This window comes from Salmo salar, chromosome 07 (genome assembly GCF_965601325.2).
Source record: "Salmo salar chromosome 07, fSalSal1, whole genome shotgun sequence".
NCBI lineage: Eukaryota > Metazoa > Chordata > Actinopteri > Salmoniformes > Salmonidae > Salmo > Salmo salar.
The window spans coordinates 12,873,840-13,016,030 of record NC_138297.1 but is presented as its reverse complement, the minus strand read 5'-3'; the positions used below and the strand labels follow the sequence as shown (position 1 = coordinate 13,016,030).

Genomic DNA, 142,191 nt, shown 5'->3' with positions numbered 1-142,191 from the left:
TTGTGTCTCCTGTTGTCTCCCCTGTTGTCTCTCCTGTTGTCTAACCTGTTGTCTCTCCTTTTGTCTCTCCTGTTGTCTCTCCCCTGTTGTCTCTCTCCTGTTGTCTCCCCTGTTGTCTCTCCTGTTGTCTATCCTGTTGTCTCTCCCCTGTTGTCTCTCCTGTTGTCTCTCCCCTGTTGTCTCTCCTGTTATCTCTCCCCTGTTGTCTCCCCTGTTGTCTCTCCTGTTGTCTCTCCCCTGTTGTCTCCCCTGTTGTCTCCCCTGTTGTCTCTCCCCTGTTGTCTCCCCTGTTGTCTCTCCTGTTGTCTCTCCCCTGTTGTCTCTCCTGTTGTCTCTCCCCTGTTGTCTCTCCTGTTGTCTCTCCCCTGTTGTCTCTCCCCTGTTGTCTCCCCTGTTGTCTCTCCGTTTGTCTCCCCTGTTGTCTCTCCCCTGTTGTCTCTCCGCTGTTGTCTCTCCTGTTGTCTCTCCTGTTGTCTCCCCTGTTGTCTCTCCTGTTTTCTCTCCTGTTGTCTCCCCTGTTGTCTCTCCCCTGTTGTCTCTCCCCTGTTGTCTCTCCTGTTGTCTCCCCTGTTGTCTCCCCTGTTGTCTCTCCCCTGTTGTCTCCCCTGTTGTCTCTCCTGTTGTCTCTCCCCTGTTGTCTCCCCTGTTGTCTCTCCTGTTGTCTCCCCTGTTGTCTCCCCTGTTGTCTCCACTGTTGTCTCCCCTGTTGTCTCTCCCCTGTTGTCTCCCCTGTTGTCTCTCCTGTTGTCTCTCCTGTTGTCTCCCCTGTTGTCTCTCCTGTTGTCTCTCCCCTGTTGTCTCTCCTGTTGTCTCTCCCCTGTTGTCTCTCCCATGGTGTCTCTCCCCTGTTGTCTCTCCTGTTGTCTCCCCTGTTGTCTCTCCCCTGTTGTCTCTCCTGTTGTCTCCCCTGTTGTCTCCCCTGTTGTCTCTCCCCTGTTGTCTCCCCTGTTGTCTCTCCTGTTGTCTCTCCTGTTGTCTCTCCCCTGTTGTCTCCCCTGTTGTCTCTCCCCTGTTGTCTCCCCTGTTGTCTCTCCTGTTGTCTCCCCTGTTGTCTCCCCTGTTGTCTCTCCCCTGTTGTCTCCCCTGTTGTCTCTACTGTTATCTCCCTTGTTGTCTCTCCCCTGTTGTCTCCCCTGTTGTCTCTCCCCTGTTGTCTCTCCTGTTGTCTCCCCTGTTGTCTCCCCTGTTGTCTCTCCCCTGTTGTCTCCCCTGTTGTCTCCCCTGTTGTCTCTCCTGTTGTCTCTCCTGTTGTCTCCCCTGTTGTCTCTCCTGTTGTCTCTCCTGATGTCTCTCCCCTGTTGTCTCTCCTGTTGTCTCCCCTGTTGTCTCCCCTGTTGTATCTCCCCTGTTGGCTCCCCTGTTGGCTCCCCTGTTGTCTCTCCCCTGTTGTCTCCCCTGTTGTCTCCCCTGTTGTCTCCCCTGTTGTCTCTCCCCTGTTGTCTCCCCTGTTGTGTCTCCCCTGTTGTCTCCCCTGTTGTCTCTCCTGTTGTCTCCCCTGTTGTCTCTCCTGTTGTCTCTCTCCTGTTGTCTCCTCTGTTGTCTCCCCTGTTGTCTCTCCTGTTGTCTCCCCTGTTGTCTCTCCTGTTGTCTCCCCTGTTATCTCTCCTGTTGTCTCCCCTGTTGTCTCTCCCCTGTTGGCTCCACTGTTGGCGCCACTGTTGTCTCTCCCCTGTTGTCTCTCCCCTGTTGTGTCTCCCCTGTTGTCTCCCCTGGTGTCTCTCCTGTTGTCTCTCCTGTTGTCTCTCCCCTGTTGTCTCTCCTGTTGTCTCCCCTGTTGTCTCCCCTGTTGTCTCTCCCCTGTTGTCTCCCCTGTTGTCTCTCCTGTTGTCTCTCCCCTGTTGTCTCTCCTGTTGTCTCTCCCCTGTTGTCTCTCCTGTTGTCTCCCCTGTTGTCCCTCCTGTTGTCTCCCCTGTTGTCTCTCCTGTTGTCTCTCCTGTTGTCTCTCCCCTGTTGTCTCCCCTGTTGTCTCCCCTGTTGGCTCCCCTGTTGGCGCCCCTGTTGTCTCTCCCCTGTTGTCTCCCCTGTTGTCTCTCCCCTGTTGTGTCTCCCCTGTTGTCTCCCCTGTTGTCTCTCCTGTTGTCTCCCCTGTTGTCTCCCCTGTTGTCTCTCCTGTTGTCTCTCCTGTTGTCTCTCCCCTGTTGTGTCTCCCCTGTTGTCTCCCCTGTTGTCTCCCCTGTTGTCTCTCCCCTGTTGTCTCTCCTGTTGTCTCCCCTGTTGTCTCTCCTGTTGTCTCCCCTGTTGTCTATCCTGTTGTCTCTCCCCTGTTGTCTCTCCTGTTGTCTCTCCCCTGTTGTCTCCCCTGTTGTCTCTCCTGTTGTCTCTCTCCTGTTGTCTCTCCTGTTGTATCTCCTGTTGTCTCCCCTGTTGTCTCCCCTGTTGTCCCTCCTGTTGTCTCCCCTGTTGTGTCTCCCCTGTTGTCTCCCCTGGTGTCTCTCCTGTTGTCTCTCCTGTTGTCTCTCCCCTGTTGTCTCTCCTGTTGTCTCCCCTGTTGTCTCCCCTGTTGTCTCTCCCCTGTTGTCTCCGCTGTTGTCTCTCCTGTTGTCTCTCCCCTGTTGTCTCTCCTGTTGTCTCTCCCCTGTTGTCTCTCCTGTTGTCTCCCCTGTTGTCCCTCCTGTTGTCTCCCCTGTTGTCTCTCCTGTTGTCTCTCCTGTTGTCTCTCCCCTGTTGTCTCCCCTGTTGTCTCCCCTGTTGTCTCCCCTGTTGGCTCCCCTGTTGGCGCCCCTGTTGTCTCTCCCCTGTTGTCTCCCCTGTTGTCTCTCCCCTGTTGTGTCTCCCCTGTTGTCTCTCCTGTTGTCTCCCCTGTTGTGTCCCCTGTTGTCTCTCCCCTGTTGTCTCCCCTGTTGTCTCTCCTGTTGTCTCTCTCCTGTTGTCTCTCCTGTTGTCTCTCCTGTTGTCTCCCCTGTTGTCTCCCCTGTTGTCCCTCCTGTTGTCTCCCCTGTTGTCTCTCCTGTTGTCTCTCCTCTTGTCTCTCCCCTGTTGTCTCTCCTGTTGTCTCCGCTGTTGTCTCCCCTGTTGTCCTTCCTGTTGTCTCCCCTGTTGTCTCTCCTGTTGTCTCTCCTGTTGTCTCTCCCCTGTTGTCTCTCCTGTTGTCTCTCCTGTTGTCTCCCCTGTTGTCTCTCCTGTTGTCTCTCCTGTTGTCTCCCCTGTTGTCTCCCCTGTTGTCTCTCCTGTTGTCTCCCCTGTTTTCTCTCCCCTGTTGTCTCCCCTGTTGTCTCCCCTGTTGTATCTCCACTGTTGTCTCTCCTGTTGTCTCTCTCCTGTTGTCTCCCCTGTTGTCTCTCCTGTTGTCTCTCCTGTTGTCTCTCCCCTGTTGTCTCTCCTGTTGTCTCTCCTGTTGTCTCTCCTGTTGTCTCTCCTGTTGTCTCTCCTCTGTTGTCTCTCCTGTTGTCTCTCCCCTGTTGTCTCTCCCCTGTTGTCTCTCCCCTGTTGTCTCTCCTGTTGTCTCCCCTGCTGTCTCTCCCCTGTTGTCTCTCCTGTTGTCTCCCCTGTTGTCTCCCCTGTTGTCTCTCCCCTGTTGTCTCCCCTGTTGTCTCTCCTGTTGTCTCTCCTGTTGTCTCTCCCCTGTTGTCTCCCCTGTTGTCTCTCCCCTGTTGTCTCCCCTGTTGTCTATCCTGTTGTCTCCCCTGTTGTCTCCCCTGTTGTCTCTCCCCTGTTGTCTCCCCTGTTGTCTCTACTGTTATCTCCCCTGTTGTCTCTCCCCTGTTGTCTCCCCTGTTGTCTCTCCCCTGTTGTCTCCCCTGTTGGCTCCCCTGTTGGCTCCCCTGTTGTCTCTCCCCTGTTGTCTCCCCTGTTGTCTCCCCTGTTGTCTCCCCTGTTGTCTCTCCCCTGTTGTCTCTCCCCTCTTGTGTCTCCCCTGTTGTCTCTCCTGTTGTCTCTCCTGTTGTCTCCCCTGTTGTCTCTCCTGTTATCTCTCTCCTGTTGTCTCCTCTGTTGTCTCCCCTGTTGTCTCTCCTGTTCTCTCCCCTGTTGTCTCTCCTGTTGTCTCCCCTGTTGTCTCTCCCCTGTTGGCTCCCCTGTTGTCTCTCCTGTTGTCTCCCCTGTTGTCTCCCCTGTTGTCTCTCCCCTGTTGTGTCTCCCCTGTTGTCTCCCCTGTTGTCTCTCCTGTTGTCTCCCCTGTTGTCTCCCCTGTTGTCTCTCCTGTTGTCTCTCCTGTTGTCTCTCCCCTGTTGTGTCTCCCCTGTTGTCTCCCCTGTTGTCTCCCCTGTTGTCTCTCCCCTGTTGTCTCTCCTGTTGTCTCCCCTGTTGTCTCTCCTGTTGTCTCCCCTGTTGTCTATCCTGTTGTCTCTCCCCTGTTGTCTCTCCTGTTATCTCTCCCCTGTTGTCTCCCCTGTTGTCTCTCCTGTTGTCTCCCCTGTTGTCTCCCCTGTTGTCTCTCCTGTTGTCTCTCCTGTTGTCTCTCCCCTGTTGTCTCCCCTGTTGTCTCCCCTGTTGTCTCCCCTGTTGGCTCCCCTGTTGGCGCCCCTGTTGTCTCTCCCCTGTTGTCTCCCCTGTTGTCTCTCCCCTGTTGTGTCTCCCCTGTTGTCTCCCCTGTTGTCTCTCCTGTTGTCTCTCCTGTTGTCTCCCCTGTTGTCTCCCCTGTTGTCTCCCCTGTTGTCTCTCCTGTTGTCTCTCCTGTTGTCTCTCCCCTGTTGTGTCTCCTGTTGTCTCCCCTGTTGTCTCTCCTGTTGTCTAACCTGTTGTCTCTCCTTTTGTCTCTCCTGTTGTCTCTCCCCTGTTGTCTCTCTCCTGTTGTCTCCCCTGTTGTCTCTCCTGTTGTCTATCCTGTTGTCTCTCCCCTGTTGTCTCTCCTGTTGTCTCTCCCCTGTTGTCTCTCCTGTTATCTCTCCCCTGTTGTCTCCCCTGTTGTCTCTCCTGTTGTCTCTCCCCTGTTGTCTCCCCTGTTCTCTCCATGTTGTCTCTCCCCTGTTGTCTCCCCTGTTGTCTCTCCTGTTGTCTCTCCCCTGTTGTCTCTCCTGTTGTCTCTCCCCTGTTGTCTCTCCTGTTGTCTCTCCCCTGTTGTCTCTCCCCTGTTGTCTCCCCTGTTGTCTCTCCGTTTGTCTCCCCTGTTGTCTCTCCCCTGTTGTCTCTCCGCTGTTGTCTCTCCTGTTGTCTCCCCTGTTGTCTCCCCTGTTGTCTCCCCTGTTGTCTCTCCCCTGTTGTCTCTCCCCTGTTGTGTCTCCCCTGTTGTCTCCCCTGTTGTCTCTCCTGTTGTCTCTCCTGTTGTCTCCCCTGTTGTCTCCCCTGTTGTCTCTCCTGTTGTCTCTCCTGTTAAAACTCCCCTGTTGTGTCTCCTGTTGTCTCCCCTGTTGTCTCTCCTGTTGTCTAACCTGTTGTCTCTCCTTTTGTCTCTCCTGTTGTCTATCCCCTGTTGTCTCTCTCCTGTTGTCTCCCCTGTTGTCTCTCCTGTTGTCTATCCTGTTGTCTCTCCCCTGTTGTCTCTCCTGTTGTCTCTCCCCTGTTGTCTCTCCTGTTATCTCTCCCCTGTTGTCTCCCCTGTTGTCTCTCCTGTTGTCTCTCCCCTGTTGTCTCCCCTGTTGTCTCCCCTGTTGTCTCTCCCCTGTTGTCTCCCCTGTTGTCTCTCCTGTTGTCTCTCCCCTGTTGTCTCTCCTGTTGTCTCTCCCCTGTTGTCTCTCCTGTTGTCTCTCCCCTGTTGTCTCTCCCCTGTTGTCTCCCCTGTTGTCTCTCCGTTTGTCTCCCCTGTTGTCTCTCCCCTGTTGTCTCTCCGCTGTTGTCTCTCCTGTTGTCTCTCCTGTTGTCTCCCCTGTTGTCTCTCCTGTTTTCTCTCCTGTTGTCTCCCCTGTTGTCTCTCCCCTGTTGTCTCTCCCCTGTTGTCTCTCCTGTTGTCTCCCCTGTTGTCTCCCCTGTTGTCTCTCCCCTGTTGTCTCCCCTGTTGTCTCTCCTGTTGTCTCTCCCCTGTTGTCTCCCCTGTTGTCTCTCCTGTTGTCTCCCCTGTTGTCTCCCCTGTTGTCTCCACTGTTGTCTCCCCTGTTGTCTCTCCCCTGTTGTCTCCCCTGTTGTCTCTCCTGTTGTCTCTCCTGTTGTCTCCCCTGTTGTCTCTCCTGTTGTCTCTCCCCTGTTGTCTCTCCTGTTGTCTCTCCCCTGTTGTCTCTCCCATGGTGTCTCTCCCCTGTTGTCTCTCCTGTTGTCTCCCCTGTTGTCTCTCCCCTGTTGTCTCTCCTGTTGTCTCCCCTGTTGTCTCCCCTGTTGTCTCTCCCCTGTTGTCTCCCCTGTTGTCTCTCCTGTTGTCTCTCCTGTTGTCTCTCCCCTGTTGTCTCCCCTGTTGTCTCTCCCCTGTTGTCTCCCCTGTTGTCTCTCCTGTTGTCTCCCCTGTTGTCTCCCCTGTTGTCTCTCCCCTGTTGTCTCCCCTGTTGTCTCTACTGTTATCTCCCTTGTTGTCTCTCCCCTGTTGTCTCCCCTGTTGTCTCTCCCCTGTTGTCTCTCCTGTTGTCTCCCCTGTTGTCTCCCCTGTTGTCTCTCCCCTGTTGTCTCCCCTGTTGTCTCCCCTGTTGTCTCTCCTGTTGTCTCTCCTGTTGTCTCCCCTGTTGTCTCTCCTGTTGTCTCTCCTGATGTCTCTCCCCTGTTGTCTCTCCTGTTGTCTCCCCTGTTGTCTCCCCTGTTGTATCTCCCCTGTTGGCTCCCCTGTTGGCTCCCCTGTTGTCTCTCCCCTGTTGTCTCCCCTGTTGTCTCCCCTGTTGTCTCCCCTGTTGTCTCTCCCCTGTTGTCTCCCCTGTTGTGTCTCCCCTGTTGTCTCCCCTGTTGTCTCTCCTGTTGTCTCCCCTGTTGTCTCTCCTGTTGTCTCTCTCCTGTTGTCTCCTCTGTTGTCTCCCCTGTTGTCTCTCCTGTTGTCTCCCCTGTTGTCTCTCCTGTTGTCTCCCCTGTTATCTCTCCTGTTGTCTCCCCTGTTGTCTCTCCCCTGTTGGCTCCACTGTTGGCGCCACTGTTGTCTCTCCCCTGTTGTCTCTCCCCTGTTGTGTCTCCCCTGTTGTCTCCCCTGGTGTCTCTCCTGTTGTCTCTCCTGTTGTCTCTCCCCTGTTGTCTCTCCTGTTGTCTCCCCTGTTGTCTCCCCTGTTGTCTCTCCCCTGTTGTCTCCCCTGTTGTCTCTCCTGTTGTCTCTCCCCTGTTGTCTCTCCTGTTGTCTCTCCCCTGTTGTCTCTCCTGTTGTCTCCCCTGTTGTCCCTCCTGTTGTCTCCCCTGTTGTCTCTCCTGTTGTCTCTCCTGTTGTCTCTCCCCTGTTGTCTCCCCTGTTGTCTCCCCTGTTGGCTCCCCTGTTGGCGCCCCTGTTGTCTCTCCCCTGTTGTCTCCCCTGTTGTCTCTCCCCTGTTGTGTCTCCCCTGTTGTCTCCCCTGTTGTCTCTCCTGTTGTCTCCCCTGTTGTCTCCCCTGTTGTCTCTCCTGTTGTCTCTCCTGTTGTCTCTCCCCTGTTGTGTCTCCCCTGTTGTCTCCCCTGTTGTCTCCCCTGTTGTCTCTCCCCTGTTGTCTCTCCTGTTGTCTCCCCTGTTGTCTCTCCTGTTGTCTCCCCTGTTGTCTATCCTGTTGTCTCTCCCCTGTTGTCTCTCCTGTTATCTCTCCCCTGTTGTCTCCCCTGTTGTCTCTCCTGTTGTCTCTCTCCTGTTGTCTCTCCTGTTGTATCTCCTGTTGTCTCCCCTGTTGTCTCCCCTGTTGTCCCTCCTGTTGTCTCCCCTGTTGTGTCTCCCCTGTTGTCTCCCCTGGTGTCTCTCCTGTTGTCTCTCCTGTTGTCTCTCCCCTGTTGTCTCTCCTGTTGTCTCCCCTGTTGTCTCCCCTGTTGTCTCTCCCCTGTTGTCTCCGCTGTTGTCTCTCCTGTTGTCTCTCCCCTGTTGTCTCTCCTGTTGTCTCTCCCCTGTTGTCTCTCCTGTTGTCTCCCCTGTTGTCCCTCCTGTTGTCTCCCCTGTTGTCTCTCCTGTTGTCTCTCCTGTTGTCTCTCCCCTGTTGTCTCCCCTGTTGTCTCCCCTGTTGTCTCCCCTGTTGGCTCCCCTGTTGGCGCCCCTGTTGTCTCTCCCCTGTTGTCTCCCCTGTTGTCTCTCCCCTGTTGTGTCTCCCCTGTTGTCTCCCCTGTTGTCTCTCCTGTTGTCTCCCCTGTTGTGTCCCCTGTTGTCTCTCCCCTGTTGTCTCCCCTGTTGTCTCTCCTGTTGTCTCTCTCCTGTTGTCTCTCCTGTAGTCTCTCCTGTTGTCTCCCCTGTTGTCTCCCCTGTTGTCCCTCCTGTTGTCTCCCCTGTTGTCTCTCCTGTTGTCTCTCCTCTTGTCTCTCCCCTGTTGTCTCTCCTGTTGTCTCCGCTGTTGTCTCCCCTGTTGTCCTTCCTGTTGTCTCCCCTGTTGTCTCTCCTGTTGTCTCTCCTGTTGTCTCTCCCCTGTTGTCTCTCCTGTTGTCTCTCCTGTTGTCTCCCCTGTTGTCTCTCCTGTTGTCTCTCCTGTTGTCTCCCCTGTTGTCTCCCCTGTTGTCTCTCCTGTTGTCTCCCCTGTTTTCTCTCCCCTGTTGTCTCCCCTGTTGTCTCCCCTGTTGTATCTCCACTGTTGTCTCTCCTGTTGTCTCTCTCCTGTTGTCTCCCCTGTTGTCTCTCCTGTTGTCTCTCCTGTTGTCTCTCCCCTGTTGTCTCTCCTGTTGTCTCTCCTGTTGTCTCTCCTGTTGTCTCTCCTGTTGTCTCTCCTCTGTTGTCTCTCCTGTTGTCTCTCCCCTGTTGTCTCTCCCCTGTTGTCTCTCCCCTGTTGTCTCTCCTGTTGTCTCCCCTGCTGTCTCTCCCCTGTTGTCTCTCCTGTTGTCTCCCCTGTTGTCTCCCCTGTTGTCTCTCCCCTGTTGTCTCCCCTGTTGTCTCTCCTGTTGTCTCTCCTGTTGTCTCTCCCCTGTTGTCTCCCCTGTTGTCTCTCCCCTGTTGTCTCCCCTGTTGTCTATCCTGTTGTCTCCCCTGTTGTCTCCCCTGTTGTCTCTCCCCTGTTGTCTCCCCTGTTGTCTCTACTGTTATCTCCCCTGTTGTCTCTCCCCTGTTGTCTCCCCTGTTGTCTCTCCCCTGTTGTCTCCCCTGTTGGCTCCCCTGTTGGCTCCCCTGTTGTATCTCCCCTGTTGTCTCCCCTGTTGTCTCCCCTGTTGTCTCCCCTGTTGTCTCTCCCCTGTTGTCTCTCCCCTCTTGTGTCTCCCCTGTTGTCTCTCCTGTTGTCTCTCCTGTTGTCTCCCCTGTTGTCTCTCCTGTTATCTCTCTCCTGTTGTCTCCTCTGTTGTCTCCCCTGTTGTCTCTCCTGTTCTCTCCCCTGTTGTCTCTCCTGTTGTCTCCCCTGTTGTCTCTCCCCTGTTGGCTCCCCTGTTGTCTCTCCTGTTGTCTCCCCTGTTGTCTCCCCTGTTGTCTCTCCCCTGTTGTGTCTCCCCTGTTGTCTCCCCTGTTGTCTCTCCTGTTGTCTCCCCTGTTGTCTCCCCTGTTGTCTCTCCTGTTGTCTCTCCTGTTGTCTCTCCCCTGTTGTGTCTCCCCTGTTGTCTCCCCTGTTGTCTCCCCTGTTGTCTCTCCCCTGTTGTCTCTCCTGTTGTCTCCCCTGTTGTCTCTCCTGTTGTCTCCCCTGTTGTCTATCCTGTTGTCTCTCCCCTGTTGTCTCTCCTGTTATCTCTCCCCTGTTGTCTCCCCTGTTGTCTCTCCTGTTGTCTCCCCTGTTGTCTCCCCTGTTGTCTCTCCCCTGTTGTCTCCCCTGTTGTCTCTCCTGTTGTCTCTCCTGTTGTCTCCCCTGTTGTCCCTCCTGTTGTCTCCCCTGTTGTCTCTCCTGTTGTCTCTCCTGTTGTCTCTCCCCTGTTGTCTGTCCTGTTGTCTCTCCTGTTATCTCTCCCCTGTTGTCTCCCCTGTTGTCTCTCCTGTTGTCTCCCCTGTTGTCTCCCCTGTTGTCTCTCCCCTGTTGTCTCCCCTGTTGTCTCTCCTGTTGTCTCTCCCCTGTTGTCTCTCCTGTTGTCTCTCCCCTGTTGTCTCTCCTGTTGTCTCCCCTGTTGTCCATCCTGTTGTCTCCCCTGTTGTCTCTCCTGTTGTCTCTCCTGTTGTCTCTCCCCTGTTGTCTCCCCTGTTGTCTCCCCTGTTGTCTCTCCTGTTGTCTCCCCTGTTGTCTCTCCTGTTGTCTCCCCTGTTGTCTCTCCCCTGTTGGCTCCCCTGTTGGCGCCCCTGTTGTCTCTCCCCTGTTGTCTCCCCTGTTGTCTCTCCCCTGTTGTGTCTCCCCTGTTGTCTCCCCTGTTGTCTCTCCTGTTGTCTCCCCTGTTGTGTCCCCTGTTGTCTCTCCCCTGTTGTCTCCCCTGTTGTCTCTCCTGTTGTCTCTCTCCTGTTGTCTCTCCTGTTGTCTCTCCTTTTGTCTCTCCTGTTGTCTCTCCCCTGTTGTCTCTCCTGTTGTCTCCACTGTTGTCTCCCCTGTTGTCCCTCCTGTTGTCTCCCCTGTTGTCTCTCCTGTTGTCTCTCCTGTTGTCTCTCCCCTGTTGTCTCTCCTGTTGTCTCTCCTGTTGTCTCTCCTGTTGTCTCCCCTGTTGTCTCTCCTGTTGTCTCTCCTGTTGTCTCTCCCCTGTTGTCTCTCCTGTTGTCTCTCCTGTTGTCTCCCCTGTTGTGTCCCCTGTTGTCTCTCCCCTGTTGTCTCCCCTGTTGTCTCCCCTGTTGTCCCCCCTGTTGTCTCCCCTGTTGTCTCTCCTGTTGTCTCTCCTGTTGTCTCTCCTGTTGTCTCCCCTGTTGTCTCTCCTGTTGTCTCTCCTGTTGTCTCTCCTGTTGTCTCTCCTGTTGTCTCTCCTGTTGTCTCTCCCCTGTTGTCTCTCCTGTTGTCTCCCCTGTTGTCCTCTCCTGTTGTCTCCCCTGTTGTCTCTCCTGTTGTCTCTCCTGTTGTCTCTCCCCTGTTGTCTCTCCTGTTGTCTCTCCTGTTGTCTCCCCTGTTGTCTCTCCTGTTGTCTCTCCTGTTGTCTCCCCTGTTGTCTCCCCTGTTGTCTCTCCTGTTGTCTCCCCTGTTGTCTCTCCCCTGTTGTCTCCCATGTTGTCTCCCCTGTTGTATCTCCACTGTTGTCTCTCCTGTTGTCTCTCTCCTGTTGTCTCCCCTGTTGTCTCTCCTCTTGTCTCTCCTGTTGTCTCTCCCCTGTTGTCTCTCCTGTTGTCTCTCCTGTTGTCTCTCCTGTTGTCTCTCCTGTTGTCTCTCCTCTGTTGTCTCTCCTGTTGTCTCTCCCCTGTTGTCTCTCCCCTGTTGTCTCTCCCCTGTTGTCTCTCCTGTTTTCTCCCCTGCTGTCTCTCCCCTGTTGTCTCTCCTGTTGTCTCCCCTGTTGTCTCCCCTGTTGTCTCTCCCCTGTTGTCTCCCCTGTTGTCTCTCCTGTTGTCTCTCCTGTTGTCTCTCCCCTGTTGTCTCCCCTGTTGTCTCTCCCCTGTTGTCTCCCCTGTTGTCTATCCTGTTGTCTCCCCTGTTGTCTCCCCTGTTGTCTCTCCCCTGTTGTCTCCCCTGTTGTCTCTACTGTTATCTCCCCTGTTGTCTCTCCCCTGTTGTCTCCCCTGTTGTCTCTCCCCTGTTGTCTCCCCTGTTGGCTCCCCTGTTGGCTCCCCTGTTGTCTCTCCCCTGTTGTCTCCCCTGTTGTCTCCCCTGTTGTCTCCCCTGTTGTCTCTCCCCTGTTGTCTCTCCCCTGTTGTGTCTCCCCTGTTGTCTCTCCTGTTGTCTCTCCTGTTGTCTCCCCTGTTGTCTCTCCTGTTGTCTCTCTCCTGTTGTCTCCTCTGTTGTCTCCCCTGTTGTCTCTCCTGTTGTCTCCCCTGTTGTCTCTCCTGTTGTCTCCCCTGTTGTCTCTCCCCTGTTGGCTCCCCTGTTGTCTCTCCTGTTGTCTCCCCTGTTGTCTCCCCTGTTGTCTCTCCCCTGTTGTGTCTCCCCTGTTGTCTCCCCTGTTGTCTCTCCTGTTGTCTCTCCTGTTGTCTCCCCTGTTGTCTCCCCTGTTGTCTCTCCTGTTGTCTCTCCTGTTGTCTCTCCCCTGTTGTGTCTCCCCTGTTGTCTCCCCTGTTGTCTCCCCTGTTGTCTCTCCCCTGTTGTCTCTCCTGTTGTCTCCCCTGTTGTCTCTCCTGTTGTCTCCCCTGTTGTCTATCCTGTTGTCTCTCCCCTGTTGTCTCTCCTGTTATCTCTCCCCTGTTGTCTCCCCTGTTGTCTCTCCTGTTGTCTCCCCTGTTGTCTCCCCTGTTGTCTCTCCCCTGTTGTCTCCCCTGTTGTCTCTCCTGTTGTCTCTCCTGTTGTCTCCCCTGTTGTCCCTCCTGTTGTCTCCCCTGTTGTCTCTCCTGTTGTCTCTCCTGTTGTCTCTCCCCTGTTGTCTCTCCTGTTGTCTCTCCTGTTATCTCTCCCCTGTTGTCTCCCCTGTTGTCTCTCCTGTTGTCTCCCCTGTTGTCTCCCCTGTTGTCTCTCCCCTGTTGTCTCCCCTGTTGTCTCTCCTGTTGTCTCTCCCCTGTTGTCTCTCCTGTTGTCTCTCCCCTGTTGTCTCTCCTGTTGTCTCCCCTGTTGTCCATCCTGTTGTCTCCCCTGTTGTCTCTCCTGTTGTCTCTCCTGTTGTCTCTCCCCTGTTGTCTCCCCTGTTGTCTCCCCTGTTGTCTCTCCTGTTGTCTCCCCTGTTGTCTCTCCTGTTGTCTCCCCTGTTGTCTCTCCCCTGTTGGCTCCCCTGTTGGCGCCCCTGTTGTCTCTCCCCTGTTGTCTCCCCTGTTGTCTCTCCCCTGTTGTGTCTCCCCTGTTGTCTCCCCTGTTGTCTCTCCTGTTGTCTCCCCTGTTGTGTCCCCTGTTGTCTCTCCCCTGTTGTCTCCCCTGTTGTCTCTCCTGTTGTCTCTCTCCTGTTGTCTCTCCTGTTGTCTCTCCTTTTGTCTCTCCTGTTGTCTCTCCCCTGTTGTCTCTCCTGTTGTCTCCGCTGTTGTCTCCCCTGTTGTCCCTCCTGTTGTCTCCCCTGTTGTCTCTCCTGTTGTCTCTCCTGTTGTCTCTCCCCTGTTGTCTCTCCTGTTGTCTCTCCTGTTGTCTCTCCTGTTGTCTCCCCTGTTGTCTCTCCTGTTGTCTCTCCTGTTGTCTCTCCCCTGTTGTCTCTCCTGTTGTCTCTCCTGTTGTCTCCCCTGTTGTGTCCCCTGTTGTCTCTCCCCTGTTGTCTCCCCTGTTGTCTCCCCTGTTGTCCCCCCTGTTGTCTCCCCTGTTGTCTCTTCTGTTGTCTCTCCTGTTGTCTCTCCTGTTGTCTCCCCTGTTGTCTCTCCTGTTGTCTCTCCTGTTGTCTCTCCTGTTGTCTCTCCTGTTGTCTCTCCTGTTGTCTCTCCCCTGTTGTCTCTCCTGTTGTCTCCGCTGTTGTCTCCCCTGTTGTCCCTCCTGTTGTCTCCCCTGTTGTCTCTCCTGTTGTCTCTCCTGTTGTCTCTCCCCTGTTGTCTCTCCTGTTGTCTCTCCTGTTGTCTCTCCTGTTGTCTCTCCTGTTGTCTCTCCCCTGTTGTCTCTCCCCTGTTGTCTCTCCTGTTGTCTCCCCTGTTGTCTCTCCCCTGTTGTCTCTCCTGTTGTCTCCCCTGTTGTCTCCCCTGTTGTCTCTCCCCTGTTGTCTCCCCTGTTGTCTCTCCTGTTGTCTCTCCTGTTGTCTCTCCCCTGTTGTCTCCCCTGTTGTCTCTCCCCTGTTGTCTCCCCTGTTGTCTCTCCTGTTGTCTCCCCTGTTGTCTCCCCTGTTGTCTCTCCCCTGTTGTCTCCCCTGTTGTCTCTACTGTTATCTCCCCTGTTGTCTCTCCCCTGTTGTCTCCCCTGTTGTCTCCCCTGTTGTCTCCCCTGTTGTCTCTCCCCTGTTGTCTCCCCTGTTGTGTCTCCCCTGTTGTCTCCCCTGTTGTCTCTCCTGTTGTCTCCCCTGTTGTCTCTCCTGTTGTCTCTCTCCTGTTGTCTCCTCTGTTGTCTCCCCTGTTGTCTCTCCTGTTGTCTCCCCTGTTGTCTCTCCTGTTGTCTCCCCTGTTATCTCTCCTGTTGTCTCCCCTGTTGTCTCTCCCCTGTTGGCTCCACTGTTGGCGCCACTGTTGTCTCTCCCCTGTTGTCTCTCCCCTGTTGTGTCTCCCCTGTTGTCTCCCCTGGTGTCTCTCCTGTTGTCTCTCCTGTTGTCTCTCCCCTGTTGTCTCTCCTGTTGTCTCCCCTGTTGTCTCCCCTGTTGTCTCTCCCCTGTTGTCTCTCCTGTTTCTCTCCTGATGTCTCCCTGTTGTCTCTCCTGTTGTCTCTCCTGTTGTCTCCCTGTTGTCTCCTGTTGTCCCCCTGTTGTCTCCCCTGTTGTCCCTCCTGTTGTCTCCCCTGTTGTCTCCCCTGTTGTCTCTCCCCTGTTGTCTCTCCTGTTGTCTCCCCTGTTGTCTCCCTGTTGTCCCCCTGTTGTCTCCCCTGTTGTCTCTCCTGTTGTCTCCCTGTTGTCTCTCCTGTTGTCTCTCCCTGTTGTCTCTCCTGTTGTCTCTCCTGTTGTCTCTCCTGTTGTCTCCCCTGTTGTCCCTCCTGTTGTCTCCCCTGTTGTCTCTCCTGTTGTCTCTCCTGTTGTCTCTCCCCTGTTGTCTCCCCTGTTGTCTCCCCTGTTGTCTCCCCTGTTGGCTCCCCTGTTGGCGCCCCTGTTGTCTCTCCCCTGTTGTCTCCCCTGTTGTCTCTCCCCTGTTGTGTCTCCCCTGTTGTCTCCCCTGTTGTCTCTCCTGTTGTCTCCCCTGTTGTGTCCCCTGTTGTCTCTCCCCTGTTGTCTCCCCTGTTGTCTCTCCTGTTGTCTCTCTCCTGTTGTCTCTCCTGTAGTCTCTCCTGTTGTCTCCCCTGTTGTCTCCCCTGTTGTCCCTCCTGTTGTCTCCCCTGTTGTCTCTCCTGTTGTCTCTCCTCTTGTCTCTCCCCTGTTGTCTCTCCTGTTGTCTCCGCTGTTGTCTCCCCTGTTGTCCTTCCTGTTGTCTCCCCTGTTGTCTCTCCTGTTGTCTCTCCTGTTGTCTCTCCCCTGTTGTCTCTCCTGTTGTCTCTCCTGTTGTCTCCCCTGTTGTCTCTCCTGTTGTCTCTCCTGTTGTCTCCCCTGTTGTCTCCCCTGTTGTCTCTCCTGTTGTCTCCCCTGTTGTCTCTCCCCTGTTGTCTCCCCTGTTGTCTCCCCTGTTGTATCTCCACTGTTGTCTCTCCTGTTGTCTCTCTCCTGTTGTCTCCCCTGTTGTCTCTCCTGTTGTCTCTCCTGTTGTCTCTCCCCTGTTGTCTCTCCTGTTGTCTCTCCTGTTGTCTCTCCTGTTGTCTCTCCTGTTGTCTCTCCTCTGTTGTCTCTCCTGTTGTCTCTCCCCTGTTGTCTCTCCCCTGTTGTCTCTCCCCTGTTGTCTCTCCTGTTGTCTCCCCTGCTGTCTCTCCCCTGTTGTCTCTCCTGTTGTCTCCCCTGTTGTCTCCCCTGTTGTCTCTCCCCTGTTGTCTCCCCTGTTGTCTCTCCTGTTGTCTCTCCTGTTGTCTCTCCCCTGTTGTCTCCCCTGTTGTCTCTCCCCTGTTGTCTCCCCTGTTGTCTATCCTGTTGTCTCCCCTGTTGTCTCCCCTGTTGTCTCTCCCCTGTTGTCTCCCCTGTTGTCTCTACTGTTATCTCCCCTGTTGTCTCTCCCCTGTTGTCTCCCCTGTTGTCTCTCCCCTGTTGTCTCCCCTGTTGGCTCCCCTGTTGGCTCCCCTGTTGTCTCTCCCCTGTTGTCTCCCCTGTTGTCTCCCCTGTTGTCTCTCCCCTGTTGTCTCTCCCCTCTTGTGTCTCCCCTGTTGTCTCTCCTGTTGTCTCTCCTGTTGTCTCCCCTGTTGTCTCTCCTGTTATCTCTCTCCTGTTGTCTCCTCTGTTGTCTCCCCTGTTGTCTCTCCTGTTCTCTCCCCTGTTGTCTCTCCTGTTGTCTCCCCTGTTGTCTCTCCCCTGTTGGCTCCCCTGTTGTCTCTCCTGTTGTCTCCCCTGTTGTCTCCCCTGTTGTCTCTCCCCTGTTGTGTCTCCCCTGTTGTCTCCCCTGTTGTCTCTCCTGTTGTCTCCCCTGTTGTCTCCCCTGTTGTCTCTCCTGTTGTCTCTCCTGTTGTCTCTCCCCTGTTGTGTCTCCCCTGTTGTCTCCCCTGTTGTCTCCCCTGTTGTCTCTCCCCTGTTGTCTCTCCTGTTGTCTCCCCTGTTGTCTCTCCTGTTGTCTCCCCTGTTGTCTATCCTGTTGTCTCTCCCCTGTTGTCTCTCCTGTTATCTCTCCCCTGTTGTCTCCCCTGTTGTCTCTCCTGTTGTCTCCCCTGTTGTCTCCCCTGTTGTCTCTCCTGTTGTCTCTCCTGTTGTCTCTCCCCTGTTGTCTCTCCTGTTGTCTCCCCTGTTGTCCATCCTGTTGTCTCCCCTGTTGTCTCTCCCCTGTTGTCTCTCCTGTTGTCTCTCCCCTGTTGTCTCTCCTGTTGTCTCCCCTGTTGTCCATCCTGTTGTCTCCCCTGTTGTCTCTCCTGTTGTCTCTCCTGTTGTCTCTCCCCTGTTGGCTCCCCTGTTGGCGCCCCTGTTGTCTCTCCCCTGTTGTCTCCCCTGTTGTCTCTCCCCTGTTGTGTCTCCCCTGTTGTCTCCCCTGTTGTCTCTCCTGTTGTCTCCCCTGTTGTGTCCCCTGTTGTCTCTCCCCTGTTGTCTCCCCTGTTGTCTCTCCTGTTGTCTCTCTCCTGTTGTCTCTCCTGTTGTCTCTCCTTTTGTCTCTCCTGTTGTCTCTCCCCTGTTGTCTCTCCTGTTGTCTCCGCTGTTGTCTCCCCTGTTGTCCCTCCTGTTGTCTCCCCTGTTGTCTCTCCTGTTGTCTCTCCTGTTGTCTCTCCCCTGTTGTCTCTCCTGTTGTCTCTCCTGTTGTCTCTCCTGTTGTCTCCCCTGTTGTCTCTCCTGTTGTCTCTCCTGTTGTCTCTCCCCTGTTGTCTCTCCTGTTGTCTCTCCTGTTGTCTCCCCTGTTGTGTCCCCTGTTGTCTCTCCCCTGTTGTCTCCCCTGTTGTCTCCCCTGTTGTCCCCCCTGTTGTCTCCCCTGTTGTCTCTCCTGTTGTCTCTCCTGTTGTCTCTCCTGTTGTCTCCCCTGTTGTCTCTCCTGTTGTCTCTCCTGTTGTCTCTCCTGTTGTCTCTCCTGTTGTCTCTCCTGTTGTCTCTCCCCTGTTGTCTCTCCTGTTGTCTCCGCTGTTGTCTCCCCTGTTGTCCCTCCTGTTGTCTCCCCTGTTGTCTCTCCTGTTGTCTCTCCTGTTGTCTCTCCCCTGTTGTCTCTCCTGTTGTCTCTCCTGTTGTCTCTCCTGTTGTCTCTCCTGTTGTCTCTCCCCTGTTGTCTCTCCCCTGTTGTCTCTCCTGTTGTCTCCCCTGTTGTCTCTCCCCTGTTGTCTCTCCTGTTGTCTCCCCTGTTGTCTCCCCTGTTGTCTCTCCCCTGTTGTCTCCCCTGTTGTCTCTCCTGTTGTCTCTCCTGTTGTCTCTCCCCTGTTGTCTCCCCTGTTGTCTCTCCCCTGTTGTCTCCCCTGTTGTCTCTCCTGTTGTCTCCCCTGTTGTCTCCCCTGTTGTCTCTCCCCTGTTGTCTCCCCTGTTGTCTCTACTGTTATCTCCCCTGTTGTCTCTCCCCTGTTGTCTCCCCTGTTGTCTCCCCTGTTGTCTCCCCTGTTGTCTCTCCCCTGTTGTCTCCCCTGTTGTGTCTCCCCTGTTGTCTCTCCTGTTGTCTCTCCTGTTGTCTCCCCTGTTGTCTCTCCTGTTGTCTCTCTCCTGTTGTCTCCTCTGTTGTCTCCCCTGTTGTCTCTCCTGTTGTCTCCCCTGTTGTCTCTCCTGTTGTCTCCCCTGTTGTCTCTCCCCTGTTGTCTCCCCTGTTGTCTCTCCTGTTGTCTCCCCTGTTGTCTCCCCTGTTGTCTCTCCCCTGTTGTGTCTCCCCTGTTGTCTCCCCTGTTGTCTCTCCTGTTGTCTCTCCTGTTGTCTCCCCTGTTGTCTCCCCTGTTGTCTCTCCTGTTGTCTCTCCTGTTGTCTCTCCCCTGTTGTGTCTCCCCTGTTGTCTCCCCTGTTGTCTCCCCTGTTGTCTCTCCCCTGTTGTCTCTCCTGTTGTCTCCCCTGTTGTCTCTCCTGTTGTCTCCCCTGTTGTCTATCCTGTTGTCTCTCCCCTGTTGTCTCTCCTGTTATCTCTCCCCTGTTGTCTCCCCTGTTGTCTCTCCTGTTGTCTCCCCTGTTGTCTCCCCTGTTGTCTCTCCCCTGTTGTCTCCCCTGTTGTCTCTCCTGTTGTCTCTCCTGTTGTCTCCCCTGTTGTCCCTCCTGTTGTCTCCCCTGTTGTCTCTCCTGTTGTCTCTCCTGTTGTCTCTCCCCTGTTGTCTCTCCTGTTGTCTCTCCTGTTATCTCTCCCCTGTTGTCTCCCCTGTTGTCTCTCCTGTTGTCTCCCCTGTTGTCTCCCCTGTTGTCTCTCCCCTGTTGTCTCCCCTGTTGTCTCTCCTGTTGTCTCTCCCCTGTTGTCTCTCCTGTTGTCTCTCCCCTGTTGTCTCTCCTGTTGTCTCCCCTGTTGTCCATCCTGTTGTCTCCCCTGTTGTCTCTCCTGTTGTCTCTCCTGTTGTCTCTCCCCTGTTGTCTCCCCTGTTGTCTCCCCTGTTGTCTCTCCTGTTGTCTCCCCTGTTGTCTCTCCTGTTGTCTCCCCTGTTGTCTCTCCCCTGTTGGCTCCCCTGTTGGCGCCCCTGTTGTCTCTCCCCTGTTGTCTCCCCTGTTGTCTCTCCCCTGTTGTGTCTCCCCTGTTGTCTCCCCTGTTGTCTCTCCTGTTGTCTCCCCTGTTGTGTCCCCTGTTGTCTCTCCCCTGTTGTCTCCCCTGTTGTCTCTCCTGTTGTCTCTCTCCTGTTGTCTCTCCTGTTGTCTCTCCTTTTGTCTCTCCTGTTGTCTCTCCCCTGTTGTCTCTCCTGTTGTCTCCGCTGTTGTCTCCCCTGTTGTCCCTCCTGTTGTCTCCCCTGTTGTCTCTCCTGTTGTCTCTCCTGTTGTCTCTCCCCTGTTGTCTCTCCTGTTGTCTCTCCTGTTGTCTCTCCTGTTGTCTCCCCTGTTGTCTCTCCTGTTGTCTCTCCTGTTGTCTCTCCCCTGTTGTCTCTCCTGTTGTCTCTCCTGTTGTCTCCCCTGTTGTGTCCCCTGTTGTCTCTCCCCTGTTGTCTCCCCTGTTGTCTCCCCTGTTGTCCCCCCTGTTGTCTCCCCTGTTGTCTCTTCTGTTGTCTCTCCTGTTGTCTCTCCTGTTGTCTCCCCTGTTGTCTCTCCTGTTGTCTCTCCTGTTGTCTCTCCTGTTGTCTCTCCTGTTGTCTCTCCTGTTGTCTCTCCCCTGTTGTCTCTCCTGTTGTCTCCGCTGTTGTCTCCCCTGTTGTCCCTCCTGTTGTCTCCCCTGTTGTCTCTCCTGTTGTCTCTCCTGTTGTCTCTCCCCTGTTGTCTCTCCTGTTGTCTCTCCTGTTGTCTCTCCTGTTGTCTCTCCTGTTGTCTCTCCCCTGTTGTCTCTCCCCTGTTGTCTCTCCTGTTGTCTCCCCTGTTGTCTCTCCCCTGTTGTCTCTCCTGTTGTCTCCCCTGTTGTCTCCCCTGTTGTCTCTCCCCTGTTGTCTCCCCTGTTGTCTCTCCTGTTGTCTCTCCTGTTGTCTCTCCCCTGTTGTCTCCCCTGTTGTCTCTCCCCTGTTGTCTCCCCTGTTGTCTCTCCTGTTGTCTCCCCTGTTGTCTCCCCTGTTGTCTCTCCCCTGTTGTCTCCCCTGTTGTCTCTACTGTTATCTCCCCTGTTGTCTCTCCCCTGTTGTCTCCCCTGTTGTATCTCCCCTGTTGGCTCCCCTGTTGGCTCCCCTGTTGTCTCTCGCCTGTTGTCTCCCCTGTTGTCTCCCCTGTTGTCTCCCCTGTTGTCTCTCCCCTGTTGTCTCTCCCCTGTTGTGTCTCCCCTGTTGTCTCTCCCCTGTTGTCTCCCCTGTTGTCTCTCCTGTTGTCTCCCCTGTTGTCTCCCCTGTTGTCTCTCCCCTGTTGTCTCCCCTGTTGTCTCTACTGTTATCTCCCCTGTTGTCTCTCCCCTGTTGTCTCCCCTGTTGTATCTCCCCTGTTGGCTCCCCTGTTTGCTCCCCTGTTGTCTCTCCCCTGTTGTCTCCCCTGTTGTCTCCCCTGTTGTCTCCCCTGTTGTCTCTCCCCTGTTGTCTCTCCCCTGTTGTGTCTCCCCTGTTGTCTCTCCCCTGTTGTCTCTCCCCTGTTGTGTCTCCCCTGTTGTCTCCCCTGTTGTCTCCCCTGTTGTCTCTCCCCTGTTGTCTCTCCCCTGTTGTCTCCCCTGTTGTCTCCCCTGTTGTCTCCCCTGTTGTCTCCCCTGTTGTCTCTCCCCTGTTGTCTCTCCCCTGTTGTGTCTCCCCTGTTGTCTCTCCTGTTGTCTCCCCTGTTGTCTCTCCTGTTGTCTCTCCTGTTGTCTCTCCTGTTGTCTCTCCTGTTGTCTCTCCTGTTGTCTCTCCTGTTGTCTCCCCTGTTGTCTCCCCTGTTGTCTCTCCCCTGTTGTCTCTCCCCTGTTGTGTCTCCCCTGTTGTCTCTCCTGTTGTCTCTCCTGTTGTCTCCCCTGTTGTCTCCCCTGTTGTCTCTCCTGTTATCTCTCCCCTGTTGTCTCCCCTGTTGTCTCTCCTGTTGTCTCCCCTGTTGTCTCCCCTGTTGTCTCTCCCCTGTTGTCTCCCCTGTTGTCTCTCCTGTTGTCTCTCCTGTTGTCTCCCCTGTTGTCCCTCCTGTTGTCTCCCCTGTTGTCTCTCCTGTTGTCTCTCCTGTTGTCTCTCCCCTGTTGTCTCTCCTGTTGTCTCTCCTGTTATCTCTCCCCTGTTGTCTCCCCTGTTGTCTCTCCTGTTGTCTCCCCTGTTGTCTCCCCTGTTGTCTCTCCCCTGTTGTCTCCCCTGTTGTCTCTCCTGTTGTCTCTCCCCTGTTGTCTCTCCTGTTGTCTCTCCCCTGTTGTCTCTCCTGTTGTCTCCCCTGTTGTCCATCCTGTTGTCTCCCCTGTTGTCTCTCCTGTTGTCTCTCCTGTTGTCTCTCCCCTGTTGTCTCCCCTGTTGTCTCCCCTGTTGTCTCTCCTGTTGTCTCCCCTGTTGTCTCTCCTGTTGTCTCCCCTGTTGTCTCTCCCCTGTTGGCTCCCCTGTTGGCGCCCCTGTTGTCTCTCCCCTGTTGTCTCCCCTGTTGTCTCTCCCCTGTTGTGTCTCCCCTGTTGTCTCCCCTGTTGTCTCTCCTGTTGTCTCCCCTGTTGTGTCCCCTGTTGTCTCTCCCCTGTTGTCTCCCCTGTTGTCTCTCCTGTTGTCTCTCTCCTGTTGTCTCTCCTGTTGTCTCTCCTTTTGTCTCTCCTGTTGTCTCTCCCCTGTTGTCTCTCCTGTTGTCTCCGCTGTTGTCTCCCCTGTTGTCCCTCCTGTTGTCTCCCCTGTTGTCTCTCCTGTTGTCTCTCCTGTTGTCTCTCCCCTGTTGTCTCTCCTGTTGTCTCTCCTGTTGTCTCTCCTGTTGTCTCCCCTGTTGTCTCTCCTGTTGTCTCTCCTGTTGTCTCTCCCCTGTTGTCTCTCCTGTTGTCTCTCCTGTTGTCTCCCCTGTTGTGTCCCCTGTTGTCTCTCCCCTGTTGTCTCCCCTGTTGTCTCCCCTGTTGTCCCCCCTTTTGTCTCCCCTGTTGTCTCTCCTGTTGTCTCTCCTGTTGTCTCTCCTGTTGTCTCCCCTGTTGTCTCCCCTGTTGTCTCTCCTGTTGTCTCTCCTGTTGTCTCTCCTGTTGTCTCTCCTGTTGTCTCTCCTGTTGTCTCTCCCCTGTTGTCTCTCCTGTTGTCTCCGCTGTTGTCTCCCCTGTTGTCCCTCCTGTTGTCTCCCCTGTTGTCTCTCCTGTTGTCTCTCCTGTTGTCTCTCCCCTGTTGTCTCTCCTGTTGTCTCTCCTGTTGTCTCTCCTGTTGTCTCTCCTGTTGTCTCTCCCCTGTTGTCTCTCCGCTGTTGTCTCTCCTGTTGTCTCCCCTGTTGTCTCTCCCCTGTTGTCTCTCCTGTTGTCTCCCCTGTTGTCTCCCCTGTTGTCTCTCCCCTGTTGTCTCCCTTGTTGTCTCTCCTGTTGTCTCTCCTGTTGTCTCTCCCCTGTTGTCTCCCCTGTTGTCTCTCCCCTGTTGTCTCCCCTGTTGTCTCTCCTGTTGTCTCCCCTGTTGTCTCCCCTGTTGTCTCTCCCCTGTTGTTCCCCTGTTGTCTCTATTGTTATCTCCCCTGTTGTCTCTCCCCTGTTGTCTCCCCTGTTGTATCTCCCCTGTTGGCTCCCCTGTTGGCTCCCCTGTTGTCTCTCGCCTGTTGTCTCCCCTGTTGTCTCCCCTGTTGTCTCCCCTGTTGTCTCTCCCCTGTTGTCTCTCCCCTGTTGTGTCTCCCCTGTTGTCTCTCCCCTGTTGTCTCCCCTCTTGTCTCTACTGTTATCTCCCCTGTTGTCTCTCCCCTGTTGTCTCCCCTGTTGTATCTCCCCTGTTGGCTCCCCTGTTGGCTCCCCTGTTGTCTCTCCCCTGTTGTCTCCCCTGTTGTCTCCCCTGTTGTCTCCCCTGTTGTCTCTCCCCTGTTGTCTCTCCCCTGTTGTGTCTCCCCTGTTGTCTCTCCCCTGTTGTCTCTCCCCTGTTGTGTCTCCCCTGTTGTCTCCCCTGTTGTCTCCCCTGTTGTCTCTCCCCTGTTGTCTCTCCCCTGTTGTCTCCCCTGTTGTCTCCCCTGTTGTCTCCCCTGTTGTCTCTCCCCCTGTTGTCTCTCCCCTGTTGTGTCTCCCCTGTTGTCTCTCCTGTTGTCTCTCCTGTTGTCTCTCCTGTTGTCTCTCCTGTTGTCTCCCCTGTTGTCTCCCCTGTTGTCTCTCCCCTGTTGTCTCTCCCCTGTTGTGTCTCCCCTGTTGTCTCTCCTGTTGTCTCTCTCCTGTTGTCTCCTCTGTTGTCTCCCCTGTTGTCTCTCCTGTTGTCTCCCCTGTTGTCTCTCCTGTTGTCTCCCCTGTTGTCTCTCCCCTGTTGGCTCCCCTGTTGTCTCTCCTGTTGTCTCCCCTGTTGTCTCCCCTGTTGTCTCTCCCCTGTTGTGTCTCCCCTGTTGTCTCCCCTGTTGTCTCTCCTGTTGTCTCTCCTGTTGTCTCCCCTGTTGTCTCCCCTGTTGTCTCTCCTGTTGTCTCTCCTGTTGTCTCTCCCCTGTTGTGTCTCCCCTGTTGTCTCCCCTGTTGTCTCCTCTGTTGTCTCTCCCCTGTTGTCTCTCCTGTTGTCTCCCCTGTTGTCTCTCCTGTTGTCTCCCCTGTTGTCTATCCTGTTGTCTCTCCCCTGTTGTCTCTCCTGTTATCTCTCCCCTGTTGTCTCCCCTGTTGTCTCTCCTGTTGTCTCCCCTGTTGTCTCCCCTGTTGTCTCTCCCCTGTTGTCTCCCCTGTTGTCTCTCCTGTTGTCTCTCCTGTTGTCTCCCCTGTTGTCCCTCCTGTTGTCTCCCCTGTTGTCTCTCCTGTTGTCTCTCCTGTTGTCTCTCCCCTGTTGTCTCTCCTGTTGTCTCTCCTGTTATCTCTCCCCTGTTGTCTCCCCTGTTGTCTCTCCTGTTGTCTCCCCTGTTGTCTCCCCTGTTGTCTCTCCCCTGTTGTCTCCCCTGTTGTCTCTCCTGTTGTCTCTCCCCTGTTGTCTCTCCTGTTGTCTCTCCCCTGTTGTCTCTCCTGTTGTCTCCCCTGTTGTCCATCCTGTTGTCTCCCTTTGTTGTCTCTCCTGTTGTCTCTCCTGTTGTCTCTCCCCTGTTGTCTCCCCTGTTGTCTCCCCTGTTGTCTCTCCTGTTGTCTCCCCTGTTGTCTCTCCTGTTGTCTCCCCTGTTGTCTCTCCCCTGTTGGCTCCCCTGTTGGCGCCCCTGTTGTCTCTCCCCTGTTGTCTCCCCTGTTGTCTCTCCCCTGTTGTGTCTCCCCTGTTGTCTCGCCTGTTGTCTCTCCTGTTGTCTCCCCTGTTGTGTCCCCTGTTGTCTCTCCCCTGTTGTCTCCCCTGTTGTCTCTCCTGTTGTCTCTCTCCTGTTGTCTCTCCTGTTGTCTCTCCTTTTGTCTCTCCTGTTGTCTCTCCCCTGTTGTCTCTCCTGTTGTCTCCGCTGTTGTCTCCCCTGTTGTCCCTCCTGTTGTCTCCCCTGTTGTCTCTCCTGTTGTCTATCCTGTTGTCTCTCCCCTGTTGTCTCTCCTGTTGTCTCTCCTGTTGTCTCTCCTGTTGTCTCCCCTGTTGTCTCTCCTGTTGTCTCTCCTGTTGTCTCTCCCCTGTTGTCTCTCCTGTTGTCTCTCCTGTTGTCTCCCCTGTTGTGTCCCCTGTTGTCTCTCCCCTGTTGTCTCCCCTGTTGTCTCCCCTGTTGTCCCCCCTGTTGTCTCCCCTGTTGTCTCTCCTGTTGTCTCTCCTGTTGTCTCTCCTGTTGTCTCCCCTGTTGTCTCCCCTGTTGTCTCTCCTGTTGTCTCTCCTGTTGTCTCTCCTGTTGTCTCTCCTGTTGTCTCTCCTGTTGTCTCCGCTGTTGTCTCCCCTGTTGTCCCTCCTGTTGTCTCCCCTGTTGTCTCTCCTGTTGTCTCTCCTGTTGTCTCTCCCCTGTTGTCTCTCCTGTTGTCTCTCCTGTTGTCTCTCCTGTTGTCTCTCCTGTTGTCTCTCCCCTGTTGTCTCTCCCCTGTTGTCTCTCCTGTTGTCTCCCCTGTTGTCTCTCCCCTGTTGTCTCTCCTGTTGTCTCCCCTGTTGTCTCCCCTGTTGTCTCTCCCCTGTTGTCTCCCCTGTTGTCTCTCCTGTTGTCTCTCCTGTTGTCTCTCCCCTGTTGTCTCCCCTGTTGTCTCTCCCCTGTTGTCTCCCCTGTTGTCTCTCCTGTTGTCTCCCCTGTTGTCTCCCCTGTTGTCTCTCCCCTGTTGTCTCCCCTGTTGTCTCTACTGTTATCTCCCCTGTTGTCTCTCCCCTGTTGTCTCCCCTGTTGTATCTCCCCTGTTGGCTCCCCTGTTGGCTCCCCTGTTGTCTCTCGCCTGTTGTCTCCCCTGTTGTCTCCCCTGTTGTCTCCCCTGTTGTCTCTCCCCTGTTGTCTCTCCCCTGTTGTGTCTCCCCTGTTGTCTCTCCGCTGTTGTCTCCCCTGTTGTCTCTCCTGTTGTCTCCCCTGTTGTCTCCCCTGTTGTCTCTCCCCTGTTGTCTCTCCCCTGTTGTGTCTCCCCTGTTGTCTCTCCTGTTGTCTCCCCTGTTGTCTCTCCTGTTGTCTCTCCTGTTGTCTCTCCTGTTGTCTCTCCTGTTGTCTCTCCTGTTGTCTCCCCTGTTGTCGCTCCTGTTGTCTCTCTCCTGTTGTCTCCTCTGTTGTCTCCCCTGTTGTCTCTCCTGTTGTCTCCCCTGTTGTCTCTCCTGTTGTCTCCCCTGTTGTCTCTCCCCTGTTGGCTCCCCTGTTGGCGCCCCTGTTGTCTCTCCCCTGTTGGCTCCCCTGTTGTCTCTCCTGTTGTCTCCCCTGTTGTCTCCCCTGTTGTCTCTCCCCTGTTGTCTCTCCCCTGTTGTGTCTCCCCTGTTGTCTCCCCTGTTGTCTCTCCTGTTGTCTCTCCTGTTGTCTCCCCTGTTGTCCCTCCTGTTGTCTCCCCTGTTGTCTCTCCTGTTGTCTCCCCTGTTGTCTCTCCTGTTGTCTCTCCCCTGTTGTCTCTCCTGTTGTCTCCCCTGTTGTCTCCCCTGTTGTCTCTCCTGTTGTCTCCCCTGTTGTCTCTCCTGTTGTCTCCCCTGTTGTCTCTCCCCTGTTGGCTCCCCTGTTGGCGCCCCTGTTGTCTCTCCCCTGTTGTCTCCCCTGTTGTCTCTCCCCTGTTGTGTCTCCCCTGTTGGCTCCCCTGTTGGCGCCCCTGTTGTGTCTCCCCTGTTGTCTCTCCCCTGTTGTCTCTCCTGTTGTCTCCCCTGTTGTCTCCCCTGTTGTCTCCCCTGTTGTCTCTCCTGTTGTCTCCCCTGTTGTCTCCCCTGTTGTCTCTCCTGTTGTCTCTCTCCTGTTGTCTCTCCTGTTGTCTCTCCTGTTGTCTCTCCCCTGTTGTCTCTCCCCTGTTGGCTCCCCTGTTGTCTCTCCTGTTGTCTCCCCTGTTGTCTCCGCTGTTGTCTCCCCTGTTGTCTCTCCCCTGTTGTCTCTCCTGTTGTCTCCGCTGTTGTCTCCCCTGTTGTCCCTCCTGTTGTCTCTCCTGTTGTCTCTCCTGTTGTCTCTCCTGTTGTCTCCCCTGTTGTCTCCCCTGTTGTCTCTCCTGTTGTCTCCCCTGTTGTCTCCCCTGTTGTCTCTCCTGTTGTCTCTCCTGTTGTCTCTCCTGTTGTCTCTCCTGTTGTCTCCCCTGTTGTCTCTCCTGTTGTCTCTCCCCTGTTTTCTCCCCTGTTGTCTCCCCTGTTGTCTCTCCTGTTGTCTCTCCTGTTGTCTCTCCCCTGTTGTCTCTCCTGTTGTCTCTCCTGTTGTCTCCCCTGTTGTGTCCCCTGTTGTCTCTCCCCTGTTGTCCCCCCTGTTGTCCCCACTGTTGTCTCCCCTGTTGTCTCTCCTGTTGTCTCTCCTGTTGTCTCTCCTGTTGTCTCTCCTGTTGTCTCTCCCCTGTTGTCTCTCTCCTGTTGTCTCCGCTGTTGTCTCCCCTGTTGTCCCTCCTGTTGTCTCCCCTGTTGTCTCTCCTGTTGTCTCTCCTGTTGTCTCTCCTGTTGTCTCCCCTGTTGTCTCCCCTGTTGTCTTTCCTGTTGTCTCCCCTGTTGTGTCCCCTGTTGTCTCTCCCCTGTTGTCTCCCCTGTTGTCTCTCCTGTTGTCTCTCTCCTGTTGTCTCTCCTGTTGTCTCTCCTGTTGTCTCTCCTGTTGTCTCTCCCCTGTTGTCTCTCCTGTTGTCTCCGCTGTTGTCTCCCCTGTTGTCTCTCCCCTGTTGTCTCTCCTGTTGTCTCCGCTGTTGTCTCCCCTGTTGTCCCTCCTGTTGTCTCCCCTGTTGTCTCCCCTGTTGTCTCTCCTGTTGTCTCTCCTGTTGTCTCTCCCCTGTTGTCTCTCCTGTTGTCTCTCCTGTTGTCTCCCCTGTTGTCTCCCCTGTTGTCTCTCCTGTTGTCTCTCCTGTTGTCTCCCCTGTTGTCTCCCCTGTTGTCTCTCCTGTTGTCTCTCCTGTTGTCTCCCCTGTTGTGTCCCCTGTTGTCTCTCCCCTGTTGTCCCCCCTGTTGTTCCCCCTGTTGTCTCCCCTGTTGTCTCTCCTGTTGTCTCTCCTGTTGTCTCTCCTGTTGTCTCTCCTGTTGTCTCTCCTGTTGTCTCTCCCCTGTAGTCTCTCCTGTTGTCTCTCCTGTTGTCTCCCCTGTTGTCTCCCCTGTTGTCTCTCCTGTTGTCTCTCCTGTTGTCTCTCCCCTGTTGTCTCTCCTGTTGTCTCTCCTGTTGTCTCCCCTGTTGTGTCCCCTGTTGTCTCTCCCCTTTTGTCCCCCCTGTTGTCCCCCCTGTTGTCTCCCCTGTTGTCTCTCCTGTTGTCTCTCCTGTTGTCTCTCCTGTTGTCTCTCCCCTGTTGTCTCTCCTGTTGTCTCTCCTGTTGTCTCCCCTGTTGTCTCCCCTGTTGTCTCTCCTGTTGTCTCTCCTGTTGTCTCTCCCCTGTTGTCTCTCCTGTTGTCTCTCCTGTTGTCTCTCCCCTGTTGTCTCCCCTGTTGTCTCTCTCCTGTTGTCTCTCCTGTTGTCTCCCCTGTTGTCTCCCCTGTTGTCTCTCCTGTTGTCTCTCCCCTGTTGTCTCCCCTGTTGTCTCTCTCCTGTTGTCTCTCCTGTTGTCTCCCCTGTTGTCTCCCCTGTTGTCTCTCTCCTGTTGTCTCTCCTGTTGTCTCCCCTGTTGTCTCCCCTGTTGTCCCTCCTGTTGTCTCCCCTGTTGTCTCTCCTGTTGTCTCTCCTGTTGTCTCTCCCCTGTTTTCTCTCCTGTTGTCTCTCCTGTTGTCTCTCCCCTGTTGTCTCCCCTGTTGTCTCTCTCCTGTTGTCTCTCCTGTTGTCTCCCCTGTTGTCTCCCCTGTTGTCTCTCCTGTTGTCTCTCCTGTTGTCTCCCCTGTTGTGTCCCCTGTTGTCTCTCCCCTGTTGTCCCCCCTGTTGTCCCCCCTGTTGTCTCCCCTGTTGTCTCTCCTGTTGTCTCCCCTGTTGTGTCCCCTGTTGTCTCTCCCCTGTTGTCCCCCCTGTTGTCCCCCCTGTTGTCTCCCCTGTTGTCTCTCCTGTTGTCTCTCCTGTTGTCTCTCCTGTTGTCTCTCCTGTTGTCTCCCCTGTTGTGTCCCCTGTTGTCTCTCCCCTGTTGTCCCCCCTGTTGTCCCCCCTGTTGTCTCCCCTGTTGTCTCTCCTGTTGTCTCTCCTGTTGTCTCCCCTGTTGTGTCCCCTGTTGTCTCTCCCCTGTTGTCCCCCCTGTTGTCCCCCCTGTTGTCTCCCCTGTTGTCTCTCCTGTTGTCTCTCCTGTTGTCTCTCCTGTTGTCTCTCCCCTGTTGTCTCTCCTGTTGTCTCTCCTGTTGTCTCCCCTGTTGTGTCCCCTGTTGTCTCTCCCCTGTTGTCCCCCCTGTTGTCCCCCCTGTTGTCCCCCCTGTTGTCCCCCCTGTTGTCTCTCCTGTTGTCTCTCTCCTGTTGTCTCCGCTGTTGTCTCCCCTGTTGTCCCTCCTGTTGTCTCCCCTGTTGTCTCTCCTGTTGTCTCTCCTGTTGTCTCCCCTGTTGTCTCTCCGGTTGTCTCTCCTGTTGTCTCCCCTGTTGTCTCTCCCCTGTTGTCTCTCCTGTTGTCTCCGCTGTTGTCTCCCCTGTTGTCCCTCCTGTTGTCTCCCCTGTTGTCTCTCCTGTTGTCTCTCCTGTTGTCTCTCCTGTTGTCTCCCCTGTTATTCCTATGTAGTAAATTATGTTTTGCATAATCAATATACAATATTAGTGCATACTTACCTGTATGTAATCCGTACGTGTGGATAGGTTATCATGATTCCATTGTACACAGCCTACTGCGTCACTAAGTCTCTAGTGAGAAAGCTGGACTTACGCATTTACAATGTAATCCCACACATTTGTTAGCGTTGACTCCAATAATATTTGGATGAAACGGGGCTGATTCTAGATTGGAGCAACAATAACAGAGATTTAGAGCGCGGGTAATGGGAGGAGCACTGAGGAATGGCTTGCTGGACCGTTGCGGTGTAACCCGAACACTGTTTTGGGGTATAGCCAGAGAGGAATGAAGCTCTGTTTTCCAAACTCTATCTCCTGCGATATGTCAGCATGATCTGCAGAGGGACGGGGATGAGTTCTGATAGAGAGAGGGGGTGAGAGAGATGGAGAGACATAGAGAAATGGAGAATGAGTGAGGGAGGGAGAGACAGAGAGAGAGCGAGATAGAGAGGGGAGTGGACGTAGGATTTACAAGAACGGATAATTCAGGAAAACAAGCCGCAGGAAACCCTACACCTCTCTCTGGCACATGCTCACATATTCTCTCTCTCACTCCCCCGCTCTCTCTCTTTCTCTCACTCCCTCGCTCTCTCCCTCCCTCTCTCTCACTGCCTCTCTCGCTCTCTCTCCATCTCTCTCTTTCTCTCTCTGTCTGCATGTGTCTCTCTCTCTTTCTCTGTGTACTTTGTCTCATTCTCTCTTTTTCTCTCTGGTTGAAAAGTGTCTCTATTGCTGTCTCTCTCTTTTGCCCTCTCGTCCACCCACCCTCTCCGTCTCGCCCCTCCCTCCTGCTGACGAGCAGACAAAAGCGATAAGGCTAAGGGGACAAGTGAAGACGGGGCTACAAGAGAACAAGAGGCACACTTGACACTATTGAGGAAATGACAATGACCTTGTTGAGGGCCGTTGCCAAACATCCATTTAACAATTTATCTGTTATCTGTTTATTTGTTTATCTCTGTTTATCCCTTCATCTGTTAAACCGATAAAGAGAAACAAATAAACAGATTATCTCTATCTGTTTATGGCTTTCTTCATCTCTCTCTTGTCAATCTCCCTTCTCCCTCTGTTTCTCTCTGTCAATTTCTCTTTTCTCTCTTCTCACTCTATCCTTTCTTTCTCTTACCCCATCTCTCTGACACCCTTCACATCTCTGTTTCTGTCCCCCCCCCTCCTCTCACCCTCTTTCAATATGCAGGGTAGTCAGGGCAGTGATGGCCGATTGTGCAGGCTGGCAGTACCCGGGGCAGTGGGACTGCTGGACCTCTGGGTGACTGCTGGACCTCTGGGTGACTGCTGGACCTCTGGGTGACTGCTGGACCTCTGGGTGACTGCTGGACCTCTGGGTGACTGCTGGACCTCTGGGTGACTGCTGGACCTCTGGGTGACGGGCAGTATGTCCAGACACACCTCCTGTGACTCCCTGCACTTTCCTGTCCCCGAGCCCAGACTGTGTGTGTGTGTGTGTGTGTGTGTGTGTGTGTGTGTGTGTGTGTGTGTGTGTGTGTGTGTGTGTGTGTGTGTGTGTGTGTGTGTGTGTGTGTGTGTGTGTGTTCCTCTGTCTCTGTCACACACAAAAATGGGGTTAGGCAGCCACGGGTCTCCTCCACAGCTTACCAATGAATGTGTGTATGATGCAATTTGGGATGTTTACAATAGAATAACCTGATTTATATAAAATGGTTTCCTCTCTGTTACCCAATAAGGCTAAACAGGAGCCAGCTCAGGACCTGGGCTTCAAACTTCAGTAAGTGGAACCAGACTAAAAGAGAAGGCAACAAAGTCATTGTTCTATCAGTAGGGTTCTATCAGTAGGGTTCTATCAGTAGGGTTCTATCAGTAGGGTTCTATCAGTAGGGTTCTATCAGTAGGGTTCTATCAGTAGGGTTCTATCAGTAGGGTTCTGGGACATTGTGGACGGTTGTGTCACTGTTTCCATGTCATGGTTAACTAGCCTGTAGTTCCCCCCTCCTATCTCTCTCTCTCTCTCTCTATCTCTGGTGGAGCTTGAGGCCCATTTATCACTTACTCTCCTCCTCCCTCTCCCCTCGCATTCTCTCTCGCATGCTCTCTTTCGCCCCTCTTTCTCTCTCTCTTCCTCCCTCTGGTGGGGTCCATCTCTCTCTCCTCCGCCCCCCTCTCTCTCTTTCTCTCTCTCTCTCTCTCTGGTCAAACGTGAGGCCCATCTCTCTCTCCCACTCCCTTTTCCCTCTCTCCTTCACTCCTCATGTCTTGCCCAGCTTCCCCACAAACAATCACAGAGCTAGCCAGCAGAGAGAAGAATAAAGGAGCGTGTCATTTCACAGATGATGTGGATGAGCTTGCTAACTACCCTCAGAAGGCCCAGACTGTTCCCTGACACTTGGATGCCATGCAGTCATTGTGGTTTGGACCAATGAGGTCACCGTTGAAAGAACATCCATTACATCACCCTATTGGCCCATCACTCATCTCACCCAATCACACTCAAGAGTTAGGCGCTAACCCACAGAGAAGGAAGAAGACGGTCTAAAAATGAAACCAAATAAAATGAAGAAGAGGGGGAAAGACTGGAATATGTTTTTATTTAAAAGTAATCATTTTTCTTTAAATGGATAAAGAGGAGAAGACGGAGAGGTTTGTCCTATAGAGGACAGGCTGTTATGGCAGAGGCCTAGTTACTCCTCAAACCCAAACCAGAGAGTCCGAGGTGTGTCTGTATACAGTCAAAACTTTTGTTGTGCTGTGATATTAAGCAGAGACAGGTTCATTGTAGCTTTTGTGTCTGGAAATTTTACAGCTTTTTTTTCAACTGGTCTTTTTAAATGTCTCTCCGTTTCTCCATCTCTCTCAATGTCTCTCTCTTGCTTTCCCTCTCTCTGTGTTCCCAGGGGTCATCCGCTGGCTCGCTGACTTGCTGACTTGCTGGCTGTTGTTGATGACACCCGCTCACTCTTCTATTTCAGTTCTCTCTCTAGGAACGTGGAAAAACTGCCGCACAAACAAACACAACATTGACCAGTCTGTCCCTCTTGTGAATAAACAACTGATTTTCCGATATACCATCCTAACTAGAATTGCACTGTTCTGGTAACTTTCCTAAAATTCCCAATTTTTGTATTATTCCTTCCTGATTCCAGGTTGACCTAAAGGACCTTCGCCATCCCTTCAATTCTAAAACAAGAAGCAATAGGCGTAATGAAATGATGTCTGACCAAGTTATTGGCACCTTAACTATTGTTTAACTACTATATCCATATAATGACTTACTGTAGTGTCCACATAAACACTCTCCATCAATTTGAGTCATCTGAAGTTACCAGAGACTAAAACCGTGTCATCTCGGCTGTTAGATGGGAACTGAGTTTAAGGGACTAATGTCTGAGATTATTCCTACTTTTATTTAGTCGTCATTCATCGAATCAGGTGGAACTCGTAGCTCCAGAAAAGAGACTGAAGTGACTTTGTAATGTACACACGTACTGTATGTTATAAATGGTGTTTACACAGGGAGAGAGATGTTCAGGCCAGTATTGTTGTCATGGTGGTCTGCACTCTGCAGGGTTATGGGGGCCTCCGTCTGGGATCTGTGACGACTGAAGAGATGGGGGGGGGGGGGGGGGGGGGGTGGCAAGTCTTATTTGTTTGTTTTTCTCCAGACATGATGAACAGATTTCTAGGGATTTAACCTTAAACCCTTAAACCCCAGCCTATCAACACGCATCATCACAATTAAAAACAGTGTGTTCACTCTGCCACATGTCTCTATCATTTGTCCAATGAAACAATAGATGGAGCGGAAAGGATGGCAGAAGAGAGGAAACACACGCCCCCTTGGGCATGCTGACACGTAGATAGCTCGTAAAGATGTCTGATCAGCCAAGGCTTCGGTCCCTCCCTCCTTGCTACGGTTTAAAGATCCCAAATATTTAGCTGTATGCTGCCCTCACCCAACTCCTTACTTAAAAGGTTAAATGGGACTTATTTGTTTTAGAGGTCAAATATATACTTCTTTTCAAGATTAATTAATGTTGGTTTGCCAACTGTCTTAAAAGTCAGTGGAAAAATAATATATTAAAACCGACATAAATTAATTGATTTGAGATGGGGGGGAAATGCACCATCCCTCTCTGTCCCTCCCTGCTTTTTTATTTTTTTCAACAGCACCACCCTGCCACGCTTAGAGAGGGGGACGAAACAAAACAAACGGCCAAACTAACACAACCGAACGCCAAGCTCAAATTCAACCATGACGGGCCGCCGAGCGAGCGAGCAAGAGCAAGCCTGACGTTTAAAAAAAGCCCTTTTGTAATGTATATTAACTCCAGGAGGCCCTTGTCACCTGACAGGCCATTGTTCTGTGTGGGCCTGGGCCCCGTCACAGGAGCAGGTTGGCTGCATTGTTTATGGAGATTGGGCGCGGGTGCTGACTGGGTGTCTGCTAGGCAGGGGTTAAAAAGGGGGGAGACGGGGAGACGGGGGGGGGGGGGGGGGGGCAGTGACCCTGAGCAGATGGCTGGGCAGGGGCTCTGCTGAGCCAGAATTAATAGCGTGTGCCATGTCACATTGTCTGAGACGGGCTGCCTAAAAACCAAACTGCCCCCCTCTCCCTCCCTCTGCCGTCTCCCTCTCCCTCACTACCCCTACCCTTCCACTCCCTCTCCCCCACTACCCCTACCCTTCCTCTCCCCCTCCTCTCCTCTCCCTCACTACCCCTACCCTTCCACTCCCTCACTACTCTGACCTTTCCCACTTCTCCCTCTGCCTTGGCCCTCCCTCTCTATCGCTCCCCTCCCTCTCTTTCGCTCCACCTCTCTGCCTCATTCTGCTGCCTCTACTCTCCTTCTCATCCCTCTCTATCTTTACCCCCTCTTCCATCTACCTACCTACCTACCTCTCTCCCTTCTGCTCCCCTCCCTCTGCCTTGTTTTTCTCCCTCCTCCTCCCTCTTTCTTCCCCTCCTCCCTCCTTTTCCCTCCTCCTTCCTCTCTCCTCCTCCCTCTACCCTAACAGCTGGAACTACAGTCTCCATGGAGTGCTCCTTCAATGGCAACTTCACTCTTTTTACAAACACTCCTTCACTCTCTCTCTCTCATCCATTCATTCACTCCCTTGCTCATTCATCTTGCTCTCAATAGCTCAAATAAACATTCATTCACAGGTTTGCTCATTCAGAAGGGGCTTTATTGGCAGACAAATGAGGCACCTGTGTTTCAAACGCTCTCCCGCTGAATGGCCTGCTATCCCGTTTCCTCTAGCCCTCTAGCTCACTCTCCTTCTCCTCTTCCTCTCCTTCTCCTTGTCTCTCTTCCTCTCCTCCGTCTTCCTCTCCTTCTTCTCTCTCTTCCTCTCCTCCTTGTCTCTCTTCCTCTCCTTCTCCTTCTCTCTTCCTCTCCTTCTCCTAAGTCGATCTTCCTCCCTCTTCCCCTCCTCCTCCTCCCTCTTCCTCTCCTTCCTATTCCTCTCCTTGTCTGTCTTCCTCTCATCCTCCCTATTCCTTTCCTTGTCTCTCTTCCTCCCTCCTCCCACTTCCTCTCCTCCTCCCTATTACTCTCCTTGTCTCTCTTCCGCCCTCTTCCCCTCTTCCTCCATCCTCACCCACTCATTCCCTTTTAACAGCCTACCATAACAAACACTATACATTCTGTCCTCCTAGCAGCTCCTACTGCTCATCACAAAACAGTCCCTGCTGTCTAGTCTGGGGTATGCATCCTCCAACAAACATTTCCGGGGCCTCTTCAGAATCCACGGCTGGCTGCCAGGAATTGGACAGTGGGTCAGAGGGCCGCCGGACCCCCTCGACGGGCCCCCTCTCCTAATCACCAGGGCTCTTCCTGTCTCTCTGGGCCCTCCGGCTGACAGCCAGAGAGATGGAGGACGAGGGGGAACCAGAGGGTCAGGGCCTCATTGCAGCTCACTTGGCAGGCTCATACTGTGGGGCTGTGTGTGTGTTTGCCTTTTTTGTGTTAATCTATGTCTATTTGTGTGACGCTGTGTTTTTTTCTGTGTGTTTTATTCTGTGTGTGTGTGTGTGTGTGTGTGTGTGTGTGTGTGTGTGTGTGTGTGTGTGTGTGTGTGTGTGTGTGTGTGTGTGTGTGTGTGTGTGTGTGTGTGTGTGTGTGTGTGTGTGTGTGTGTGTGTGTGTGTGTGTGTGTGTGTGTGGCAGAGAATCTAAGGTCAGGGTTTAAAATGCTGCAGTTGACAAAGTAAAGCTGTCCATCCAAACACTATCTTCACAACAATAGCATTTAGCATTAGCAACAAGAAGGAAGCATGGGTCATGTAATACACCACTCAGAGAGGGAGACTGTGATGGGACTTTAGACAGGATCAACTTGAAAGGTAAGGTATCGCCACTGCCATTCTGACGACCTAAAACATCAAGGAAAGTTTTCTTTTATTTTGGTTCAACCAAGGTTTTATGAGTTGGATTTATCCATGGATTACATTGGTATTTTGTAATTGCTGGGACTGCTCTAAATATATATATATATATATTTATTTTTTACATAAAGGTGTTAAGTTCTCGCTATATGTGACTGAACCAACTTGTGTCTGGAGCATATTGCAGAATAAGGGCACTAACCCAAACTTAACCAGCTGTTGAGCTTAGTTTACTGTACATGAATATCTCATAAGAATTTACACAAAGTGGAGAGATGTATTTTTTTTTTGAAACCTTTGTTATGACATCTCTGTCCTTTTCCCTCTTTGTTCTCATGTCTGGTTTAGGTTTGAGCAGGGATTCTGTACAAGCCCTCACTACAATGGAAACCTCCCAAAACATTGGAACTGGTCCTTATTGAACGGGTCCTTATTGACACTGCATATGAAGATTCAGGAGCAAATATTTCCACCACATCCTGACAACAAACAAAATAATTTCTGTTGAGGTTTGCAGAAAGGCCCATTTTGTTTTATAACAGAAACACAGTGTGGAAGTATGTATTGACTCATGATTTCCACATAGCCTGAAGGGAGGAACATGAGTGTCACTTACAGTAAAAGTATGTCTGCAGTAACATACTATCTAATAAAGACTTCCCGATCATACTATGGCAATGGAAACTGATGTGAATGTAGTTGCTTATGCAAATCAACATGTGGCTCCAATGTCCTTATTGTATATTTTAGGTTACTACCATTGGATTTAACTTGCCTGACATTATACCAAACGTGTCTAATGTTATTAGCCTGTTAAGGGAAACTACAGTAGGCCTAAGGCGAATGAACAGTTCACAAAGCTTATTGCAGATGCGTTTAAAGCATTCACAAGTGTGCATGGTATTAAATCATTTTTCACTTTGCACATTGCTTTTGGGCATTATGAAAATATCGCCCTAAAAAAACACAATAAAAAAATGGCTGAAGAGAGAACATTGGAGTCACAAGACGTTTTAAGTAAAAACTGATAGAATCCACACTTAGGCCTCATTGTTCCTCTATCTTCAGTATGAACTTCTCAGACAAACTGTGGCAGCAGCAGTGCATCCTATCAGATCCTTATCAATGATATGATATTCCTTCTCCTGTTTGGAATTGCTCTGTCATTTGACTAATTACATTTTCATTGAATGGTTGGTTGCGCACACATGAAAGGTCGCTTGTTCGAATCCGTCAGCCAACTAGGTTAAAAATCTGTCAATGTGCCCTTGAACAAGGCACTTAACCATAATTGTTCCTGTAAGTTGCTCTGGGTAAGAGCGTCTGCTAAATGACTACTGTTAAAATCAACTTGCATAATCTCACTGTGACTAAGACATTTTTCTATATATCTGTTCCCTATATAGTGCACTACTTTTGACCGGGGTCCATTAAAAGTAGTGCACTATATTATACGGAATAGCTGGCCATTTGGGATGCAAGCCAGGGTGTTTGGGTCTAAACTGAGGGGAGTAGTCAACTTTAAGGGGGAGAGTTCAGTCTGTCCCTGAGGGGAGAAAACAAATGATGTGATCTCTACCAGAAAATGTGATCTATACTGAAAACGCATCATGTGAACGGCTGATGTTGTTATCGTAATTCGCTTATCACTATTTTGGTGGCCTGTCCCAGGGTCTTAGTTTAGAAAATTGGACATCTTCTATGGAATATAGAAAACACTAAAATGTCACAGCCTTGCCATTTGCTGGTGTAATATGGACATGCCAGGAAACCTGTTGATGTGGTTATAACCTCATTCTAGTACTGAGAAATGTGAGCCAAAATCGATAAGTTCCTTCTGGCTCACACAAGCCAAGGCTACTTACTTTACTACAAGTAGAGGGTTGCAACTATTATGGCAAAATACAAAAAGTTATTGTTTAGCAAATAACTAATTTGGGATAATTCATAGTCTTTTTAAAGGATTCAACATATTCCTGTTTTCATAATATAATGAATAATACATATTTTCAGAACTCATGATCATTTGCACCATTTTTTTTTGTTTATATCAGACGGTGCAGTGGCCCAAGGCAAAGACTGAACTGTAAAAGACAGTGCCAAGGCAGAGCCTGCTCAGAGCCAGGGACATCAGACGACACTCATATACTTTTTATTAAACTGTTTCCCTCATATGAAATGAGAATACAATCTGCCATGGACAACTCCACTGAGGTGATTATAACACAATTGTTGTCATAGGTGTAAGGTCTAGGACTTGGTAAAATAGAGAAATTAAAGATATATATATATTTTTTTTATGTTTTGTTAATAGTGTAATTATAATTTCCAATGCTGATAAGAATTATTTTTTTTTACATTTATGGTCCATGTGTTACACACAACTATGACTCATTCCAAATGCTTGTAAAATACATTTGACATAGATTTTATGTCTAATCCATCAAGACTTTGATTTCTTATCGAGTTTTAGATTGACTAACAAGCAATAAAACCTCATTAATCCCATAATGAAGGCAATAAATTCTCCCATTGTAACCGATACACATGGACAGGTATTTCTGGTTTCACTTTAACAGTACATATGTAACCATGTCAAGTAACTTCATTTTGTAAGTCTAAAATGTCATGATTGTATAGATAATATATCATGTAACTGAATCTGACCCCTTAAGATTTGTCAAGTGACAGAAATGCCAATATTACTCCCCAAAGCAGATTTTCTTGCTTTATCTCTTTATCAAAGCTTGTAAAAATGTTACTTATCATTTTTGTAACATACACAGTCAGAATTCTCTTAGCACTATATGTACAATTTATCACCCCGTCATTTTGACACCATAACAGAAAAGCTCTGATCCAGGCTATAGGACCACTCACAGACAGTCATGTGATGGGGAGCTTTGAGTGGAGGGTGAGAGATGGGATGGGGGGGGGGTCGGTCAGGCCTTTTCAAGCCCCAGCACCAGCCTCTCCCCCTGGACTCCATGTCACCTCCAGGTCCCCTCCATTTGTAAAGCTGTCTGGCCTGTGCCCCTCCTAGGCGTCCCCGTACAGGCAGACATAGCCCACCCTGTCTCACCGTCCTTCATGCCTTGAACTCCCTCACACTAGCCATGCAAAGTGATGTGTGACTCTCGTCTTGTGAGGCGCTGTGGCTTTGATTCATAAAGAGAACCGGATAATATCTGAGTTGGTTCTGACAGATGCAGAGGCTTGAAAAAGGTTTGTTTATATGGGGGAGAAGGAGAGAAGCGCATGCTAGGTTACAGGGTAAATATGGTTTTCCTTCCTGTTTTTGTCTGCCTGTCAGTCTGGCTGTCTGGCACCTACACTTTCTGTTCTTTTTGTGTCCATCTGAAAGTCTATGTCTGAGTCTGAAATCTTCACCTCTCTTTCTCTCTCTCTGTCTGTATGTCTGATTCTCTATCTGACTGTCTGTCCAGCTATTTTAGGAAGTTTCATCACAACAGATTCCACACAAATCCATGAGGTGTCAACTGAGTTGCTTTCCAAGGAACTGCTGAAGAACCTGTAGTCCAACTTTGCAACTTGTTTGATCGTCTGGCTTTTTTCCTCATTTGCTTTCACAAAGCTCAAACCAAAAATAAAAGATCAAATATCCTCTCATAATGATTCATTACGACCCTGAACTCAAAACCATGAAAATGTGTTTTCAGAGTTCAAAACACACTATAATTTCCCCTCATTCATTTGACTATTTCAGCTAGATGCTCCAAAGAAAAAGGCTGTCCAGACTTGTCTATCCTAGTGACGAATATATAAACATATCAAAATGGAAGACGAGCTGCCAAATCCATCGTACAGTAGTTAATCACGTGACTCAACCTACCTTGTGGCAAATTCACAACATGACAAAGTCAGGTCTGGTTGGAAACAAGGAGGTTGGCGAATGATGACCAATCTGTCTATTGGCGGTAGACGCTCAGGCAGTCAAGTGAGAGGATTTATAGATGGAGCACTCGTGGCATAGTCATGATTGCTTGAATTGGCAGCTTCCCTTCCCTTTATTGAGCTCTAGAGAGCGTTCCTGTCCATTTAAAATAATTGTTTTATACCTTACGAGAGAGAGGGGCGAGGAAAGACAGGGAAAGATTGAGTAGATGGAGAAATTCTGCTAAATGATCGACGTCGCTTGATTAGAACCAAACGTGGTGCTTTAGCCTTTAATGGGAATGTTTTACCACATTGTTTTGGTTGTGAGGTCACACATGAATTTTCCAAAGTACTCGGAATCATGATGCGGATGCCAAAAAGCAACAGTCGGAGACATCAGGATTACAAGGCGGGGCCAAAAAGGAAACGTTAAATCACGTAGGAAAGTATCCATAAAAATATGTTATGAGTTTTACAACAGTGAGTGGTTAGAGGTCAACTTCAGTTGTTAAACAAAAAAATATAACATATTGACAACCATCGACAGCAATAGCTTGATTCTCTCTCTTTTTTTCCCTCCCTCTTCTGAAATGTACTTGCACTTGTGTTGTTTTTTTTACTGTGTTCAGCTGTAAAACATTTGGAGAAACTTTACTCTTCCTGTATTCAGTGCTGGGACTAGCTAGAGGTCTTTGGCTGACCATTAAAATGATGAAAGAATGGAAAATCGGATTGGGGAGGATGTGGTCCTCCTCTCTCTCTGTGTCTTCATAGTGTGGGCGTCAAGCCAGTCACACTCTCATGCAACCCCCCTCTCTCTCACTATTTCCCTCTCACTCTCTGACTTCCTCATCTTTCTTACTCTCCCTTTCTCTTTTGCTCTCTCCCTGACTCCCCCCTCTCTTTCTCTCTTCCTCTCTTTCCCTCTCTCTCTCTGGCAGACCTGCAAAGGGTCAATAAAAATGAGTTAAGCTGAAGGATATGAAATGTGAGGATTTATATGGTATGCACTGGGAAAGGTAGCATCTGGTGCACTACGTAGAAGATGTGGGTATATGGATTCTGCCAGAGTTATTTAGTCAGTTATTTTGTTTTTCCTCTAGGATTTTGCCTGTGCTTAGCTCCATTTATCCTGAAAAACGTAACGATTATAAGCATACCCATAACATGATGCAGCCACCACTATGCTTGAAAATATGGAGAGTGGTACTCAGTAATGTGTTGCAGAGGTGTGGACTCGAGTCACATGACTTGGACTCGAGTCACAAATATGATAAAATGACTCGTGACTTGACTTGGACTTGAGCCTTATGACTCGACCTGATTTGATACCCTCTCCAAGCCCAAATATTAAAAATGATGCTCTTTAAAAAAGTGTGCAGTGCATCCACTCTTCATTTAACGGATTACAGTTTGAATCAGACAACAGCAGCCAATCAAATTGAGCCAGCTGAGAAAAAGTTGTGCGTGGCAGTGCAGAGGAACGTCGGCGGGTGAATTCAGATGGAGCCCTTGGAAAGATGATACCCAAAACAATTATTTTTGGGATATAAAGACAACACTGTATCAACAAAAAATTGGATTGCAACTTGCAAAACATGCGGGATGAAAATTACAGACAGAGGCGCAACAATTTCCAACTTTGTTCGACATTTGAAGCTGCACAAAGAACGGTAAGTCGTGGCTAATATAGCCGACAGCTATATATTTTATTACTACTAACGTAGGCTAACGTAACGTTAAATCAATGAGCCTCCACACAGTCAGTCAGTGAGGGAACGTGATCATTGCACCCAAGATTGAGCTACAACTGGTTAGGCAGTTGGTAGCCTAAATCCTGCCTGATGTTACTGCTGTTCCTTAAACCATTGACATACGTTAGCCTACTGTAACCACACAGAGAGAGAGGGTGTGTGTGTGTTAAGTTTGGGCGATTGTGTACATTTTACTTAAAAAAAAAAACATTTTAGTCATTTAGCAGACGCTTTTATCCAGAGCGACTTACAGTAGTGAATGCATACATTTCATACATTTTTTCTCTACAAGCCTACATCACCCGATTGCGCACCATAGTGATCCTCGATAGTCGATCACTATTGGTCTTTCTCATGATTTACGTAAATGTAATATACTATTACTCTTGTTAAAAATATGAAATGGTGACGAGCACATTATGACTTGTTTAGGACTCGAAACTCTAAGTTTAGGACTTGCGACTTGACTTGATACTTGACGGTCTTGACTCGGACTTGCCTGTCTTGACTTGGGACTTGAGTGCTAAGACTTGAGACTTACTTGTAACTTGTAAAACAATGACTTGGTCCCACGTCTGAGGTGTTGTATTGGATATGCCCCAAACATAACGCGCTGTATTCAGGACAAAAAGTGAATTGCTTTGCCACATTTAAAAAAAAAGTTTTACTTTAGTGCCTTGCTGCAAACAGGATGCATGTTTCGGAGTGTTTTTATTCTGTACAGGCTTCCTTCTTTTCACTCTGTCAATTAGGTTAGTATTGTGGAGTAACTACAATTTTGTATTTAACCTTTATTTAACTAGGCAAGTCAGTTAAGAACAAATTCCCCAGCCTACCAGGGAACAGTGGGTTAACTGCCTTGTTCAGGGGCAGAACAACAGATTTTGACCTTGTCAGCTGGGGATTCAATCCAGCAACCTTTCGGTTACTGGCCCAATGCGCTAACCACTGGGCTACCTGCTACCCCAATGTTGTTGATCCATCCTCAGTTCTCTCCTATCACTGCCATTAAACTTTGTAACAGTTTTATGCCTCATGGTGAAATCCCTGAGCGGTTTCCTTCCTTTCCGGCAACTGAGTTAGGAACGAAGCCTGTATCTTTGTAGTGACTGGGTGTATTGATACACCATCCAAACTTCACCATGCTCAAAAGGGATATTCATTGTCTGCTTAGATTTTTTTTTTACCCATCTACCAATAGGTGTCTTTCTTTGTGAGGAATTGGTCTTTGTGTTGGAATCTGTGTTTGAAATTCACTGCTCGATTGAAGGACATTACAGATAATTGTATGTCTGGGGTACAAAGATGAGGAAGTCATTAAAAAATAATGTTAAACACTATTATTGCATACAGAGTAAGTCCTGGGGGCCTGGGAAAATACAGGCTTCCTCACAACATTGTGCAAAATTCTATGCCAAACTATGTTCCAATCGGTGCTGTAATTTATTACCCCGTGAACACGTGGGAATACTATTTCAGCGCTATAAAATAAGCAACAACTCCACTCCACGTCCATCTCGCGATAGGACCACGATCCCTCCATGTTTGTCTATGGTGAGAGTTTTCCCGGTCTCGCGTGATGTCTGAAGTTTCCCACGCCTATTGTTGTGGTGTCTGCCCTTTTCTCTCACTCTCTACCCGCCGCCTCCCCCTCCTTTCTGGACTCCTCTCCATCGTTCCTGCTTTGCCAGTCTGCTTCTGTTGTCTCCGCGGATTGTTGGTCTGGGGAGAAAGGATATCGCGAGTGTTGGAGTTTTGGTGAGAGTTTGTGGAAGATGGCGCCTGTTGTGACAGGGTAAGTCTGAGATTCAGGGCTGGTGGTTGTACTGGAGTTAAAGTGAATTTAAGTTTTTCAGAGAGAATTGGTTGCTTATGTTCGAGCATAGATTGCCGACCACATTTGGGTATTTATGGACATTTGTTTTCAGTCGGTGAAAGCATTTTCTTTGTCTAAATGTATTGTGTGTGTGTTTTTTCGTTTGACTACTTCACTGTACTGACTGTTGCTGCACCACGGTGCGGTGTTGTGGGGTTGGAGCTAGCTCGTTGCTGCTAGCATTGAGGTCCTTTTTCAGCACCAGGCAACGACACGAGTACAATCGCTCTGGGTTGGGGAAAAATAAACGGTTGTGTTTGTCTATATTTTTAGAGAACATTATTCAACAATATATCCCACGATATAAATGTATTCACCTTCTAACCATGTTGCAATTGAATATAGTGTTCCGCTGTGCTTGAAACACGTTGTGGCTTTGTCAAGCAAGGCATCGTTTTCTGTCTACATTGCGTTCAACTCATAAGTCTGTGTTGTTAGCTGGCTGGCTAACTAGCTAGCTGTCTGGATATTTCTCTATCGATTGTTGGTAAATACACTTGCAGACGTGTGATGTTTTGCCGTGCGTAAATGCACTCGAATATAAAGTGGTGTTTATAAAACAGTCCCGTGCTTTCCCATGCCATATCCTCTCCATGCGCGGTGCAGACTAATGTTTATTTTATTTTTGAGCGCAACTAGGGGCATAACCTGACGCTAATTCTCTAGAAACTACCCGAAAGTCCAAAAACATCACGTTGTGGATATTTGTTTTTATTTTGTACATGTGGAATTTTGTATCTTTCTATATAGGTCGGTAAACGTCAGATAGCCAGCACAGAGCCACTGAAATGTAAAGCTCAAAGAAAATATGCTTGAAATGTGACGCCCCTGTCCAACGTTGGTTCGCTGCTTTATGAAATAGCCAACGCTCTAATAAATTAGCTACTGTAGTTATTTAACTAGTTTTAAGCTACTTACATTTCTGAAAGGCAATCCTAAAAGAGGCAGCTATCTAATCTGTCTAAATACCCTGAATTATTTCTGCTGCAGGCTACGAGGTAAATGATAACCTCAGACTCGCTATCTTCTTGAATGTTAGTCCGTTTCATGGGCTTTGTCTAATTTCTTTGATTGTAGCTAATTTTGCAATTGGGAGATGAAACGTGGGTAATTCTTTTATGAAAAAAGATCAATGGAATGTGCTTTAATTAGCCTATATGTCACCAGACTTTATCATTGACTGGGAAATAGTATTGTCATCATAGCTTGCCTTAAGTCTACTACTCTATAGCTTAATTTTCCAAGTTTCCAATGCTCTTATGATGCAATAACTAGTATTAATGTTACTATGATGTATTATAAACTACTATCAAAATAGCATCTACAGTAGCTATCTGGTCTATGGATATCTCCCATGCCCAAAACAGTCCTGTAATTTCGATGGTTTGCCTGCACATTAGCCAAACACAGGCCTTTTTGTACTGTGGAGTCAGTAATCCCCACAGACAGCTCAGTGGGTGACAGACATTAGCTGGGCCTTTTGGGGGAGGGGGTGGGGCAATGCCTGCGTGCTCATTTGGGGCTTTCCAGCAGACCTGAGCTGATATCTGTTTGGAGAGAGGGCAGGCGGGGTGGGTCTGGGTGGCTGGCCACCTGTCCAGATGATATTTACTAAAGCTGTGTGCTTTTTTTCTGCGGGGGATGGAGTGAGTGGGGGGGGGGGTTAGAATGCCATAAGGGGTCATTATTATCATGTGGCTGGACACGAGGCTGGAGGCTAGGGATGAGAGAGAGAGCCCACAGCCCAGCCGGCCTGTACACAGCCCAGTGCCCCCACAACCCCACAGGGTCAGATCTGACAGACAAGGCCCCCTCTCAGGGTTGGCAGGGCAGGGACCTGGGGTTGAGGTAGGGCACTAGTGCAGAGATGAGAGGGCAGTCTGAACTGGGTCCAATAAGAATATGCATTCTTATTGGAAAAATGTAAGCGGTAGGCTTTATATAGCCTATTTCTGAGTTTGTGAGCAAAGGTGTAAAAAAATTAACACATTGTAGGGGCTTACTGAAAGTATTGCTTAAGTTAAGATGGTTGTAATGTACAGTACCAGTAAAGAAATTCTGCATTGTAGAATAATAGTGAAGACATCAAAAATTTGAGATCCTTCAAAGTAGGCACCCTTTGCCTTGATGACAGTTTTGCACACTCTTGGCATTCTCTCAACCAGCTTCATGAGGTAGTCACCTGGAATGCATTTAAATTAACAGGTGTGCCTTCTTAACAGTAAATCTGTGGAATTTCTTTCCTTCTTAATGCATTTGAGCCAATCAGTTGTGTTGTGACAAGGTAGGGGGTATACAGAAGAGAGCCCTATTTGGTAAAATACCAAGTCCATATTATGGCAAGAACAGCTCAAATTATCAAAGAGAAACAACAGTCCATCATTAAATCAAATCAATGTTTATTTGTCACGTGTGACGAATACAACAGGTGTAGACCTTACAGTGAAATGCTTACTTACAGGCTCTAACCAATAGTGCAAAAAAAGGTATTAGGTGAACAATAGTTAGGTAAAGAAATAAAACAACAGTAAAAAGACAGGCTATATACAGTAGCAAGGCTACATACAGACACCGGTTAGTCAGGCTGGTTGAGGTAGTATGTACATGTAGATATGGTTAGTGACATGCATATATGATGAACAGACTAGCAGTGGCGTAAAAGAGGGGTGGTGGGTGGGACACAATGCAGATAGCCCGGTTAGCCAATGTGCGGGGCACTGGTTGGTTGGCCCAATTGAGGTAGTATGTACATGAATGTATAGTTAAAGTGACTATGCATATATGATAAACAGAGAGTAGCAGCAGCGTAAAAGAGGGGTTGGGGGGGCACAATGCAAATAGTCCGGGTAGCCATTTGATTACCTGTTCAGGAGTCTTATGGCTTGGGGGTAAAAACTGTTGAGAAGCCTTTTTGTCCAAGACTTGGCACTCCGGTACCGCTTGCCATGCGGTAGTAGAGAGAACAGTCTATGACTGGGGTGGCTGGGGTCTTTGACAATTTTTAGAGCCTTCTCTGACACCGCCTGGTGTAGAGGTCCTGGATGGCAGGCAGCTTAGCCCCAGTGATGTACTGGGCTGTACGCACTACTGTCTGTGGTGCTTTGTGGTCAGAGGCCGAGCAATTGCCATACCAGGCAGTGATGCAACCAGTCAGGATGCTCTCGATGTTACTTTAAGATATGAAGGTTAGTCAGTCTGGGAAATTAAGAACTTTTAAAGTTTCTTCAAGTGCAGTCGCAAAAACCATCAAGCGCTATGATGAAACTGGCTCTCATGAGGACCGCCACAGGAAAGGAAGACCCAGAGTTACCTCTGCTGCAGAGGATAAGTTCATTAGAGTTAGCAGCCTCAGAAATTTCAGCCCAAATAAATGCTTCAGAGTTCAAGTAAAAGACACATCTCAACATCAACTGTTCAGAGGAGACTGTTTGAATCAGGGATTCATGGTCGAATTGCTGCAAAGAAACCACTACTAAAGGACACCAATTAGAATAAGAGATTTGCTTGGGCCAAGAATCACGAGCAATGGACATTAGACCGGTGGAAATATGTCCTTTTTGTTTGAGTTCAAATTTGAGATTTTTGTTTCCACCCGCCCTGTCTTTTTGAGACATAGAGTAGGTGAACTGATCTCCCCGTGTGTGGTTCCCATCATGAAGCATGGAGGAGGTGGTGTGGGGGTGTTTTGCTGGTGACACTGTCTGTGATTTATTTAGAATTCAAGGAACACTTAACCAGCATGGCACCACAGCCTCCTGCAGCAATATGCCATCCCATATGGTTTACACTTAGTCCCACTATCATTTGTTTTTCAACAGGACAATGGTCCAAAACACACCTCCAGGCTGTGTAAGGGCTATTTGACCAAGGAGAGTGATGGAGTGCTGCATCAGATGACCTGCCCTCCACAACCACCCAACCTTAACCCAATTGAGATGGTTTGGGATGAGTTGGACTGCAGAGTGAAGGATAAGCAGGCAACAAGTGCTCAGCATTTGTGGGAAATCCTTCAAGACTGTTGGAAAATATTCGAGGTGAAGCTGGTTGAGAGAATGCCAAGAGTGCAAAGCTGTCATCAAGGCAAAGGGTGGCTACTTTGAAGAATCTTAAATATATATTTAGAATTTTATTTTATTTTAAACATTTTTTGGGGGGGTTACTTCCAAATGTGTTATTTCATCGTTTTGATTTCTTTGCTCTTATTCTACAATGTAGAACATTGTAAAAACAAAGAACCCCTGGAATGAGTGTGTCCAAACTTTTGACTGGTACTTTTATATCTGAACTCTTTCAGCTCAGTTTATCCTAAATAGTATCATGTGGCATTGTACATGATCTGTCCTTTTGATAAGAGAAGCGGTGAAGAATTCAGTCAGGATGTCTCTCCATAGTAAATGTTTATTTTGTCTAAAATGAGATAAAAACCTCTTCCAAATTATCCACAGGAATTCATATTTGAGCAGTCACGGAACATAAGACTAGCTTACCTGCAGCCTATCTCCTCAACACAGCTCACTGAATGTTAGAAAACTGGAAAAAGATCAGATTACACAGCAATCTTTCTTCCAACCTCAGTGAGGATACCACTGAGCCTAGCAGCTCTGGCTGAAAGAACACAATCTGGGATGATAAAAGCATGAATCACTTATTTCAACACAATGCTGCCTCTGCTTGGCCCCAGGGAACGGTATTTGATTCAACTTCTTATTATGTTTTTTCTCATGTCCTCACACTTTTTACCCCTTTGCCAAAAGGCGTACGTCGGGAAGACTTAGTCGAGTCAACGCCAGTTCTCTTTTCAACCATGTCATGACACCTTTAAACCTGCCTGTGAGGGACAGAGGTGGTGTGTGTGTGCATTTTTGCGTGTTTGTGGCTATTTGGGGAGTGTGTTGTGTTAAGCGTACGTGTGAGTCACTGTGTGTGTGTATGTGGTGTGCGTGTTCCCTCACACAGGAGTTGAGGTGTGTGTGTGTGTGTGTGTGTGTGTGTGTGTGTGTGTGTGTGTGAAGCGGTCTCCAGGGTCCTCTCCCTCTTCCAGTTCACACATTATGAAAGGAGAGGTTCAGAGAGAGGAGCAGATGTGGAACCAGTGACCTTTCTTGTGGCAGAGGGCTGGGGTGGAGTTAAAAGGGCCCACCGATTCATCCCTCCTGACACTCGCACTCCCCGCCTCACTCCCTCCTCTACCTGAGGCATTGAAGGATTGGTTGAGGGAGGAGATACATGCTGGTAAAGAGCCGATCTGTTTGACATGTTGTGACCTGAGAGCTGTACAGATGGTCTTACTGAAGAGATGTACCCCACAGTCAGTAAACGCTCTGAAACATCTCCAAAGTCAGAGGCAGATTCATTGAACATGGAAGGCAATGAATAACATGCAGTTTGCCTGTCTTGTAGTTTTTACCCGACAAAGTTGCCAGGATGATTTGAAAAGGTGCTATGGCTTCATTTCATTGTGATATCTCCTGATGCGTATTGGCCAACATGGACCAGCTAGGTTGCACTCAACTTGATGGAGTTATGACTAGGGCCGTGGCGGTCATGACATTTTGTCAGCCGGTTATTGTCATACAAAAGACTGCCGGTCTCACGTTAATTAGCATAAACACATCTACATAAATAAATAAAATATATAGATGTACACCATCACACTAAATCCATTATTTATCTTTGGTCGATCTGAAGACACATCAATAGTAACATGTTTTCACAACAAAACATATTTCATTAAACTGTCAGCCGCTCTCTCTGCGTGCTTAAGAAGGAATGAAGGAGAGAGGAGATGGAAACGCACGGCGGTGAGATATTCTGTAGCTAAAGGTAATATTTCAGCCTATGAATTATGGAAATATATAAAAATGCCCTATTACTAGGCTATTCAAAACCAAATATAAGCCGCTTTGCACATTCATTGAACCAACCGCATCAGCTAGACCTGTACATTTTCTCCCAGACTCATGGATAGAAAGTTTGGAGCGTAGCATAAGGTAACCAGTCCACCCAGTATGCATAATAATACAGTCCTCACTCAAAGTCCATTAAAATAATTTTTTAACGTTTGGAATAGGCTAGACCAATTATGTTCCAAATACTACTTAAATCTGTTTTTTTAAATTATTTTTTATGTTCTGCCGTGTGTAATATGCTGTAGACTATGTATTGTCTAATGGCACAATAATTATTTTAATTTTCTGGTTTTTTTCCGGGCTCATCAAGGCATATGCTTCAATATGCTTATGACAGTTTTGAGTGAATCATCACTTTAGAAAGCTGCTGTCCATTTCATTGTGTTAGGCTTTGAAACAACATCCACAACAACCATGTTTTCCACTCAGTTACAACCTGTTGTTGAACTTCTTTCTTCAAAATAAGGTGAGTTTTAAAAGCACAATACTGTTTTGCTAGGTTTTTGGTGCGATTTAAAAAAATAAAAAAGATATATTTTTTAAACATTTTTTTTATTTGTATTTTTTATTCTTTTTTTGTTGATAGCATTTGCATTGATGTTAGAGGGACAATAGAGTCCTGAGTACCAGGCCATTATGTCCTGATGGTTGTTAGTGAGTTGGGTACTACCAACCATGTCCAGACTGCATAAGAGGACATTACCGTGACTCAACGGTCACATGGAATTTTACTGAGGTCATGACTGCTGGTGTGGCGGTAATACGGTCACTGCAACAGCCCTAGTTATGACATGCTTCCCTATCACGCTCAGTCTTGTTTTATCTCCATTCTTCAGTTCTTCTTTCTTTTTGTATTTTGCTTTCTCTTTGAAAGGAGAGCAAGAAAGAAACAATCTCTTTCTGAGCAAACACAAGGGATGAAAAGGCACATTTTTGAGTCATTTGGCTTGGCATACGCCCATCTTGGCGCTCCCCATACTTGGTCCTCCGCCACACGCTAGTGTGAGTGTGGAAGAGGCAAGGATGTCTGCCAATGAGAATAAGCCCAATCCACATATATCTCATACATTAGTTAACCATTTTTTTTTTTTTACATAAGTGGTTTTCTTTATTTGTCAATTCCAGGGTTGCAGTGATGCTGACACTCACTCTTTCACTTTAAAGTGTTGCCAAGCATCAACCATTGATTACAACGTTTTAACAAACCATATGCCTATATGCTGAAGTCTGCTTTTAACAAGAAATTGTTTCTTAAACACTTGAGGAACAGTGCAGATGCAGTTTGGTAACAGAATTGACAGTAAAATCTTATTATAATTTTTTTTTTGTTAGACCATGTTTTCAAAAAATCTGTTAAATATCTACTCTGAATTAAGATTGTCTGCAGAAAAAAATGGTTTTCCACTATGATATGACACTTTGAGTTTGAAAACATCTATTTTGGTTGTTAAACGACAGTAAGCTGGACAGTGGATCAACACCCCAAAAACAGAATGACTGTAACAGAATGACATCATGGGTCCTTGAACTGTACTATACAGAAATGGAAAATGTGTAGTTTTAATGTGTTTATTGTATTTTGATGTGTATTGTGGTGCTATACAGGGCTAATCTGGAAAAGAGACCTTGGGTCTCAGCATTGACTGTCTGTCAAAATAAAGGAAAAAACAATGCTACAAAAAAAAATCCCTTCATGGTGTTGTATCTTGAATAGGTGCACAAAGGTATAAACATTTAATATCCTCCTTTGCATGTTTGGTTATTATTCTACACACTGGCCAGGGCTTGACGGTAACTCTTTTTTTTAGGCACTTGTCCTTCAGACAAGTAGGACTAGGGTTGGGCGGTATACTGTATTTTATGATATATACCGGTTTGGGTTTTTACTTTACCTTCTATACCGGTATTTGAATGTTTGGTTTGTTAAATGTAATATGCCATGTGTAATGTCAATTTTTATAGTTTACTTCGCTACTTGAGTCATCTCTTTCTGCTCTTTCTCTTCGTGACACTTTCCACACAGACCTTGCCACGCCCCCTGTCACTCAAGGAGAGCGTTTGATGTTCCTCAACCGCGATACTCTTGCGTTCAGTCTGCATGGTCAAAGCAGCACATGCAACAATTCTGTTTTCACTTTGCTAATTAATATAAATCCGCTAGTGTTCTATAATGACACTATTAGTTTGTTTCTTACATCAGCAAACATCTAGTTTGTCTTGTTTTAGCAAGTTGCCCTAAATCTTGAGATGCTAATTGTTAGCCGCTAATGCTAATAGCTAGCTAGCTAATAAATGTACTGAGTAAGAGCAAACGTAGCTAGGTAATACAGCCTGATAATACCAGTGACGGTGTAGACCTAACTCAGAATGTTGTTTTGTGCAACAGTATCTTCTAAATCAAAGAGGAATTTGCAAAGCAAGAATATGTTTGCTACACGAAGTAGCTAAGAAAAAACATGCAATGTAGCCAAAGCTTATAGGAAACACTTATCAACACTTTAGTTCCTACTCTGTCACAATAACTCCTCCCTGGCATTTTAATTTGTTGTCATGTCAAACAACACTGTATTCAAAGTGCCCACTATTATATTCTAACTATAGAATTAGAATAGTCATTCTAACAGTTTTGCTCTAAATCGCAATTGCAACATTTGGTTAAATAAGTCTTAGATTATTTGCCCATATTGTGCAGCACTAGATGGCAGTGTGGAAATTCTCAAATGAGCAGTGGTGTGAAGTACTTAAGTAAAAATACTTTTAAGTACTACTTAAGTCGTTTTTTGGGGGGTATCTGTACTTTACTATTTTTGACAACTTTTACTTCACTACATTCCTAAAGAAAATACTGTACTTTTTACTCCATACATTTTCCCTGGCACCTAAAAGTACTAGTTACATTTTGAATGCTTATTAGCAGGACATGAAAATGGTCCAATTTTCGCACTTATGAAGAGAACATCCCTGGTCATCTACTGCCCCTGATCTGGTGGACTCACTAAACTTACAAACAAAGCATTTGTGTTATGTCTGAGATTTGCAGTGTGCCCCTGGCTATCCGTAAAGAAAAAAAGGAATTGGTGCCATCTGGTTTGCTTAATATAAGAATTTTGAAATGATTTCTACTTTTTCTTAAGTACATTTTATCATTTACATTTACTTTTGATACTTAAATACATTTTAAAACCAAATACTTTTAGACTTTTACTCAAGTAGTATTTTACTGGGTGACTTTCAGTTTTACTGGAGTCATTTTCTATTAACATATCTTTACTTTTACTCAAGTATGACAATTGGGTACTTTTTCCACCACTGCAATTGAGTGCAGGAAATGATAAAAGTGCTGAAATTTGTTTTGGTTGAATTGAACAGTATAAAACAATCAGAATGGAGAAAGACTCATTGCAATCACTAAGAATGTATGTGTTGCCACCCTAGGGATCACTCACTACTCATAAAGCACCCTGGGATCACTCACTACTCATAAAGCACCCTAGGGATCACTCACTACTCATAAAGCACCCTAGGGATCACTCACTACTCATAAAGCACCCTAGGGATCACTCACTACTCATAAAGCACCCTAGGGATCACTCACTACTCATAAAGCACCCTAGGGATCACTCACTACTCATAAAGCACCCTAGGGATCACTCACTACTCATAAAGCACCCTAGGGATCACTCACTACTCATAAAGCACCCTAGGGATCACTCACTACTCATAAAGCACCCTAGGGATCACTCACTACTCATAAAGCACCCTAGGGATCACTCACTACTCATAAAGCACCCTAGGGATCACTCACTACTCATAAAGCACCCTGGGATCACTCACTACTCATAAAGCACCCTGGGATCACTCACTACTCATAAAGCAAATGTAGAACTTTTATTATTCCAAAACATTAAATACGGTCACAAATGTTGTATATTTTTCCTGTGATATAATATTCTGGCCATATCGCCCAGTCCTAAGTAGGACAGATATTTTTTTACTTGTTCAAAAGCTCAAGTCACTTGTCACCAAATAAGGATGCATCTTTACAAAATACAATGCATTACTATTTTTTTTTCTACCATAGAGAATCAGACAAATGTAGGCTACACACTGTCTATTGGTTTATCTGCATATTCAAGCCTGTCTCAAAATACAACACTGCCCCTTTAACACTCTCCTGGAGGATGGTTGGCCACACTTAGTAGCCTATAAAATATTGCAACATTACAACCAAATACTTTTGTTTTTATAAAATAATTCCCCCCAGGGCTCGAATTAAGAAATATATTTACAGTTAAAAACAGACTCTGGGATGACCGAACCAAAATACGACCTATGACGTACAACCTCAGCACATGCATAAAAAAAAAGAAGCCATGAGACTGATGCAACAACCGTTTCAGTTGAAAATGCTTATAATATTTATTTATTCCTATGATAATGCACAGATGGCTGTAGGCTATGCACCAGTTTAAAATATGTGTTTTGAAATTAAGAGGGGAGATCTAAAAGATGCAACAACTAGCATGGGTTACTAATATGACTTGGATTATGCCTTTGGCTGCTGGACAATAAAATAACTTTGATTTGAAAACCAATAGATGAGAGATGCTGATTTCAATGGCATATTAAGGGTTTATTAATTAACTCCCTCAAAATTTCTATGGTTGTGTTTTGATTAGGGTAGGCTACTTTGAAAGCAGTTAAGATGTACTTCATAAAATGATATCCAGGTTTTAAGCAATTAAGTTAAATGGTTTCAAAATGCTGACCGCCTCCGCTCAGTTGTGGGTGATGTGCGGTGCGCAACAAATGACTGTCCCTCACTCTCGTGACCATTTGATCTGAGTGAACCGTGCCTCGAGTATGTCGACAGAATCAAGCCTTTAGGCGTTAATGTTAATTATCCGTCATTATTGTGGTCCTTTTTTACATTTTTTAAATTATTATTGTGGTCCTCTGTTGCTCAGTTGGTAGAGCATGGTACTTACAACGCTAGGGCAGTGGGTTCGATTCCCGGGACCACCCATACATTAAATGTATGCATGTACTCTGCTGTGCTCTGCTCTCCTGTGCTCTACTCTGTGCTGTGCTCTGCTGTGCTGTGCTCTGCTCTACTCTACTCTGCTGTGCTATACTCTGCTGTGCTCTACTCTACTCTGCTGTGCTGTGCTCTACTGCAACTGTGGTTTGTGACTGCTATGATTTCCTGTTGTGGCCAATTCAATTGTAGTTACTCTGTTACTGCTAAAAAAAATTGGTCACTCTCTTACCGATTTTGGTAAGAGTGACATGTTTTAATCACTTAATAATTCAAAAACCAAATTTGCTATCAGTAGAAACATTAACTTCTGTGAACTTTGATAATCCTCCCTCATGAGGGAGAGGAATTACATAATATCTTAAAGATATGTGGGTTTCTGGTAACAGAAACAGACACTATGCAATATTTCTTAGAGAAGGCAAATCATTTCTGCAGATGACCCCTTTTCCATCTGTGTGACCAGAATTTAAAGCCTTTGCTTATTCCAAATTTTTAGGATGGAAAATGGTTGAAAAACTTGCCTTCATGCCTGAAAAATATAGACTCTTTTTGCTTTCATTTGACACCAAATTTGATACGCTCCAATAAACTTCACATGTTGAATGCTAATGTGTCCTTTTACATGGAAATGACCTTGTGTATTTGATTAACCTTTTCTTGTTGGGGTTGGGGGTGCATTTCCTTATTCCCAAAAGCCTGAGGGCCAGAGTTTTTTTTAAGTTATTCCCTTACCGTCACCAGACAAGAATTGAATTCTTTGTAGGAGGAAAGCGCTCCCCCCTCTCTTTACCCAAGTGAGAATGCAGTATTTGCTTGCGTGAGCTCTGCATGAGCTCCAACTTTATCTCTGGGGCTCAAAACGCGTTATTGTTTCAAGAAGGACAAGATAAGAAGAATTCTCCATGCAAATAAGCCGGTGTGGTTTTGAAAACACCCTCGCGTCATGGTTGAACAAAGCCCAAGTTCCCTGTTGTTGTTGGCCTTGCTAATCCTCTCTCCGAGGCTAGAGAGAGGGAAAGGGCGAGCTCAGAAAGTACTGTTTTGCGGTGCCCCCTCTCTCCTCAAGCCAAGCGAGTTTCAGCATCGCCAAGGGAACCAGCCGTCTTTATACCGGCGTCAGCGTTTTCTGCCCCACCGTTACATTTCAGGATGTTTCATTCAGAAAACATGAAGTGATCCCCATGTCTGTCTTGCTCATTTGATTTCATTCAACGTCTTCTCCAACCATCCCAGAATCATGTCATGTTTTGCAATCTTTTACAGCACACACAGTGGAAAAAAACAAAACTGTTGGATACAGCTTGAATGGTATTGACTTCTAAAAAAAATAATATTTTTTTATTCCTGCTGCAGTTTTTATTTGTTTTTCTTGTGAAAAGAGTGGGGGCGGACTCCTAGGGTGAGAAAAGTGGATTTGTTTTTGGACACGTACTCTTTTAATAGGGGGGAAAGAGTTCTGCCAAGCGCTGTTTATTAGACATTCATAATATGCTTGACGTTACCAAGAGACCCTAGCAGGAGAGCATCTGTTTAGAAAGAAATCCTTTGTTCTCTAATGTTTTTGGCCTTGCAAAAATGGCTTGTTGAATGTGTTGTTTTTGGACCTCAATGGATTTTTAGATTGTGGTTGATAGTTGACTAACCACCAGACTCTTTAGTCAGTCAAAGTTCTGTCTCTTTTCAGACTGGTGTTTTTGAATCTGGACTGTAGGCAACATTAGCCTTTTGGAAGTCTGTTTCCTTTACTAGGCCATAGAGTTCACATGAGGGAAACCCCCATCACCGTCAGCATCCCCAACTGCCACGCTCTCCCATCTGAGGACCAAGGAGTGGCAGTTGGCAAGGAACCTCCTCACAGAGACGGACGAACCATTTCAGAGACCCGTTAGTATAGCCTACACCAGCTATGAGGTCATCATTATCCAACCCATGCTAGGATGCTGCAACCACCACCATAAAATTAGCCCTACATTCCATTTCTATGTCTGCAACACAACCATGGCTAAGAGCTAGGAAAATATTGAGAACCTACTACAACCAGTCAGCCGCCTAGTTAACCATTTTGTCTTTCACCAGCCCTGGCATTCACCCTCTTCCTGCTCCCTATGTCATCCTTCTCCTGCTACCTCTGTCACCCTCCCCAGTCAGAGGCTAATATTAGCCTGTGGCACCATGGAGACTGGCAAGGCCAGACACACCACACACACAACCTGTCAATTCCTTTGTGTGGCTCCAGGGGCTCCACTGCCACTGTGCCCTTGCAAGTGACGATTGCATCCAGGGAGAAGGAGAGGCTGCCTCCCTCTGCTAAAAGAGGGATTGAGGGAGAGAGACGCAGAAAGAATTAGAGGGAGGAGAAGCAGGGATCTATGAAAAAGAAAGTAGGTGACAGACTCCGTCTCTTCCTTTGCTGGTCAGCGACAGACATGAGTTGTGTTTTTCTGTTTAAAACATCACACCACATCAGTCCAGACAGAGACTTGAAAAAGGGGAACAGGGTAGCTGAAACCTTTTTTTTTTTTTTTACTCCTAACATGACAACAACACACAAACCAGACAGTGGGCTGGAGGTGAGAAACTCGGAGCGCAACAAAACACACAGACTTCAGTCTGCTGAGGATCACACAACATGTGGGCTAAAGGGCGCTGAGATTTCTCATGTCTGACTTCGCTCTCTCGCTCTCTCGTTCGCTGCGGCTCTCGCTCTCTCTCGCTCTGTCTCGCTCTGTCTCTGTGTCTCTCGCTCTGTCTCTCTGTGTCTCATTCTGTCTGTATCTCTCTCTAAGCAGAGGACAGATTGTGGTGGAGTGGAGTAATGGCCAGAGGATAGCTTTGAATTGGTTCACTGACGTGTGTGTGTCAGGGTTTCCATTAGCTTGTAATTGTTGGCTTTTGGCCGCTAAAATGAATGAAAGCTGATAAATAAAATTGGATCTGTCCAAGGCTGCCCTGCTGCTGAGGAGAGGGCGAAGCTATTATTGATTGCTAAGATTGAGGCCTTTTTCATTGAAGTTAAACGAAAGTTAGAGTGCCTACAGTGAATAGCCTACAAGGCAGGGCTCCGGAGGGCGACCATTTAGTCACGTTTTGCGACCCTTTGACTATTTTATTGGTCGCGCCGGTGCGGGCTGCATGTTCAGTCACCTCACTAAAATGTAACATTTTTTTATGGGACTAAAACCATGCTTTAGTCAAACTGTATGAAACTGTCTGCCTGCCTGACCCTGTAACTGTTTCTCTGGGGCCTGCTGCTGTGTTGATCCAGCCACTATCGCTCTCCTTTCCCAGCGGGGGGAAATACTCCAGGAGAAAAAAGTATTCTGATTGTATAAAATGTTACATCCAATTGCTAGGAATACACAGCTACCCTGTTGTCACAGGTGGAGAGAGGAGGTTCTCCGCTTTCTCTATATATATATATATATATATATATATATATATATATATATATATATATATATATATATATATTAATTACTGCTCCAAAAAATAAAGGGAACACTTAAACAACACAATGTAACTCTAAGTCAATCACACTTCTGTGAAATCAAACTGTCCACTTAGGAAGCAACACTGATTGACAATAAATTTCACATGCTGTTGTGCAAGTGGAATAGACAACAGGTGGAAATTATAGGCAATTAGCAAGACACCCCCAATAAAGGAGTGGTTCTGCAGGTGGGGACCACTGACCACTTCTCAGTTCCTATGCTTCCTGGCTGATGTTTTGGTGACTTTTGAATGCTGGCGGTGCTTTCACTCTAGTGGTAGCATGAGACGGAGTCTACAACCCACACAAGTGGCTCAGGTAGTGCAGCTCATCCAGGATGGCACATCAATGCGAGCTGTGCCAAGAAGGTTTGCTGTGTCTGTCAGCGTAGTGTCCAGAGCATGGAGGCGCTACCACGAGACAGGCCAGTACATCAGGAGACGTGGAGGAGGCCGTAGGAGGGCAACAACCCAGCAGCAGGACCGCTACCTCCGCCTTTGTGCAAGGAGGAGCAGGAGAAGCACTGCCAGAGCCCTGCAAAATGACCTCCAGCAGGCCACAAATGTGCATGTGTCTGCTCAAACGGTCAGAAACCAACTCCATGAGGGTGGTAATGAAGGCCCGACGTCCACAGGTGGGGGTTGTGCTTACAGCCCAACACCGTGCAGGACGTTTGGCATTTGCCAGAGAACACCAAGATTGGCAAATTCGCCACTGGTGCCCTGTGCTCTCTCAGATGAAAGCAGGTTCACACTGAGCACGTGACAGAGTCTGGAGACGCCGTGGAGAACGTTCTGCTGCCTGCAATATCCTCCAGCATGACCGGTTTGGCGGTGGGTCAGTCATGGTGTGGGGTGGCATTTCTTTCGGGGGCCGTACAGCCCTCCATGTGCTCGCCAGAGGTAGCCTGACTGCCATTAGGTACCGAGATGAGATCCTCAGACCCCTTGTGAGACCATATGCTGGTGCGGTTGGCCCTGGGTTCCTCCTAATGCAAGACAATACTAGACCTCATGTGGCTGGAGTGTGTCAGCAGTTCCTGCAAGAGGAAGGCATTGATGCTATGGACTGGCCCGCCCGTTCCCCAGACCTGAATCCAATTGAGCACATCTGGGACATCATGTCTTGCTCCATCCACCAACGCCACGTTGCACCACAAACTGTCCAGGAGTTGGCGGATGCTTTAGTCCAGGTCTGGGAGGAGATCCCTCAGGAGACCATCCGCCACCTCATCAGGAGCATGCCCAGGCGTTGTAGGGAGATCATACAGGCACGTGGAGGTCACACACACTACTGAGCCTCATTTTGACTTGTATTAATGACATTACATCAAAGTTAGATCAGCCTGTAGTGTGGTTTTCCACTTTAATTTTGAGTGTGACTCCAAATCCAGACCTCCATGTGTTGATAAATTGGATTTCCATTGATTATTTTTGTGTGATTTTGTTGTCAGCACATTCAACTATGTAAAGAAAAAACTATTTAATAAGATTATTTCTGTCATTCAGATCTAGGATGTGTTTTTTAAATGTTCCTTTTATTTTTTGAGCAGTGTGTGTGTGTGTGTGTGTGTGTGTGTGTGTGTGTGTGTGGATATATATATATAACAGTGAAGTATAACAACAATAGCGTTATTTTCTACCCAAAATAAATGACAATCACTGGATTAGGTTTCACATTAAAATATTTAGATTCACAAGATGATAAATCACCTTATTTCTTCAATACCATCTCAGTAGTCTTTTACACTTTAAAAAATAAATCAAGTTGTGAATGACTTTATGAGATGATGGATACACATCTTTATTTTCTCTTGAGTGATGACACAAAAATAAATTGGTGCGTCCAAATCATGGACTGGTGCCACCAACTGAAAAACGTAGCGGCACAATGGGAAAATGTTAGTCTGAAAATGTTAGGGGGATGTCCTCCGTATGAGCGAGTTGTAATATTAGTAGTGAACAAAGATGAGAAGAATGTTGCCGTGGCCAAATGCAGGCTATTGTGCAACTCGCTGTTCAGGTAGGATGCAACAATTAATATATATATATTTTTGTATATACAGTATAAATCATTTGTTTTATCATTATTGTAAATCATTTATATTATTGTAGGCCTAGTTATTAATCCAAACCAGTCCTTTAAGTATGCTAAACTTGTTTTTGTTTTGTTGGCTAAATTAAGTTAAATGTGTGTATTTAATTTTGTGCTCTGTATTTAGTTAAAGATATGTTATTAGTAGGCCTTTTGTTAAAAAATAAAAATATCTAATTTGCCTATTGCTGTTATGTTGGGTATGGTAAGCACTAACCTTGGGAAATGCTGTCATATGTTGGGTATGGTAAGCACTAACCTTGGGAAATGCTGTCATATGTTGGGTATGGTAAGCACTAACCTTGGGAAATGCTGTCATATGTTGGGTATGGTAAGCACTAACCTTGGGAAATGCTGTCATATGTTGGGTATGGTAAGCACTAACCTTGGGAAATGCTGTCATATGTTGGGTATGGTAAGCACTAACCTTGGGAAATGCTGTCATATGTTGGGTATGGTAAGCACTAACCTTGGGAAATGCTGTCATATGTTGGGTATGGTAAGCACTAACCTTGGGAAATGCCACAATATAGCCTGTTCAAAACATTTAGGTTTAAACCAGTTCACAATTTGTAAGTCGCTCTGCATAAGAGCGTCTGCTAAATGACTTAAATGTAAATGTTTTGTTCCATTTTGTTGAGCATTTTCTTTGACCAAATTTAAGTTCCAACTGTAATGTTGTGTTCCCTCTCAATGTGATACCCTGCATGCATTTTCCCTCTCAATGTGATACCCTGCATGCATTTTCCCTCTCAATGTGATACCCTGCATGCATTTTCCCTCTCAATGTGATACCCTGCATGCATTTTCCCTCTCAATGTGATACCCTGCATGCATTTTCCCTCTAAACAATAGCTTGATTTACCTAATAAAGTTTAGAGATGTTTGAATCTTTGGTGCTGTGTGGCTATTGGCCTATGATATGAAGGCAGTGGTCTCAGACGATCCCGCAGGTGAAGAAGCCGGATGTGGAGGTCCTGGGCTGGCGTGGTTACACGTGGTCTGCAGTTATGAGGCCGGTTGGACGTACTGCCAAATTCTTTAACAACATTGCTTATGGTAGAGAAATGAACATTCAATTCTCTGGCAACAGCTCTGGTGGACATTCCTGCAGTCAGCATGCGCCAATATGAATGCCCCCTCAAAACTTGAGACATCTGTGGCATTGTGTTGTGTGACAAAACTGCATATTTTAGAGCGGCCTTTTATTGTCCCCAACATAAGGTTCACCTGTGTAGTGATCATGCTGTTTAATCAGCTTCTTGATATGCCACATCTGTCAGGTGGATGGATTATCTTGGCAAAGGAGAAATGCTCACTAACAGGGATGTAAACACATTTATGCACCAAATTTGACAGAAAGAAGTTTCATTAAGCACGGGACCAACACTTGACCTGTTGCGTTTATGTTTTTGTTATATCTCGTACCGTGGACGCCTAAAGCCTATGCATGCAATGCCCTGATGCAATTTACTGCTAAAATCCGACAGCTGAACCATGAGGTGGACAATTGTTTTAGGAAAGGAAAAACCAATAAAACAATAGGCTATAAAGTTTTTTCCATGGAAACACAAGGAATAGTGTTTCTGTAATTAGTTACAGGCTTTTTTTGGGGGGCAATTTGGGCAATATCCCTCATCTATTAACGTCTGGCTGTGTGGGTGGATACCCTTAATGGGTTACGAACCCAATGCATTGTGGATGACCGGTACATTTCTCAAATGTCAGATTTTTAAATTCTCTCTCTCTCTGTCTCTGTCTCTGTCTCTGTCTCTGTCTCTGTCTCTGTCTCTTCCTCCCCCCCCCCACTGGGCAGAGCACTTTAACACAACCCACACTCTGGGTGTAAAAATAAGTGTTGACTTATTTTAACCCAGGATGAGTATTTTCAACACTGAGGAGTCAATGAGCTTTAGTGTCAGAATTAATTCAGAGTGTAAAATTATGCAGTCATTGCAGTGTAAATTCAACTCAATTCAGTGGAATTTTAACACCATTTTTTAGTCAAATTAACTCTGAAAATGTGACACTACCTACAAATTAACTTTAACACTCTCTAGACTGGGACCTAATGTTATCTAAACAGTGTCGAATTCAACTCTACAGGAGTTCAATTAACACTATTTTTTTTATTTTTACTGTGTAGTAGGCCATAGTATTGTTTAGGGTAGTGCTAGTATAAGTGTAGAATGGAAACCCAGTGAAAAGTCCACTCATGAAGATGCCTGAGACCTGCGGCCCACATATGGAAAAACCATCTCCAACAATCTTCTTGTGGGCTGACCGACAGCGCTCATAGTCCACCCATAGAGATTGATTACCACACTTTTGGGATCTAAATTTGACCAGTGATTCCTCTTCAGAAAGCCTGTCACTTCACTCTTGAGTCCTACGTTCTATCGTCAGACAACGTCAGAGTCCAGACTACTATGTTTGGGAGGTGATAAAAGCCACGATAGGAAAAAGGAGCGAATCAAAGCGCTGTGATTCAGAGATGAGACCCCCCAGGTAGAGTTGTGAGCATCGTGGCGTTGGCGAGGAAGCTCTGTTTGCAGCTCAAACCTGACTTAGAGTATCTCCAGGTCCACTTCCGGAGAATCTCTCACACACACACACACACACACACACACACACACACACACACACACACACACACACACACCCCCCCGACTGTGTGGTGGAGTCATCTCATCTGTACTTTCTGTTTGGGGAGATGGTTATTTACTGTGTAGATGGTACTGTTCTGTAGATGGTACTGTTCTGGGCTCTGTAGATGGTACTGTGTCTGTAGATGGTACTGTTCTGTAGATGGTACTGCTCTGTAGATGGTACTGCTCTGTAGATGGTACTGCTCTGTAGATGGTACTGCTCTGTAGATGGTACTGTTCTGTAGATGGTACTGCTCTGTAGATGGTACTGCTCTGTAGATGGTACTGTTCTGGGCTCTGTAGATGGTACTGCTCTGTAGATGGTACTGCTCTGTAGATGGTACTGCTCTGTAGATGGTACTGCTCTGTAGATGGTACTGCTCTGTAGATGGTACTGCTCTGTAGATGGTACTGTTCTGGGCTCTGTAGATGGTACTGTTCTGTAGATGGTACTGTTCTGTAGATGGTACTGCTCTGTAGATGGTACTGCTCTGTAGATGGTACTGTTCTGTAGATGGTACTGTTCTGGGCTCTGTAGATGGTACTGCTCTGTAGATGGTACTGCTCTGTAGATGGTACTGTTCTGTAGATGGTACTGTTCTGTAGATGGTACTGTTCTGTAGATGGTACTGTTCTGTAGATGGTACTGTTCTGTAGATGGTACTGCTCTGTAGATGGTACTGTTCTGTAGATGGTACTGTTCTGTAGATGGTACTGTTCTGTAGATGGTACTGTTCTGTAGATGGTACTGTTCTGTAGATGGTACTGTTCTGTAGATGGTACTGCTCTGTAGATGGTACTGCTCTGTAGATGGTACTGTTCTGTAGATGGTACTGTTCTGTAGATGGTACTGCTCTGTAGATGGTACTGTTCTGTAGATGGTACTGTTCTGTAGATGGTACTGTTCTGTAGATGGTACTGCTCTGTAGATGGTACTGCTCTGTAGATGGTACTGCTCTGTAGATGGTACTGTTCTGTAGATGGTACTGTTCTGTAGATGGTACTGCTCTGTAGATGGTACTGCTCTGTAGATGGTACTGTTCTGTAGATGGTACTGCTCTGTAGATGGTACTGTTCTGTAGATGGTACTGTTCTGGGCTCTGTAGATGGTACTGTTCTGTAGATGGTACTGTTCTGTAGATGGTACTGCTCTGTAGATGGTACTGTTCTGGGCTCTGTAGATGGTACTGTTCTGTAGATGGTACTGTTCTGGGCTCTGTAGATGGTACTGTTCTGTAGATGGTACTGCTCTGTAGATGGTACTGTTCTGTAGATGGTACTGCTCTGTAGATGGTACTGTTCTGGGCTCTGTAGATGGTACTGTTCTGTAGATGGTACTGTTCTGGGCTCTGTAGATGGTACTGTTCTGTAGATGGTACTGCTCTGTAGATGGTACTGTTCTGTAGATGGTACTGCTCTGTAGATGGTACTGTTCTGTAGATGGTACTGCTCTGTAGATGGTACTGTTCTGGGCTCTGTAGATGGTACTGTTCTGTAGATGGTACTGTTCTGTAGATGGTACTGCTCTGGGCTCTGTAGATGGTACTGCTCTGTAGATGGTACTGTTCTGTAGATGGTACTGCTCTGTAGATGGTACTGTTCTGTAGATGGTACTGTTCTGTAGATGGTACTGTTCTGGGCTCTGTAGATGGTACTGTTCTGTAGATGGTACTGTTCTGGGCTCTGTAGATGGTACTGTTCTGTAGATGGTACTGTTCTGGGCTCTGTAGATGGTACTGTTCTGGGCTCTGTAGATGGTACTGTTCTGTAGATGGTACTGTTCTGTAGATGGTACTGTTCTGTAGATGGTACTGCTCTGTAGATGGTACTGTTCTGTAGATGGTACTGTTCTGGGCTCTGTAGATGGTACTGTTCTGTAGATGGTACTGTTCTGGGCTCTGTAGATGGTACTGTTCTGTAGATGGTACTGTTCTGGGCTCTGTAGATGGTACTGTTCTGGGCTCTGTAGATGGTACTGTTCTGTAGATGGTACTGTTCTGTAGATGGTACTGTTCTGTAGATGGTACTGCTCTGTAGATGGTACTGTTCTGTAGATGGTACTGCTCTGTAGATGGTACTGTTCTGTAGATGGTACTGTTCTGGGCTCTGTAGATGGTACTGTTCTGGGCTCTGTAGATGGTACTGTTCTGTAGATGGTACTGCTCTGGGCTCTGTAGATGGTACTGTTCTGTAGATGGTACTGTTCTGTAGATGGTACTGCTCTGTAGATGGTACTGTTCTGTAGATGGTACTGTTCTGTAGATGGTACTGTTCTGTAGATGGTACTGTTCTGTAGATGGTACTGTTCTGGGCTCTGTAGATGGTACTGTTCTGTAGATGGTACTGTTCTGGGCTCTGTAGATGGTACTGTTCTGTAGATGGTACTGCTCTGTAGATGGTACTGTTCTGGGCTCTGTAGATGGTACTGCTCTGTAGATGGTACTGTTCTGTAGATGGTACTGTTCTGTAGATGGTACTGTTCTGTAGATGGTACTGCTCTGTAGATGGTACTGCTCTGTAGATGGTACTGTTCTGTAGATGGTACTGTTCTGTAGATGGTACTGTTCTGTAGATGGTACTGTTCTGTAGATGGTACTGCTCTGTAGATGGTACTGCTCTGGGCTCTGTAGATGGTACTGTTCTGTAGATGGTACTGCTCTGTAGATGGTACTGTTCTGTAGATGGTACTGCTCTGTAGATGGTACTGTTCTGTAGATGGTACTGCTCTGTAGATGGTACTGTTCTGTAGATGGTACTGTTCTGTAGATGGTACTGCTCTGTAGATGGTACTGTTCTGTAGATGGTACTGTTCTGTAGATGGTACTGTTCTGTAGATGGTACTGTTCTGGGCTCTGTAGATGGTACTGCTCTGTAGATGGTACTGCTCTGTAGATGGTACTGCTCTGTAGATGGTACTGTTCTGTAGATGGTACTGCTCTGTAGATGGTACTGTTCTGTAGATGGTACTGTTCTGTAGATGGTACTGCTCTGTAGATGGTACTGTTCTGTAGATGGTACTGCTCTGTAGATGGTACTGTTCTGTAGATGGTACTGTTCTGTAGATGGTACTGCTCTGTAGATGGTACTGTTCTGGGCTCTGTAGATGGTACTGCTCTGTAGATGGTACTGCTCTGTAGATGGTACTGTTCTGTAGATGGTACTGCTCTGTAGATGGTACTGCTCTGTAGATGGTACTGCTCTGTAGATGGTACTGTTCTGTAGATGGTACTGTTCTGTAGATGGTACTGTTCTGTAGATGGTACTGTTCTGTAGATGGTACTGCTCTGTAGATGGTACTGTTCTGTAGATGGTACTGTTCTGTAGATGGTACTGTTCTGTAGATGGTACTGTTCTGTAGATGGTACTGTTCTGTAGATGGTACTGCTCTGTAGATGGTACTGCTCTGTAGATGGTACTGCTCTGTAGATGGTACTGTTCTGTAGATGGTACTGTTCTGGGCTCTGTAGATGGTACTGTTCTGTAGATGGTACTGTTCTGTAGATGGTACTGCTCTGTAGATGGTACTGTTCTGTAGATGGTACTGTTCTGTAGATGGTACTGTTCTGGGCTCTGTAGATGGTACTGTTCTGTAGATGGTACTGTTCTGTAGATGGTACTGTTCTGTAGATGGTACTGCTCTGTAGATGGTACTGTTCTGTAGATGGTACTGTTCTGGGCTCTGTAGATGGTTCTGCTCTGTAGATGGTACTGCTCTGTAGATGGTACTGTTCTGTAGATGGTACTGCTCTGTAGATGGTACTGCTCTGTAGATGGTACTGCTCTGTAGATGGTACTGTTCTGTAGATGGTACTGTTCTGTAGATGGTACTGTTCTGGGCTCTGTAGATGGTACTGTTCTGTAGATGGTACTGTTCTGTAGATGGTACTGCTCTGTAGATGGTACTGTTCTGTAGATGGTACTGTTCTGTAGATGGTACTGTTCTGGGCTCTGTAGATGGTACTGTTCTGTAGATGGTACTGTTCTGTAGATGGTACTGTTCTGTAGATGGTACTGCTCTGTAGATGGTACTGTTCTGTAGATGGTACTGTTCTGGGCTCTGTAGATGGTACTGCTCTGTAGATGGTACTGCTCTGTAGATGGTACTGTTCTGTAGATGGTACTGCTCTGTAGATGGTACTGCTCTGTAGATGGTACTGCTCTGTAGATGGTACTGTTCTGTAGATGGTACTGTTCTGTAGATGGTACTGTTCTGGGCTCTGTAGATGGTACTGCTCTGTAGATGGTACTGTTCTGTAGATGGTACTGCTCTGTAGATGGTACTGCTCTGTAGATGGTACTGTTCTGGGCTCTGTAGATGGTACTGTTCTGTAGATGGTACTGCTCTGTAGATGGTACTGTTCTGTAGATGGTACTGTTCTGTAGATGGTACTGCTCTGTAGATGGTACTGCTCTGTAGATGGTACTGTTCTGTAGATGGTACTGCTCTGTAGATGGTACTGCTCTGTAGATGGTACTGTTCTGTAGATGGTACTGCTCTGTAGATGGTACTGTTCTGGGCTCTGTAGATGGTACTGTTCTGTAGATGGTACTGTTCTGTAGATGGTACTGTTCTGTAGATGGTACTGCTCTGTAGATGGTACTGTTCTGTAGATGGTACTGCTCTGTAGATGGTACTGTTCTGTAGATGGTACTGCTCTGTAGATGGTACTGCTCTGTAGATGGTACTGTTCTGTAGATGGTACTGCTCTGTAGATGGTACTGTTCTGTAGATGGTACTGTTCTGTAGATGGTACTGTTCTGGGCTCTGTAGATGGTACTGCTCTGTAGATGGTACTGCTCTGTAGATGGTACTGCTCTGTAGATGGTACTGTTCTGTAGATGGTACTGCTCTGTAGATGGTACTGTTCTGTAGATGGTACTGTTCTGTAGATGGTACTGTTCTGTAGATGGTACTGCTCTGTAGATGGTACTGTTCTGTAGATGGTACTGTTCTGTAGATGGTACTGTTCTGTAGATGGTACTGTTCTGGGCTCTGTAGATGGTACTGTTCTGGGCTCTGTAGATGGTACTGTTCTGGGCTCTGTAGATGGTACTGCTCTGTAGATGGTACTGCTCTGTAGATGGTACTGTTCTGGGCTCTGTAGATGGTACTGTTCTGTAGATGGTACTGTTCTGGGCTCTGTAGATGGTACTGTTCTGTAGATGGTACTGCTCTGTAGATGGTACTGCTCTGTAGATGGTACTGTTCTGTAGATGGTACTGTTCTGTAGATGGTACTGTTCTGTAGATGGTACTGTTCTGTAGATGGTACTGCTCTGTAGATGGTACTGTTCTGTAGATGGTACTGCTCTGTAGATGGTACTGTTCTGGGCTCTGTAGATGGTACTGCTCTGTAGATGGTACTGTTCTGTAGATGGTACTGTTCTGGGCTCTGTAGATGGTACTGTTCTGTAGATGGTACTGTTCTGTAGATGGTACTGCTCTGTAGATGGTACTGCTCTGTAGATGGTTCTGCTCTGTAGATGGTTCTGCTCTGTAGATGGTACTGCTCTGTAGATGGTACTGCTCTGTAGATGGTACTGTTCTGTAGATGGTACTGCTCTGTAGATGGTACTGTTCTGGGCTCTGTAGATGGTACTGCTCTGTAGATGGTACTGTTCTGTAGATGGTACTGTTCTGGGCTCTGTAGATGGTACTGTTCTGTAGATGGTACTGTTCTGTAGATGGTACTGTTCTGTAGATGGTACTGTTCTGGGCTCTGTAGATGGTACTGCTCTGTAGATGGTACTGCTCTGTAGATGGTACTGTTCTGGGCTCTGTAGATGGTACTGTTCTGGGCTCTGTAGATGGTACTGTTCTGTAGATGGTACTGTTCTGTAGATGGTACTGTTCTGGGCTCTGTAGATGGTACTGTTCTGTAGATGGTACTGTTCTGTAGATGGTACTGCTCTGTAGATGGTACTGCTCTGTAGATGGTACTGCTCTGTAGATGGTACTGTTCTGGGCTCTGTAGATGGTACTGTTCTGTAGATGGTACTGTTCTGTAGATGGTACTGCTCTGTAGATGGTACTGCTCTGTAGATGGTACTGTTCTGTAGATGGTACTGTTCTGTAGATGGTACTGCTCTGTAGATGGTACTGCTCTGTAGATGGTACTGTTCTGTAGATGGTACTGCTCTGTAGATGGTACTGCTCTGTAGATGGTACTGCTCTGTAGATGGTACTGTTCTGTAGATGGTACTGTTCTGTAGATGGTACTGTTCTGTAGATGGTACTGTTCTGTAGATGGTACTGCTCTGTAGATGGTACTGCTCTGTAGATGGTACTGCTCTGTAGATGGTACTGTTCTGGGCTCTGTAGATGGTACTGTTCTGTAGATGGTACTGTTCTGTAGATGGTACTGCTCTGTAGATGGTACTGTTCTGGGCTCTGTAGATGGTACTGTTCTGTAGATGGTACTGCTCTGTAGATGGTACTGCTCTGTAGATGGTACTGTTCTGGGCTCTGTAGATGGTACTGTTCTGTAGATGGTACTGCTCTGTAGATGGTACTGTTCTGTAGATGGTACTGTTCTGTAGATGGTACTGTTCTGTAGATGGTACTGCTCTGTAGATGGTACTGCTCTGTAGATGGTACTGTTCTGTAGATGGTACTGCTCTGTAGATGGTACTGTTCTGTAGATGGTACTGTTCTGTAGATGGTACTGTTCTGTAGATGGTACTGTTCTGTAGATGGTACTGCTCTGTAGATGGTACTGCTCTGTAGATGGTACTGTTCTGGGCTCTGTAGATGGTACTGTAGATGGTACTGCTCTGTAGATGGTTCCGTTTGGACCTGCTGCTTTTCGCATGGATTTAACTGGATTCTTATTTCTCTCTGTGTGTGTGTGTGTGTGTGTGTGTGGCCCTAGTGCGTGTCCCTCTGTATACTGTGTTTGGCAGAGTGCTTCAGGCGCGAGGCCAACAGTTAAAGGTCTCCCTATAGAGCCCCATATGGAGCAGCCTGCTAGATGTTGGAAGGCGGTCAGAGAGTGAACGAAATACAAGGAAAGAGAGAGAGAACGAGTGACGGAGTCTTTTCTCTGGTTTCCCCTCTGTCATTAAACTCTCCCATGTCAAAGCTGGTGCTGTGTGGACCCAGCCAGAACCAACTGTGTGTGCTCTCAGTGCTTTGCCTCAGGCGACCCAACCAGAAGCGCGCACACACACACACACACACACACACACACACACACACACACACACACACACACACACACACACACACACACACACACACACACACAACCCCCCCTGCCTAAGCCCGCCCGTTATCCCTTAGAGGGGCATCCCAGAGAAGCCACCAGCCATCTGGACCCAGTCAGTCAGTGAGTTCCAAGTTTAACTCTCCTACTCTGCCTCTTTCAAGGAAAAGGGGAAAGTTTCCTAGAGCAGACAAGCCTGATAATCAATCTCCCTTATCCTCTATCTACCAGTCAGTCAGTCAACCAGGAAATGTATTTTTAATCAATTAAAATACAGTTTATTTCTATAGTGCTTCAGGGTATTTGTCACGAAGCACACCAGCCTTATATTTTTGTCTCTTTCATCCTCTCCTCCAGTCTCTCTCCATGTCTCTCTCTCTATCCTCTCCCCCTGTCTCTCTCCATGTCTCTCTCTCTATCCTCTCCTCCTGTCTCTCTCCATGTCTCTCTCTCTATCCTCTCCTCCTGTCTCTCTCCATGTCTCTCTCTCTATCCTCTCCTCCTGTCTCTCTCCATGTCTCCTCTCCTCTAGTCCTCTCCCTCTGTCCTCTCTCCAGTGTCTCTCTCTCTATCCTCTCCTCCTGTCTCTCTCCATGTCCTCTCTCTCTATCCTCTCCTCCTGTCTCTCTCCATGTCTCTCTCTCTATCCTCTCCTCCTGTCTCTCTCCATGTCTCTCTCTCTCTATCCTCTCCTCCAGTCTCTCTCTCTCTATCCTCTCCTCCAGTCTCTCTCTCTCTATCCTCTCCTCCAGTCTCTCTCTCTCTATCCTCTCCTCCAGTCTCTCTCTCTCTATCCTCTCCTCCAGTCTCTCTCTCTCTATCCTCTCCTCCAGTCTCTCTCTCTCTATCCTCTCCTCCAGTCTCTCTCTCTCTATCCTCTCCTCCAGTCTCTCTCTCCCCTGCGGTATTCTTTAATCCTCATTTTCTTAGGTATGGTGGCTAACAGGGAAGGTTGTGAGTGTTTGTATTCAGTCTTCCCTGAGCTCACACCCCAGGCACTGATGTGATGCTTGGCATTGCTGGGTGCCACATGCTCACAATGATGCCAAGCTCCGAGTGAGAGGGGCTGTACACACTCGCTCGCATTCACTCACACACACACACACACACACACACACACACACACACACACACACACACACACACACACACACACACTGTTTTCTCAGTTATGAAATGGTTGTTTGAAAGATGAGTTCATACATAGTGCCTCAGACCACACACTGTCACCTAGGTGTTGATTATGGGTTCTGTGTGTGGGGGTTTAAATTCAGCGTGACATGATGATGCTGGTATTTGTCATTAGGGAGTAAATGTAGCCAGTGCTGGCAGCTTCTTCTACATCTCTACTCTCTCCCTCCCACTGTCTCCAAACCAGTCACTAACACGCCCAGGTTTTCCTTCTCTCCCTCACTAATGCTTGTGCATGTCCTCAAGACACTCACATTGAGGGATTGTTATCCAGAGTGACTTACCAACAACTTAGAGTGTTTAAATAATCACGATCATAAGGAAAACCCTTCATTAGAAGTCCATAAGCCTTCTCTCACCACAGTTCATATCTCTAGCTGTGGATTTCTCCTACCACCCATGCCTACACAAAGGTATGAGTGAGAGGTTGGGTAATTACAGGGTTGTGGAGGGAGAGAGAGAGCCTGTCAGCCCTCAGGTATTGAAATCAAACAGCTCTAATCCCCCTAAGTGTTGTTCTCCCCTGCACAACCCCTCCAGGCCCCAACGAGCGTTCCTAAATTCATCAGCTATTCTGCACACTCAGACAAGAGTGCTCTGAAATCGGAGTAGATAGCCAAAGTGAATTTACGAACGCACCCTAAGCAAAGGGATCTGACTAGGGCGCCTCTCCGCTGGGACCTGAGTGGGGCGCCTCTCCGCTGGGACCTGAGTGGGGCGCCTCTCCGCTGGGACCTGAGTGGGGCGCCTCTCCGCTGGGACCTGAGTGGGGCGCCTCTCCGCTGGGACCTGAGTGGGGCGCCTCTCCGCTGGGACCTGAGTGGGGCGCCTCTCCGCTGGGACCTGAGTGGGGCGCCTCTCCGCTGGGACCTGAGTGGGGCGCCTCTCCGCTGGGACCTGAGTGGGGCGCCTCTCCGCTGGGACCTGAGTGGGGCGCCTCTCCGCTGGGACCTGAGTGGGGCGCCTCTCCGCTGGGACCTGAGTGGGGCGCCTCTCCGCTGGGACCTGAGTGGGGCGCCTCTCCGCTGGGACCTGAGTGGGGCGCCTCTCCGCGATCAGTTGAAGCAGCAGACTCAAACTAACGATGAAAAACAACCAAGCTTATGAACAAAACAATGTAAATAGCCAAGAAACAAGAGGACAAAGTCTCACTTTATGTAGCCTGGTTGTATTCATTTGGGATCTATCATTCCATAACTGTCCCAGAATCTGTTTTCAATAGGCCGTTTCTTTCTCAACAAGCTGACCAATAGAATAGGTCAAATCGTCTACTATGGAGGATAGTAGATTTGATATAGGCTAGTTATGTTGATGTTCGGTACTCGTCTTGTTGGCTGAGGGAAAAAGTAAATGAGGCGGCAGGTAACCTAGTGGTTAGAGCGTTTGACTAGTAACCGTAAGGTTGCTGGATCAAATCCCCGAGCTGACAAGGTAAAAATCTGTCGTTCTGCCCCTGAACAAGGCAGTTAACCCACTGTTACTAGGCCGTCATTGTAAATAAGAATATGTTCTTAATTGACTTGCCTAGTTAAATAAAGGTCACATAAAAAATAAATAAAAATGTGGACAGTTATTCTCACCTCTTCAAAGTGCACATCAGAATTTCCTAAGAAGGACTGGACGTGCATGTTCTGTTAATGTGATTTCTGTGGTTCTGAACACTGTGGGTGGACACCGTAATCAGGTTACACACCCAATGCATATTGGTCCGGTAAATTTCTCATGTCTGGTAAGCTAAAATGCTGCTGTGCTAATGTCCGGTGCCACATTTTCCTAACGTGTGCGCCACACACACACACACACACACACACACATGTCGGTGAGTTAGATGCATCTTTCAGCCAGCTGTCAGCCATGCATATCATTGTATGATAATCAGTCAACTTGATTTTCAGCCATAAACAAGCTGCTCCCCCAGACACACACTTGAGTTGACCTTAGATCACACTATGACTCTTGACCTTTTTGAAGTGCTCGGTGTATTGTGTGTTTGTCTATGCAGGACCGTTGGGGGGAAAAGTGGGCGGTAGCAGACGTGTGTGTGGTGTGTGTGTGTGTGAGGGTGGCCTGCATATGAAGGGCGGGGGAGGAGGTGTATTTTGGTCTCTTTGCTGTGTGTTTGTGAGTGTGTGTGTGTGAGGGTGGGTGGCCTGCGTATGGAGGAGGAGGTGTATTTTGGTCTCTTTGCTGTGTGTTTGTTCCATTAGACTTTTACAGCCGTCAGTCAGAACTAACACCCCCTGGTCTAACACCCTGGTATAAATGGCAGGCTGGGTACTCACTCACTCACTCACTCACTCACTCACTCACTCACTCACTCACTCACTCACTCACTCACTCACTCACTCACTCACTCACTCACTTCAAATTCAATTCAAGGGGCTTTATTGGCATGGGAAACATATGTTAACATTGCCAAAGCAAGGGAAATGGATAATAAACAAAAGTGCAATAAAAATGAACAGTAAACATTACCCTCACAAAAGATCCAAAATAATAAAGATATTTCAAATGTCATTATGTCTATATACAGTGTTGTAACGATGTGCAAATAGTTAGTGGTGTTTGTTCACCGGCTGCCCTTTTCTTGTGGTAACAGGTCACAAATCTTGCTGCTGTGATGGCACCTTGTGGTATTTCAACCAGTAGATACGGGAGTTTATCAAAATTGGATTTGTTTTCGAATGCTCACTCACTCATCTCCCCATCTGTCTGTTTGCCTGTCTGTCTTGTCTCCCTGTCCTGTCTGCCTGCCTCCCTGTCCTGTCTGTCTTGTCTCCCTGTCCTGTCTGCCTGCCTCCCTGTCCTGTCTGTCTTGTCTCCCTGTCCTGTCTACCCGTCCTGTCTGCCTGCCTGTCCTGTGTACCTGTCGTGTCTGCCTGCCTGTCTGTCTGTGTGGCTTTCACTTACTGCTGCTCTATACATAGTAGAGGTCGACCGATTTATGTTTCAACGCCGATGCCGATTATTGGAGGACCAAAAAAGCCGATGGCGATTAAAAAATATATATATTTGTATTTACATTTTTTTTTTTTTATATACATATTATATATAATGACAATTACAACAATACTCAATGAACACTTTTAACATACCTCATGTAACCTACCACCAATACATCATGTCATCTCTCATCTACCACCAATACATCATGTCACCTCTCATCTACCACCAATACATCATGTCACCTCTCATCTACCACCAATACATCATGTCACCTCTCATCTACCACCAATACATCATGTCACCTCTCATCTACCACCAATACATCATGTCACCTCTCATCTACCACCAATACATCATGTCACCTCTCATCTACCACCAATACATCATGTCACCTCTCATCTACCACCAATACATCATGTCACCTCTCATCTACCACCAATACATCATGTCACCTCTCATCTACCACCAATACATCATGTCACCTCTCATCTACCACCAATACATCATGTCACCTCTCATCTACCACCAATACATCATGTCATCTCTCATCTAGCCACCAATACATCATGTCATCTCTCATCTACCACCAATACATCATGTCACCTCTCATCTACCACCAATACATCATGTCATCTCTCATCTACCACCAATACATCTTGTCATCTCTCATCTACCACCAATACATCATGTCACCTCTCGTCTAGCACCAATACATCTTGTCACCTCTCATCTACCACCAATACATCGTGTCACCTCTCATCTACCACCAATACATCGTGTCACCTCTCGTCTTGCACCAATACATCCTGTCACCTCTCGTCTAGCACCAATACGTAGTGTCACCTCTCGCCTGGCACCAATACGTCGTGTCACCTCTCGTCTTGCACCAATACGTCGTGTCACCTCTCGTCTTGCACCAATACGTCGTGTCACCTCTCGTCTGGCACCAATACGTCGTGTCACCTCTCGTCTGGCACCAATACGTCGTGTCACCTCTCGTCTTGCACCAATACGTCGTGTCACCTCTCGTCTGGCACCAATACGTCGTGTCACCTCTCGTCTGGCACCAATACGTCGTGTCACCTCTCGTCTATCAATATCAAACACATTTCCTCAAGCTAAAGGTTCACCTAATTACTACTGTGATAAATCCGGCCTCCCTGTTGAGACATTTGGCTTCAATGGGTTTCAATTGAACATTTGTGACCCTACCGCTGACACTAAATGTAGAAGACTGTTGGAAACCTCTTGATGTTGCTTTCAGGGGGCTTTTACATGCAACACATTCAATTGGTAGACAATGATCTCCCCCCCCCCCCCCCCCCCACTCAAGTCACCGCACCCCCTGGCTGGCTGACAGACTTGACCTCCGGGGGGGGGGGGGGGGGGGGTTAGGTCTTCATGAAGTCCTCGTCTGTTGTCAGTGGTGCAGAGCAAAGGGGACACCAATCAAAACCCTGCACCCTGACCATTAGGGTGACAGGTGTGAGTCCTCAGGATGTTGTGTTCAGTATAATACCAACAGGAATGTGTGTGTTTTACATCTGATTATTACCTAAGAGATGTGCGGGTGCTGTCATGACTGTCATCAGAGCTTGGTGAGGATTTGGAGAGGCTTTGACTCTTCTGAGCCCTTCAGTCTACCACACAGTCACAGAAATTAGCCTAGCTAGATGTCTGGTGTTGATGACTCACCACTGGTGTTATTTCATTTGGGTAAAGTGTTGTTCTGAAGAATCCGGCAGTACGATTCCATGCAGTGTGTTAATACATTTCTCTGTAACAGCATCTCTACTCTCTCCTACTAACTCTGATGCACTATGCCTCTATGTGTGTTGTGTTTTTATCAAGGACCCTAACTTATCTTGTCACTGTCTGTCTGCTTCCTATTGAACCTCTAAAAGCATGAGGATGTTTTTGTGCCAAACCCAGCATTGACCTTCTCGTGTGTGTGTGTGTGTGTGTGTGTGGTGGGGGGGGGTTTCAGAATGTCATTCAGCCTGCCATGCACTGTGAGGTAGGGGAAGTACAGCCAGGCCAGTCATCACACAGTGACTTATTGACCCGCTTTACATAAATGACTGTCATCGTCTTTATCCTGGCGACCTCGTGCACTGCTATGGCTGCTTGGTGGACAGTCCACAGCTCATACACTTCCCAGTGCAGTAGATGGCAAGAAGTATTCATTCATATCCTTACTAGGTCCAGGTGGGAGTTTTGGCCGGAGAAAACGGTGGTGACTTCACTCTCACTTCCTGTTGGAAAAGAGAGAGTCAGGACTTCCTGTTATTATGAAGGCCTGAGTATTTTTATATGGAACTACCGTTTGGCTTGATTAGTAGTGTTAAAATGGAAGTGCATAGGCCTAGTGACCTATGGTGGTGCTACCCTCTGCTTGCCAGGAGTATTGGCAGGTCCACAGACACACCGAGTCAGGATCCTTTGGTTCTACTGTGGGATGTTACATTGATTCCCAGCAAAGACCACATGCGCTAATACGATGTCCCCAGCTGAATACATTCCAACACTTCAGTGTTTTATTTCCCTGTCCTAATTAACTGTATATAGACTAAAGAACATAAGCACTGTCTGACTGGGGAAGTTGTCTCTGTGTAAATGAACTCCCAAAAACAAAGTGCTGCAGACTGAACCAGTTGCAGTGAGGAGGCGGGAGGAAGCGAGAGAGTGATAGCGGCGGGAGAGAAACAGAAATCCCCTTTTGGACAGAGCTTCCTTTTCCTCTATTGGCCTCCTCTCTGAAGAGGTGGAAGTGTCACCAACAGACCAGACATCTTTTTTTTTTTTTTTGATTCTCATTTCCTTTCTTCCCCCTCTCTTCCTCCCTCCATTCAGCATCCACCATCCGGGGTTAGCTTGTTTTGCTGCACTCGTCCAGACAGAAAAATAACAAGAGACATTTTATGTCCGTCTCGACGTACGCTAGCTAGCACTCTTTGGGTCGTCAAGTGTTTTGATTGACAGCTGGCTATTTTTAATCCCAGTGTGCTGTTGGGCCTCTGAGGCCAGGAAGTGAACCCAGCTGGCTGAAGGACAGAAAGGCATACCTCTTTCTGAATAAAAGTGTAAATGAAGGTATTATAGCCTAGTGGTTAGAGCGTTGGGCCAGTAACCAAAAGGTTGCTATATCGAATCCCCGAGCTGACAATGTAAAGATGTCGTTCTGCCCCTGAACAAGGCAGTTAACCCACTGTTCCTAGGCCGTCATTGTAAATAAGAATTTGTTCTTAACTGATTTGCCTAGTTAAATAAAGGTGTAAAGAATATATATAAAATTAAAAATGATTTGCCAGACAGTCTACCTCCACCTCTTCTTCACTGATCTAAATTGGTTTTGGACCTCTGACACACTGAGTGTGTTCCCCTCCTTTTCTTGTTATTTTCTGTCATTTTCTTAGCTGGTGCTTGCGGTGGTTCACTAGGCCTATTTAAAGATTGCGCCGGAAAATCCCCCACACAAATAAGCGATCAAGCAAACCAATAAATATTCCCTGTGTGTTTGCAGTCTGTACATAGTGCTGTGAAGAAAGAGCTGTGATTTTCCTGGAACTTGGTTTTCACACTAAGTGCTGTGATGGCCAGAGACACCATCTCTAAGCTACGCCTCAGAGAGATAGCAACAAGCCTGAAACTTCTACCATTTGAGATTCGCTTTTTCCAATGTCTCCTTGTGTTTTTGAAACCAGTTTTATACCAGAGAAGTTTATGATTACTTCACACTCCATAAATGACTTGATAATTTTTGTTTGAGTATTTAGTTATATTTTTTAACCCCCTTTTCTCCCCAGTTTTGTCATATCCAGTTGGTAGTTAGTCTTGTCCCATCGCTGCAACTTCCATACGGACACAGGAGAGGCAAAGGTCGAGAGCCATGCGTCCTCCAAAACATGACCCAACCAAGCTGCACTGCTTCTTGACACAATGCACCTGGAAGCCAGCCGCACCAATGTGTCGGAGGAAACACCGTCCAACTGGCGACCGAAGTCAGCTTGCATGCGCCCGGCCCGCCACAGGAGTCGCTAGAGCACGATGGGACAAGGACAATTGTGCTTCACCTCATGGGTCTCCCGCTCGCGGCTGGCTGCGACGCAGTGCCTTAGGCCGCTGCTGTGCTCTTTATTATGAGAAAGTGATATCCTCTCATTGCCTGATATTGACTTAATCTAGTTGTGTGTGTGTGTGAGAGATATATTTACAATGTTATCACCGTAGCTGGCCTGAGTGTTACGAATCCCTTTGGCCCTGCAGTCTAGGGGGGATGGAAACGAGACGCGTAACATAACTCATGTGAATTATAGAAGTGAAAAGGAATAGTGAGAACCACAACCACAGACAACTTAAGTCTACCGTCAAACACTCATGGTTTATTTTTAAACACACGGTAAAGGGGGCTGGAAAAGGGGCTGAGCTGGACCCAAGGAAAGAAATAATAAGTATTCAAAACCCCCCTTAAGCTAGTCTTTCTGCTTTAACAACAGCTAGCTCACGAACCAAAAATACAGTGGGTGGTCCGCCCAGATCTAACTAGTGTATTTAGACAATATTTACCTACGGGTAGTGTATGCCCATGGACGACTTGTCTTGGTACCCCCTTTTCCCACCAACAAACAAAGTCAAACACCAAAACAATACTCACAGGATAATGGACAAAATGACATGTAGGTGTAAAAACAAGAGATCTCCAGAGAACTGATTGGGATCCTTTTAAACCAAGGGAAAGGGGATGTGATTGGGTAAGGGAAAAGGAGCAGGTGTGTCTTCAGATTGGTGACAGATTGGCAGCACCTGTGAATAGGGCAGAAGGAAAGAAAACACACACAGGATACCTGTATCTGTAACACTGAGCATGATGCTGATATTTAGGCAAGTGTTTGTGGTGATGATTGCAGCAAAGTTTGACCATGGTGTTGATCAAGCCTTTAGCCTACTATAAAGCAGGAACTTGCCTGTTTTAGAAAGATAAGGTTGAAATGGACTTGGTCCAACACATATTAAACGTTTAGCTTTCTTAATAATCCAGAAAGTCAACTATTTATTTCTGGTTGCTTTAACTTGTCTTTTTCCGTTCTTCTCCCTTTCCTCTTTCTCTCCACATTCAAATATCTCCTCTCCTCTTATAGAGGGTCTACTGTTTTTTCTTCTCGACTTGAGTGTCATTTGCAGTAAAGTCTAGGTAACAAATAACATTGGAATGCTTTTCTTACAATAATTTAGTTGTGAGTTCGCTTCACATGAACCACTTTTTATTTTACACACAGAGGCTGATGATGTAGATCATATTCTTTGTTTAATTAGTTAAAACCTGCATTTCCCTCTAGCAGGGATTTATTTTTAAAGTGTTTCAGTGCAAAAAAGGGAAAGTGTCACCTTTTTGTGCCCTCAGCAGTTTGCATCCCTGAGGACAGGGTAGAGGAGGAGAAGAGCTGCCTGGAATCATTAACTGATGCATCACTCAGAGAGTTAACTCGCTATGTCGTTATGTACTGTGTTGTAATGACAAATGGTGAAAATTTGTCATCTTCAATATGGGTTGCATTTCCTATGGTGTTTGTTCTTCACCGGCTGCCCTTTTCTTGTGGTAACGGGTCACAAATGTTGCTGCTGTGATGGCACACTGTGGTATTTCACCCAGTAGATATGGAAGTTAATCAAAATTGGGTTTGTTTTCAAATTCTTTGTGGGCGTTTGTGATCTGTGGGAAATATGTGTCTCTAATATGGTCATACATTTGGCAGTAGGTTAGGAAGTGCAGCTCAGTTTCCACCTCATTTTGTGGGCAGTGTGCACATAGCCTGTCTTCTCTTGAGAGCCAGGTCTGCCTACGGTGGCCTTTCTCAATAGCAAGGCTATGCTTACTGAGTTTTCCTTAAAAACTCTCTGTTTAGGACTCGCTCTCTGTCTCTCTTTCTCTGTAGTCATCTATCTCTCTCGGCATGTAGGAGTCAGATACTGACATTGGGGCTAGAGGTCGACCGATTTATGTGGCCGAATGGCCGATTTCAAGTTTTCATAACAATCGGAAATCGGTATTTTTGGATGGCGATTTGACAGATTATTTTATTTAATTGATTTATTTATTTGTAATTTTTTTTTTTTGTCCTTTATTTAACTAGGCAAGTCAGTTAAGAACACATTCTTATTTTCAATGACGGCCTAGGAACGGTGGGTTAACTCCCTTGTTCAGGGGCAGAACGACAGATTTTTACCTTGTCAGCTCAGGGATTCAATCTTGCAACCTTTCGGTTAACTAGTCCAACGCTCTAACCACCTGCTTTACATTGCACTCCACGAGGAGCCTGCCTGTTACGCGAATGCAGTAAGAAGCCAAGGTAAGTTGCTAGCTAGCATTAAACTTATCTTATAAAAAACAATCAATCAATCATAATCACTAGTTAACTACACATGGTTGATGATAATACTAGTTTATCTAGCCTGTCCTGCGTTGCATATAATCGCTTAGGTACACGTTGCTCCAACCATAAACATCAATGCCTTTCTTAAAATCAATACACAAGTATATATTTTTAAACCTGCATATTTAGTTAATATTGCCTGCTAACATGAATTTCTTTTAACTAGGGAAAATGTGTCACTTCTCTTGCAAACAGAGTCAGGGTATATGCAGCAGTTTGGGCCGCCTGGCTCGTTGCGAACTGTGAAGAATATTTCTTCCTAACAAAGACAGCCGACTTCGCCAAATGGGGAATGATTTAACCAAAGCGCATTTGCGAAAAAAGCACAATCGTTGCACGACTGTACCTAACCATAAATATCAATGCCTTTCTTAAAATCAATACACAGAAGTATATATTTTTAAACCTGCATATTTAGCTAAAAGAAATCCAGGTTAGCAGGCAATATTAACCAGGTGAAATTGTGTCATTTTGCGTTCATTGCACGCAGTCAGGGTATATGCAACAGTTTGGGCCGCCTGGCTCGTTGCGAACTAATTTGCCAGAATTTGACGTCATTATGACATAACATTGAAGGTTGTGCAAGGTAACAGGAATAACGTTTTGTTTTCGAGATGATAGTTTCCGGATTCGACCATATTAATGACCTAAGGCTCGTATTTCTGTGTGTTATTATGTTATAATTAAGTCTGATTTGATAGAGCAGTCTGACTGAGCGATGGTAGGCAGCAGCAGGCTCGTAAGCGTTCATTCAAAATAGCACTTTCGTGCATTTTGCCAGCAGCCCTTCGCAATGCATTGCGCTGTTTATGACTTCAAGCCTGTCAACTCCCAAGATTAGGCTGGTGTAACCGATGTGAAATGGCTAGCTAGTTAGCCGGGTACGCGCTAATAGCGTTTCAAACGTCTCTCGCTCTGAGACTTGGAGTAGTTGTTTCCCCTTGCTCTACATGGGTAACGCTGCTTCGAGGGTGGCTTTTGTCGATGTGTTCCTGGTTCAAGCCCAGGTAGGAGCGAGGAGAGGGACGGAAGCTATACTGTTACACTGGCAATACTGTTACACTGGCAATACTAAAGTGCCTATAAGAACATCCAATAGTCAAAGGTATATGAAATACAAATGGTATAGAGAGAAATAGTCCTATAATTCCTATAATAACTACAACCTAAAACATCTTACCTGGGAATATTGACGACTCATGTTAAAAGGAACCACCAGCTTTCATATGTTCTCATGTTCTGAGCAAGGAACTTAAACGTTAGCTTTTTTACATGGCACAAATTGCACTTTTACTTTCTTCTCCAAACACTTTGTTTTTGCATTATTTAAACCAAATTGAACATGTTTCATTATTTATTTGAGGCTAAATTGATTTTATTGATGTAATTATATTAAGTTAAAATAAGTGTTCATTCAGTATTGTTGTAATTGTCATGATTACAAATGTTTTTTTTATATTAAATCGGCCGATTAATCGGAGTTTTTGGCCCGCCAATAATTGGTATCGGCGTTGAAAAATCATAATCGGCCGACCTCTAATTGGGGCTAAGGTTGTATTCTGCATAACATTGTGTGTCTAAAGCATCCAGGATGCTAAGAGCAGTCCGAGAGCAGGGCCTTACAGGATGCTAAGAGCAGTCCCAGAGCAGGGCCTTACCGTATACAGAAGATACTGTAGATGGATGAAGGGGGGAGGAGTTATCCTTGGGTTCCTGGTTTAGACTGCTAACACGTCAAGTTTCCCCCTGTGATGCCCGGGGCAGTGTTGTGATTCGTTTCCCCCTGTGATGCCCGGGGCAGTGTTGTGATTCGTTTCCCCCTGTGATGCCCGGGGCAGTGTTGTGATACGTTTCCCCCTGTGATGCCCGGGGCAGTGTTGTGATGCCCGGGGCAGTGTTGTGATGCCCGGGGCAGTGTTGTGATGCCCGGGGCAGTGTTGTGATGCCCGGGGCAGTGTTGTGATGCCCGGGGCAGTGTTGTGATGCCCGGGGCAGTGTTGTGTTAAAAGAAATAGCTTGAGAAGAAAAAGCGGTGTTGGTAGGATAGGAATGACTGTTGTATTCCTATGATGTCATTGTTGTAAAATAAACAGGTCTCTTTTCTGGTATGACTATAGCTGTAACATCACGTGTTAAAGGTTGTTTTCACAGATCACTTATGTCAAATGTTTTGTGGCTCATGTTTCAAAGTTTAAGATGAGATCACCTGGTTTAGCCTCTCACTCACTCACTCACTCACTCACTCACTCACTCACTCACTCACTCACTCACTCACTCACTCACTCACTCACTCACTCACTCACTCACTCACTCACTCACTCACTCACTCACTCACTTCAAATTCAATTCAAGGGGCTTTATTGGCATGGGAAACATATGTTAACATTGCCAAAGCAAGGGAAATGGATAATAAACAAAAGTGCAATAAAAATGAACAGTAAACATTACCCTCACAAAAGATCCAAAATAATAAAGATATTTCAAATGTCATTATGTCTATATACAGTGTTGTAACGATGTGCAAATAGTTAGTGGTGTTTGTTCACCGGCTGCCCTTTTCTTGTGGTAACAGGTCACAAATCTTGCTGCTGTGATGGCACCTTGTGGTATTTCAACCAGTAGATACGGGAGTTTATCAAAATTGGATTTGTTTTCGAATGCTTTGGATCTGTATAATCTGAGGGAAATATGTGTCTCTAATATGGTCATACATTTGGCAGGAGGTTAGGAAGTGCAGCTCAGTTTCCACCTCATTTTGTGGGTAGTGTGCACATAGCCTGTCTGCCTACGGCGACCTTTCACTCTCTCTCGCTCTCCCCCTCTTTCTTTCTCTCTCCCTCTCTCTCTTCTCCCTCATCTCTCTCTTTCTCTGTGTTAAAGCGTCCGTCCTCGCCACCTGTCTGTGTTTGGCTACTGTGTCACATGGTCTCATGCTGCCAAGGCCACAAGGACAGCAGCTGCCTGTCTCTGTCTTTCTCTCTCTGTCTCTCTCTCTCTCTGTGTCTGTAACCAGGTGTGCTTTCTCATCTCCTACCTGGTGTGTGTGTGTGTGTTTAGCTGCGTACTCAAGTTTTGGTCTCTCGCTTTCTCTGCAGGAAGTTTGGGGAGCGCCCTCAACCACAGCGCCTAACAAGGTGAGTGTACACACACACACACACACACACACACACACACACACACACACACACACACACACACACACACACACACACACACACACACACACACACACACACACACATTTCAGTATGCTTGTTTTATTCACAGACAGTTCAACAGGGCTTGTTATGGTTAGGGGTGAGATGAGGCCAGGAGACTGGTCTGTTGGTCCTTTGGTCAGTCAGCCTGGAGAAAGAGAGAGGAGGATATTTCTGTGTGTGTGTGTGCCTATCAAATCAGATTTTATTGGTCACAGACACGTTAGATGTTATTGTGAGTGTAGTGAAATGCCTATGCTTGTAGATCCGACAGTGCAGCAATATCTAATAGGTAATATCTAACAATTCCACAACAAAACCTAATATCTATCTCTGTGTGTATGTACGCGTGCCACTATAAGGGGAAAATGATGGATTGAGCATTCTCTGGAACACACAAGTGTTGTTTTGGAGGGGGCCCTGGCCTCTCCGCCTTTTGATCTCTCCCCCTCTCCATTCACCAAACACTTACATTTGACATTTTAGTCATTTAGCAGATGCTCTTATCCAGAGCGACTTACGGTAGGGAATGCATACATTTCATTTCATGCATTTTAAAATTTTAAAATGTATTTTTTGTACTGGCCCCCTGTGGGAATCGAACCCACAACCCTGGCGTTGCACACACCATGCTCACCATGCTCTACCAACTGAACCACAGGGAAGACTGTTGTTACCGACGATCAGGAGAAAGACACTGTAGTTAGTTTAGAGATGTTGTCTATGAAAGGTGTGTGTGTGCAGCTGTGTCTGTGTTGCAGTTACCCCAGAGCGTGGCCCTGTTGATTTTAGTTTGGAAGTGACGGGGGCAGCTAAAAGTCAGGGCCCCACTGTCAGCCAGGCTGTTCCACTGTTCAGCTGATACAAAACACACTGTAGACTGCTTGAAATGCTGCCTGGCTGGCTTTGTTGCTTTGGAGAAGAAACCTGGTCACCAATGTTTCAGGGGAAACTTCGGAGACACTTGAGACTCATTCTGAAAATGAAAATCTATAATATATGCTGTGAGATCTGACTCAATTTTACACTTACCTGTAGCCTATATGAATGTAGGCCTTATTTATTGTCATGTGATTTTAATGAACTAGAATGTGCCTGACGTCACAAATTAAGTTGACTGGGGGGGGGGGGGGGGGGGTTTCAGTTTCCTCTGACAGTCAATTCTCAGCCCATTATGCCTTAATGACAATGGGAGAGGGTATGCTGACTGACGTGACTGTTGATGTTTTCATTTAACCCAAGGGTCCTGTGTTGAGGACGGGTGTCATGTCCCCTTTGTGATCCAAAGGGGCGCTCACCAATAGGGCTCGAAGACTGTGTTTTTTTCCTCTGTGTGTGTGTGTGTGTGTATATATGTGTACCTTTTGACTCTGTGTGTGTGTGTGTGTGTGTGTGCCCCGCCCTGTCCTAGCCAGCTGCAGGTTTAAAAAAAAAAAAAAAAAAGTGTATTTTAATTTGATTTAACCTTGATTTAACTAGGCAAGTCAGTTAAGAACAGATTTTTATTTACAATGATGGCCTACCCCGGGCAAACCCGGACGACGCTGGGGGGGGTCTGGGTGATTCCACTCTATTCTGGTGTAGCTAGACACTGTGACAGATACACTGGACAGATGCTGTCTGCTGTGCCGTATCTGTAGCCCGGCTTAACTCCACACACGCAGACACATCATTACTGACCCCCACTTTGCCCTTTGTCTCTGTCTGTCAATCTCTCTGCCAGTGGCACACAAAGCTATACCACTAGCCTGTAGCTTTCCGTTGTACACCGCTAGCCTGTAGCTTTCCGTTGTACACCGCTAGCCTGTAGCTTTCCGTTGTACACCGCTAGCCTGTAGCTTTCCGTTGTACACCGCTAGCCTGTAGCTTTCCGTTGTACACCGCTAGCCTGTAGCTTTCCGTTGTACACCGCTAGCCTGTAGCTTTCCGTTGTACACCGCTAGCCTGTAGCTTTCCGTTGTACACCGCTAGCCTGTAGCTTTCCGTTGTACACCGCTAGCCTGTAGCTTTCCGTTGTACACCGCTAGCCTGTAGCTTTCCGTTGTACACCGCTAGCCTGTAGCTTTCCGTTGTACACCGCTAGCCTGTAGCTTTCCGTTGTACACCGCTAGCCTGTAGCTTTCCGTTGTACACCGCTAGCCTGTAGCTTTCCGTTGTACACCGCTAGCCTGTAGCTTTCCGTTGTCATTTAACTTGTCCCCTTTGCTTGGTGTGTCCATGTGACTCTTGGCTTGTTTAAACATAATTTTACGTTTACATTTTAGTCATTTAGCAGATGCTGTTATCCAGAGCGACTAACAGTAAGTAATGTTAGTGAGTGCATACATTTTCATCTGGTCCCCCATGGGAATCGAACCGACAACCCTGGCATTGCAAGCACCATGCTCTACCAACATGTTTTCATTGCATGTTTAGTTTTTCTGTCCAGTATTGACTTGTGTAGTATAGATCTGTCCTCCATTCTCCTGTCCGGCAATCTCCTATTCAGTTTTCCTTTTGATGTGCTGTGGCATCTCTTGTGTGGTTGCGTACCTCGCGTCTCCTTGCATGTCTCTTTTGTTTGTGTGTTGTGTTCCGGTCATCTTTTGTTGTTTTGTTGTTGCATGGCTGTTGTAGTGTCGGCTGTGCGTTTGGTCTATTTCACCGGCCACATTGGTGGGTGGTCAGGGCTCCACAGTGTGAGTATTTCACTCACATTCATGAATAAAAATTGAAAAAGTACCCAATTGTCATAATTGAGTAAAAGTATAGATACCTTGATAGAAAGTTACTCAGGTAAAAGTCAAAGTGACCCAGTAAAATACTACTTGAGTAAAAGTAAAACATTTTTTGGTTCTAAATATACTTAAGTATCAAAATTAGAAGTATCAATAATTTCAAATTCCTTATATTAAGCAAAGCAGATAGCACCATTTTTCTTCTTTTGAAAATGTACGGATAGCCAGGGGCACACTCCAACACTCAGACATAATTTACAAATGAAGCATGTGTTTAGTGAGTCCGCCAGATCAGAGTCAGTAGGGATGACCACATGTTCTCTTGATAAGTGTGTGAATTGTACCTTTTTCCTGACCTGCTAAGCATTTAAAATGTAACAAGTACTTTTGGGCTTTAGGGAAAATGTATGGAGTAAAATGTAGATTACTACATTCCTAAAGAAAATAAAGTAAAAGTTACACCACTGGTCCTGCAGTAGCTGTTTTCAAAGTATTTCTGCCATTTTGTTTCATAGCTGCTAAATTAATCGCACAAAGTCAAAGAACTACAAATCCTATAGACTATCTATCCCACCTTGCATTGCAACACTGCCTGGTTGGGGGCTGTGCACATGTGAAGAGCTGAGTGAAAGATTCACTTTTAGAAGTGCTGCATACAGGCATAAAAGTTGATCTAAAGTGAGTCTGTCCTTGTGTTTCTTGGCTATTTCCATTGTTTTGTTCACAAGCTAGGTTGTTTTTCTATGTTTGAATTTCAACTGCTAGGGAAGAGATGACTAGTTGAAGCGTTGTCTATCTTACAGGTACAAACATGACTAGCCGCGTTACCACGTTACCACTTAAAGGGGCAGGTGAACATTTTTGCCTCAACTGTGATATTTTGGTTAAAAGACTCACTTCTTAATAGTAATACATTTATTGTTTTAGAAGCATTTACAAAGCATGCTCATCTGTTTTTTGTGTTTTTGTTGGTGTAAATTTAGCAAAAAATTTGGGCTGGTAAAAAATCTGAGTGGCTGGTGGCCACAGTGGCTGGTGGACCAAAAAGTTAATTTTATGCCTTGCTTGTGTCACCCCACCCCTCTTGTTCTTACTCTGTGTGTGTTTGTGAGCGCATGTTTGTCAGTGTGTCCATAACACTGTTATATAAATCATATAAAAAAATTATAGAAAGTTAGAGCGCGTCTGTCCGTGTTAGTCTGTCCGTGTTAGTCTGTCCGTGTTAGTCTGTCCGTGTTAGTCTGTCCGTGTTAGGGGTGTGTGTGTGTGAATATAGGAAGTTGAGTGGGTGCTGTACCCTGGTCAATCTGACAACTCTTTATGAGCCGTTCTCACTTCTCCTTTCAACTGTTCTCATTGAAAATGGCCCACATAGACAGAGGCCGATGGGTAGTTAATAGGTTAACTACTCAACCAGTGTTCATTTCATCAAAAAAATATTAGTCAAACACCTATTTTTCAAGTGTCAATTGATGAGACTATAACTCATAGCTTATCATTAAGCCCAGGGCCCTGGGTCTGAACCCCGCCCTGTGCAACTTGGTCCTGGACTTCCTGACGGGCCGCCCCCTGGTGGTGAAGGTAGGAAACAACACCTCCACTTCTCTGATCCTCAACACTGGGGCCCCACAAGGGTGTGTGCTCAGCCCCCTCCTGTACTCCCTGTATACCCATGACTGCTTGGCCACGCAGGCCTCCAACTCAATCATCAAGTTTGCAGAGGACACAACAGTAGTAGGCCTGATTTACCAATAATGACAAAACAGCCTACAGGGAGGAGGAGAGGACCCTGCCGGAGTGGTGCCAGGAAAATAACCTCTCCCTCAATGTCAACAAAACAAAGGAGCTGATTATGGATTTCAGGAAACAGCAGATTGAGCACGCCCCTATCCACATCGACAGGACCACAGTAGAGAAGGTGAAAAGCTTCAAGTTCCTCGGTATACACATCACTGACAATCTGAAATGGTCCACCCACACAGACAGTGTGGTGAAGAAGGAGCAGCAGTGCCTCTTCAACCTCAGGAGGCTGAAGAAATTTGTCTTTGCACCTTAGACCCTCACAAACTTTTACAGATGCACAATTGAGAGCATGTCACAGGAAGGCCAAAAAGATCATCAAGAACCACAACCACCGAGCCACGGTCTGTTCACCCTGCTATCATCCAGAAGGCGAGGTCAGTACAGGTGCATCAAAGCTGGGACCGAGAGACTGGAAAAACAGCTTCTTTCTCAAGGTCCTCAGACTGTTAAATAGCCATCACTAGCCGGTTACATAACCCTGCACCTTAGAGGCTGCTGCCCCATATACATAGACATAGAATCACTGGCCACTTTAATAATGGAACACTAGTCACTTTAATAATGTTTATATACTGCTTTACTCATCTCACATGTATATACTGTATTGTATTCTACTGTATTTTAGTCAATGCCACTGCGACATTGCTCGTCCTAATTCCATTATTTTACTTTTAGATGTGTGTATTGTTGTGAATTGTTAGATACTACTGCACTGTTGGAGCTAGGAACACAAGCTTTTGCTACACCCATAATAACATTTTCTAAATATGTGTATGTTAATTTGATTTGAATTGACTAAATAGACCCAGAAAAAACAGATTTTTCATTTCAGTTGACTAAATCGAGACAAGTGCAGTTCTGTTCAGCTGGTGAGCTGTGGGGGAGCAAGTGATGAGTGTGGGCAGACAGGCTCAGCTCTGCTCCGCCTCCGATTATGCATACCGTGCATTGCTTCCTCGTAGCTAACCAGTCACCACCAGCATTCTAGTTAGCTACCCTTTGCCTGGTTAGCCTAGAGTCTGATCCTGATGGGCGTTCTACTAAGCTAACATTGCTTGCATTGCTAACTAAGCTAACATTGCTTGCATTGCTAACTAAGCTAACATTGCTTGCATTGCTAACTAAGCTAACATTGCTTGCATTGCTAACTAAGCTAACATTGCTTGCATTGCTAACTAAGCTAACATTGCTTGCATTGCTAACTAAGCTAACATTGCTTGCATTGCTAACTAAGCTAACATTGCTTGCATTGCTAACTAAGCTAACATTGCTTGCATTGCTAACTAAGCTAACATTGCTTGCATTGCTAACTAAGCTAACATAGCAATGCATTGCTAACTAAGCTAACATAGCAATGCATTGCTAACTAAGCTAACATAGCAATGCATTGCTAACTAAGCTAACATAGCAATGCATTGCTAACTAAGCTAACATAGCAATGCATTGCTAACTAAGCTAACATTGCTTGCATTGCTAACTAAGCTTACATTGCTAACATTGCTAACTAAGCTTACATTGTTTTAAGATGGTCATACCAAGGGTCATTTTGTTATTTGATTTAGAATTTTAGTTAGAAATAAATGTAAAAAATGTATTTGATTAAACAATGAATTTGGCCTTACTGCGTACTAAAATGTACTTCCCTTTTTCAGGACCCTGTCTTTCAAAGATAATTTGTAAAAATTAAATTAACTTCACAGACCTTCATTGTAAAGGGTTTACACACTGTTTTCCATGCTTGTTCAATGAACCATAAACAATTAATGAACATGCACCTGTGGAACGGTCGTTAAGACACTAACAGCTTACAGACGGTAGGCAATTAAGGTCACAGCTATGAAAACTTAGGATACTAAAGAGGCCTTTCTACTGACTCTGGAAAAACACTAAAAGAAAGATGCCCAGGGTCCCTGCTCATCTGTGTGAACGTGCCTTAGGCAAGGAGGCATGAGGACTACAGATCTGGCCAGGGCAATAAATTGCAATGTCCGTACTGTGAGACGCGTAAGACAGCGCTACAGGGAGACAGGACGGACAGCTGATAATCCTCGCAGTGGCAGACCACGTGTAACAACACCTGCACAGGATCGGTACATGCGAACATCACACCTGCGGGACAGGTACAGGATGACAACAACAACTGCCCGAGTTACACCAGGAACGCACAATCCCTCCAGCAGTGCTCAGACTGTCCGCAATAGGCTAAGAGAGGCTGGACTGAGGGCTTGTAAGCCTGTTGTAAGGCAGGTCCTCACCAGACAGGACTGGCAAAAAGTGCTCTTCACTGACGAGTCGCGGTTTTGTCTCACCAGTGGTGATGGTCGGATTTCCGTTTATCGTCGAAGGAATGAGCGTTACACTGAGGCCTGTACTCTGGAGCGGGATCGATTTTGGAGGTGGAGGGTCCGTCATGGTCTGGGGCGGTGTGTCACAGCATCATCGGACTGAGCTTGTTGTCATTGCAGGCAATCTCAACGCTGTGCGTTACAGGGAAGACATCCTCCTCCCTCATGTGGTACCCTTCCTGCAGGCTCATCCTGACATGACCCTCCAGCATGACAATGCCACCAGCCATACTGCTCGTTCTGTGTGTGATTTCCTGCAAGACTGGAATGTCAGTGTTTTGCCATGGCCAGCAAAGAGCCCATTGAGCATGTCTGGGACCTGTTGGATCGGAGGGTGAGGGCTGCCCCCCCCCTTTGTCCAGGGACACATTGTTCAATTTCGGTTAGTCATATGTCTGTGGAACTTGTTCAGTTTATGTCTCAGTTGTTGAATCTTATGTTCATAGAAATATTTACACGTGTTAAGTTTGCTGAAAATAAACACAGTTGACAGTGAGAGGATGTTTCTTAGCCCATAGAAAGGCATTGAATAACAGATTCATACATGGAAAAACAGATAGTAAACAAAAAAGTGTCTGTCCTATATCTGAGATCATGGAATTATATTTTTTAAAACATATTTAACCCCTTTTTTTAGGCACAAACTACTTCCATGTATACATTACTTCTATTCATTCTTTTTTTAAACTGGTACCTGGCTACTTTCAGACAAGTCTTTTGGCGTTTTAGAGCAAAACAACCGACAGGTGTATTCGGAAAGTATTCAGACCCATTCCCCTTTTCCACGTCACAGCCTTCTTCTAAAATGGATTAAATGTATATAGTATTTATTTTTATTTTTTTACGTTTTAGTCATTTAGCAGACGCTCTTATCCAGAGCGACTTACAGTAGTGAATGCATACATTTCATACATTTTTTTTTTTCTTCTACGTACTGGTCCCCCGTGGGAATCGAACCCACAACCCTGGCGTTGCAAACACCATGCTCTACCAACTGAGCCACACGGGACACGGGATCTACACACAATAATGACAAACCGAAAACAAGTTTTTAATTTACATAAGTATTCAGAACCTTTGTTATGAGACTCAAAATTGAGCTCAGGTGCATCCTGTTTCCATTGATCATCCTTGAGATGTTTCTACAACTTGATTAGAGTCCACCTGTGGTAAATTCAATTGATTGGACATGATTTGGAAAGGCACACACCTGCCTATGTAAGGTCCCACAGTTTACATTGCATGTCAGAGGAAAAACCAAGCCATGCAGGCCTTTATGTTGGAGTGGTCAGACGGAAGCCACATGACAGCCCACTTGGAGTTTGCCAAAAGTCACCTAAAGAACCCTAAAACCATGAGAAACAAGAATCTCTGGTCTGATGAAACCAAGATTGAGCTCTTTGGCCTGAATGCCAAGCGTAACATCTGGAGGAAGCCTGGCACCATACCTACGGTGAAGCATGGTGGTGGCAGCATCATGCTGTGTGGATGTTTTTCAGCGGCAGGGACTGGGAGACTAGTCAGGATCGAGGGAAAGATGAACAGAGCAAAGTACAGAGAGATCCTTGATTAAAACCTGCTCCAGAGCCCTCAGGACCTCAGACTGGGGCGAAGGTTCACCTTCTAACAGGACAACGACCCTAAGCACACAGCCAAGACAACGCAGGAGTGGCTTCAGGACGAGTCTCTGAATATCCTTGAGTGGCCCAGCCAGAGCCCGGAGAGACCTGAAAACAGCTATGCAGCGACGCTCCCCATCCAACCTGACAGAGCCTGAGAGGATCTGCAGAGAAAAATGGGAGAAACTCCCCAAATACAGGTGTGCTGAGCTTGTAGCGTCATACGCAGGAAGACTCACTGCCAAGGGTGAGTAAAGGCTCTGAATACTTATGTAAATTAGATTTTTCCGTTTTTTTTATTTTTTACAAAATGTGCTAAAATTATCTGTGTAGATTGATTTAATTTTAGATTTTTATTTATTTAAGTGAAAGTTGATCCATTTAGGCCATTCATATGAAATATTGTATTCTTTTTTTAACTTGGCGAGTCAGTTAAGAACAAATTCTTATTTTCAATGACGGCCTAGGAACGGTGGGTTAACTGCCTTGTTCAGGGGCAGAACGACAGATTTGTACCTTGTCAGCTGGGGGATTCGATCTTGCAACCTTTTAGTTACTAGTCCAATGCTCTAACCACTAGGCTACCTGTCGGCTGCAACGTAACAAAATGTGGAAAAAGTCAATGGGTCTGAATACTTTCCGACTGCACTGTACGTTTGACTGGTCATGCTGTTGGTCTATAGATTTAATTAGAATAATTTAGTGGATTTAAATTGGTACATGTGTACAGTATATTTGTTATTTATCACACACTTACAGCATCCAGATACAGAGCCTTTGAGATAAAATCTGTCAGACAGCACGAGCGCATTTTAAAACATATACTTAATTGTTTGAAACCTGAACGTTTTAATACATATTATGAATACCTTGCTTCAAAGTAGCCTATTAGATGATCAAAATGTCTAAATTACATCTGTCCCATGAAACCGTTTTCATGTGCACTACCCTTTTTGGACAACGCTGTTTTCCCGCCAATTGCATTATGGAACGAACATTTGAATGTAGCCTACTGCCTTGTGTGCATTGCTGCGCTTATAATGTGAAGAAATGAATTGTTTTTATCAGCATTAAAATTGTATGAATTTGGAATCTATTGTCCCACACCTGTCCAAGAGTCTGTTTGGAATAGGCTATTTCTTTCTCGACAAGCTGACTAATAGAATAGGTCAAATCGTCTACTATGGAGGATAGTGGATTGATATAGGCTGGTGATGTTGATGTTCGGTACTCGTCTTGTTGGCTGAGGGAAAGTTAATGTGGACAGTTATTCTAACCTCTTCAAAATGCAGGTCAGATTTCAGTCAGAAGGACCGCACATTGTTGCATCCTCCATTTGCATGTTCCGTTATAATTAATTACCATAATCTAAATGTGACTTATGTCATTCTGATCACAGTGGGTAATTAAAAAATGTTGCCGGTCAAATGTCCAGCACCACATATTTTCTTAACAGAAACCCGTGTGTGTGTGAGAGAGAATGAGAACATGATGTGTGAATGCTGGTTGAACTTGGCCTTGTGCCATCTGGCCACTCCAGGGGTGTAAGAGATTTAATGGTGCTCCCTTCACTGCCTTCACACACAAATGCTCTACGACAACAACCACATCTTAACCAACAGTCGTCCCCCAGGACTGTTAGTATGAACTTCTGAACCAACATGGGACAACAGTCTTACTATAGGACCAACCATTTGTAACCAGGATTGAAATGCATTCATTGGTTTTTGACCAAGATCTGCTTTTGGAATATCCCATCGTTTTTGTGGAGAACAGTCCTGTTACACTCTAATCCTACTTTAACTATCAACTAGTGATGGGGGGAAAAAATTGATAGTTACATATTGTGATGTTATTTTTGACAATATATTGCAATATTATTTTTGCGCCTGTTTGCTGAACCTCCACCGAAACCTGTATTTTTTTCTTAATAGCTTGTTCTCCATCTTTTAAATTATTTCCATGATCAAAACTGGTTTTCTCATGGCTCTCTCTCGTTCTTGTGCAGCAGACATACGGTGAGCAATATGTTTGGAACATCGAATTGTAATAAAATCACAGTATCGAATCTCAATTCATGAGAATCTCAATACATATCGTATCTGCAACTCAGTTTTGTGATAATATCGTATCATAAGGTCCCTGGCAATTCCCAGCTCTACAATCAACCAGTGCTTGTGAGGTAAAAAAACTAAACAAAAACGGGCTATTTTCTACTCTAGATGCTGCAGCAATCTCACTCTTTTCTCTCTTTCTTTCATTTTTTTCTTGGTTAGCTTTGAGGCCATCTCTGCCAGTCAGCTCTGATCCAACAACAAATCGTGTAGTGTACCTCCAGTCATCCACAGGGCAGCAGCCATATTTGTGAGGTGGCAACAACACACTGGGGTGAATCTTAACCCACACACTTCCTCAAAAGTCTCATCTTTAGGGTGAAATCTGGAACTTTCATTTCCCCTGCTCTGGCAACTCGAGGTACTAGCTACAAACACAACTGACCAACGAGAAAAACAAACTACAAAATAGCTTCGCCAATATGACAGCTGTTCCCCCCCCCCCCCTAGAAGTTGTCACTTAGGCACAGATCCAGGATCAGCCTACCCACCACATATCCAAATAGTGACCATTAGGCAGGGAAGTGCAAAACTGTCCTCAGACCAGTGTCTAGGGGTCACGTTAATTCCACATCTCTTTTCCACCTTAGTCTTATATCTGATGTCACCCTCTAGGCAGGAAGGTCACAATCAGTATCAGTGGTGTCCAATGACACCCTGTGAGCATGACATGACCGTGTTCTGAGCTGAGCGAGTGTGTTCCCCTGTAATCACTCAGGGCTGTGGGTTCCTGTGTGTGTGCACGCCCAGTGCCATGCCAAAGCAACATGTAGAAATATCAGTGGAGGAGATCACTGTAGCATCAGATGATTATAGGCACCGCAGAGTGGTGTCCGTCAGATGATTATAGGCACCGCAGAGTGGTGTCGATTTTGAACTCATTAAAAGAAAGAAATCATTAGACGTGGCTTAGGTTTAGAATCTGTTCTCTCTCTGTTCTGTTCTCTCAGATGATTATAGGCACCGCAGAGTGGTCTGTTTTCTTTCCATCCATCTCTCTCTGGCCTTGGTCTTTCCATTAAGGGTTAGTGAAGTGTAGTAATCCGTGGTTCCCTGCCTCCCTCTTTCTATCCCTCCCTCTCGTGGTTCAGGGGGCTCTTTGCTTTCCATAAAATAGGCCTGTCTATTGTGTGGACTGGGTGGTATACTGCATTTTACTCGACACCACTATTGATGCACGGACCAGTTTTGGTTTTTACTTGCCCTTCTATAACCAATGTATGGTTTGTTAAATGTGATGCGCCACCCGCCCCTGCTCGCTCATGGAGTGCAGTTGATGTTTTTCGACCACAAGATAATTTGTCAACCATTCTCTTCAGTCTGTGCAGCAGATGCAACAATATGTTGATGACAATGATGCTGTTTCCGCTTCTTAATTTAAATCCACAAGCGTTCTATAATTACACTATTAGTTTGTGTGTCTTACTGTCTGCAAACGGCAAGTATGTTTATTTTTTTTTATCAAGTTGTGGATAAAATAGTGTTAGCTGCTAATCTCTAGCTAGCTGCGTTAGTTGGCTAGCTATCTAGCTAATACAGCCTGATAGCAGTGCTGGTGGAGGCCTAAATCAGCACGTTTGTGCAACCGTATCTTCTAAATCCGAGAGAAATAGGGGACGCATGAAATATGTTAACTACATGAAGTAAGAGAACATTTAATGTAGTCAAAGTTTATAGGGTCCCACTCCCCTGGGAAACACTAACCAACACTTTGGTTCCTACCCCTGTCACAATAATGCCTCCATGGCTTTTTCATTCATTGTCATGTCAAACAACACTGTGTTCAAAGTGCCCAGTATTACATTCTAACTATAGAATTAGAATAATCATTCCCACAATTACCCCTAGTAATTTCCATGATTCCAACAGTTCACACAAGTCCAATCGCAATTGGGGCGGCAGGAAGCCTAGTAGTTAGAGCGTTGGACTTGTAACTGAAAGGTTGCAAGATCGAATCCCTGAGCTGACGAGGTAAAAATCTCATTGAAAATAAGAATTTGTTCTTAAATGCCTAGTTAAATAAAGGTAAAAAACAAAAATGTAAAATTGCAATATCACCTTTTGGTTGAAGTTTGATTGAACAGTATAAAACAATCAGAATGCAGAAAGCCCCATTTGAAAACACTTAAAATGTATGTGTTGCCACCCTAAGGTCAAGCACTACTCATAGAACTTGTATTATTCAGAAACCTCAAATACCGCCAAATAGCATCATCCCGCCAAATAGCATCATCCCGCCAAATGGCATCATCCCGCCAAATGGCATCATCCCGCCAAATGGCATCGTCCCGTCCCGCCAAATGGCATCGTCCCGTCCCGCCAAATGGCATCGTCCCATCCCGCCAAATGGCATCGTCCCGTCCCGCCAAATGGCATCGTCCCGTCCCGCCAAATGGCATCATTAGCATCATCCCGCCAAATAGCATGATACCGCCAAATTGCATCATCCTGTCAAAAACAAATCTAGTGATATATATTTTGGCCATATCGCCCAGCCCTAATGTGTGTATGTGTATGACTCCCTTTCTGTGTCACTGGACATGTCAGGTGACACTGACATCTGTGCAAATGGGCCATTGTGTCTGCTCAGGGTCACCCTTGACCCCTGCTAGTCTGAAAATCTTTAGCTGTGTGCTTTTCAACGAGTACACACACAGTAACCAGGTGTCTATCCAACCTTTTTTATGCCAGTAAAGTACGTCGGATACATTTTTTTTTGTGACAGGCCTGATGGAAACAGCACATTTGTCGGTCAAATTTCCAAATGTTGACCAAACAAAATACCCTAGACAAGGTTGGATCTTTTTGTGCCGGTAAAATGAATTATGCGAGAAATGGCGGTGGAAATGCTTTTATGCGCAGACATTGATATAATAACCATCATATCAAAGTAAACTGAGCCACACGATGTCATGGTGTTCGGTTCTCCCGCTACGACTCGGGACAGTTTATTATCTTGACTTCCGTTTGACCATAGAAATCTTGCTCTTTTGTCCATAATCTCATTATGTAGGCTATACCCGCAATGTAGCTGGTAGCTGTTGGCTAGAGCACTGTTGCTAAGAGCAGAGTGGGCACATTCGCTAATATAACGCAACATTTGTTGTGCCAAAACCATCAGTAGAGTTGAAAATGCGATGGAAACCCATTTATGTTTTTGCTTAGGTGACAGAAGTAATTGGAGCACGGGCCTTGCAACATTTTGACACGAGATGTGGATTCTTTGGTGGTGAGCTCAGGACTTTGGTGTTTTATTTTTCCCTCCCTCCTTTCAGTCAGCCCAGCTGGAGAGAACATAGCTTTTGGCACCGAACTGTGTGTGTCCATGTGTCTGTGTGTGAGCGGTCTGTGTGTGCAGAGTGTGTGTGTGTAAGCAACACAACCTTCAGCACACCAGAGAGTTGGCTAATCAAACTGGAACTTGTCAAAATATTCCCGTCTCTCCATGTTTAAAATGTTAGTTTTATTGACCCGGAGTTTTCATGTTCCTGTTTTTTGGTTTTATCTACACTGAACAAAATATAAATGCAACATGTAAAGTGTTGGTCCCATGTTTCATGAGCTGTAATAAAAGATCCCAGACATTTTCCATACACACAAAAAGCTTATTTCTCTCAAATTTTGAGTGAATTTTTTTACATCCCTGATAGTGAGCATTTCTCCTTTGCAAAGATAATTCATCCACCTGACAGGTGTGGCATATCAAGAAGCTGATTTAAACGGTATGATCATTACACAGCTGCACCTTGTGCTAGGGCCAATAAAAGGCCACTATAAAATGTGCAGTTTTGTCACACAACGCATTGCTACAGATGTCTCAAGCGTGCAATTGGCCGGATGATTGCAGGAATGTTCGCCAGAGCTGTTGCCAGAGAATTTAATGTTAATTTCTCTACCATAAGCCTCCAACATTGTTTTAAAGAATTTGGTAGTACGTCCAACCGGCCTCACGACTGCAGTGTAACCACGCCAGCCCAGGACCTCCACATCCGGCTTATTTACCTGCGGGATCGTCTGAGACCAGCCACCTGGACAGCTGATGAAACTGAGGAGTATTTCTGTCAGTAATAAAGCCCTTTTGTGGGGAAAACGCATTCTGATTGGCTGGGCCTGGCTCCCAGTGGGTGGGCCTATGCCCTCCCAAGCTCACCCATGGCTGTGCCCCTGCCCAATCGTGAAATCCATAGATTAGGGCTTAATTCATTTATTTCAATTGACTGATTTCTTTATATAAACTGTAACTCAGTAAAATCGTTGAAATTGTTGCATGTTGCTTCTATATTTTTGTTCAGTTTACTTTATCTCTGTCGCTTCTGTCATCTATAACTTGTTTATATAAATGGATGAATAACAAACCTCTCTCTCATGTCTCCCTCTTTCCATCCCTCTGTTTCTAACTTCTTCCCTTCTTCACAGAGAAGCGATGAGGAATTACCTGAAGGAGCGAGGAGACCAAACTGTCCTGATCCTGCATGCAAAAGTTGCCCAGAAATCTTATGGCAATGAAAAAAGGTAATCAACCATCACTTACCCTACACACAACTTTCCACACACTTCCATACTTCCCACATTCCTCGCATAGCCCCTACCTGGTGTAGTACCTCGCACAGACCCTACCTGGTGTAGTACCTCGCACAGACCCTGCCTGGTGTAGTACCTCGCACAGACCCTGCCTGGTGTGGTACCTTGCACAGACCCTGCCTGGTGTGGTACCTCGCACAGACCCTGCCTGGTGTGGTACCTCGCACAGACCCTGCCTGGTGTGGTACCTCGCACAGACCCTGCCTGGTGTGGTACCTCGCACAGACCCTGCCTGGTGTGGTACCTCGCACAGACCCTGCCTGGTGTGGTACCTCGCACAGACCCTGCCTGGTGTGGTACCTCGCACAGACCCTGCCTGGTGTGGTACCTCGCACAGACCCTGCCTGGGGTGGTACCTCGCACAGACCCTGCCTGGGGTGGTACCTCGCACAGACCCTGCCTGGGGTGAGGTCTTGAGAGCTCTGGAGCAGGATTTCATCAAGGATCTCTCTGTACTTTGCTCCGTTCATCTTTCCCTCGATCCTGACTAGTCTCCCAGTCCCTGCCACTGAAATACATCCCCACAGCATGGTACTGCTACCACCATACCTGGTATAGTAACTAACACAGTCCCTACCCAAAAAGGCACGTTGAAGAGTTCCCTGTTTCATTATAAGTCAATAGGTCAAGGGATAATAGTATGGACTAAAAGGAGGTAGAAAAAAAGCTAGGTCACATTCCGTTGTGTCTGTGTGTGATGTAGGTGTTTTGGCCCCTCCGGCTTTCCATTTCCTACTGCGTCCAGACAGGGTTAAGCGGTTAAGTTTTCTGCAGGGCACATCCAGGAGGTTAAAGGGTAGATGGCAGGGGAATGGTAGGGCTACAGGGTTGGGGAGCACACTGTGGTAGGTAGGGGGTTATGACTGGGTAGAAGTGGGTAGACTGTTTCCTAGTTGCTGTACTAATGTTAGGTTAGAATGGTGGATGGGGTGTGTGTAGGGAGTAAATGAGCTGTTCTGAATATGGTCATCCAGTTGTAGGGGATTAGACAGAATAATGCCTTGGAGGGGACCTTGCATATCTCTCTCGCTCTCTCGTTCTCCTCTCTCTGTCTCTCTCTGTATCTATGTATACAGTGCCTTAGGAAAGTGTTCAGACCCCTGGACTTTTTCCACATGTTGTTAGGTTACAGCCTTATTCTAAAATGGATTAAATTGTTTTTTTCCCCGTCATCAATCTACACACAATATCCCATAATGACAAAGCCAAAACAGGTTTTTAGAAATGTTTGCTAATTTATAGAAACGTTAAATATTATATTTATGTAAGTATTCAGACACTTGACTCAGTACTTTGTTGAAGCACCTTTGGCGGCGATTACAGACTCGAGTCTTCTTGGGCATGATGCTACAAGCTTGCCACACCTGTATTTGGCGAGTTTCTCCCATTTTTCTCTGCAGATCCTCTCAAACTCTGTCAGGTTGGATGGGGAGCATCGCTGCACAGCTATTTTCAGGTCTTTTCAGAGATGTTTGATTGGGTTCAAGTCCGGTCTCTGGCTGGGCCACTCAAGGACATTCAGAAACTTGTCCCGAAGCCGCTCCTGCATTGTCTTGGCTGTGTGCTTAGGGTCGTTGTCCTGTTGGAAGGTGAACTTTCACCACAGTCTGAGGTCTTGAGAGCTCTGGAGCAGGTTTCCATGAAGGATCTCTCTGTACTTTTCTCCGTTCATCTTTCCCTCGATCCTGACTAGTCTCCCAGTCCCTGCCGCTGAAAAACAGCTCCACAGCATGATGCTGCCACCATCATGCTTCACCGTAGGGATGGTGCCAGGTTTCCTCCAGATGTGACGCTTGGCATTCAGGCCAAAGAGTTCAATCTTGGTTTCATCAGACCAGAGAATCTTGTTTCTCACGGTCTGAGAGTCTTTAGGCGCCTTTTGGCAAACTCCAAGATGGCTGTCATGTGCCTTTTACTGAGGAGTGGCTTCCATCTGGCTACTCTACCGTAAAGGCCTGATTGGTGGAGTGCTGCAGAGATGGTTGTCCTTCTGGAAGGTTCTCCCATCGCCACAGAGGAACTCTAGAGCTCTGTCAGAGTGACCATCGGGTTCTTGGTCACCTCCCTGACCAAGGCCCGTCTCCCCCGAATGCTCATTTTGGCTGGGCGTCTAGTTCTAGGAAGAGTCTTGGTGGTTCCAAAGTTCTTCCGTATAAGAATGATGGAGGCCACTGTGTTCTTGGGGACCTTCAATGCTGCAGAAATGTTTTGGTACCCTTCCCCAGATCTGTGCCTCGACACAATCCTGTCTCTGAGCTTTACATACAATTCCTTCGACCTCATGGCTTGGTTGTTGCTCTGACATGCACTGTCAACTGTGGGACCTTATATAGACTTGTGTGTGTGCCTTTCCAAATCATGTCCAATCAATTGAATTTACCGCAGGTGGACTCCAATCAAGTTGTAGAAACATCTCAAGGATGATCAATGGAAACAGGATGCACATGAGCTCAATTTAGAGTCTCATAACAAAGGTTCTGAATACTTATGTAAATAAGGTATCTGTTTTTTGTTTTTAATTCATTTGCAAACATCTCTAAAAAACTGTTTCGCTTTGTCTTAATGGGGTATTGTGTGTAGATTGCTAAGGATTTAAAAAAACTATTTTAGAATAGGGCTGTAATGTAACAAAATGTGGAAAAAGTCAGGGTTCTGAATAACTTCTGAAAGCCCTCTCTTTCTCCCTCTTTCTCCCTCCCCCTTCCTCTTGGCTGGGTCTGATCATTGAAGCCCTGCCTGCCATCACACCAGAACTATGTCTTAGTAAATCAGCAGCCCTCAGCCAACACTGTGACACCTCTGAGTTTTGGAGCACGAGAGAGGAGGAGCAGCGTTGTGTGTGTGACTGCGTGTGTGACTGCGTGTGTGACTGCGTGCGTGTGTGTGACTTCGTGTGTCAGTATGTGTTTGTTAAATAGCTGAAGTCCTCTACTCTCCTCTGTCCTCTGGTTAAAGTCACACTGACCAGGACAGAAGATGTGAGCGGGGCCTGTTTTTGGGGGTAATGGTGAGGGGGGCCTGTTTGGGGGTAATGGTGAGGGGGGCCTGTTTTGGGGGTAATGGTGAGGGGGGCCTGTTTTGGGGGTAATGGTGAGGGGGGCCTGTTTTGGGGTAATGGTGAGGGGGGCCTGTTTTGGGGTAATGGTGAGGGGGGCCTGTTTTGGGGTAATGGTGAGGGGGGCCTGTTTTGGGGTAATGGTGAGGGGGGGCTGTTTTGGGGGTAATGGTGAGGGGGGCCTGTTTTGGGGGTAATGGTGAGGGGGGCCTGTTTTGGGGGTAATGGTGAGGGGGGCCTGTTTTGGGGGTAATGGTGAGGGGGGCCTGTTTTGGGGGTAATGGTGAGGGGGGCGTTTTGGGGGTAATGGTGAGGGGGGCCTGTTTTGGGGGCCGACCCTTTTGTAGCAATGCACCCTGGGACACATCAGACTTCAAGTCATTCGAGTTTTCATAGTTGGTCATAAAGCCTCCAAAAACAGAACATTTTATATATGTCCCATTTCTCTTATCTGACACTTATTCACTCACGATTGAGTCATTCACTATTGGACCGGGATTAGTTTTACTAGGGGAGGTTGGGTAATGTCATTATGTGCACGAACACAAAACACCACATAAGTATATATGTTTTGTCCCGTCTGCCATGGTGGTCATTTTCACATGGCAGAGGAGTTCCGGACAGAATAACTGTTTTTTGACTAACTCCAAGTTCCTCTGACAAAGCTTTCGTGCGTAACGAAATCCCCTGTGTTATTCTGAGAGTTGCGTAGTTTGACAGGTGCTTTGCGCAGTTTGAGAAAGAAAAGAAGCAGCACTACGCATATATTAAGGCCCCCAAGTGGCACTGCATCTCAGTGTTAGAGGCGTCACTACAGACCCGGGATCGAGTCCCATTGGGCGGCGCACAATTGGCTGGGTTAGGGTTTGGCCGGGGTAGTCCGTCATTGTAAAATAAGAATTTGTTCTCAACTGACTTGCCTAGTTAAATAAAGGTTAAATAAAAAATGAATACAATATTTCATATGCATGGCCTAAATGGAGAAACTCTCACAATGAATCCTTTTGTTTATAGGCTTCGTCTTGTGCCAATGAATAGAAATTGAACATGGCCAAATGCATCAGTTTGATGAAATGTTGTATAGAAACGTATTGCTCCTAGGCCTGTTTAATGAAACTCAGACTGTGAATACAGGTAGTAGATGGCACATCAGGGCATCTCCGGTTCCCCACTGAGCTAATCTTAGTAGAAATGGCAAGTTCACTTTCTCATAACTCATCTCAGGTGCGTTGTTCAGCAGCTCTCATCAGCAGGATGGAGTGACGTCAACCCTGGATCGCTAAAATATCCATTATGATCATACTTCCTCAATGTAAATCGTACGGAGACACCAACACATTCAGCAGCCAAGCGCGAGTATTCAGTGCTTGGCATGATGTTGAATATCTTCACGCTTAGAATAAAACCCCCCCCCTAAGGTTTCCGTCATACGAGTCAATTGAATGGAAAAAAACCCCAGAATAATTACCGGGGGCAGTTTGGAAGAACTATTCCAGTGTTCTCTGGAATAAGGCACATGATGGGCTAAAAATTACACAACCAACATTTTAGTCTGTCTGCAGAATAACTGGAGTTAGTGTAACTGTAGTCTCTCTGCAGTATAATTGGAGTTAGTGTAACTGTAGTCTCTCTGCAGTATAACTGGAGTTAGTGTAACTGTAGTCTCTCTGCAGTATAACTGGAGTTGGTGTAACTGTAGTCTCTCTGTAGTATAACTGGAGTTAGTGTAACTGTAGTCTCTCTGCAGTATAACTGGAGTTAGTGTAACTGTAGTCTCTCTGCAGTATAACTGGAGTTGGTGTAACTGTAGTCTCTCTGCAGAATAACTGTAGTTAGTGTAACTGTAGTCTCTCTGCAGAATAACTGGAGTTAGTGTAACTGTAGTCTCTCTGCAGTAGAACTGGAGTTAGTGTAACTGTAGTCTCTCTGCAGTATAACTGGAGTTAGTGTAACTGTAGTCTCTCTGCAGTATTACTGGAGTTAGTGTAACTGTAGTCTCTGCAGTATAACTGGAGCTAGTGTAACTGTAGTCTCTCTGCAGTATAACTGGAGCTAGTGTAACTGTAGTCTCTCTGCAGTAGAACTGGAGCTAGTGTAACTGTAGTCTCTCTGCAGTAGAACTGGAGCTAGTGTAACTGTAGTCTCTCTGCAGTAGAACTGGAGTTAGTGTAACTGTAGTCTCTCTGCAGTAGAACTGGAGTTAGTGTAACTGTAGTCTCTCTGCAGTAGAACTGGAGTTGGTGTAACTGTAGTCTCTCTGTAGTAGAACTGTAGTTACTGTAACTGTAGTCTCTCTGCAGTGTATCTGCAGTCTCTCTGCAGTGTAACTGTAATCTGTAGTTTAACTGTAGTCTCTCTGTAGTCTCTCTGTAGTGTAACTGTAATCTGTAGTTTAACTGTAGTCTCTCTGTAGTCTCTCTGCAGTGTAACTGTAATCTGTAGTTTAACTGTAGTCTCTCTGTAGTCTCTCTGCAGTGTAAATGTAATCTGTAGTGTAATTGTAATCTGTAGTCTCTCTGTAGTGTAATTGTCGTGTAACTGTAGTCTCTGTAGTTTAATTTTAATCTCCAACAACACTGAGGTTGTTCCTAATGTTTTGTACACTGAGCATAGTCTCACACTCACATGTTAGTTCGGGTTTCATTCTGAACCAACCGACGGTGGTTTGGGGCAGCTCTCTGGGAGTGTGTCCCTCTCTGAGGAAGAGCGTAGTGGTCGTGGCATCGCTGTCGGTGTGTGTGTGTTTACAATATGAAAGCTTGTCTGTGTTTTGATACACAACAGGAGCTCTGAGCATGAATGATTTGCGTGTGTGTGTATAGATGAGTTTTCCTCAGAAATCTCCCTCTTTCTCTCTCTCTTTTAGGAGGTGAAAGCAGACTGGTGTTATGTGTCACTCTCCTTCTCCTCAGACTAGACTGTCTCATGACAAGTGTCTCCTTATTGACCTACTTTCCTTCTTTCCCTGCACATGCTCATAAAAACAAACCGCTTTAGTTCTTTTGAAGAGCAAAATGGGTGAAAACATTTGATATTTCTCCCTAAAGAGGGGACATGACTGAGACTAGTAAAAGTGTTGTTTTAAGCAATCTATGCGTTTTTTCTCCCGACATGTCTGGCTTGCTGAGGTACTGGCTAAAATTCTAGTTCTTGTCAGATTAGACTCGAGGAAGCCCAATCAGTTATTGTATTAACATTTCACCTTCTCCTTTGAAATTAAACAAGGTTTTACAGGATTTTAGTAGCTGTTTTGCCAAGTTGTTTGTCACTCAAAGAAATGCACTGACAACTTGGCTGAAACATCATTCCCAAGTACTGCTCTTCTTCTTTTGTTTATGTCACACTGCCATCTAGTGGCAGAAAGTCTAACATGCAGTATGTCACACTGCCATCTAGTGGCAGAAAGTCTAACATGCAGTATGTCACACTGCCATCTAGTGGCAGAAAGTCTAACATGCAGTATGTCACACTGCCATCTAGTGGCAGAAAGTCTAACATGCAGTATGACATGTTTTTGATAATTCTGGACCGAGCAGAGTAGATTCCAGACTGTTCTATCGTTAGTGTGTGTCTGGTATGTGTGTGTGTGTACAGTATTATAGCTACTAATCATTTGATGTGTGTGTAGGCTGGGCAGTGGTGTGTACACTGAGGATACAAAACATTAGGAACACCTGCTCTTTACATGACAGACTGATCAGGTGATGATCCCTTATTGTTTCCTTTATTGATGTCACTTGTTAAATCCACTTCAATCAGTGTAGATGAAGGGGAGGAGACAGGTTGAAGGAGGATTTTTAAGCCTTGAGACATGGATTGTGTATGTGTGCCATTCAGAGGGTGAATGGGCAAGGCAAAATATTGAAGTGCCTTTGAACGGGGTATTGTAGTAGATGCCAGGTGCACCGGTTTGAGTGTGTCAAGAACTGCAGCGGTGCTGGGTTTTCACGCTCAACAGTTTCCCGTGTATTTCAAGAATGGTCCACCACCCAAAGGACATCCAGACAACTTGACACAACTGTGGGAAGCATTGGAGTCAACATGGACCAGCATCCCTGTGGAACGCTTTCGACACCTTGTAGAGTCCAATCCCAGACGCATTGAGGCTGTTCTGAGGGCTAAAGGCGGGGGTGGGGTGTCACTCAATATTAGGAAGTGGTTCCTAATGTTTGCTATACTCAGTGTATGTAAATTATACTGGTGTGTGTGTGTGTGTACAGGTTCTTCTGTCCACCCCCATGTGTCTACCTGATGGGCTCTGGCTGGAAGAAGAAGAGAGAGGAGATGGAGAGAGAGGGCTGTTCAGAACAGGAGGCTCAGCCCTGTGCCTTTATAGGGATAGGAAACAGTGACCAGGAGATGCAGCAGCTCAACATAGAGGGAAAGGTAGGGTCCTGTACACTTCTTTCTCTCGCTCTCTCATTCTCTCCCTTTCTTCCTCTCCCACTCACCTCTCTCTCTGTCTCTCTCTGTCTCTGTCTCTCATTCTCTCCCTTTCTTCCGTTCCCACTCACCTCTCACTCTCTCTCTCTCTGTCTCTGTCTCTGTCTCTCATTCACTCTCTCACCAAAGAAATTACTAACTGGTGCCTGACTTTATTTTTTCCTCTCACTCAGAACTATTGCACAGCCAAAACCTTGTACATATCAGACTCCGACAAGAGAAAGCACTTCATGCTGTCGGTCAAGATGTTCTACGGCAACAGCGCCGACATCGGCGTCTTCCTAAGTAAGAGGATCAAAGTAATCTCCAAGCCCTCTAAGAAGAAACAGTCCCTGAAGAATGCAGACCGTGAGTCACACAAACGCCAACACACACACACACACACACACACACACACACACACACACACACACACACACACACACACACACACACACACACACACACACACACACACACAAAATCTACATGTCGGTATCACTCATAGGGCCCAGCTCAAATGCTTTCAAAAGGCATCCTTCCTTCCTCTCCTTGAGGTAATCATTGCTCTATCACAATGTGTATTGAAACTATTCTATCGTGTTCAAACAATGCTCATATCTACCGTTCAAAATGCTTCTATTGCTCTTCAACAAAGTTTGCCGGTCTTGCAGCTAGAGGGCGCTACAGCTCTCAAACCAGATGACAACTGATGCCTGAAAATGACCCAATGTTCAATATTGTTAAGTAGCTGTAGAGGTTGTTTTGTGGCCGCTTTCTCCCCTTTTCTCACACATGTTGTTGTGGTTGTTACATGTAGTGTGGTCTCTTTATCTCTCTCTCTGTGTGTGTCTCTCCTACTGCAGTGTGTATTGCATCGGGGACCAAGGTGGCCCTGTTCAACCGGTTGCGGTCACAGACGGTCAGCACGCGCTACCTACATGTGGAGGGGGGCAACTTCCACGCCAGCTCCCAGCAATGGGGTGCCTTCTATGTTCACCTGTGTGAGTGTCGTGTACACACACACACACACGCACACACACACGCGCTTCTTCTGTAAAAATGTGTGTAAGGGCAATATGTATGTGTGTGTATATATGTGTATATGTATATATGTGTATATGTATATATATGTATATATGTATGTATGTATGTATGTATGTATGTATGTATGTATGTATGTACTGCTCAAAAAAATAAAGGGAACACTTAAACAACACAATGTAACTCCAAGTCAATCACACTTCTGTGAAATCAAACTGTCCACTTAGGAAGCAACACTGATTGACAATAAATTTCACATGCTGTTGTGCAAATGGAATAGACAACAGGTGGAAATTATAGGCAATTAGCAAGACACCCCCAATAAAGGAGTGGTTCGGCAGGTGGTGACCACAGACCACTTCTCAGTTCTTATGCTTCCTGGCTGATGTTTTGATCTTTCACTCTAGTGGTAGCATGAGACGGAGTCTACAACCCACACAAGTGGCTCAGGTAGTGCAGCTCATCCAGGATGGCACATCAATGCGAGCTGTGGCAAGAAGGTTTGCTGTGTCTGTCAGCGTAGTGTCCAGAGCATGGAGGCGCTACCAGGAGACAGGCCAGTACATCAGGAGATGTGGAGGAGGCCGTAGGAGGGCAACAACCCAGCAGCAGGACCGCTACCTCCGCCTTTGTGCAAGGAGGATCAGGAGAAGCACTGCCAGAGCCCTGCAAAATGACCTCCAGCAGGCCACAAATGTGCATGTGTCTGCTCAAACGGTCAGAAACAGACTCCATGAGGGTGGTATGAGGGCCCGACGTCCACAGGTGGGGGTTGTGCTTACAGCCTAACACCGTGCAGGACTTTTGGCATTTGCCAGAGAACACCAAGATTGGTAAATTCGCCACTGGCGCCCTGTGCTCTTCACAGATGAAAGCAGGTTCACACTGAGCACGTGACAGACGTGACAGAGTCTGGAGACGCCGTGGAGAACGTTCTGCTGCCTGCAACATCCTCCAGCATGGCCGGTTTGGCGGTGGGTCAGTCATGGTGTGAGGTGGCATTTCTTTGGGGGGCCGCACAGCCCTCTATGTGCTCGCCAGAGGTAGCCTGACTGCCATTAGGTACCGAGATGAGATCCTCAGACCCCTTGTGAGACCATATGCTGGTGCGGTTGGCCCTGGGTTCCTCCTAATGCAAGACAATGCTAGACCTCATGTGGCTGGAGTGTGTCAGCAGTTCCTGCAAGAGGAAGGCATTGATGCTATGGACTGGCCCGCCCGTTCCCCAGACCTGAATCCAATTGAGCACATATGGGACATCATGTCTCGCTCCATCCACCAACGTCACGTTGCACCACAGACAGTCCAGGTGTTGGCGGATGCTTTAGTCCAGGTCTGGGAGGAGATCCCTCAGGAGACCATCCGCCACCTCATCAGGAGCATGCCCAGGCATTGTAGGGAGGTCATACAGGCACGTGGAGGCCACACACACTACTGAGCCTCATTTTGACTTGTTTTAATGACATTACATCAAAGTTGGATCAGCCTGTAGTGTGGTTTTCCACTTTAATTTTGAGTGTGACTCCAAATCCAGACCTCCATGGGTTGATAAATTGGATTTCCATTGATTATTTTTGTGTGATTTTGTTATCAGCACATTCAACTATGTAAAGAAAAAAGTATTTAATAAGATTATTTCTTTCATTCAGATCTAGGATGTGTTGTTTAAGTGTTCCCTTTATTTTTTTGGTTAATGTGTGTGCGTGTATGGGTAATGTGTATGGTTAATGTGTGTGTGTGTGTATGGGTAATGTATGTGTGTGCGTGTATGGGTAATGTGTATGGTTAATGTGTGCGTGTATGGGTAATGTGGATGGTTAATGTGTGCGTGTATGGTTAATGTGTGTGCGTGTATGGGTAATGTGTATGGTTAATGTCATCGTGTATGGTTAATGTGTGTGCGTGTATGGGTAATGTGTATGGGTAATGTGTGCGTGGATGGGTAATGTGTATGGGTAATGTGTATGCGTGTATGGTTAATGTGCGTGTATGGGTAATGTGTGTATGGGTAATGTGTGTATGGGTAGTGTGTGTATGGTTAATGTGTGTGTATGGGTAATGGGTAATGTGTATGTGTGTATGGGTAATGTGTGTGTGATGGGTAATGTGTGTGTATGGGTAATGTGTGTGTGTGTGTGTGTGTGTATGGGTAATGTGTATGGTTAATGTGTGTGTATGAGTAATGTGTATGCGTGTATGGGTAATGTGTGTGTATGGGTAATGGGTAATGTGTATGCGTGTATGGGTAATGTGTGCGTGTGCATAGGGAAGCATTCAGAACCCTTCACTTTTTCCACATTTTGTTACGTTACAGCCTTATTCTAAAATTGCATTTTATTCCCTCATCAATCTACACACAAATACCCCATAATGACAAACATTACTCAGTACTTTGTTGAAGCACCTTTGGCAGTGATTGCAGCCTTGAGTCTTCTTGTGTATGACGCTACAAGCTTGCCACACCTGTATTTGGCGAGTTTCTCCCATTCTTCTCTGCAGATTCTCTCAAGCTCTGTCAGGTTGAATGGGGAGTGTTGCTGCACAGCTATTTTCAGGTCTCTCCAGAGATGTTTGATCGGGTTCAAGTCCGGGCTCTGGTTGGGCCACTCAAGGACAGTCCGAGACTTGTCCCGAAGCCACTCCTGCGTTGTCTTGGCTGTGTGCTTAGGGTTGTTGTCCTGTTGGGGCGAAGGTTTACCTTCCAATCTGAGGACCTGAGCGCTCTGGAGCAGGTTTTCATCAAGGATCTCTCTGTACTTTGCTCCGTTCATCTTTCCCTCGATCCTGACTAGTCTCCCAGTCCCTGCCACTGAAAAATATCCCCACAGCATGATGCTGCCAACACCATGCTTCACCGTAGGTATGGTGCCAGGCTTCCTCCAGACGTGACGCTTGGCATTCAGGCCAAAGAGTTCAATCTTGGTTTCATCAGACCAGAGAATCTTGTTTATCATGGTCTGAGAGTCTTTGGGGGCCTTTTGGCAAACTGCAAGCGGGCTGTCATGTGCCTTTTACGGAGGAGTGGCTTCCGTCTGGCCACTCTACCATAAAGGCCTGATTTGGTTGAGTGCTGCAGAGATGGTTGTCCTTCTGGAAGGTTCTCCCATCTCCACAGAGGAACTCTGGAGCTCTGTCAGAGTGACCATCGGGTTCTTGGTCACCTCCCTGACCAAGGCCCTTCTCACCCGATTGCTCACTTTGGCCGGCGGCCAGCTCTAGGAAGAGTCTTGGTGGTTCCAATCTTCTTCCATTTAAGAATGATGGAGGCCACTGTGTTCTTGGGGACCTTCAATGTTGCAGACATTTTTTGGTACCCTTCCCCAGATCTGTGCCTCGACACAATCCTGTCTCTGAGCACTACGTACAATTCCTTCGACCTCATGGCTTGGTTTTTGCTCTGACATGCACTGTCAACTGTGGGACCTTATATAGACAGGTGTGTGCCTTTCCAAATCATGTCCAATCAATTGAATTCACCACATGTGGACTCCAATCAAGTTGTAGAAACATCTCAATGATGATCAATGGAAACAGGATGCACCTGAGCTTAATTTTGAGTCTCATAGCGACGGCTCTGAATACTTATGTAAATAAGGTATTTCTGTTTTTTTATTTTTATAGAATCTAAAAAAAAGTTTTTGCTTTGTTATTATTGGGGTATTGTGTGTAGATTGATGAGGACATTTGTTTATGTAATTAGTTTTAGAATAAGGCTGTAACGTAACAACATTTTGAAAAAGTCAAGAGGTCTGAATACTTTCTGAATGCACTGTATGGGTAAATGACAATATCATGCTTTGTTTTAAAGTGGATTGTTGAGAGGCTCGCCTGACGTTATATTTCCACCTTAAAATGGTTTATACTCACTGTAAGGGTATGTGCTATTGGAACATAAGATGAATGTTGTGTGTCCTGTTCCCCAGTGGATGATGAGGAGTCTGAAGGAGAGGAGTTCACTGTGAGAGATGGCTACATCCACTATGGACAGACGGTCAAACTGGTCTGCTCTGTCACCGGGATGGCCCTGCCACGCCTGGTACTACCCACCACTCTCTTTTATGTCTGTTTCTCACCTCTTTCCACGCTTCTCTCCTCTTTCCACGCTTCTCTCCTCTTTCCACGCTGCTCTCCTCTTTCCACGCTGCTCTCCTCTTTCCACGCTGCTCTCCTCTTTCCACGCTGCTCTCCTCTTTCCACGCTGCTCTCCTCTTTCCACGCTGCTCTCCTCTTTCCACGCTTCTCTCCTCTTTCCACGCTGCTCTCCTCTTTCCACGCTTCTCTCCTCTTTCCACGCTGCTCTCCTCTTTCCACGCTGCTCTCCTCTTTCCACGCTGCTCTCCTCTTTCCACGCTGCTCTCCTCTCGCCACGCTGCTCTCTTCTCTCCACGCTTTTCACAGAACTCTTTATTTTTGTGTCTTGTATGTCTTTTATGTTAATATTCTCACTCTTTCTCTAAATTACCAACACACACACATGCGCACAAATGAAAGTTAATGATGTTATTTGTACACTGAACTCTAAGCAACTAAACCCTAAACCCCAGCCTGTCTGTGTGTGTCAGATCATCCGTAAGGTGGACAAGCAGACGGCCTTGTTGGATGCAGACGACCCCGTCTCCCAGCTGCACAAGTGTTCCTTCTACCTGAAGGACACAGAGCGCATGTACCTGTGCCTTTCCCAAGAGAGGATCATACAGTTTCAAGTGAGTGAGGCACTACCTTCCATTACGCGTTGAGGCTACCTTCCATTACGCGTTGAGGCTACCTTCCATTACGCGTTGAGGCTACCTTCCATTACGCGTTGAGGCTACCTTCCATTACCCGTCGAGGCTACCTTCCATTACCCGTCGAGGCTACCTTCCATTACGCGTCGAGGCTACCTTCCATTACGCGTCGAGGCTACCTTCCATTACGCGTCGAGGCTACCTTCCATTACGCGTCGAGGCTACCTTCCATTACGCGTCGAGGCTACCTTCCATTACGCGTCGAGGCTACCTTCCATTACGCGTCGAGGCTACCTTCCATTACGCGTCGAGGCTACCTTCCATTACGCGTCGAGGCTACCTTCCATTACGCGTCGAGGCTACCTTCCATTACGCGTCGAGGCTACCTTCCATTACGCGTCGAGGCTACCTTCCATTACGCGTCGAGGCTACCGTCCATTACCCGTCGAGGCTACCTTCCATTACCCGTCGAGGCTACCTTCCATTACCCGTCGAGGCTACCTTCCATTACCCGTCGAGGCTACCTTCCATTACCCGTCGAGGCTACCTTCCATTACCCGTCGAGGCTACCTTCCATTACCCGTCGAGGCTACCTTCCATTACCCGTCGAGGCTACCTTCCATTACCCGTCGAGGCTACCTTCCATTACCCGTCGAGGCTACCTTCCATTACCCGTCGAGGCTACCTTCCATTACCCGTCGAGGCTACCTTCCATTACCCGTCGAGGCTACCTTCCATTACCCGTCGAGGCTACCTTCCATTACCCGTCGAGGCTACCTTCCATTACCCGTCGAGGCTACCTTCCATTACCCGTCGAGGCTACCTTCCATTACCCGTCGAGGCTACCTTCCATTACCCGTCGAGGCTACCTTCCATTACCCGTCGAGGCTACCTTCCATTACCCGTCGAGGCTACCTTCCATTACCCGTCGAGGCTACTTAAATTGACCCCACATTTGCAGTAACCAATCAGAATGATGTTGTGAGAAAATGTATTCTTCGATGGTGAACATTAGTTGGTTCCTACGGTAATACCCAGTTTACAATCTTCAAATTCTCCCGAGTGGCGCAGGCGTCTAAGGCACTGCATTTCAGTGCACGAGACGACACTACATTCCCTGGTTCGAATCCAGGCTGAATCACATCCGGCCGTGTTTGGGAGTCCCATAGGGCGGCGTGCAATTGGCCCAGCGTCGTCCAGGTTCGGCCTGGGTTGGCCATTTGTAATAAAAAATGTGTTCTTAACTGACTTGCCTAGTTAAATAAAGGTTCAATAATAAAAAATTATATATATTTTTTTAACATTGTTGATCAGATCCCACCTGAAAATGGTCGGCAACCCTTGTCAGTGCTCTGTGCAGGTCCCCGTTGATGGAATAATTCAGTCTTTGTTTTGCTAAGAGGTTGTTCTTCCCCTTTTTGATTCCATCTTCGATAGATGACGGATTAGAGAGAGTTAATATAGAGTTAGGGTGACGGATTAGAGTTAATATAGCGTTAGGGTGACGGATTAGAGGGAGTTAATATAGAGTTAGGGTGACGGATTAGAGAGAGTTAATATAGCGTTAGGGTGACGGATTAGAGTTAATATAGCGTTAGGGTGACGGATTAGAGGGAGTTAATATAGAGTTAGGGTGACGGATTAGAGAGAGTTAATATAGCGTTAGGGTGACGGATTAGAGAGAGTTAATATAGCGTTAGGGTGACGGATTAGAGGGAGTTAATATAGCTTTAGGGTGACGGATTAGAGGGAGTTAATATAGAGTTAGGGTGACGGATTAGAGGGAGTTAATATAGCGTTAGGGTGAGGGATTAGAGGGAGTTAATATAGAGTTAGGGTGACGGATTAGAGGGAGTTAATATAGCGTTAGGCTGACGGATTAGAGGGAGTTAATATAGCTTTAGGGTGACGGATTAGAGAGAGTTAATATAGCGTTAGGGTGACGGATTAGAGGGAGTTAATATAGCGTTAGGGTGACGGATTAGAGGGAGTTAATATAGCTTTAGGGTGACGGAGTTAATATAGCGTTAGGGTGAGGGAGTTAATATAGCGTTAGGGTGAGGGAGTTAATATAGCTTTAGGGTGACGGATTAGAGGGAGTTAATATAGCTTTAGGGTGACGGATTAGAGGGAGTTAATATAGAGTTAGGGTGACGGATTAGAGGGAGTTAATATAGCTTTAGGGTGACGGATTAGAGGGAGTTAATATAGCGTTAGGGTGACGGATTAGAGGGAGTTAATATAGCGTTAGGGTGACGGATTAGAGGGAGTTAATATAGCTTTAGGGTGACGGATTAGAGGGAGTTAATATAGCTTTAGGGTGACGGATTAGAGGGAGTTAATATAGCTTTAGGGTGACGGATTAGAGGGAGTTAATATAGCGTTAGGGTGACGGATTAGAGGGAGTTAATATAGCTTTAGGGTGACGGAGTTAATATAGCGTTAGGGTGACGGATTAGAGGGAGTTAATATAGAGTTAGGGTGACGGATTAGAGGGAGTTAATATAGCGTTAGGGTGACGGATTAGAGGGAGTTAATATAGAGTTAGGGTGACGGATTAGAGGGAGTTAATATAGCTTTAGGGTGACGGAGTTAATATAGAGTTAGGGTGACGGATTAGAGGGAGTTAATATAGAGTTAGGGTGACGGATTAGAGGGAGTTAATATAGAGTTAGGGTGACGCGTAATAGGCTCTCTGTGGAGGTGTTATCTCTACACCAGAGATCACCATAGAAACAGCTAAACCAAGATTCATAACACACAGCTATATTCATTTATTTATTGATCTATATCTGAAATACGGTGAAGCGTTAGCAGCTCCCTTTAGTGTGTGTGTGTGTGTGTGTGTGTGTGTGTGTGTGTGTGTGTGTGTGTGTGTGTGTGTGTGTGTATGTGTCCCAGGCCACTCCATGCCCGAAGGAACCAAACAAAGAGATGATCAACGACGGAGCGTCCTGGACAATCATCAGCACGGACAAGGCTGAGTACACCTTCTACGAGGGCATGGGCCCTGTCCACTCGCCTGTCACCCCCGTGCCTGTAGTCGAGAGCTTACAGGTTAGTGAGGGACGCACACAGAAATGCATGCACACATAGGCCACATGCACACTCCATTCCTATAAACAACAATTTGTTACTCTTGCAGTGCTCCAGACAAACACCCTTTAGTCTCTTTACCACATTCCATCTCTTCCTCTGTCAAAAACATTTACGCTTTTGTTGTATTGTGTGTGCGTGTGTGCGTGTGTGCGTGTGTGTGTGTGTGTGTGTGTGTGTTAGCTAAACGGGGGTGGGGATGTGGCCATGCTGGAGCTGACGGGACAGAACTTCACCTCAAACCTGAGGGTCTGGTTCGGCGACGTGGAGGCAGAAACCATGTACAGGTACTGACAGACACACCTCACTGCTCCTTTCAACTGTGGGCTGGCTCAATACAGCGGTGCAAAATTATGCTACATTTCCCAAAGTTGTCAAGTTTTTCCTGCCAACCAGACAAAACCTGTTTAGGACAGAATACTGTAGTTTGACCGGACAGAATACTGTAGTTTGAATACTGTAGTTTGACCAGACAGAATACTGTAGTTTGACCGGACAGAATACTGTAGTTTGAATACTGTAGTTTGACCAGACAGAATACTGTAGTTTGAATACTGTAGTTTGACCAGACCTTAATACTGTAGTTTGACCAGACAGAATACTGTAGTTTGACCAGACAGAATACTGTAGTTTGACCAGACAGAATACTGTAGTTTGACCAGACAGAATAATGTAGTTTGAATACTGTAGTTTGACCAGACCTTAATACTGTAGTTTGACCAGACAGAATACTGTAGTTTGACCAGACAGAATACTGTAGTTTGACCAGACCTTAATACTGTAGTTTGAATACTGTAGTTTGACCAGACCTTAATACTGTAGTTTGACCAGACCTTAATACTGTAGTTTGACCAGACAGAATACTGTAGTTTGAATACTGTAGTTTGACCAGACAGAATACTGTAGTTTGAATACTGTAGTTTGACCAGACCTTAATACTGTAGTTTGACCAGACCTTAATACTGTAGTTTGACCAGACAGAATACTGTAGTTTGAATACTGTAGTTTGACCAGACAGAATACTGTAGTTTGACCAGACAGAATACTGTAGTTTGACCAGACAGAATACTGTAGTTTGACCAGACAGAATACTGTAGTTTGACCAGACAGAATACTGTAGTTTGACCAGACAGAATACTGTAGTTTGACCAGACAGAATACTGTAGTTTGACCAGACAGAAAGGATTTACAATCAGAAACACTATTTCATTCTACTAATGTCAAACTGAAACGGCTACAAACAATGAATTAGTTTTATCTATGAGATACACATTTCTGTAAAGGGGCAGAGGATGTTCCTATTCAGTCTGACCTTGTTACTCATTCTAATCTCTATATGAGTACTAACCAGGGGATAACCCAGACAGATTACAGCCGTGCTTTGATCCAAGTCAATGTTCTGGGCTTATGAGTACTAACTGAACAAACGTCAATTAAATTTAGGCTCAGATTTTTCCATTTTCAAAGCATACCCTTTAGGCTATGCCAAAAGGTACTGTTTTTCCTTTTTCATGTAGAATTTTCGAGATGAATTAGCGACTTAGTGTTTATGTCTGCCACCCATGGAGGTAGAGAGAGAGGTCTTTAGAACAGATGAAAGAGCTCCATGGTTGTCCTGTAATAAACAGTAGGATCCACGCTGGATTTAAAACACCGCTGGGAGAAGCCTTGTGTGAAACGTTGAGGTTGTTGTCAGCTGCAGAATGGAGTGTGAGTGGCCCTAATGTTGACTGAGAACGCCACGATCCCCATTTGTGTGAGATGTGTGTATCGTAGTGAGGTTTTACAGGACTGTTTTTGTACAAGTTCTGAGGCTCACCAATCATAGACACTATGGAAAACGTGACCCTCCCATAGTGCTTGATGGATCCATATTATCAGTGGTATACTTAAGTCATTTGTTCAAATCCTGCTCGAAGGACCATGAAAGACAATACTCAGCTGATGTGGGATCTTTACATGACCTACCTTTTTTTGTTTCTTTAGTCAACAGTGAGTTCGGCACACAGCGAGGGATTCAACCCAGATAGCTAGAGTCAAGCCTGTCTGACTCTCTCCTCTCTGTTTGCTGGTGTAGGTGTGCGGAGAGCATGCTGTGCGTGGTACCCGACATCTCTGCCTTCCGCGAGGGCTGGCGCTGGGTACGCCAGCCGGTGCAGGTTCCCGTCACGCTGGTACGAAACGACGGCATCATCTACTCCACCACGCTCACCTTCACCTACACGCCGGAGCCCGGGCCGCGGCCACACTGCAACGCCGCCGGAGCCATCCTACGGGCGGGCAGCGACCGCCTTCTAACGGCTAGCAGCAACAGTGCCAACAACAGCGATGCTAACAACAGCTACGGCCCCAACAACGCAGGAGTCACATCCTCTTCCACGGCCGCAGCCGTGGTGTCCTAACACACACACACACACACACACACTCTTATACACACACAATATGCCTCGAGAGCAAAATGTACCACATGGTAAAAAGACTATGAAGTAAACTGACTCTCTAAAAGTGCTGCATATTGATTTGGGATTCAAAAGAAGCTGAAATTGAAAATTGATCGGACGGAAAAAGGAGGAACTCAAAGATAGGAACGATGTTAAAAGTTGTCAACCAGCGGAAATAAGAGAAACTGTGTGAACTCCTTACCGCTGCCCTCTTGTGATTCGTAAGGGACATACCTGTCGGTTTATGGTGTTGGAGCTGTGTAATAGGGAGTTCCTATTGGCTCAGTGCGCCAGTGTCTTTAACGGAGACCACAACAACTATACATCCACCACATGTATAGTACGTTAACAAAAAGGTTGAGTTTGTGCGCTTTTTTCCTCCCTCTGTTCATTTTTTCCCTCCTTTTTTTTTTTTTTTTTTGTCGTGTTAGTCGTCTATGTTACTGTAAAGGGACGAAATGTATCGTTGTTGGAGGGAGAGCGAGGAGTGGACATAGTGGGACACATATAAAAATGTCATGACGATAACATCGTTTCTGTGGACCAAGGATCTTGTATAAGCTTCAGTAAAGGTACATTTTCACCTTTTTTGTATGAAACATATAGTACACTTTTGTTACCAAATAGTTTCTATTCTCTTCCTCTGAGCTTTGGGCTTTTTTTGTTGTCCAAATCCCGACCTGGCATGTGTATTATAGCTACCTTTACTTCTTGTCTCCATCAAATGCCTGCTTCTTTCGGTCTTTTCGACGGAACGTTGAATTTTTGATACTTTGCTAGTCTTGGATTTTTGTTGTTGTTTTTTTTACCTAACCGATGGTTTGTTTTGTGTTAGGGAGTAACCTCAGCGGGCCTAATTTTTGTATTCTCATAGTTTTTTTTTAATGAAGTCTTTAAAAAGAAAAGCTTTAAGCAACGCCTCTGCCTTGCCTGCAATACTATGTGTGCTATAAGCTACGTTTCCTTTGGAAAGTACCACATGTCTGTACATCACACATGGAGCCATGGGGAAGTGAATTCTTCCATTTATTTCAAATGTAAAAAAAACTGGACTTCCACTTCCAGCAACAAAATAGTTAGTCATTTTCACACACATTTAATGAGTCTAGTCGTTAAAATGAAATGGTAGCCTTAGTACAGTAATATTATTACAGTCAACTGAAATCATGTCACATATCCAAAGTTGAGATCATGTTGCTGTATTGGTCGCCACAGAACGTTTTCAAATCTGTCAGTCAGTATATTGTGTTACCAGGCCTTGGTGTCTTCCTGTGTATAGTTCTGGTGGCATTTAAAACTTTCATTGGTTTTAGAAAACGGAAAAGACAGACCTTTCCAATTCGATGTGGCCTTACCGCTAACTTAAATGTCAAAGAGTAACATTACCCTTCCAACGACCTGCCCTTTTCATTTACGTAACTAGAAAGAACCTGTGTGGGGAAAAACAGTCTGTCTTATCTCTGCTCATTACTAGGTTGAAGATGACAAGGGGATTCTAATATCCCATAACTCTTTACAGCAATGGGACCAGCTATGCTAGTTAGCAACGGCACTAGTCCAATTAAGTTGTTTGTTTTCTAACACTGCCCAATGGAATTATTACGTTGTCCTAACCTGTATATTTTTCACCTGGACTCGTTACAGGAAGTTGTTTCATTGGACAACATAACCCATAATGCTATCTTAGTGTGTTTTTGATGCAGTGACACAGTCATACATACGATCAGCGTTCTGGAGGATTTGTTGTTAAAACAAACTCTGTTCAGTGTAAAAGTACAACATTTACAGTACCAGTCAAAAGTTTGGACACGCCTACTCATTCAAGGGTTTTTCTTAATTTTTTACTGTTTTCTACATTGTAGAATAATAGTGAAGACATCAAAACTATGAAATAACCAAAACAGTATTTTATATGTGAGATTCTTCAAATAGCCACCCTTTACCTTGATGACAGCTTTGCACACTCTTAGCATTCTCTCAACCAGTTTCATGAGGAATGCTTTTCCAACAGTCTTGAAGGAGTTCCCACATTGGCTGCTTTTTCTTCGCTCTGCGGTCCAACTCAGCCCAAACCATCTCAATCGGGTTGAGGTTGGGTGATTGTGGAGGCCAGGTCATCTGATGCAGCACTCCATCACTATCCTTCTTGGTCAAATAGCCCTTACACAGCCTGGAGGTGTGTTGGGTCATTGTTTTGTTGAAAAACATATGATAGTCCCTCTAAGGGCAAATCAGATGGGATGGCGTATTGTAGCAGAGATCATCAGTTCACCTTCTCACAAAGACACGGTGGTTGGAACCAAAAATCTCCAATTTCAACTCCAGACCAAAGAACAGATTTCCACCAGTCTAATGTCCATTGCTTGTGTTTCTTGGCCCAAGCAAGTCTCTTCTTATTATTGGTATTCCTTAGTAGTGGTTTCTGTGCAGCAATTCGACCATGAAGGCCTGATTCACACAGTCTCCTCTGAACAGTTGATGTTGAGATGTGTCTGTTACTTGAACTCTGAGGTGCAGTTAAATGCAGATTTCTGAGGCTGGTAACTCTAATGAACTTCACCTCTGCAGCAGAGGTAACTCAGGGTTTTCCTTTTCCTGTGACGGTGCTGCTTGATGGTTTTTGCAACTTTCAAAGTTCTTTAAATTTTCTGCGGTGACTGACCATCATGTCTTATAGTAATGATGGTATTTTACCAAATAGGGCTGTCTTCTGAATACCACCCATAGCCTGTCACAACACAATTGATTGGCTCAAATGCATTAAAAGGGAAAGAAATTCCACAAATTAACTTTTAAGAAGGCACACCTGTTAATTGAAATGCATTCCAGGTGACTACCTCATGAAGCTGGTTGAGAGAATGCCAAGAGTGTGCAAAGCTGTCATCAAGGCAAAGGGTGGCTACTTTGAAGAATCTAAAATATATTTTGATTTAACACTTTTCTTTGGTTACTAGATGTTTTTTCATCGTTTTGATGTCTTCACAATTATTCTACAATGTAGAAAATAGTAAAAAATAAAGAAAAACCCTTGAATGAGTAGGTGTTATAATTTTTTGGGCCTGGTACTGTATGTCTACTTCATCATCACAGCACTCGTGTTTTCTCTGTTTTAGAGACATTGTCTTGTGAGCACTGTGACTCATTTAAAAGCCTTTTAACTAACGTCCTGTGGTTTTTGACCGAACAAAACAATTATGTCACTGTCTGAAAGTAGTCAAACCCAGCCAGTGTATTTATGGTGATCAAGTCTTCTGTTAGAAGTAACAAGGCCTTTCTAGATGTAGGCTGTATTATTGAAGATGTATATTTAGAGAAACGTACAGCAATATTATACAGGTCGTGTCTTTTGGGGTTTTGTATGCCTGACCACTTACTTCACCAGCTTGTTTGCGTGTGTGCTCACGATCTGCTGTATAGTCTGTAACAATGGATCGGTGAGCGAGACTCGTTCCGTTTCAAAGTGTCTTTGTGCGTGTACACCGTTCATGTTCAAAACAATCAATGTTCTTGTAAAGATGGATTTTTGCAGGTTGGTTGGCCATCTGATTTGATCCAAATATAAAACAAGTGATTATTTCTCTGGCATAATAATATGTGGATGAAGAAGACGATGAAAGCCAATAGTTTGATCATAGTGTGTTACAGTGGAACTGTATACTCTTCCAGGAAGAACTATGATGCTGAAACTTGAATATGTACGCTTTTTAATGAACAAGTATTACTGGCCTCTCTCATCATGTACCCATTTAACAGTCAAATCCATTTAATAAAAGGGAACAAAAAAGTGCTACATTTACCCTAAAAATACAAACTTAACAGATGGGATGCTTTTGCCCCCCCCCCCCCCCCCCACTCACCTGTTTATTCAGCCATTGATCTTAATGTGTAAACAGTGTAATATTGATGATATCTTTTTTATTATGGTGTAAAGTTTCCCCATTGTCTTATTTTATGTCAAAGAAATAAGGGCATTATTGCCCTTGCTGCCTACTTTTGCCCGGGAGTCGATTTAGAAAAGGCCAGTTGCTGGACCGTTCCAGCAACACAGTTGTTTTATGTTTTTAATGAATTCAAGAATGGGTGCGATCAACCTGAATTGAATAGTTTGCAGCGGGGAACCAACATGAGCTTTGTCACCTGTCACCTTACTATGGAATTTCTTTACACAACAAAGAGAAAAGCTACTGGCCTTTTCCAAACCCTTTACTCTATTGTGATGTCATGTCAGTACGGTGGCCGCTGAATCTGTTTGGGTTTGCTCACTGTTTTTAGGATGTCAGCTCGGAGAAGTGAGTTTGGGAAAGCCTGTCTAATGCCTGAATCATTCTCCAGTCAGTGTCACCTGTCTTTCTGCTTTGGGGTTTTTGTTTTGGGATTCTAATATCCCATAACTCTTTTCAACAATGGGACCAGCTATGCTAGTTAGCAACGGCACTAGTCCAATGAAGTTGTTTTCATGGTCAAGAAAAGCATTAGTTCTCACGTTTTACTCAACAAGGAGAAGGCAGTTCTCTCTTACAGGGGTGGAATGTTGTTACATGCCTTTTTATAATCTGAACAAACGATTAACCTGCTAACAAAAGCTGATGAAATACTCTCTTAACCTTGTGTGAAGCTTTTTGCAAATACTGTGTACATACTGTACTTGCAAGCGGATTTAATTTTGTCAGTCATATTGTTTGTTTTCTTCCAAAAGCAGCTGTTTTTTTGGTGGGGGGTTAATGAGCTCTGAACAACGTATGTATGTATCTTCTAATATGCCAAATGTCTTTTTATAACATAGATGTGTCATGCACTGCTAAACAGGACGGAGCGAGAAGCAGCTTTAAATAAATGGAAAGCCGTGTGGGAGGAGCCTTTCTGACACGCTCTGCCTTGAATACTCCTCAAGACGATTGGCTGGCTGCATTATGGAGTAGTAATGTTTCTCTCTCCTCTGTGTCTCTCTGTACCTACATTTTGACTTCACTCTTTTAGCTCTGCACGCTTCGCTGCAGTCCCATTTCTGATCTTTTCTTTCTTGTCCCCCTCACACATCCTTTTACACACAGTCTGTCTCCATCTTTCTCTCTCTGTCTCTGTGTGTAATGTTCCATTAATGGTAAACAGAGGTGTCAGTCAGTGGTAGTATGCTCAGCGATCGAAGGGTTGCTGATGGTAGAAATCTGTGCAGTTTGTAACATTTTTAGCAATAACGTGAAACAAGGGGACTGTTTTTTGATACCATTATGATTGGTTGTTTTGTTTTTTGTACATATTGAAATTCCATATGTCATTTAAAGGAAAAAACAAGAAAAAAGTTGCTATATTGGCATATAAAAAACAAGAAATAAAAAAGTGACAAAATTATGTGTGAAATTAACTGTCTTTAACTATATGTATTTTACATTGAAGGACTTAAAGTATGCATGAACATGGTAATAGCCTTGTAGGGGGCTAACATTTGTACTGCGAATAGTCAATCTTTGATGCAGCTCTACCTTCAGTTCAGAGGTTACCCACTGGGCACAAACTGGTTAAATCAACGTTGTTTCAATGTAATTGGTCAACGTATTGTGACGTGGCATCTACACTAGATAGAGAAAGTACGTGAACACCCCTTTTGCTAACAGGTGTATAAAATCGAGCACACGGACATGCAATCTCCATAGACAAACATTGGCAGTAGAATGGTTTTACTGAAGAGCTCAGTGACTTTCAATGTGGCACCGTCATAGGATGCCACCTTTCCAACAAGTCAGTTCGTCAAACTTCTGCCCTGCTAGAGCTGCCCCGGTCAACTATAATTTATCTTATTGAGAAGTGGAAACGTCTAGGAGTAACAACGGAGGTGGGAGGCCACACAAGCTCATAGAACAGGAGTGCTGAAGCACGTAGCGCGTCTGTCCTCTGTTGTAACCCTCACTACCGAGTGCCAAACTGCCTATGGCAGCAACATCAGCACATAAACTGTACGGCGGGAGCTTCAGGAAATGGGTTTCCGTGACCGAGCAGCCGCACACAAGCCAAAGATCGCAATGCCAAGCGACGGCTGGAGTGGTGTAAAGCTCACCGCCATTGGACTATGGAGCAGTGGAAACACGTTCTCTTGAATGATGAATCACGCTTCACTATCTGGCAGCCCAATGGACGAATCTGGATTTGGCTGATGCCAGGAGAACCTGCCCCAATGCAGTGTCAACTGTAAAGTTTAGTGGAGGAGGAATAATGGTCTGGTGCTGTTTGTCATGTTTTGGGCTAGGCCCCTTTTAGGTCCAGTGAATGGAAATATTAACACCATAGCATACAATAACATTCTAGACGATTCTGTGCTTCCAACTTTGTGGCAACAGTTTGGGGAAGGCCCTTTCCTGTTCCATCATGACAATGCCCCAGTGCACAAAGCGAGATCCATACAGAAACGGTTTGTTGAGATCGATGTGGAATAACTTGACTGGCCTGCACAGAGCCCTGACCATAACCCCATCGAACACCTTTGGGATGAATTGGAACGACAACTGCGAGCCAGGCTTAATCGCCCAACATCAGTGCCCGACCTCACTAATGCTCTTATGGCTGAATGGAAGCAAGTCCCCGCAGGTAATGTTCCAGCATCTAGTGGAAAGCCTTCCCAGAAGAGTGGAGGCTGTTATAGCAGCAAAGGGGGGACCAACTCCATATTAATCACCATGATTTTGGAATGAGATGTTTTATGGTAAAATTGCAACCACAGGATTATGTCATCATGGTAACCAATTTTCAACATAGACCAACCTTTTAGAAAATATGTTGATAGTTCTTCAATGTAATATCCACTATCAGCAAAAAGCAATAGTCTGGGCAGCACCTTCTACTGGAGAGCTGGGCCATCTACAGCACCTCCTACTGGAGAGTTGGGCCATCTACAGCACCTCCTACTGGAGAGCTGGGCCATCTACAGCACCTCCTACTGGAGAGCTGGGCCATCTACAGCACCTCCTACTGGAGAGCTGGGCCATCTACAGCACCTCCTACTCCTCCAGCTTGGATATTAGTCACTGACTATTACCAATGTGCTTTTATGAGAATGATTGTTGAGAAATCTCCACTTAATAGGTTCACTGTTGCTATGGAAATCATTCCAAAGGGTAGGTTCAACAGAGCAAATGTAATCCCACTGTAGCTCAGTTGGTAGAGCATGGCGCTTGCAACGCCAGGGTTGTGGGTTCGATTCCCACGGGGGGCCAGTATGTAAAAACGTAATAAAAATGTATGCACTCTACTGTAAGTTGCTCTGGATAAGAGCGTCTGCTAAATGACTAAAATGTAATGTAACCAGAGCCACCACAAGCTCACAATCAATGGGAGTGATAGGGGCATGTGAGAATAGAAACAATAACATAAAACCAAACATGTTGATTTCAGGTTGTTGATTTTTGTTTTTACATGCTCATGCTCCCATCAACCCCATTGATTGTTAGCTTGTGGTGGCTAAGGTTAGCTGAAGTTTGTAGTGGCTGTTTAAAATAAGCTGAACCATGGATTACTGTTTCTCTTGGCCCATAGATGGCTCCTCACCCTGAAAGGAGTCTAACATCAAGTTGTAAAATAGTGGACTACTCCTTCAAAGAACTGTATCAAATCAAACTGTATTTAATGTGCATTTAAAGTGTATTTGATTTAGTCCTGGTCTTTAAGTTAGATTTTTGGGTGAAGTGGAGACGTGAATCCAACATGTTCATTATTAATTTGTAGACAAACTGTAATTAAAGCCAGACTCAGTAGCAAAGATGGATGCGTCTCCTTCAAGTGTTGATATTTGGTTGCGTTGACAACCAAGCATAATTCAATATCACTTTTGCTATACTGTAAGTAGCCTAATGTTAAGGCTGTCTTACAAACTAATGTAACAGTATTTATTCAACCGTAAAATGAGAAACGCATCAGTGGCCGCATTGAGGTTACTGTAACATTTAAACGTCTTGTGTAATCAGAAAGCCTGCAGGTTCAGGGTCACAGGTCTGTGGAAATCGGCACAATTGCTATAATCGGCACAGAATCTCAAACGCCATTAATCATTTGCACCATGTAGTAAAATGTAATCTCAACTGCAATCCAGGTCACTTGGTTGTGCTGTTAGCTGAAGCACAGTGATAACGCAGTAAGTTGTTTTAGAAAGCAACAAAATGTCTGACATTGTATTCACACTTGAACTTTGTTGTGGTTTTAAATGGTTGAAAGCGCAGTGATAACACATTTATGTGACAACTATACCAAAAATCAGACATTCATTTCAATTTGGTTGTGCTTTAGATGGTGCTTTTAGCATAGTGATAACACATTGTTGAATTCCCAAACTTTTGGCTGTCTTTTTGAGTGGGGGAATATAGGAATCTCATTGATCAATGTATCTATTAAATATTACCCAATTCTCCACATTGAAATGACGTGGTGTGTTTATGCTTCTCAGAAGCCTCATGTCGAAGAAGAAGACCACACTAGCCCTTCCAGTGCAATCCATCAGCACACCTCTCTGCTGTAGCTCCTGACTCAGAGACTAACCCCAGAAACCAGCAAGTAGCTTTGCAGAGCAGAAATGCATTCTGACGTTCTGACACAACACTACAGACTTTTAATATTTAATTTCCTTTTTTTGGTAATGTGTCCCATGCACTTTACAGAACAATTCCCCTTAGAGAGCAACACTAAAATAATCCAATTAACAGTGACATGATGATACAAAACAACAAAGAAGAGAAAATCACACAATTTGCTACATTTGTGCTGCAGTGTATTTAACAAGCCAAGTCAACAGAGACCAGGTGTGGTATGCTGGACAGGTAATGCTGGGAAAGGTCCTTTTGAAGTAGGGGGACAGACAGGTGCACAGAATCCCACACCACGATAAGGCCACAGTCATGTCACTTACAATAGTACACTAGGTACAACGATAAAAGATGACTGGGTCAAGGACAAGACAACACAGCTTTTTTGTGCGCCCACGAGGATGACACTATGCTACGAGGCTAGGAACGTGTTTCAGAGCATGACACTGCCAGGAATGGTAACAATTAGTCCAAAGGTATTTACACATATGGACATATTTCTGTGTCACACTGCCTGTAAAAAGGAGTCAGAGGTATGGGAAGTTATAAATGTCTTGAGGAACGTGGTGTCGTCATTGGGCTGTGATTTGTAACTTTCAAGTCCCTGACAAGAATGTGTACAGAGAGAATATTATGCAGAGAAGGGAGAAAACACACACACAATGGTCATCCAGGGTTCACCCGTTCAACATGCTCATGGAGATCTTACATGGATCTGAAAAAGTTGCTTGGACGTCCCTCTTGGATCATCTGGTCAACGTCAAACCAAGACAACTAAGGTGCTGCTTTACCCCGTGGGTGATTCGGGAGAGGAGGGGTTACGTAAAGAGATACCGTGCCAATTGTACACATCATGGGTGTTTGAGGTGAATGTCTGTGTGGAGGAACAGCATTGAATGTAGACCTCATGGCCGTAGACATAAACTAGCCATGTTTACTCACGGTCCCTATTAAAGAAGCATTTAGGGTCCTGTACGTCATAAAGAGTTATATCGGATGCCACCGTTCCTCAGTCTATGTAGTTTGTTAACCGATACTTCTTTAAATTCATAACCTTCTCCTTGTTGAAAACCTTGGCTGATTATTCCATTTCTCCATTTCATGTAGTCAACATGCTATCGTTTGATTGACCGTTCTTTGTAATGGCAAGTTTATCATCAACCTATTGTCTGAGATTCTCTTCATACATACATGTCCACTTTCACAGGCATGGGGACTTTATAAGTTGAAAGCAGGCATGCAAGAACTCATCAGAGACCGAAAGCTCACTGTACAGTGTGTGTGTGGGGGGGGGGGAGGTGCTGCATGACCACTTACTCATTCTGATTGGTGAATGATGGAGAAAGGAAGCTAAGCCTGGGCGGAGCCACGGATACTACTGTACGTGAAGCGGGTGTTATTACCACTCTGCGGCATGTGCCCATTCTCCTCTCCGCTCCTCATCCCTCCTCTTCCTCCCCCTCTCCCCGTCCCCATCCTATTCCCAGCCCCCCTCCCGACTCCACCGGCCTTGGGGCTGCTACAGCAGGTGAAGGTGGACAGAATCCCTTGGCGGAAACGCTTATTCATGAAGCAGTATATAATGGGGTTGACACAAGCGGAGGTGTACGACAACAGGTGGATGAAGGATATCGGCGCCCCCGAGAGGAGCTTGTCGGCAGAGCGGCGGTCGAAGGCCCGCCAGGCGTTAACGGCGAACACGGGCGTCCAGCAGAGGAAGAAGAGACAGACGATGACCAGGAGCATGCGAATCACGCGCTTCTTAGCCATCAGGTTACAGGTGGAGCTGTTGCTGCACACACGGCTCAGCTTGGACTTGTTGTTCTCTCTGCTGTTGATGGTCATGTTAGGGCTGGGGGTCGAGGGAGGGTTCTGGAGGTGGGCAAGCTCGCCCTTCTTCTTGGCGGGCTGAAGGTAGCAGCCGTCGTTGTCGCCGGGTTTGATGCTGCCCGTGCTGCACTGTCTCTCTGTGACAGATCATAACAGCAGAAATGAATACAAATGAACTTAAACTAAAGTTGATTTCTCTAAATAAAAATGATAGGTGATAGAAGTGGATCTAATAAAGATAAGGAAATCATCTCTGTGATAGATTAGAAAAACAAGACATGAATAATGACTGAGCCTCTGCATATTCAATTTACCAAATATTTGCCAATTATAAACAATGACCAATAAGGATGCCACCAAATTGATATGGCATGATAATATCGCCAGAGCTGGACATTTTCAAGAGGTCAGTTGAGGTTTTGTATATGTACCTCTGCTAGACTTCCTGTTGGCCATCTCAAACTTGATGCCCCTGTAGAGCTCCAGGGAGATGAGGCCATAGGCTGTCATCATCATGATCCCAGGAACCAGGAAGAGCAGCAGCAGCAGGGACACATACCTGTAAGGAAGAAGGCTCGATGGTGTCACCGGATTGGTCGAAAGCAAGTGCACATTCAGTATGCATCAAAGTGATTTGACCTGACCGAGTACCGATCTCTGAGCTCAGTGATGATCTACCTCATCATTGTTAAGTATCTATCATCGAACAGACCAACAAATCAGTGAATTTGATACTTCCGCCTTAAATGAATAGACATGAATAGCCGATTTCATCTTTTGCACAGACCTTTCCATTATTTACAGTGAAAATCACCTAGCAGTTGAAACCCCTCTTTGTGATGGCACCCGTCTACCGAAATGAAACTATCCTCTTACCAGGACTGCTGGATGACATCACTGGGCCAGACCAGGCGGCACATGTTGCCCGTGCTGTTGTTGACCCGGGTGAAGGGCACCAGGGTGCTGGAGATGGGGTAGGGCAGCATGAACAGGAAGCTCACCACCCAGGTGGCAGAGATGACCTTGGCAGCGTGGGACTTGGTTTGCCAGGTCCGGGAGGTCAGGGGGTTGCAGATGGCACTGTAGCGCTCCAGGGAAATGGCCACCAGGTTGAAGGTCGAGACGCTCACCGAGATCCCTGGAGAGATGACGACGGTTAGCGTACCACAGTTTTGTACCACAGGATTGAGTATACAATCTGATTAATAGATCGATAACAGACAAGAATGTAGGCTACACTAGCATATGTGATTTTGTACGTCTGTGATTTTGTACGTAACAGAAGCTCAGTTAAACCAAGCTCATTTTAGGCATTTATAAGTTACATTTTTTAAGAATCAGGGTATAGTAAATATCATTCATTTAAAAGTCCAAAAATGAAGATAGCAATCGCAGATTGTCCCTTTAAACCTTGTACAATGGCTAATGTAATACTGTATACACAGCAGGTGGGAATGACAGTTTGTCTACTGTAATACTTCTAATAGCTGGCCTGACACTCACGGCTAGACACTTTGTCTACTGTAATACTTCTAATAGCTGGCCTGACACTCACGGCTAGTCACTTTGTACTTTACGAGCATGTAGGGACAGCAGTAAGTTCCCACACTTGTAGATGATCAACAACCCCATCCGTTAACCGGTGGGTGTTACAAAACTCACAAAATAACAAACGACGGCACCTATAAATACATGCACGTTACCTTGGTTACACACCGTGACAGATGAGGTAATCATCGCTACTGACCCAAGTCAAGAACAAACAGATAAGGGAGGATGTGAACTATCTGACTACAAAGAAACACCACGAGGGAAAATTTCCCAAAGACAATGAATAATACAACCTTAACCCAGCTGACAGAAATGCATGTACATAGGATATATCCATGCCATATCCAGTGAGGAAATATTGTTGAAAAGGATTTGAACTACAAGGGCACTTGAAATTGCAGCTATGCTGTATCCGGGACCTGTATATCCATACAATATCCAGACATTGAACGGGTTATGAAGCACGAGAACGGTGCAGCCTTGACTGTAAATGGCTGTAGAGAATGGATCCTCAACTACATAGACATTGATATTTCTGTGCCTGAGAGTTTCAAGTCATTGCGACACTTGTGAACAACAAACATCCCTTTTGTACCCCGTTCTTCTTCCTCATCTTCTTGTCTTGTGACCCGGACCTTTCAGCTCAGAGTAAATGGCAGTGGTGTAATGTACTTAAGTAAAAATACTTTCAAGTACAACTTAAGTTGTTTTTTCTGTGTATCTGCACATTATTTTACTATTTATATTACTTTTACTTCACTACATTCCTAAAGAAAAGAATGCACGTTTTACTCCATACATTTTCCCTGACACCCAAAAGTACTCGTTACATTTTGAATGCTTAGCAGGACAGAAAAATTGTCAAACTCAAGCACTTATCAAGAGAACATCCCTGGTCATCTCTACTGCCTCTGATCTGGTGGACTCACTAAACAGAGAACATCCCTGGTCATCTCTACTGCCTCTGATCTGGTGGACTCACTAAACAGAGAACATCCCTGGTCATCTCTACTGCCTCTGATCTGGAGGACTCACTAAACAGAGAACATCCCTGGTCATCTCTACTGCCTCTGATCTGGTGGACTCACTAAACAGAGAACATACCTGGTCATCTCTACTGCCTCTGATCTGGTGGACTCACTAAACAGAGAACATACCTGGTCATCCCTACTGCCTCTGATCTGGTGGACTCACTAAACAGAGAACATCCCTGGTCATCCCTACTGCCTCTGATCTGGTGGACTCACTAAACAGAGAACATCCCTGGTCATCCCTACTGCCTCTGATCTGGTGGAATCACTAAACAGAGAACATCCCTGGTCATTCCTACTGCCTCTGATCTGGTGGACTCACTAAACAGAGAACATCCCTGGTCATCCCTACTGCCTCTGATCTGGTGGACTCACTAAACAGAGAACATCCCTGGTCATCTCTACAGCCTCTGATCTGGTGGACTCAGTAAACACACATGCTTTGTTTTTTAATTATGTCTGAGTGTTGGTGTGTGCCACAGGGCTATCCATACATTAAAATAACAAGAAAACAGTGCAGTCTGGTTTGCTTAATATAACAAATTTGAAATCATTTATACTTTTACATTTACTTTTGATACTTAAGTATATTTAAATACTTTTAGACTTTTACTCAAGTAGTATTTTACTGGGTGACTTTCACTTTTACTTGAGTCATTTTCTATTAAGGTATCTTTACTTTTACTCAAGTATGACAGCTGGGTACTTTTTCTATCACTGGTAAATGGCACCTTAAATCAGGAGACGTGCCAGTACGTTTACAACCCCGGTGGACGAGAGATGATGTGGGAACGCGGCCACGGCTAATAGCCATCAGATTACTGTATTTGGTGTCTCTTCACACCAGGCACCAGGTCAGAGCCAAAATTGAGGCTTTAATGGCTTCTGGGATTTGCTTCTCTATTGATTTTCTATCATCAGGACAATTTAATCCCCCCAACCCCCGCCTAGTGAGTGGCTGGAACTGGAAGGAATCTTCCTATGTGGACAGAACCTACTGTATTCTCTTCCCTTACCTGACCCCTTGAAGTGAGTGGCATCAGTGTAGAAGACAATAACAAGGTCAGATCATGCATGGGGCGGCAGGTAGCCCAGTGGTTAGCACGTTGGGCCAGTAACCCAAAGGTTGCTGGATCGAATACCCGAGCTGACAAGGTAAAAATCTGTCGTTCTGCCCCTGAACAAGGCAGTTAACCCACTGTTCCCCGGTAGGCTGTTATTTTAAATAAGAATTTGTTCTTAACTGACTTGCCTAGTTAAATAAAGGTTAAATAAAAAATGTTTCTGACCCTACTGATTGTGTACAATACAATACCTTAACTATTCAACACAGAAGTGGACAAGAGCATGTAAACACCTTCTATTGCAGTACCACACAAATCCCAACAGACAAACCCATTACGGTTTGTGAATACATAACCAGGGCCCATATCCACAAAGCATCTCAGAGTAATGAATGAGATTATATAATGAATGAGATTATATGGACAGATCCTAGATCAGCACTCCAACTATGAGACACTGTGAATACGGGCCCAGGTTAGGACCTGTGTACGTATAGTGCATCCATGTGACTCACCCATGAAGTACATGGCCACGACCATGTTTCTCAGGTACCATATCGGCACCAGGGTCATGACCTGTGTACAGTAAACTCACCCATGAAGTACATGGCCACCTTGCAGATGCCCGAGCCGAACACAAAGTCCCTCATGAGGTTGGGGATGAGGGTGAAGGGCATGCAGAAGAGGCAGAGCATCAGGTCGCTGGCGGCCAAGGAGAGCAGGAACAGGTTGGTGACGGTGCGCATGCGGCGGTTCCTGACCAACACAGCGATGATCAGGCTGTTACCCAGCACACTGACCAGGAAGATGAGGCTATAGAGGAAGATACGTACCGTCTGATTCAAATCTATTCAGGGGAGAGAGAAATGGTCAGCATAATTGTTGTGATAATTGTCTTTATCATCATCATTATTATTATCATTGTCATAATCATTATCATAAACATCCTTATCTTAATAATAATCAACATCATCATCATCCCTACATTGTTAAGGTCATCAATATCATCATGATCATTATCATTACTTTCAAATAATCAATTCATTAAGTCAGTCTGTTTTCAATGGCATGGCCCTTGTGTAAAGAGGTTGACGTTCGTTTAAGTGTATCCTAATTTGATTGTAAAATATTTTTGTTGTGCATTACTCATCCTGGTTATTTTAGAGCCAGCATTAATAAAGGCAAGCTGGAATTCAGTTGGAGTCAGTTCTGATTGGTCGCATCACTCAGGGGAACAGCGTGTGCATGTGTGGGGCTTGAATTAGCAACACTAAATTCAACATGTTCTTTCCCTTGTTTAATGTTTTAAAGATTATAGATCTATATTATACATATCAGCTCAATTGCAATGAGAATTCAGAGATACTTTCCGTGAATGTAACACTCAGACCATTTTGACTTAAGCAAATAGACAATACGTGTTGACCTGGTACTGACTTCTAGTCTTAATTTATGTTAAAAAATAAATGATATTCAGTCCTAGGGCACTCCATCCAAGCAGAGGAGCCGAAAGAAGGAATGCTACTTCAACCGCGCGCGAAGCTCGCTGGCCCTGCCTGGGGCTGTCCAATGGGTCGCTCTCCATGTGCAGTTGAGCAAAAATCCCAAAATAAGACTAACAGTTTAAAATATGTATTATTTGAGAAGCAACACATTTTCACAATAAAAAACAAATGGCCCAACGTGTGTGTAACAGTCTGGGAGTGTTATGATCTAAAAATTAAACCGTTTTTTTGAATTTTCATCAATATCTCCACTTTTTTTTAAATTTAGATTTAAAACATACTACAATTAGACATTTACTTTTTGTTAATTTAATTTCCCCCCCAATGTATGACTAACAATAGGATTGGTTACCTTTGGGTTCCGGAGGGGTCTCTCTTTCATCTTCACACTCTGAGACATTCTTGATTCCAAAGTCACATAATATCTTATAAAGATTAGTTGAGTTTATGAGCATATCATGCAATGTAAATGGTTCCATTTTTGCTGTTCTCTCTTATTTTTTTCTGGTGCATAAATTGATATTATAGGCTATGTAAAGGAACCCATTCTGTTCATCAGTCTAGGACGATGGCAAGCTTGACATTATAATGTCAGAAAATCACACTTCCCACATGTCATGTTTATATTCTTCAGGGAAAAGTCTTAAAAGATCCTCAAACTGAAGATGTCGCATTCAAAGAAGTTTGCATGACCCCATTTATATTTGATATAAGAGAATCATCCAGTTTTCAACTAAATCTACAAGTAACAGTCAGTGAGCAAAAATGATTGAAGTCAAGCGTTTGCTGCCTGCGGTCTGTTGCGCTCCCTCTCGCGCTTCAATGTTGATGTGAGAAATACAGTAGAAGAGCAGTGGGTAGAGAGACACTGTGCTCTTTGGAGAGACCCCGCCTCTCGAGCCCATGGTCATGCAAGGTGCAACAGTATTTTCAAATGGAGATTTGTGTAGTCCTACTGTGATTTTTCCGTCTGTTGCAAAAAGTAAACGTATTACTGACAATATTTCAAGAACATCAAATCAAATGTTTTCAACAAAACTAAAATAGTTTTATATTTGTTATCTGAACAACAACAAAAAACGACTATATGCAGGATCTGCGAGATGTAACAATGTCAAAGACCATTTCCTCCTGTAATTGGTTGTTGACATGAGAGATAATAAGCAGTCGTTGGACAGAGGCTCACCTGATGAAGACAATCCATCAACATGCCTTAACTCCACATACATGTTTTGCATTAAAAAAATCTCTCAGTAATTATATCACGTTGACTATAGTTAGACATAAAATGCATATCATATTCCAAAAATGACCCTTGTAAACCCTCAGCCATGGTAGCCTATAGTCTATATATGGTGGACACCCACAAACTTTTAAACTGATTTCTTACCTTTGGATGTGGGTGACAAAGTCATAGCAGAATCATAGGGTACATGTAGCAGGTCATTGTTATTATAAGCTTGGCTTACTCAAATGACTCCACCATTTATAGGCTAAGTAATGCTATGGTAGTGAGATGTTGTTGGATACAGCACCACAAAAACATAGATCATCTAGAACATTTGAGTCCTACAGTATATACAGTACCGGTTAAAAGTTTAGAGACACCTACTCATTCAAGGGTTTTTCTTTATTTTTACTATTTTCTGCATTGTAGAATAATAGTGAAGACATCAAAACTATGAAATAACACATATGGAATCATGTAGTAACCTAGAAAGTGTGAAAAAAAATCTAAATATATTTTATATTTGAGATTCTTCAAAGTAGCCACCCTTCGCTTTGATGACAGCTTTGCACACTCTTGGCATTCTCTTAACCAGCTTCATGAGGAATGCTTTTCCAACTGTCTTGAAGGAGTTTCCACATATGCTGAGCACTTGGAAAGCTTTTCCTTCACTCTGCGGTCCAACACATCCCAAACCATCTCAATTGGGTTGAGGTCGGGTGATTGTGGAGGCCAGGTCATCTGATGCAGCACTCCATCACTCTCATTCTTGGTCAAATAGCCCTTACACAGCCTGGAGGTGTGTTTTGGGTCATTGTCCTGTTGAAAAACAAATGATAGTCCTACTAAGCCCAAACCAGATAGGATGGTTTATTACTGCAGAATGCTGTGGTAGCCATGCCGGTTAAGTGTGCCTTGAATTCTAAATAAATCACGACAGTGTCACCAGCAAAGCACCTCCACACCATTACATCTCCTCCTCCGTGCTTCATGGTAGGAACCACACATGCGGAGATCATCTGTTCATCTACTCTGCGTCTCACAAAAACAGGGCGGTTGGAACCAACATTTTCAAATTAGGACTCATCAGACCAAACGATAGATTTCCACTGATCTAATGTCCATTGCTCGTGTTTCTTGGCCCAAGCAAGTCTCTTCTTATTATTGGTGTCCTTTAGTAGTGGTTTCTTTGCAGCAATTTGACCATGGAGGCCTGATTTACGCAGTCTCCTCTGAACAGTTGATTTTGAGATGTGTCTGTTACTTGAACTCTGTGAAGCATTGGGCTGCAATATGACGTGCCATTAACTCTAATGAACGTATCCTCTGCAGCAGAGGTAACTCTGGGTTTTCCTTTCCTGTGGCGGTCCTCATGAGAACCAGTTTCATCATAGTGCTTGATGGTTTTTGCGACTGCTCTTGAAGAAACTTTCAAAGTTCCTGAAATGTTCCAGATTGACTGACCTTCATATCTTAAAGTAATGATGGACTGTCATTTCTCTTTGCTTATTTGAGCTGTTCTTGCCATAATATGGACTTGGTCTTTTACCAAATAGGGCTGTCTTCTGTATACCACCCCTACCTTGTCACAACACAACCGATTGGCTCAAACACATTAAGAAGGAAAGAAATTCCACAGATTTACTTTTAAGAAGGCACACCTGTTAATTTAAATGCATTCCAGGTGACTACCTCGTGAAGCTGGTTGAGAGAATGTCAAGCGTATGCAAAACTGTCATCAAGGCAATGGGTGGCTACTTTGAAGAATCTCAAATATAAAGTATATATTTGTTTAACACTTTTTTGGTTACTACATGATTCCATATGTGTTATTTCATAGTTTTGATGTCTTCACTATTATTCTACAATGTAGAAAATAGTAAACATAAAGAAAAACCCTTGAATGAGTAGGTGTGTCCAATCTTTTGACTGGTACTATATGTGGTCTTATCTTTGTTTATGCAAAGAACAAAATACATGTTTTTCATTCAGGGATTTTTACTAGTAAAGGCATGGTTAAAAATAAAATAAAAAAGAGAGGAAGAGATTACAGGCTATTAACACACTGGTTAACACACTGGTACTCAGGCTTGGGTAGGTTACATTCTAAATGTAATCCGTTCCAGTTACTAGTTACTGCCTGTCCAAAATTCTAATCAGTAACGTTACTTTTGGATTACCCAAACTCTAACGTAATCGGATTACATTCAGTTACTTTTAGATTACTTTCCCCTTAAGAGGCATTAGAAGAAGACAAAAATGTATGTTACCAATTGAATGACATCTATTGCAGGATAAATCTATGTCAAAGTTTACATAGCTGGACATATATGTATGTTAAATTGTATTTTATGGGTTGGTTATGTAGGCTTCTTCTAACCCATCGCTTTCTGCTAAACTCAGCAAAAAAGGTAATGTCCTCTCACTGTCAACTGCGTTTATTTTCAGCAAACTTAACACGTGTAAATATTTGTATGAACATAACAAGATTCAACAACTGAGACATAAACTGAACAAGTTCCACAGACATGTGACTAACAGAAATGAAATAATGTGTCCCTGAACAAAGGGGGGTCAAAATCAAAAGTAACAGTCAGTATCTGGTGTGGCCACCAGCTGCATTAAGTACTACAGTGCATCTCCTCCTCATGGACTGCACCAGATTTGCCAGTTCTTGCTGTGAGATGTTACCCCACTCTTCCACCAAGGCACCTGCAAGTTCCTGGACATTTCAGGGAGGAATGGCTCTAGCCCTCACCCTCCGATCCAACAGGTCCCAGATGTGCTCAATGGGATTGAGATCCGGGCTCTTCGCTGGCCATGGCAGAACACTGACATTCCTGTCTTGCAGGAAATCACACACAGAACGAGCAGTATGGCTGGTGGCATTGTCATGCTGAAGGGTCATGTCAGGATGAGCCTGCAGGAAGGGTACCACATGAGGGAGGAGGATGTCTTTCTTGTAACGCACAGCGTTGAGATTGCCTGCAATGACAACAAGCTCAGTCCGATGACGCTGTGACACACCGCCCCAGACCATGACGGACCCTCCACCTCCAAAATCGATCCTGCTACAGAGTACAGGCCTCAGTGTAACGCTCATTCCTTCGACGATAAACGCAAATCCGACCATCACCACTGGTGAGCCAAAACCGCGACTCGTCAGTGAAGAGCACTTTTTGCCAGTCCTGTCTGGTCCAGCGACAGTGGGTTTGTGCCCATAGGCGATGTTGTTGCCGGTGATGTCTGGTGAGGACCTGCCTTACAACAGGCCTACAAGCCCTCAGTCCAGCCTCTCTCAGCCTATTGCGGACAGTCTGAGCACTGATGGAGGAATTGTGCGTTCCTGGTGTAACTCGGGCAGTTGTTGTTGCCATCCTGTACCTGTCCTGCAGGTGTGATGTTCGGATGTACCGATTCTGTGCAGGTGTTGTTACACGTGGTCTGCCACTGCGAGGACGATCAGCTGTCCATCCTGTCTTCCTGTAGTGCTGTCTTAGGCATCTCACAATACGGACATTGCAATTTATTGCCCTGGCCACATCTGCTGTCCTCATTTCTCCTTGCAGCATGCCTAAGGCACGTTCACACAGATGAGCAGGGACCCTGGGCATCTTTCTTTTGGTGTTTTTCAGAGTCAGTAGAAAGGCTTCTTTAGTGTCCTAAGTTTTCATAACTGTGACCTTAATTGCCTACCATCTGTAAGCTGTTAGTGTCTTAACAACCTTGGATTCTTATGAATTATCTTTGAAAGACAGGGTCCTGATAAAGGGACGTTTCTTTTTTTTCTGAGTTTAAATATATTAATCAATAAAATTATATCTTTACATTAATATATATAATGTATAAGTGTGAGTGTGAGCATGTGTACATTAGACCTATGATTTATTTATTTTATCAGCATGAATTATATTGAGCAATAAAAGCCCCACTTTTATTCCATGGGCTGGGATCCGTATTATGCAGCTGTTGCCAGAGCACATTTTTCACTGGCTGTCCGCTGGTTTCAAAAACAATGATTGAGAGGCAGTTTAAACTTCTTGAATTCAACCATTATTGGGTTCAAATACACGTTTAGATTTGTGAACAGCCATCCACAACAACCACAATCCCTAAGGCGCAAATAGCTAAATGAAAGAGCAGCAGTGTGATTCACATCAATGCACTACGTAGATATCAACAAGAAGTGATATCCGTATCGCCGTAGACACTCAGGGCACCCGAGCGACGCAGCGGTCTAAGGCACTGCATCTCAGTGCTAGAGGCATCACTACAGATCCTGGTTCGATTCCAGGCTGTATCACAACCGGCTGTGATTGGGAGTCCCATAGGGCGTTATTGTAAATAAGAATTTGTTCTTAACTGACTTGCCTAGTTAAATAAATGTAAACAAATATATAAGTACACCCCTGCTGTCATCCTTCCCGCCAAGCGTTTATTCAAGTTGGATAGTCTTTGGATGCAGACAGCAGTCGCACCATTGGAAGATAGCTTTAGAATTGGGCCTACAAAAACCTATTCCTGCTCTTTTCCCGCGATCCATCATAGTGGTCTCTGACTTGTGGTCAGACTCGCCCAGGTGGAACAAATTTAAATGTGCGTCTTTTTTCAATGCTGATTTGAATGTCATTGAAAAACAGGGTCAAAGATTTTTTTGGCAAACATCCTTTCTGAATTTAAAAGTAATCCTTCAAAAGTATCTTAAATCGGATTACCATATTTTTGCTGGTAATGTAACGGATTACAGTTACCAGTTGTTTGTACTCCCTTACCTGTAATCCCTTACATGTAATGGATTACACGTAACCCGTTACTCCCAACCCTGCTGGTACTGCAATAAATAATTACCAGGCAACAAAATAAACAGCAGCTATCAATGGGCTAGGACCTAATCTCGTTTGTCTTTGTTTCCTTTTCATGCATAGTAGGTATGTAGTTGCTAAGTAACCGCTGCCTCTGCACCGGACAGTCCCATCACTGGATTGCCAATCAATCCTGAAAATCAAATTGCTCTATTGTAGTTACAATAAAACGAGCTTTGAAAATAATGGATAAGAGAACGGAATTATCACTGACAATTGCGCACATTATCCAGTGATTTACACTCTCAAATAGAGAGACAGGCCAAAGTGAGTAGCTGCTCTCCAGAACCGAATGTTTTCCTTCCTGTCTGCTGTGACATTTGACAGCTACCAAAACCATACCAATATTTTGGCTCCTATAATATTGCTTTTACGTGTGAAAGCAAAACAAAAGCAAAACAAAATGTTTTTGTGGGTATTTGTCATGGACTAGACATAGATTGAATATCATGTTGCAATACCTATATTTTGTGTTGCAGTTTGGGAGTTGCATGTACGTTTTTTAAATGTATTAGTATGTGCACATGCACACAGATAGACAGAGAGAGAGAGAGAGAGAGATTGAGCGAGAGCAGGCAAGGAGAGGCTGTTTGTATAACATTTATGAGGGAATCACCTGAAATGTTCAGCCAACGATAGTTTAAAACAGACTCCAGTTAAAATGATTCACCTCTTTCGTCTTGGCCAAGAGCCACACACCAGACCAGACCACCAAACTGGCACCAACAATCCAACCGTAGTGTAATCCAATGTCACGAGGTCTCATGCTTTTATCTTTCTGTTATGTCTTCCTCATCTTTCTGTCTGTCTGTCTGGACCTGTCTGTATCAGATATGGACAGTAAGATGCATGTTCAGTGCATTGCTGCGGTTTATCTTTTTAAAAGACAACACTTTCAGAGTTTCTGATTTTGATACTGGGTTTATCACTAGTTGTCATTCCATTTGACAGAATCTAGTCCAAGTTACCTCATGTCAGTCAAGAGTACCATGGTGTTTTTCTGTAGTGAGATGAAAACAAACTCCATTGGCTGTTGAGTAATCGTTCCTAAGTGCGATTTTACAGTGTTAAACCTGCAGTCTCTGCCTTGTCTGTACCATCTGCCTGAACTTGAGGACGTCTAGTTTCACCGCGACATAAAAAGTTGACTTATGCCTTCCTCTCTTGAACATGAGTCATCCGTGTATGTTCTCGTTTAGGTGACATGTTTAGATAAAGATGAGTGTTTTATAACACAAGTTCTAGGGTTGTCTGAAATGATCCTGTTTGGGTCCAGAGGACTCCAGACAGGAGACAGGATTCTGTGTATGAACCCAACTGAAGAGAGAGCCTACAGATGGTCTTGGTTGAATGTTCTTTTTCAACAGTCATTTAATTGCATAAATCCATTTGTTATTCCCCCCCAGTTTCTCTCTCTCTCCCTTCTACTATCTCTCTCTTCCACGATCTCTCTCTTCCACTTTCTCTCTCTTCCACCATCTCTCTGTTCTTTATAAATTTGTTTCTCTCTCTCTCTAGTCAGGCACCCCCCCAGCCACCCGCATCTCCCCCAGAGCACGCTAAGGAGCAGCTGGGTCTGTCTCTTCCTCTCTCCAACAGTCTCTCCTCTTCCTCTCTCCATCAGTCTCTCCTTCTCTTCCTCTCTCCAACAGTCTCTCCTCTTCCTCTCTCCATCAGTCTCTCCTTCTCTTCCTCTCTCCATCAGTCTCTCCTTCTCTTCCTCTCTCCATCAGTCTCTCCTTCTCTTCCTCTCTCCATCAGTCTCTCCTTCTCTTCCTCTCTCCATCAGTCTCTCCTTCTCTTCCTCTCTCCATCAGTCTCTCCTTCTCTTCCTCTCTCCATCAGTCTCTCCTCTTCCTCTCTCCATCACTCTCCTTCTCTTCCTCTCTCCATCAGTCTCTCCTTCTCTTCCTCTCTCCATCAGTCTCTCCTTCTCTTCCTCTCTCCATCAATCTCTCCTTCTCTTCCTCTCTCCATCAGTCTCTCCTTCTCTTCCTCTCTCCATCAGTCTCTCCTTCTCTTCCTCTCTCCATCAGTCTCTCCTTCTCTTCCTCTCTCCATCAGTCTCTCCTTCTCTTCCTCTCTCCATCAGTCTCTCCCTCTCTTCCTCTCTCCATCAGTCTCTCCTTCTCTTCCTCTCTCCACCACTCCCCTTGTCATTAATTTGTCTGGGGACTTATCCTAGCAGATGTGCCCTACTTTTTAGTTAAATTGATGCTCCCGAACCTTTGTATAATTTCAGCCAGTGATTTTTAAAGTGGTGCTCATGAGCCGTTTTTTGTGTACTACGTCATCCAATTCGTATGATATGTTACAAATTAGTTGTGCTTAAGATCTGTATTGTTAAAGGCCCAGTGCAGTCAAAAACGTGATTTCCCTGTGTTTTGTATACATTTCCACACTATGAGGTCGGAATAAGGAAATTGTGAAAATAATGATAATGCCCTTTTAGTGTAAGAGCTGTTTGAAAAGACTGCCTGAAATTTCAGCCTGTTTTGGTGGGAGAGAGTTAATTTATCAGGCGGTAAATTGGTTAATAGACCAATAAGAAAGAGAGTTCCTAACCTCTCTGACAATAACAGCTATTATTATTTTTTTAAATGTATTTTTGTATTTTACCCCGTTTTTCTACCCAATTTTGTGATATCAAATTGCGATCCGATTGCGTTGTTGTCTCAACACCTGCAACTCCCCAACGTGCTCGGGAGAGATGAAGGTCAAGTCATGCGTCCTCCGAAACATGACCCGCCAAACCGCACTTCTTAACACACGCCCGCTTAACCCGGAAGCAAGCTGCACCAATGTGTCGGATGAAACACCGTTCAGCTGATGACTGAAGTCAGCCTACAGGTACCCGGTCCGCCACAGTCATTTACTTAATTGTTATCCAGAAGTGATTTGATATTGAGAGACAAAAACAGCTGCATTGAACCTTTAAGCATTGTCTTTGTAATGTCTTAAGTTAACTGTGTGTGTGTGTGTGTGTGTGTGTGTGTGTGTGTGTGTGTGTGTGTGTGTGTGTGTGTGTGTGTGTGTGTGTGTGTGTGTGTGTGTGTGTGTGTGTGTGTGTGTGTGTGTGTGTGTGTGTGTCATCCCCAAAGGCAAGCTGGGAGATGTGTATCCTCATAAGCCTGAACAGATCTAGGTGTGCCCTTGGTTGGTAAGGTAAACAGTGAATAGCAGTACATTGCAACATGTAAAAGGGGACTCAACCAAAGATGAGGCCATCCAGAATGTCTCTACAACTTGGTCTTGTATCTATTCTAAATGTTTAGTCTTTCGACAAGTTGCTTTATTGACACGGCACATTCTTCATTATTTGTTTTCCAGCAGAAGAACAGAAGGAGTTGACCAACAAGTGGAATGGGGACAGATGAACCAGAGCAGAAGGAGTTTACCAACAAGTGGAATGGGGACAGATGAACCAGAACAGAAGGAGTTGACCAACAAGTGGAATGGGGACAGATGAACCAGAACAGAAGGAGTTGACCAACAAGTGGAATGGGGACAGATGAACCAGGTCTCAACCTACATGCACATACAAACTCTATGTTGATGACAATGTTTATAAGATTCAGTTATTTCTCGATGTATCGCAGGATGTAACTCTTGTGATTGTAATCAAGATTGTGTGAGTGTGAGTGTGAGTGTGAGTGTGTGTGTGTATGTGTGTGCGTAGGTGAATTACACTACGTTTCCTCTGCTTGTGCATAGTACTCTGTGTAACATAACAGTTTCCTAACAATGCTATCTCAGAGAAGGGGGTATGATAACATTTACCAGTGTGTACTGGGCCTTGGCATAAACAGCAGGCCTTGTGAATCCAGAGGATAACCAGACTCCTGGGCCTCGCCTGGCTCCGATAACGAGTGGAACTCTTCTCCCAACCTTAACATGC

The 142,191-nt window shown here is 45.9% G+C and overlaps 2 protein-coding genes across 3 annotated transcripts; one reads left to right on the top strand and one right to left on the bottom strand.

Annotated features, from left to right (window-relative positions):
• The first annotated feature begins 42,330 nt into the window (after positions 1 to 42,330).
• On the top strand, positions 42,331 to 122,007 carry rbpjb (recombination signal binding protein for immunoglobulin kappa J region b). Of its 2 annotated transcripts, XR_006770563.2 has the most exons (12): positions 42,331 to 42,465; positions 82,596 to 82,634; positions 97,712 to 97,807; positions 105,152 to 105,317; positions 105,548 to 105,722; positions 106,220 to 106,357; positions 110,321 to 110,433; positions 110,960 to 111,100; positions 114,023 to 114,178; positions 114,401 to 114,504; positions 116,295 to 117,230; positions 121,442 to 122,007. XR_006770563.2 is itself a non-coding variant. In XM_014206508.3 (11 exons), the coding sequence occupies exons 1-11, from the start codon at positions 42,446 to 42,448 to the stop codon at positions 116,617 to 116,619; spliced, it is 1,473 nt and encodes a 490-aa protein (XP_014061983.1). In that variant the 5' UTR covers positions 42,331 to 42,445; the 3' UTR covers positions 116,620 to 122,007. The 2 variants fall into 2 exon arrangements, 1 of the variants encoding a protein (XP_014061983.1); XM_014206508.3 differs by having other exon boundaries at positions 116,295 to 122,007.
• Positions 122,008 to 124,586: 2,579 nt separating this feature from the next.
• Positions 124,587 to 133,007, bottom strand: cckar (cholecystokinin A receptor). Its single transcript, XM_014206520.3, has 5 exons — positions 132,556 to 133,007; positions 131,294 to 131,545; positions 127,929 to 128,190; positions 127,484 to 127,611; positions 124,587 to 127,189 (listed from the first exon to the last, which is right to left on the bottom strand). Exons 1-5 carry the CDS (start codon positions 132,680 to 132,682, stop codon positions 126,573 to 126,575), a joined length of 1,386 nt encoding a protein of 461 aa, XP_014061995.3. The 5' UTR covers positions 132,683 to 133,007; the 3' UTR covers positions 124,587 to 126,572.
• Positions 133,008 to 142,191: the final 9,184 nt, after the last annotated feature.

Coding starts and splice junctions, on each gene's coding strand:
- rbpjb (XM_014206508.3), top strand. CDS start 42,446: ATGGCGCCTGTTGTGACAGG. Junction 82,635..97,711: donor CAACCACAGCGCCTAACAAG/GTGAGTGTACAC, acceptor CCTTCTTCACAG/AGAAGCGATGAGGAATTACC. Junction 114,505..116,294: donor GAGGCAGAAACCATGTACAG/GTACTGACAGAC, acceptor TTGCTGGTGTAG/GTGTGCGGAGAGCATGCTGT.
- cckar (XM_014206520.3), bottom strand. CDS start 132,682: ATGGAACCATTTACATTGCATGATATGCTCATAAACTCAACTAATCTT. Junction 127,612..127,928: donor GATGTCATCCAGCAGTCCTG/GTAAGAGGATAG, acceptor TCTTCCTTACAG/GTATGTGTCCCTGCTGCTGC. Junction 127,190..127,483: donor CAACAGGAAGTCTAGCAGAG/GTACATATACAA, acceptor GATCTGTCACAG/AGAGACAGTGCAGCACGGGC.